Source organism: Moschus berezovskii, chromosome 10 (genome assembly GCF_049115385.1).
Source record: "Moschus berezovskii isolate FMDL1 chromosome 10, NW_MosBer_1.0, whole genome shotgun sequence".
Lineage (NCBI taxonomy): Eukaryota > Metazoa > Chordata > Mammalia > Artiodactyla > Moschidae > Moschus > Moschus berezovskii.
This window is the reverse complement of record NC_142469.1, coordinates 20373613-20517791: the sequence shown is the minus strand read 5'-3', so window position 1 is coordinate 20517791 and position 144179 is coordinate 20373613. Positions and strand designations below refer to the sequence as shown.

At 38.7% G+C, this 144179-nt stretch overlaps 1 protein-coding gene across 1 annotated transcript; it reads right to left on the bottom strand.

Moving 5' to 3' along the window:
* Positions 1 to 74839: 74839 nt before the first annotated feature.
* Positions 74840 to 117167, bottom strand: LOC129560974 (uncharacterized). The gene is made up of 2 exons (XM_055433267.2): positions 116978 to 117167; positions 74840 to 75461 (listed from the first exon to the last, which is right to left on the bottom strand). Exons 1-2 carry the CDS (start codon positions 117165 to 117167, stop codon positions 74962 to 74964), a joined length of 690 nt encoding a protein of 229 aa, XP_055289242.2. The 3' UTR covers positions 74840 to 74961.
* Positions 117168 to 144179: the final 27012 nt, after the last annotated feature.

Sequence of the window (144179 nt, the reverse complement as noted above, 5' to 3'; positions counted from 1 at the left end):
GACTCTCCGCGACCCCATGAATCACAGCACGCCAGGCCTCCCTGTCCATCACCAACTGCAAGGAGATCCAACCAGTCCATTCTAAAGGAGATCAATCCTGGATGTTCATTGGAGGGACTGATGCTAAAGCTGAAACTCCAATACTTTGGCCACCTCATGAGACGAGTTGACTCACTGGAAAAGACTCTGATGCTGGGAAAGGTTGGGGGCGGGAGGAGAAGGGGACGACGGAGAATGAGATGGCTGGATGGCATCACCGACTCTGTGGACATGATTACTCCCTTGAATATTAGCATACATTGATCTTAGTCTTTGATTTTTTTTCCTTATTTTTTCTGTATAATTTTTCTTGTGTTATTAAGCAAATCTATGTGTACTAGTGAACTGTGTGAAACTTTTAAAATATTCAATAAATGTTTGTGAAAGAAATTAACTACTTAATGAAATATAATTGATTCACACATACATTATTAGTCCTCTGTCAGTGAAAATAAATTAACTTAGTTTTTCAATACTGGTACCTTGTATTTCCCTAATTTGTTCAGTTTCTTAGCATTTTAGCAATTTATTGGTCAGCTTGCTCCTGCTCTTCCAAATTGTATCCAATTTTTGTTTTCTCATGGGAAATAGATGGAAAAACAGTGGAAACAGTGTCAGACTTCGTTTTTTTGGGCTCCAAAATCACTGCAGATGCTGATTGCAGCCAGGAAATTAAAAGATGCTTGCTCCTTGGAAGGAAAGTTATGACCAACCTAGATAGTATATTAAAAAGCAGAGACATTACTTTGCCAACCAAGGTCCGTCTAGTCAAGGCAATGGTTTTTCCCGTGGTCATGTATGGATGTGAGAGTTGGACTGTGAAGAAGGCTGATCGTCGAAGAATCGATGCTTTTGAACTGTGGTGTTGGAGAAGACTCTTGAGAGTCCCTTATACTGCAAGGAGATCCAACCAGTCCATTCTAGAGGAGATCAATCCTGGATGTTCATTGGAGGGACTGATGCTAAAGCTGAAACTGCAATACTTTGGCCACCTCATGCGACGAGTTGACTCACTGGAAAAGACTCTGATGCTGGGAAAGGTTGGGGGCGGGAGGAGAAGGGGACGACGGAGAATGAGATGGCTGGATGGCATCACCGACTCGATGGACATGGGTTTGAGTGAACTCCGGGAGTTGGTGATGGACAGGGAGGCCTGGCGTGCTGTGATTCATGGGGTCGCGGAGAGTCGGACACGACTGAGCGACTGAACTGAACTGAACTGAACTGAGGACCAAGACAAATATTGTTTGGCCTATAAATCCAAAATATATTGAATATATTCTTGAGCTTAAAATTGAAGAAGGCAATTTTGTTTAAAAAAGCTAGCAATCTAGCAATTATAGTTATGTTCATGAAACTGAAATGATAATATGGGTGCAAATTCTAGTTTTATTGATAATTATCAATCTGACTGTAACTGGATAGTATTTTTAAAGAATTGATTGGTATAAAAGAGTATGGACTGACAGGTCTACTTTTCAGATTAGTTTTTAGGCTAATAAGGCAAACTTTACTAAATTAAGTATATGCAGAATGCTGCAAAGATTTTCCATCCAAAAGAGGTAAAACTAAATATCTAAGCAGAAAACAAAATTTTGTACAGTTTGCTTGTAGATATTGTTTCTAAAATCAAACTAAAATTCTGCTCTAAGGTAGCATATGATATTCCTATGGTTTACTCTTTTCTGTCATTATCAACCTAACCAGATAAGCAGGTAGCTTCACAGTAATAATAGACTCCATAAAACTGAGAACAGCCTGCCAGCCATATTTTTATCTATGATACAAGAACACTACTTATTTAATTTCAAATTAGATACGTATTTCCATAAGTGCAAAACTGAAAACACAAAGCTATTATAGACTAGGCATCTGAAATAATTTAGAGGGATTTGAGATATGAAAAATAGAATACCAATTCTTCTAAAAATTTTAAAGCCAGGCATTAACAATCTAACAAGTTTTCAGTCCCCTCGGTAACAGTTTTGGGTTTCAAATTTAAAAGCTGAAATTATTTTGAAATCAAAAATGTTAGTTGCTCAGTCCTGTCCAATTCTGCAACTCCATGGACTGTAGCCCACTAGACTCCTCTGTCCATGCCATTTCCTTCTCCTGGGAATTGTCCCAACACAGGGATTGTACCTGTGTCTTGTGCATTATAGAAGGATTCTTTACCATCTGAGTTACCAGGGAATCCAGATAAATCAATACAACATAAGAGCCTTATTAATAGCCATCATAAGGAATCATAGTCATCACTGCAGCTGCAGGACAGTAAGCTGGTTACTCATGGTTGATTAGAATGCACTTTGATATGACAGTTTGAGAAGCTTCTCTATTTCATCTTCTCCAAATTGGTAAATTGTAAGACGGTTGAATCAGAAAAAAATAGCTGACAAGTAGGAAGTTGGTAACAAGGAGTTCATGATCTGAGCCACAGTCAGCTCCTGGTCTTGTTTTTGCTAACTGTATAGAGCTTTTCCATCTTTGGCTGCAAAGAATTTAATCACCTCAGATATGCAGATGACACCATCCGTATGGCAGAGAGTGAAGAGGAACTAAAAAACCACTTGATGAAAGTGAAAGAGGAGAGTGAAAAGGTTGGCTTGAAGCTCAACATTCAGAAAACAAAGATCATGGCATCTGGTCCCATCACTTCATGGGAAATAGATGGAAAAACAGTGGAAACAGTGTCAGACTTTATTTTTTGGGGCTCCAAAATCACTGTAGATGCTGATTGCAGCCATGAAATTAAAAGACGCTTACTCCTTGGAAGGAAAGTTATGACCAACCTAGATAGTATATTAAAAAGCAGAGACATTACTTTGCCAACCAAGGTCCGTCTAGTCAAGGCTATGGTTTTTCCAGTGGTCACGTATGGATGCTGGACTGTGAAGAAAGTTGATCACCAAAGAACTGATGCTTTTGAACTGTGGTGTTGGAGAAGACTCTTGAGAGTCCCTTGGACTGCAAGGAGATCCAACCAGTCCATTCTAAAGGAGATCAATCCTGGGTGTTCATTGGAGGGACTGATGCTAAAGCTGAAACTCCAGTACTTTGGCCACCTCATGCGACAAATTGACTCACTGGAAAAGACTCTGATGCTGGGAAAGATTGGGGGCGGGAAGAGAAGGGGACGACAGAGAGTGAGATGGCTGGATGGTATCAACGACTCGATGGACATGAGTTTGAGTGAACTCCGGGAGTTGGTGATGGACAGGGAGGCCTGGCGTGCTGTGATTCATGGGGTTGCAAAGAGTTGGACACGACTGAGCGACTGAACTGAACTGAACTGAAGTAGGAAGTTCATATTCAAGAACAGGCATATCATTAATTTGTGGTGAATCTAATGATAAGAATTATATCTATCTACTTCTTTCAAACTTAATATTTGTTACTATACACAAATACTTAATAAGGTCAGATCTTTAAGAAGAATTATTTCATTTAATTCTAAAAACCCTTTGAGAGGTCTACAGTTAGCTCTAGCTATTCAAAATCTCACCATTTTGCAAACAAAATAATTATTAAAAATTCACTTTCAGGATCAAAACATCCCTAAACAAAACTACATGTGCGTATCAGCAGACAACTAAACTGAGTGCTTCTCCTCATAAGAGAGTTTTAATCATATTGCAGTTCTAACTCTGCCATTCTCTTAATGGGACTTTGACTTGTTTTAACGTTTTTTAAATCTATTATACAAAATTACTATTGTCTCCTCCAGTTTTTACTTAGAGCTTTATGCTGCCATTGATTCTTATTTGTTTTTGTCAGGCACACAAGAGCCCTATCAATGGATTCCAATTTAGTCAGTATCTTTTCTATTTTTAACATATAGTTTCACTCTTCGCCTGCCTTGAAGTACTAGCTCTTTGTAGTGGAAAAGGAAAACTCAGAGTAATGTGGTCTACTCCAATGACTTCATTACTTGTAAATAATTAGATATCTTGTATTTTCAATGCTGATGTTATCTAGAAGTCATTTATGGACTGTTATTTAGGTATTTAAGAAAGTTTTAGTGACATTTGGTTGGAGTTTTGTGGCTTGGAATCCATCATGATTTTCCCACTAAAAATAATGGAATATAGGCTCCTGCTCTCTGAAATCTGCAATAAAGCACTTTCTGTAGGAATGAAAAGAGATTTAGCCACTCTAGGATACCTATACTATCATTATCAAAAATTTGCAAGTAAGAAAATAAACCTCTATGTTAGTTCTTTCATTGATTGAACAACTACCTTAGTGTTGGATATTGATGACGTTCACTTTTCACTTTCACACATTGGAGAAGGAAATGGCAACCCACCCCAGTGTTCTTGCCTGGAGAATCCCAGGGACGGGGGAGCCTGGTGGGCTTCCGTCTATGGGGTCCCACAGAGTCGCACACGACTGAAGTGACTTAGCAGCAGCAACAATGAATAAACAAAGATACTTGCCTTCATTCCAAAGAATCCTATGGAATAAAAGGCAATTAACAAACAGTAAATTATACTGTATGTCAAGAGATGAAATGGAGAAAAAACAAGCATAGAAGAGTAATGGGGAGTGAGTGGGGAGTGTATATGCTTGGTCATGAGAGTTTTAATGGTTAAATAATTCTGAACAAAGTGCTATATTAAAAGTAGAGCATTTTCTCTGATTCTTGCCAGCTCTGAAGTACTCACTAGTTGGACAAATTGAGAGTTCATTCTAGGGAGAAGAAATGAAAACTTGAACACTTTTATGAGAAATTTGAGTCAATTGGACTTGTGGATATGAGTTTAAGTAGAAGATCCGGGGTTGGCTAAGTGGTTAATCTTAGGGACAGTAACTGGAGCAGAATGACCAAAAATGAGATGAATAAATCAGCCACTGACAGAGATAAATATGAATATTTAGTGAATAATTAGTGCAGAGTTCCTGAACTAGGCTGTTACATTTAGGAGCTAACATATGCCACTAGGATAAATCTCCTAAATTAAGAAAGAACTATTAATTTTAACAATTATCATTAATATCCCTCTAATAACAAGCATTGCTCCCCACAGCATTTCTCCTCTGGCACAGATTTTCAACTAAATTTAAAATGAAATAGCAATGTAGTCACTCTGCAGCTTTCACAGGAACTCCTAGAACAGGAGTCTCTCTAGGGAATCTCTCAGTGACAATGACACAACTGTGTCTTGTCTTGTTGAACTGAAATGATCTGGCTGTTTTTCTCTGACTCTTTTTGGCATGGTTGGGATGCTCTGTGGTCCATAAGCACTAAATGTACTCTGCCCATTAGGATCAGAGCTGCAAGTACAGAAATCATTCTGATACGACCACTATATGAAGACTGGATTGAAAACATCCTCCCTTATGTTACAAATCTTGCCCTCCAAATTCATGTGGGATTTTCCTCTTCTCAATTTAGTTCAGAACTAACAAACATGCTCTCTAAGCATCTTTATGCCTGTTCTTCTTTTATATTTTCATTTTCTTGTAAGCATGTGCACGCTCTGTCTTATTGAAAAGTCTAAGCTAATGAGAAATTGTGATTATCTGGTAGAAAATATTATAGAGAAAGTTCAGTAGTTGGTGAACCAGCTCTTGCTGTTTCAACATATTGCCTTTTTCTCCATATCCCATCCATTTTCAGAGGTAAGAGATTAATTTATTACATGAACCTTGAAATATTAAATATGGTTAAAAATCTTTAATAGCTAAAGATAAAAATATGCATGTGAATAGAGAATAAGTAATAATTCATTCCTGTAGAGGACAGAGTGGGAGTTAGTAGACTCTGTAAGCAGTCCTGGATCCAAATCCCAGTAGAATTACTTACAGTGTCAGTCACCTACTCAGTAAATATGCATATACATCTCCTCGCAAGGATATTGTTAGGCATGAATTTAAAAGTACCTGGAATGTAGTATTATGAAAAATCCATTTTTGTACATAAGAAATGTTCAAATATTGGAGATTTCATATGATTTGAGCTAATAAAGGGGTTTCCGGGTGGTTCAGTGATAAAGAATCCACCCTCCAAGGAGGAGATTCAGGAGACCTAGGTTCAATCCCTGGGTTGGGAAAATCCCCTTAAGTAAGAAATGGCAACCCACTGTAATATTCTTGCCTGGAAAATTCTATGGGCAGAGGAGCCTGGCATGCAGGTTCATGGGATCGTAAGGAGTCGGGCATGACTAAGCACACAGCACACACACACAAGCTAATAAACTCTCAATTAGTGTCTCTCTACATTTTCAAGAAAATTTTATGAAAAGCTCTTTCTTGGAAAATAAAATAACCTCCAGTGAATAAGATTCTATAGTTGGAAAACAGTTAGCAGCGTATACAGAGTCCAGACCTGGCCATAGACAGGAAATCCATATCTGGGCAAATATCACACATCTCTGAAGCCAAGCAAATCATCTCTTAAATAATGCTTAATAAGCCAGGATAAGTGAACAAATGACTTTAACTGAAATAATAAATGAAAATGTAGCTTTATGAGTAAATGTAATAGGTAGTCTTTGCTTCTGGACAATAGTCACGAATCATAAATTAGCACTGTGTGTGTGTGTGTGTGTGTGCATGCGCTCATGTGCACGCTCAGTGGTGTCCAATTCTTTGTGACCCCCTGTATGATAGCCACCCAGGCTCCACTGTTCACTGCATTTCCCATGTGATAACACTGGATTGGGTCACCATTTCCTTCTCCAGGGATCTTCCTAATCCAGGGATCAAACCCTCATCTCTTGTATCTCCTGCATTGGCAGAAGAATTATTTACCACTGTGCCAACTGGAAAACTCAAGTTAACACTATTTAGTGCTGTTATTTAGTGCTGTTATTTAACACTAATTAGTGTTAACTTTTTCAATGGCTATAATAATGATAACACTGCCACTTTCTCACACCCAACAGCAGTTCAAAGGGGCACACCTCTTCTTTCAGATCCTGTGCACACTCAGATATGCTTTGGAAAACTTTTTTGAGGTTATATAACTGTCATATAACATTATATTAATTTCACCCAAGATGAACTTTTGTGGATCAGCAATATAAAACTCAGTGTATTGCAAAAGTTTGGTCTGCCATTGATTTTAGATTAAAAACAGAAAAAAAATTGAGATAGACAATAATAGCTATAGAATGCTAACAAATACAACAATTTAAAATAAGGATGGGGCACTATGATTTGTAATTTTAAATTAAACTTGAATTTGAGAATACATATTTTTCCTGTTACATAAGACTATGTAACAAATTACCTCAAAATTGAGGGGCTCAAAATAACAATATATTATCTCTCAGGATTCTTTGGGTTGACCAGGTTAAGCAGGGGTTTCTCACTTGATCTTTCATGTCGTTTTAGATCCTTGGAGTCTGGAGTTGGTATTATCAGAAGGTTCAGATGGAATATTCATCCACAATGACCTCTTCACTCACATGACTGATGCTTCCCTAATCTTCCATGTAGCCTCTCTTTTCAGACCAAATTTTTTACTAGGCAGTTCAGAGCTACAAGAGGCAAGAGCGGAAACCACTAGTTTTCTCAAAGGCTAGGTCTATAACTGAAGCTGCAGCATTTTAATACACTCTCTTGGTCAAAATTGGTATGTCAGCCCTGGTTCAAGAGAATGAGGAGAAGATCCCACTTCTTATGGAGTGGAAAGTTAGTGAGAGAATGAGGACTAGATCCTACTTCTTATGGAATAGGAAGTTAGTGATAGTAAGCATTTTTGAGACAAGTTACCACACCGATACCAGCAGGTAAAAGCTGAAAAGTCCTTACAGTAAGACATAAGTCAGTGACTGGAAAACTTAAATTGCCTTAATGACATCTTTTGTATCTCTTATGTCCTGATATGTATTTGTTGAAAAATCATGGGCAACTTAACCTCTCTAGTCTTAGTTTTTCTCATCTATAAAATAGAACTAATTAACACCAATACATAGGCTTATTGTGAGAATTTAATGTAATGTCCTCAAGGTGATTAACTCTTCTTGAGTCAATAAATACTAGCTGTTGCTGGAGCTCTATTTAGAACTAAAATTATAGCACATGTATGAAAATGATCACCACCCAAACACCTATTTTAGAAAAGCAGAAAAATTGCTCACATGATGAGTTATTCATTCATTCATTTTAAAATATTTAATAATATTAGAACAATTGCCAGGATATATATTCAGTTCTGTTCTGTTCAGTTCAGTTTCTCAGTCATGTCCAACTCTTTGTGACCCCATGGATTGCAGCACACCAGGCTTCCCTGTCCATCACCAACTCCCAGAGCTTGCTCAAACTCATGTCCATTGAGTCAGTGATGTCATCCAACCATCTCCTCCTCTGTCACACCCTTCTCCTCCTGACTTCAATCTTTCCCATCATCAGGGTCTTTTCCAATGAGTCAGTTCTTTGCATCAGGTGGCCAAAGTATTGGAGCTTCAACAGCAGTCCTTCCAATGAATATTCAAGACTGATTTCCTTTAGGATTGACTGGTTGGATTTCCTTGCATTGGGCACTAGAATAGCACAGACGTCTTGATACCTTCTCATCTAATGCTCAGTCTGGTGGAAGAGAAGGAACTCTGAACTATTTGGAACAAGGTGCTGCACATGTTGTGTAAAAGAAGCACACATGAGGGGAGGGCAAATCTTAGGGAGTTAGGGATGGATTCATAAGAAGAGATAACATTTGAAAGAACCATTAAGGAATGAGTAGGAAACATTTTGAAATGCTACTAAATGACACTCTAGAGTAAAATGGGGTTATAAGAAGCAGAAATAGGTCATCAAATCATCAGATAAATTAGAAAATAAGCAAAATGGACTGAAGTGGAAACTTTCGGATCAATTGCAGTTATTCTCCATTTGTTAGTTCTTCCCACACTCAAATCCCCAACCCAAACTGGGTCAGCAGTGCCAGTTCCCCCCTGCCCAGATGCATTTAAGGGATAAGAATGACATGTAACCTCTTTAGTTCTACACTAGAATTAACTGATTGCAAGAGAAATAGATGCCACCATTGGGGAGGAAAATTGAGATCCTCTCTAGGATTCCTGAAGAAATATGGATGGAGGTTCATGATATTGTACAGGAGACAGTGATCAAAACCATCCCCAAGAAAAAGAAATGCAAAAGGGCCAAATTTGTAAGGCCTGAAGAGGCCTTACAAATAGCTGAGAAAAGAAGAGAAGCCAAAGGCAAAGGAGAAAAGAAAAACCCATTTGAATGCAGAGCCCCAAAGAATAGCAAGGAAGGACAAGAAACCCTTCTTCAGTGACCAATGCAAAGAAATAGAGGAAAGCAATAGAATGGGAAAGACTAGAGATCTCTTCAAGAAAATAACAGATACCAAGGGAACATTTCATGCAAAGATGGGCACAATAAAGGACAGAAATAGTATGGACCTGAAAGAAGCAGAAGATATTAAGAAGTGGTGGCAAGAATACACAGAAGAACTACACAAAAAAGATCGTCATGACCCAGATAATCACAATGGTGTGATTATCTAGAGCCAGATATCCTGGAATGCAAAGTCAAGTAGGCCTTAGGAAACATCATTAGAAACAAAGCTAGTGGAGGTGATGGAGTTCCAGCTGAGCTATTTTAAATCCTAAATGATGATGCTATGAAAGTGCTGCACTCAAGATGCCAGGAAATTTGGAAAACTCAGCAGTGGCCACAGGATTGGAAAATGTCACTTTTCATTCCAATCCCAAAGAAAGGTAATTGCAAAGAATGCTCAAACAACTGCTCAACTGCACTCATCTCACACACCAGCAAAGTAATGCTCAAAATTCTCCAAGCCAGACTTCAACAGTACATTAACTGAGAACTTCCAGATATTCAAGCTGGATTTAGAAAAGGCAGAGGAACCAGAGATCAAATTGCCTACAACCACTGGATCATAGAAAAAGGAAGAGAGTTCTAGAAAAACATTTATTTCTGACTTATTGACTATGCCAAAGCCTTTGACTATGTGGATCACAAGTTGTGGAAAATTCTTAAAGAAATGGCAATACCAGACCACCTTTCCTGCCTCCTGAGAAATCTCTATGCAGGTCAAGGAGCAACAGTCAGAACCAGACATGGAACAACAGACTGGTTCCAAATTGGGAAATGAATACATCCAGGCTGCATCTTGTCACCCTGCTTGTTTAACGTATATGCAGAGCATATCCTGCAAAAAGTCAGGCTGCATGAAACACAAGCTGGAATCTAGATTCCTGGGAGAAATATCAATAACCTCACATATGCAGATGACACCACCCTAATGGCAGAAAGTGAAGAAGAACTAAAGAGCCTCATGATGAAAGTGAAAGAGGAGAGTGAAAAAGTTGTCTTAAAACTCAGCATTCAGAAAACTAAGATCATGGCATCTGATCTCATCATTTCATGGCAAATAGATGGGGAAACGATGGAAACAGTGACAGACTTTATTTTCTTGGGCTCCAAAATCCCTGCAGATGGTGACTGCAGCCATGAAATGAAAAGATGCATGCTCCTTGGAAGAAAAGCTATGACCAACCTAGACAGCATATTAAGAAGCAGAGACGTTACCTGGCCAACAAAGGTCCGTCCAGTTAAAGTTATAGTTTTTTCCAGTAGTCATGTATGGATGTGAGAATTGAACTATAAAGAAAGCTGAGTGCTGAAGAATTGATGCTTTTGAACTGTGGTGTTTGAGAAGACTCTTGATAGTCCTTTGGAATGCAAGGAGATCAAGCCTGTTAATCCTAAAGGAAATCTGTCCTGAATATATTTGGAAGGACTGATGCTGAAGCCTAAACTCTAATACTCTGGCCGCCTGATGAGAAGAACTGACTCATTTGAAAAGACCCTCATGCTGGGAAAGATTGAAGGAGGAGAAGAGGACCACAGATGATGAAATGGTTGGATGGCATCCCCAACTCAAAGGACATGAATTTGAGTAAGCTCCGGGAGCTGGTGAAGGATAGGGTAGCCAGTGTGCTGCAGTCCATGGGGTTGCAAAGAGTCGGACACACCTGAGCAACTGAACTAAGATTCCATTGCTAGACAGTCACACACACACACACACACACACACACACAGACCTGCTTTAACATCTTTATTTCTATATATTTCTACTTTATCTTTATTTTTCCTCATTAACATAAGATTGAATGAGACTAAAAGTTTTGGTTCATTTTCTTCTTCTCTATAGGTTCAGTTGGCAGATAGGACTGTGCTTTGGTAAAATTTGCCTCTTGGTCCTGTAGTTTAGACCTTCTATTATTTGAACATACCTCTGTTAAATGGAGTAATATATCCTACCTCATACAAATGTTGTAAGGATAACATGTGTCATGTATCTAGCACATTTGAATATGCACCATAGAAATTCAATACATCGGACATTTATTTCTTTGAAGAGTTTCCAAAACTAAGGAGCTGGAAGTTCATCTTATGACAAGGTTTTGTTTAATAAATTATTTATTCACTAAGTTTACTCCTTGGAAGGAAAGTTATGACCAACCTAGATAATATATTAAAAAGCAGAGACATTACTTTGCCAACCAAGGTCCGTCTGGTCAAGGCTATGGTTTTTCCCGTGGTCATGTATGGATGTGAGAGTTGGACTGTGAAGAAAGATGAGCGTCAAAGAATTGATGCTTTTGAACTGTGGTGCTGGAGAAGACTCTTGAGAGTCCCTTGGACTGCAAGGAGATCCAACCAGTCCATTCTAAAGGAGATCAATCCTGGGTGTTCATTGGAAGGACTGATGCTAAAGCTGAAACTCCAATACTTTGGCCACCTCATGCGGTGAGTTGACTCACTGGAAAAGACTCTGATGCTGGGAAGGATTGGGGGCGGGAGGAGAAGGGGATGACAGAGAATGAGATGGCTGGATGGCATCACCGACTCTATGGACATGAGTTTGAGTGAACTCTGGGAGTTGGTGATGGACAGGCAGGCCTGGCGTGCTGTGATTCATGGGGTTGCAAAGAGTCGGACACGACTGAGCGACTGAACTGAACTGAACTGAAGCAGTAATTGCTGTCAACTATGTGAAAGATGCTCTGCAGGTCTTTTAAGAACTTAATCATTCTACTTTTGGAGATTTGAAGCTTCCTTGTTTCCATGTTTTGTTAACAAATGTTCATCATCTTATTTCCTTTTGACCTCACAGTATTTGAAAATCCTTGTTTTTTGTTTTCCCCTAATCAAATACATATTTTTCAATTTTAACCAAAAATGTTCTTTTAACAGATTTTTCCCTGTATTTCTATCATCATTTTTTTATGTAAATTTTCATTTATTTTTCTGTTCAGTGTTTTACAGATTTGGGGTAGAAACCTTACACAGTTTTTATTAGATTTGTCTCTAAGTATTTTGTTTTTGTTGCTATTGTATTATAAGATATTTTCAATTATTAATTGCCAATAAAAGGAAATATAAATTATTTTTAATATTTGGCTTTGTGTCCTGAAACCTTGCAGAGTTCAAGTGTTAGGTCTAATATTTTGATTTTCAATATAGATAATCATACTGTCTGTGAATTAAAGCAAGTTTACTTTTTCTTGCACAATTGTCATACATTTTATTTTATTATTTCCCATCTTTTCACTAAGACCTCCAGTACAACATTAAAATCATGTTGTAAGAGTATTCATAAAGAATATTGTTTGGTTTTTATAAATGTCAAGTTGAGAAAATTTCCTTCTATTCATATATTATTGAGTGTTTTTTATGAAAGTTTCAGATATCATCAACAACTATTTTACATCTATTGGTATGACCATATGATTTTTCTAATTTACTCTGTTAATGTGATGAATTACATTGACTAAGTTTCACTTGTTAAGCTATTTTGCCTTTTTCTATTGCTGCTGCTGTTGCTGCTGCTAAGTCGCTTCAGTCGTGTCTGACTCTGTGTGACCCCATAGATGGCAGCCCACCAGGCTCCGCTGTCCTTGGGATTCTCCAGGCAAGAACATTGGAGTGGGTTGCCATTTCCTATTGCTAGATTTAATTTAATAATATTTTGTTGTGAACTTTTGCATCTCTACTCATGAAGAATGTACCTTTATCATTTTCTTTTCTTATATCCTTTCCAAGTTTTGCTATTAGGGTTACAATGGGCTATCATTATCAACAACTTAATCAAGTTTTTAGTTTTTTTTTTTTTAATATACTTACTAGCTTTTATTTTATTTATATCACTCATAAGCAGTTCTAATGAAATTTCAGGTCCTTTACTAATGGTCATGGAAGTTTTAGACTGTTCAGTTCAGTTCAGTCGCTCAGTCGTGTCCGACTCTTTGCGACCCCATGAATCACAGCACGTTGCTGCTGCTGCTACTGCTGCTGCTAAGTCAATTCAGTCGTGTCCGACTCTGTGTGACCCCACAGACGGAAGCCCACCAGGCTCCCCCTTCCCTGGGATTCTCCAGGCAAGAACACTGGAGTGGGTTGCCATTTCCTTCTCCTATGTGTGAAAGTGAAAAGTGAAAGTGAAGTCGCTCAGTCATGTCCGACCCTTAGCGACCCCAAGGACTGCAGCCTACCAGGCTCCTCCAACCATGGGATTTTCTAGGCAAGAGTACTGGAGTGGCTTACATTTCTCCTTTCACTCCTTACTTCCCTCAGCTAAAGCAGCGCAGAAGCTAATATAACCCTGTGGTTGGTTGGAACCCTCATGTGTACGCCATCTATGCTAATGGCCAACCAAGGATAATTACCATCAAAATAAAAGAACTATTTAACTTAGAAAGATCAGTGGTGTATCTTGCCTGACATTCTGCATCTTTCAGTGAATAATGTTTAATGCTTAGGGGGCAGTATAGAACCTATTATGCTCCTAACTATCCAAAAATATTCCAAGAAGAAAAAAAAATAGTTTTCCTCTGATAGCTAATCATCAGCTTGAGGCCAAAACCTAAGGACAGTAAGAATCCAGTGCTTGAAAAATATTCCCTGTTGTGAAATTGCAGAAGCTATTCTTGTGCTTAGATGTTCTCCCAGTAGTCAGCATCTTTCAGGATTAATTCAGTTTCAGTCTCATATCACACACGGCCAACAATTATTTTTTAAGAATAAATAAGCCGATCTTTTTTCTCTTTCTTTTTAAGTCCTAATGTTAGTAAAAGGTAACCTCTGAAATAATTGATCAAGTTAAATAGCTGTTGAAAATAGGAAACTTCCATGACCATTAGTAAAGGATCTGAAATTTCATTAGAACTGCTTATGAGTGATATAAATAAAATAAAAGCTAGTAAGTACTGGAGCTTCAGCTTTAGCATCCAGTCCTTCCAATGAACACCAAGGATTGATCTCCTTTAGAATGGACTGGTAACCAATAGTGTGATGTCTGAGGCTAAGTCACAAAAAGACATTGCAAGTTCTGTATTGATCTTTCTTGGATCACTTACCTGAATGAAATGAGAGGCCATATCACAAGGAACTCCACCCTCTAGAGAAAAATTCATCACAAGGAACTGAGGCCTCCCACCAACAACTAATTTGCCAGAAATATGAGTGGGTAAACATTCTTTCTGAGTATGTCTATGTGGATGTTTATGAATGAGAGTAGCATTTAAATAGGTGACCTCAATAAATTAGATTCCCATCCCTAATCTGCTGCTGATGCTGCTGCTAAGTCACTTCAGTCGTGTCCAACTCTTAGTGACACCATGGACTGCAGCCCACCAGGCTCCTCCGTCCATGGGATTTTCCAGGCAAGAGTACTGGAGTGGGGTGTCATTGCCTCCTCCTCCCTAATCTGGGTGGGCATCATTTAATCTGTTGAGGTTCTATTAGAACAAAAAGGCAGGCAAAGGAGGAATTTTTCCCTTTCATCTGCCTTAATAATTAGGCTGGAACATTGCATCTTCCCTGCCATTGCACTGGGATTTACACTCTTGACCCCTACTGGTTCCCAGGCATTTAGGGACTGGGTCTGAATTATACCCTTGACTTTAGTGGGTGTCCAGCTTGCAGATAGCAAATTATGGGGTATCTCTGCCTCCATAATTATGTGAACCAATTCTTCATAATAAATCTTTTATAGCCTGTTCATTCTATTCTCTAGAGAACCCAGACTATACAGAGGTTAATCCTTCAGACCCAGTCAGGCCTCCACTCACATCTTGACTGGAATTCATGACAGATTCCCAGTCAGAAGCACCCAGCTAAACTGTTCCCAAATTCTTAATCTACAAAAATGGTGTGAGATTCCCTGGTGGCTCAGATGGTAAAGAACCTGCCTGCAATGCAGGAGACCTGCTTCAATCCCCATGTCAGGAAGATCCCCTGAAGAAGGGAATGGCTACCCACTCCAGTATTCTTGCCTGGAGAATTCCATGGACAGAAGATCCTGAAAGGCTAAGATCCATGGATCACAAAGAATTGGACAAGACTGAGAGACGATCAGTGGCACAGCATCCGATCCCATCACTTCATGGCAAATAGATGGGGAAACAGTGGAAACAGTGGCTGACTTTATTTTGCAGGGCTCCAAAATCATTGCAGATGGTGACTGCAGCCATGAAATTAAAAGAAGCTTACTCCTTGGAAGGAAAGTTCTGACCAACCTAGATAGCATATAAAAAAGCAGAGACATTACTTTGTCAACAAAGGTCCATCTAGTCAAGGCTATTGTTTTTCCAGTAGTCACGTGTGGATGTGAGAGTTGGACTATAAAGAAAGCTGAGCACAGAAGAATTGATGCTTTGAACTGTGGTGTTGGAGAAGACTCTTCAGAGTCCCTTGGACTGCAAGGCGATCCAACCAGTCCTCCCAAAGGAGATCAGTCCTGAGTGTTCATTGGAAGGACTGATGTTGAGGCTGAAACTCCAATATTTTGGCCACCTGATGTGAAGACCTGACTCATTGGAAAAGACCCTGATGGTGGGGAAGATTGAGGGCAAGAGGAGAAGGGGACGACAGAGGATGAGATGGTTAGATGGCGTCACTGACTCAATGGACATGAGTCTGGGTAAACTCCAGGAGTTGGTGATGGACAGGGAGGCCTGGCGTGCTGCAGTCTATGGTGTCACAAAGAGTCGGACACAACCGAGAGACTGAACCGAACTGAAATGAGAGACTATCATTTTCACTTTCAATACACAGTCATCATTGTTTTAGCTGATAATTTTAGGAGAAATTTGTTATACAGCTATAAGTAAATAGTATAGCATTAGAGGAGAAAAATTATACAAAATAGTCTATAACAAAATATAAACTTGATATATCCACAGAAATGGATAATTAGGTAAAGAAAAAAGAAAACTACATAATGTTTAGAAAAGAAGCAAACCCCTCTGAGCTATTTACCCTCTAAGCAAATGAAAAAGAGGAATCAAACCATTGTAAATGTGAGGGGAAAAAAGTGGGGGGAATTAGATCAAAGGAAAAAGAAAAAGAGAAAAAAACAAGAGAAAAGTCCATTTTGATAGAAATAAATTAAGAAACCCAGAATGGCCTTTTATTTTTAAAAGAGATTTAAAACAGATTGTGGAGTTGATGAAATTTCAGCTGACCTATTTCAAGTTCTAAAGTGCTGCCTTCAACATGCCGGCAAATTTGGAAAACTCGGAAGGGACCACAGGACTGGAAAAGGTCAGTTTTCATTCCAATCACAAAGAAAGGCAAATGCCAAAAAATGTTCAAACTATCACACAATTACACTCATCTCACATCCTAGCAAAGTAATGCTCAAAATTCTCCAAACGAAGCTTCAACAGTATGTGAGCTAAGAATTTCCAGAAGTTCAACTGGATTTAGAAAAGGCAGAAGAACCACGGATCAAATTGCTAATATTTGTTGAATCATAGCAAAAGCAAGAGAGTTCCAGAAAAACATCTACTTCACATCCGAAGCCTTTTACTATGTGGATCACAACAAACTGTGGAAAATTCTTCAAGAGATGGGAATACCAGACTTGGGAATACCAGGCACCTGACTTGCCTCCTGAGAAATCTGTATGCAGGTCAAGAAGCAACAGTTAGAACTGGACAGGGAACAACAGTCTGGTTCCAAATTCGGAAAAGAGTATGTCAAGGCCTGCTTATTTAACATATATGCAGAGTTCAGTTCAGTCACTCAGTCGTGTCCGACTCTTTGCGACCCCATGAATCACAGCACGCCAGGCCTCCCTATCCATCACCAACTCCCGGAGTTCACTCAAACTCATGTCCACAGAGTCGGTGATGCCATCCAGCCATCTCATTCTCGGTCGTCCCCTTCTCCTCCCGCCCCCAACCTTTCCCAGCATCAGAGTCTTTTCCAGTGAGTCAACTCATCGCATGAGGTGGCCAAAGTATTGGAGTTTCAGCTTTAGCATCAGTCCTTCCAATGAACACCCAGGATTGATCTCCTTTAGAATGGACTGGTTGGATCTCCTTGCAGTCCAAGGGACTCTCAAGAGTCTTCTCCAACACCACAGCTCAAAAGCATCAATTCTTTGGCGCTCAGCTTTCTTCACAGTCCAACTCTCACATCCATACATGACCACAGGAAAAACCATAGCCTTGACTAGACGGACCTTGGTTGGCAAAGTGATGTCTCTGCTTTTTAAAATACTATCAAGGTTGGTCATAACTTTCCTTCCAAGGAGTAAGCGTCTTTTAATTTCATGGCTGCAATCAGCATCTGTAGTGATTTTGGAGCCCAAAAAAATAAAGTCTGACACTGTTTCCACTGTTTTTCCATCTATTTCCCATGAAGTGATGGGACTAGATGCCATGATCTTTGTTTTCTGAATGTTGAGCTTCAAGCCAAACTTTTCACTCTCCTCTTTCACTTTCATCAAGAGTTCAGTTCAGTTCAGTTCAGTTCAGTCGCTCAGTCGTGTCTGACTCTTCGCAAACCCATGAATCACAGCACGCCAGGCCTCCCTGTCCATCACCAAAGAGTACAACATGTTAAATGCTTGGCTGGATGAAGCACAAACTGGAATCAAGATTACTGGGAGAAATATCAATAACTTTAGTTATGCAGGTGACACCACCCTATGGCAGAAAGTGAAGAAGAACTAAAGAGCCTCTTGATGAAAGTGAAAGAGGAGAGTGAAAAAGTTGGCTTAAAGCTCAACATTCAGAAAACTAAGATCATGGCATCTGGTCCCATCACTTCATGGCAAATAGATGGGAAACAATGGAAACAGTGGCAGACTTTATTTTCTTGGGCTCCAAAATCATTGCAGATGGTGACTGCAGCCCTGAAATTAAAAGACATTTGCTCCTTGGAAGAAAAGCTAGAGACATTGTTTTGTTGACAAAGAGCTGTATAGTTTAAGCTATGGTTTTTCCAGTAGTCATGTATGGATGTGAGAGTTGGACCATAAAGAAAGCTGGGTGCCAAAGAACTGATCTTTTTGAACTGTGGTATTGGAGAAGACTCTTGAAAGTCCCTTAGACAGCAATGTGATCCAACCAGTCAATCCAAAAGGAAATCAGTCCTGACCATTGGAAGGACTGATGCTGAAGTTGAAGCTCCAATACTTTGGCCACCTGATGCGAACTGACTCATTTGAAAAGACCCTGATGCTGGGAAAGATTGAAGGCAGGAGAAGGGATGACAGGGGATGAGACGGTTGGATGGCATCACTGACTTAATGGACATGAGTTTAAGCAAGCTCCGAGAGTTGCTGATGGACAGGGAAGGCTGGTGTTCTTCAGTCCATGGAGTCGCAAATTATTAGACATGACTGAGCAACTGAACTGAACTGAAAAAAAAATCGATTTAAAATCAAAACAGGCAAGGTGTTATACAAGAAATAAAATATCTAGTTTCCCATATTATATTAATAAGTATATTATAATACACAGAAACACAGACTTCATATGGTTTTAGATGAGGCAGCCCCAAGAGAACTAGGGTAAAGTGAGAAAACAGCTGAAGAAAGAGTTTGTTGTTGCTTTGTAGAATATATACATAGAAACCAAATGGGCTTCCCTGATGGCTCAAATGGTAAAGAATCTGCTTGCAATGCAGGTGATCTGGGTTTGATCCCTGGGTCAGGAAGAACTCCTGGAGGAGGGCATGGCAACCCACTCCAGTATTCTTGCCTGGAGAATCCCCATTGACAGTGGAGACTAGTGGGCTACAGTGCATGTAGTCACAAAGAGCTGGACATGACTGAGCAACTAAGTACATACACACAAACCAAATACTTGAATATTTGGCACCACCAATATGGTAATCTTTCTACTGGCACTAGTCATATAAATACACGTAATAAATCATGTAGTCAAATTCTCTGCTAGCCAATAAAAGTTGCTACATGGGCGAAAAGTGCAAACTTGGTTTTCATTTGCCTACACTAACATGTCTTACATGCAGACTCACGGGTACTACATGATCAGGCAGTATCTAAAACTATAGGGATCCCCCAGGTTGTATATTTTTATGTCTTTTTTTCAACTCCAAATAAAATTTAGCTAGGCGTATATTCATGTAATAATTTTATAAATGATAAGGAAAACTTGCACAATTTTTAAAATACAGTCCTAAGCCAGTGATTTCGATAGAGTTGTTTGTTCTCCCAAACTCTTGAGTTGAGGAAAGAAGACATGATTGCAACTATATAAATTTCATATAGGAATACATTTTTATAATTGATTTTCTTTCTTATAGATCGATGGCAGTAAGTTATTTTTGCACTAAAGTAATTAACACAATTGTCAAATTAAAAATACAAGTCTAGGGAATTCGTCAGCAGTCCAGTGGTTAGGACTCAATGCTTCCACTGCAGGGGCACACAGATTTGATCCCTGCATGCCACACGAGTCAACCAAAAAAAAAAAAAAATACACAGACACACACACACACACACACACACACACATATATATATAAGTCTAGTGCTGATAAATAGCTTAGGTAAATGACAAAGTTGTCAACTTTGGTGTTTTATTTTGTTTGGTTTATATCTATGAACTAATTGCTTGTTAAAATGTGATCACTGACTTGGACTAAGTCTACAAAAATTAATTTTAGAACTTTCTCCAACATCATATAAATTTCTAGGTTCATTAACTTATATAATCAACCAAGTCAAAAGTTAATAAGTGCTTCAAATCTTCCAGATCTTATCTTCTTTCCATTTTATGGAAATGGAGTAACACTTTATAACATACAGTTATAAATTCTAAGTGAAATACAATATAACTCAAACTGATGGATCTAATTTGGGATATATTTTGATGACAAATGCTAATTATATCTAATTCCTAATAACCATACAAATTACTTTATAGATGATATGTTCTATGCAAATAAAGTTGCATCTTTCAACATTAATGAGAAGTCAAAACACAAACTGATATACTGTATTTTGTGATTTTATTACGCTTTTTCTTATCTTTATTCTTCAACCTTCTGGAAAGCTGCTGAGGTGAGCTTCTCTTTAGCTTTGATTCTGAATTCCACATACCTGGAAAACTATGGTCACATTGTTACATGGCCTACAACAGCGGCTCAACGTCTCTCTGCCACTAACTCTTTGGTTCTTGTCTTAAATTATCTTATATGGATAGGCTTAACTTTCTATAGTATTTATTCTGTATTTGTGCTCAATCACTAAGTTATGTCTGACTCTTTGTGACATCCCTGGATTGTAGTCTGCCAGGCTCCTCTGACCATGGGGTTTTCCAGGCATGAATACTGTAGTGGGTGGCCATTTCCTTCACTTTGATTCAGCATTTTGGCCTCTACTTCAATAGTGCATAGCCAAAAGTTTCAATGTCCTTATTACTTTCCTGAACCTTGAATTTGTTGTTTTTCTGAGCTCTTTAGTTCTTTATAGGTGATAACAAAATACAAGTATTTATGGGAACTGAAAAAAGAAGAATGCCTAAAAAATCATTTTTGTACCTAACCTCCCTACAGAGTGTTAGTTGCTCAGTCATGTCTGACTCTTTGTGACCTCATGGGCTGTAGCTGCCAGGTTCCTCTGTCCATGGGATTTTCCGGGTAAAATGTTACCTGAAAGTTCATCCTTAGCAAATAGCATCCACATCCTAGAGCTTAATCCTTAAGGATTAAAAGGGGTAACTAAGGTTCAGTTAGTCACTCTAATACCACGGTTTCCTAGCAGCAGCAGGAGAGGCACCTGTCCTCTCCCATCAGTTCAGTTCAGTTTAGTCGCTCAGTTGTGTCCAACTCTTTGTGACCCCATGAATCACAGCACACCAGGCCTCCCTGTCCACCACCAACAACCGGAGTTCACTCAAACTCATGTCCATTGAGTTGGTGATGCCACCCAGCCATCTGATCCTCTGTCATCCCCTTCTCCTCCTGCCCCCAATCCTTCCCAGCATCAGAGTCTTTTCCAGTGAGTCAGCTCTTCACATGAGGTGGCCAAAGTACTGGAGCTTCAGCTTTAGCATCAGTCCTTCCAATGAACACCCAGGACTGATCTCCTCTAGAATGGACTGGTTGGATCTCCTTGCAGTCCAAGGGACTCTCAAGAGTCTTCTCCAGCACCACAGTTCAAAAGCATCAATTCTTCGGTGATCAGCTTTCTTCACAGTCCAACTCTCACATCCATACATGACCACGGGAAAAACCATAGCCTTGACTAGATGGACCTTTGTTGGCAAAGTAATGTCTCTGCTTTTTAATATACTATCTAGGTTGGTCATAACTTTCCTTCCAAGGAGTAAGCGTCTTTTAATTTCATGGCTGCAATCAGCATCTGCAGTGATTTTGGAGCCCCCCAAAATAAAGTCTGACACTGTTACCACTGTTTCCCCATCTATTTGCCATGAAGTGATGGGACCAGATGCCATGATCTTAGTTTCTGAATGTTGAGCTTCAAGCCAACCTTTTCACTCTCCTCTTTCACTTTCATCAAGAGGCTTTTTAGTTCCTCTTCACTTTCTGCACATATATATGAAATAAAGTCTTTCTGATGTTGCCTTTTATGAAAACATATTTCTATTGACCAGTAAGTCTCTTTTATCTCTTAAATCTTTGTTCATGTTGTAGCTCTTGCTGAAATTAATGAACCATGTGAATTTCATCAAATGATAACAACTACAGCATGACATAAAGCATAATTTTTCAGATCTTTTTCTTTTCATAACTCTTTGCTATATAACACTCAGGAATTACAAGTTCAGTTTTTTTATTCCTCTGTGAAGTATCAAGCACTGGAATTTTGATTCTATACAGTGTGTTATATTGCATACACAAAGTGAAAAATAGGAATATTTTACTAGTAAAATATAAATCAAGCAATTACAAAATCTATTATTTAAATAATTTTGAATATTTAAAATGTAATATTCATGGTTATTTTGATAAATGACCAAATAGCATCACTTCTAACATCAAACTTGATTATATTAATGGGAATTATTAACTTTGAGAAAGACATGATCAATAATTAATTTGACCTCTGAAGGAGGGCATGGCAACCCACTCCAGTATTCTTGCTGAGAGAATCCCGTGGACAGAGGAGCATGGCAAGCTACAGTCCTTAAGGTCACACAAAGTCAGACATGACTGAAGCGACTTAGTACACGTGCACGCACTTGCGTGCACGTACACACACACACACACACACACACACATACATTAGCTATTGTGTATTCAACTATAACCAATGTTAGTAAATATAAAATTGGTATTGGTCCAAAACTATATTAGTAAGTTTTTCTACAAAATATTAAGTTACCAATTTATGATTTCTATAGGTATAATATATCACTTCTTTAATTTTGAAAAAAAGTTCTAGCTTAATTCGTTAAGTAACATAGTAACTCATCTCTTTGAAAATATTTAATTTATTTATACCTCAATATTCACTATCAGTTATATGTTTACAGATTTTCTGAAAATTTAGAATAAATATTTTATGTATTTCTATTCATCAATATTTCTTTAAAGTTTGTTACCTTAAGTCAAATAATGGCTTTTTCATGAATTCTGAAAATTTATATACCGAAGTTTTTCTTAGTATAATAACTTTTTACTCCTATGAATTTCTGAAATGTATTTACTATTTTAACATTTAGATAAATTTAAAAATTGAATTGTGCAGTGTATTTTTAGTAGTTATTTTAAAGGCATATTACCTGAAACTTTACTACAGCTAGACAGCTATTTCTACTCAACATTAAGTTAATCCAAGAAGAAGACAAACCCACAACTCCCTGCTCCTGCCAGGAACAAACAGGTTTACATAAGCCCATACCTTATGAGTGGCCTTCACAGGCGGTGTGAAGAACCTGCCTGCCAATGCAGGACATAAGGGATGCGGGTTCAATCCCTGGGTTGGGAAGATCCCCTGGAGGAGGGCATGGCAACCCACTCCTGTATTCTTGGCTTTAGAACCCCATGGACAGAGAGAGGAGCCTGGTGGGTTACAGTCCACAGGGCCGCAAAATGTCAAACATGACTGAAGCGATTCAGCAAACACACACACCTTGTAAGCACTCTCCTTTAAGTTCATTACTTAATTTTCTCTTGTGGATATTTTCCATAGAGCATGACATTTTAATTCTGTCTGACTTCTAAAGGCTTACTTCAGCAGATGGTCCATATGGAGCTAGAGGAAGTTTCCCGGTAGTTTGATTTCTGTAATTTTAATCAAATGCTCAGTCACGTGAAGCCAGAAGGCAGTTCTATTGAGTTACAATGAATTTCATACAGAGATCCCATACTGTGCAAAACATCTAAAATTTGATTTTCTAAAATGTTAAAAAGTATGATGAAACAGTAGAAAATTAATAAACATAAGCCACAATGAAATAAAACTGGGAGATTAGAAGGGGATTTCTCATGCCCTGATAGCAGAGCCCAACGGGAAGAAGAAAGACTCCTTTTCCTTCCTGTCAAGGACTCAGCCAATGAAAAGCTATGAAATCTTTGTTTCCCATAGCCTCCCACCTTCCTTTTCCCCTCGATAAAAGCATTCTCCTTCCCTTGCTGTGCAGGGACTTGGAGGTGACTGACCATGGTTCCAGACCTCAAACTGAAATTCTCTGCTGATCCTAAGTAACCCATCATTGCTGGAAAAATATCTGGCAGCCTATTTATTTCAGGTCAACATTTTAGAGGCCTGTATGGGAACCAAAGACCCTTAATGTTTCCAGGGCTGCTGAACAAATAGGTACAGTTTGTGCCCAATGCCACACACTGCTTTCTTGCAGATCTTGGGGTTTGGAGGTACATCTTTCTCCTGGATCTAAGTCCATGCTATCTTTGCATTTGAAGTTCTCCACATTTTATTTGAGATCTGTTTTAAAGTTTTTTCTTTCTAGTTAAGAACTTGTTCTGTGTGCAAGTATTTGTTTGGAAAGTCAGCCTAATTTTTTGATCAGACTATTTCAACCAAAGCTGCCTGAAAATGCCTTTGGCTCATTTCTTCAGGAATAGGAACTGCTTCTCTGAAATGGCACACTTTTTCAGATATCAGCCTATTCCTTCAGGACGGGATATTCTATTCAATCTGGCTGAAAAAGCCCTCTGCCTGGTTCCTCTGGGATCAAACTGTTTTCTTAGAATTGGTTGGTATTCAGGCTTGCATATTACTTAAAAAGGATCTTTTTATACTGTAAGCTTTTAAAGCTGTCAGAAAATTGTTTTCTTACTGTATAGAAAAAAGCTCTGAGAAACAAGGTCCAAGTCATCTAAATATTATGAGAGTGTGCTCCCTACAGGGACTTCAGCTGATTTCATATTTGAAAACATGGTCCTTCCTCATGTGCATTTCTAACTACTGGGGCTGACTTCGCTGAAGTTAATTTATAATATTAGTGGCCATCATGGGGAATTTTTTGAAATCAAACTTAATTTTATTAAACCAAATTAGATTACAATAGCTCAAAATTTTCCAGACTTTACCAGAATTTTTATTTTGATTGGTATTTTTATGCTTCCCAACATTATCTGGTGGAGAGGTCCGACAGAATGTGGTCCACTGGAGAAGGGAATGGCAAACCACTTCAGGATTCTTACCTTGAGAACCCCATGAACAGTATGAAAAGGCAAAATGATAGGATACTGAAAGAGGAACTCCCCAGGTAGGTAGGTGCCCAATATGATGCTGGAGATCAGCAGAGAAATAACTCCAGAAAGAATGAAGGGATGGAGCCAAAACAAAAACAATACCCAGTTGTGGATGTGTCTGTTGATAGAAGCAAGGTCCGACACTGTAAAGAGCAATATTGCATAGGAACCTGGAATGTTAGGTCCATGAATCAAGGCAAATTGGAAGTGGTCAAACAGGAGATGGCAAAAGTGAATGTTGACATTCTAGGAATCAGCAAACTAAAATGGACTGGAATGGGTGAATTTAACTCAGATGACCATTATATCTACTACTGTGGGCAGGAATCCCTTAGAAGAAATGGAGTAGCTGTCTTAGTCAACAAAAGAGTCTGAAATGCAGTACTTGGATGCAATCTGAAAAACGACAGAATGATCTCTGTTCTTTCCAAGGCAAGCCATTCAATATCACGGTAATCCAAGCCTATGTCCCAACCACACTGAAGAAGCTGAAGTTGAACGGTTCTATGAAGACCTACAAGGCCTTTTAGAACTAACACCCAAAAAAAGATGTCCTTTTCGTTATAGGGGACTGGAATGCAAAAGTTGGAAGTCAATAAACACCTGGAGTAACAGGCAAATTTGGCCTTGGAGCACGGAATGAAGCAGGGCAAAGGTTAATAGAGTTTTGCCAAGAGAACACACTGGTCATAGCAAACACCCTCTTCCAACAACACAAGAGAAGACTCTACCCATGGACATCACCAGATGGTCAACACCAAAATCAGATTGATTATATTCTTTGCAGCCAAAGATGGAGAAACTCTACACAGTCAGCAAAAAGAAGACCAGGAGCTGACTGTGGCTCAGATCATGAACTCCTTATTGCCAAATTCAGACTTAAATTGAAGAAAGTAGGGAAAACCACTTTGGAGAAGGCAATGGCAAGCCACTCCAGTACTCTTGCCTAGAAAATCCCATGGATGGGGGAGCCTGGTAGGCTGCAGTCCATGGGGTCGCTATGGGTCAGACATGACTGAGCGACTTCACTTTCACACATTGGAGAAGGAAATGGCAACCCACTCCAGTGTTCTTGCCTGGAGAATCCCAGGGACAGGGGAGCCTGGTGGGCCTACGCCTATGGGGTCACACAGAGTCGGACATGACTGAAGTGACTTAGCAGCAGCAGCAGCAGCAGCAGCAGGGAAAACCACTAGGCCATTCAGGTATGACCTAGATCAAATCCCTTATGATTATACAGTAGAAGTGAGAAATAGATTTATGGGACTAGATCTGATAGACAGAGTGCCTGATGAACTGTGGACGGAGGTTCGTGACATTGTAAAGGAAACCAGGATCAAGATCATCCCCATGGAAAAGAATGCAAAAACTCAAAATGGCTGTCTGAGGAGGTTTTATAAATAGCTGTGAAAAGAAGAAAAGTGAAAAGCAAAGGATAAAAGGAAAGATATATAATGAGATCTTTCTTTATTAGTTAAAAGGAATAGGATGAAATGAGAAGATATGTTCACCCCAGATATAACCTGGCAAACCATCTATCTCTCTCACCAAGAAGGAAGACTGGCAAAATTCTTAGTCTTCAAGTACAGCAAGTGAAGGATCCTACATCGAACCAAAGCCCTTCTAGCTTCTGCTATTATTGCAGAGAGCCAGGATACTGGAAAAGAAATTATTATAAATGTAAGCAGTTTAGGCACTGTCAGCCCTCTAACTGGGTTTTCCAACATCCTCCCAGTTTTCAATGATGGGCTGCAAGGAACTACAGGAGTTCTTCCCAAGCCTCCCTCTTAGTCAACTTGAAGAACATTTCTTCAGATTGCCAATGAATCCGTTCTAGTTCTGATATTGGAGTTGCACTCTCAGTACTCACCCACTACTATAAAATGCTTTTAGAGAACAATCTTGATCAAAAGGGGAACTGTAAAAAATTAATAACAGAAGTCTCAATTAAATTGAATTGGGAGACCATAAAGGGAAGCTTCCATGTCCTATAAGCTTAGCAGAGGCCAACAGGAAGAAGACCGACTTCTCTTCTTCCTGGCAATGACTTAGTCAATGAAAAGCCATAGACTGTTTACTATGGCTTTCCCAACTTCCTTTACCTCTCTATAAAAATCTTCTCCTTCCCTTGTCAAATGGGGACTTGCATGCACGTTGTCATAATTGCAGAACCCAGATTGCAATTCTCTTGGTTCAAAATAAACCCATCATTTTTGGAGAGGTATCTGGCAGTCTATTTGTTTCAGATCAAAAAGTAAAATAAGACACAACACTATTGAATACAAATAAAAATATCTACGCAGGTAGGGGTAGATGATTCCCTCTTGCATTGTCTAAACCTCAAAGCTAAGCTGCTTTCATCTGTTGGATGAAAAGTAGTCCCCACTGAGTATTATTTGAGAGGTGTTAGAAATCATCCTCTCTTCTTTAAAATCCTGCTCTCATCTAATATCTGAATTTTTCTTCACAGGATACAAATGATCTTCCTATCATCACATATACATTTGAAATGCGTGGACTCGAGAAAAGTGAAACTACTGACTTCAGTTTGAAAGAAGGTAAAAATTACTGTCATTAGTCCTAGGTATTGAATTTGTGATTGTCTTCACATGGTATGTGAAAATCATGGCAGAAAGAAGTATTGACAGAAATAAGGCTGACGCTGAAGCTCCATTAATCTGGCCACCTGATGCAAAGAACTGACTCATTTGAAAAGATCCTGATGCTGGGAAAGATTGAAGGCAGGAGAAGAAGGGGACAACAGAAGATGAGATAATTGGATGGCATCACCGACTCAATGGACATGAGTTTGAGTGTGCTCCGGGAGTTGGTGATGGACAGGGAAGCCTGGCGTGTTGCAGTCCATGGGGTCACAAAGATTCAGACACAACTGAGCAACTGAACTGAACTGAAGACAAAAAAGACAAAGAAACAAGTCATGGATAACAAAACCCAAGCTTTCTCTAATTTTCCACTCTACGTAAGACAAGCTCTTTGTTAAATCTTTTATGAAGTAGGACTGTGAAGAAAGCTGATCGCCAAAGAATCGATGCTTTTGAACTGTGGTGTTGGAGAAGACTCTTGAGAGTCCCTTATACTGCAAGGAGATCCAGCCAGTCCATTCTAAAGGAGATCAATCCTGGATGTTCATTGGAGGGACTGATGCTAAAGCTGAAACTCCAATACTTTGGCCACCTCATGAGACGAGTTGACTCACTAGAAAAGACTCTGATGCTGGGAAAGGTTGGGGCGGGAGGAGAAGGGGACGACGGAGAATGAGATGGCTGGATGGCATCACCGACTCTGTGGACATGAGTTTGAGTGTACTCCGGGAGTTGGTGATGGACAGGGAGGTCTGGCGTGCTGTGATTCATGGGGTCGCGGAGAGTCGGACACGACTGAGCGACTGAAATGAATGAAATGAATGAACAAAAATTAAAAAAAAAAAATTGAAATAAAACAGATGAAAAGATTAAAAAAATTAAAATGATTTAAATCAGCCACATCTACTGATTTGATATTTCTTAAAGCAGCAGTTCCACCTGTATATTGTCCTGCTTCATAACCTGGTTCAAACATCAACTTACAGGAAAAATATGTAAACCTCTAAGAAGCCATATTTTAGATTTTTAGTTTTCCCTGTGTTAATTTTAGGTAATATGATGTGCAGTTTAAACTAATACAGTAGTTTTAAGACAAAAGCAGGTTGAATCAGGAACTGTTTTTATACTTTTTAAAAATTCTGAACTCACTGTTTCAAGTAACTTACATAGTTTTAATTACTATTTTCACCAGAGGTATAAAAATATAATTTTATGAAGATATCATCTGTATTTCTTAGACAACTAGACTTTGCAATATGCATGGTAAATGTTTTTAAAAAGTCAGAAGAGAGTTTCCATCATGTGTTTATTTAATAGCAATGTTCTAGATCAAAAATTAAAATGATCTTGCTTTACAAATTTGTGTTGATTTCTGCCTTACAACAACATGAATCAGCAATAATTATAATAATTATACATATATCCCTTCCTTCTTAAGCCTCCCTTCCCCATCCCATCCCACACCTCTAAATCATCACAGAGTGCCAGGCTGGGCTCCCTGTGTTATATAGCAGCTTCCCACTAGCTAGCTATTTTAGACATGATAGTATAAGTATGTGGATGCTTTCTCAATTTGTCTTATCCTCTCCATCCTCCAATGTGTCCACAAGTCCATTCTCGATGTCTGCGTCTCTATGCTTTCCTTGCAAATAGGTTCATCAGTACTATTTTTCTAGATTCCATATATATGTGTTGATACTCAATATTTCTTTTTTCTCTTTCTGTCTTCACTCTGCATAAAAGGCTCTAAGTTTTGAAAATCATCTTGCAGGGTGATTCAACTGCTTTTGCTAATGAAATAGTCAAAATGAGAATAAAACTGTCAAGTTCTAAGCATAAAGTCAGTCGGATAGGCCAAATTATGCTTCAGTAAAAATCCTAAATTTTCAGTGGCTCATTTCTTCAGGTTTAATGAAGATCTGTAAGAGGGCTCTTTGTTGTGGTTAAGTTGCTAAGTTGTGCCTGACTCTTTTGTGACCCATGGACTGTAGCCTGCCAGGCTCCTCTGTCCATGGAATTTCCCAGTGAAGAATACTGGCGTGGGTAGCTATTCCCTTCTCCAGCAGATCTTCCCAACCCAAGGATTGAACCCTGATCTTCTGCATTGGCAGGCCAATTTTTTACCACTGAGCCACCTGGCAAACCCCAAGAGGGCTCTACTCATTGTATTTATTCAAAGATTTAGGCTGATATAGGCTTCAATATCAACAGGTACTTCCATGATTTTTCAAGCAGAAAGAAGTTGCTGAAACAAATAATGCACAAGCTTTTAAAACTTCCACATGGAAGTGACTCGTGACCTTTCAACTCAAGATTTCACTGGCCAAGGCAAATTGGATGACCATGCATAATTCAAAATCAACTGTTGATGTTGTTCAGTCTCTCAATCATGTCCGACTCTGAAATTCCGTAGACCACAGCACCCCAGAGTTCCCCATCCTCCACTATCTCCCAGAGTTTGCTCACACTTACATCCATTAAGTTGATGACGCCATCCAACCCTCTCATCCTCTGTCGCCCCCTTCTCCTCCCAAGAGTTATCTCCAGCACCACAATTCAAAAGTATCGATTTTTTGGTGCTCAACATTCCAGTGAAAAAGCTTTGAAGGGTATTAACCTAGAAGTATTAATAGTTCATGAGGGTTCAACACCAAGCTACAAATGGCCTATGTGTGCGAATCAGTGTTATCTACATTGGTAACTATCTGTTGGTTGTACTTTAGATTTCCTTTTCTATTCCTTTGTTCAATAATGAAAAATCACTCTATTTTGTTATTGGTAATATGCCTTTTATTCTTATAGCAATTAACTAGAATTTTAATTACAGGTCTGACACCTCATCTAGCCTACAGCATGTTTTCCAATGGTTTTACTCTCCTCTCAGTTCTGGATACCAAGAAACAGCAGCAAAGTTCTGAAGATGTTTTCAGTCCAGCCTCTGAACACTAATGGGAATATTTTGGTGTCTATCTAGTATTTACCCATATATGTATCCATATAAAATTATGTTTCTATTTTCTCAGAAGTCTGAATAGATATAGATTCACTTTATCACAGATAAGATCCTGACTAATCTATTATAGTGGAATTGAACAAAAATACTAAAATAAATGGTAACAGTTTGTTCTCTATGATTTTGATTTTAAAAAAAAAAAAAAAACTGTGACCATATTACTACTGAGAACTCAAGGCTATTTACATATCTGACCTTCATATTCATAGTGTCTCTAAATTGTTCTAATTCTTCTCTTTATTACTTCAAACTATCCTAAGCTTCTCAACCATGTCTCTAATCATTATTGAATTTAATGGAACTCAGAGCTAATGGAAGGTATGGATAAGGATAGAATATGGCCTTACTTACAAAACTCTCCAGGTCCCAGGGCCATTAGGCAACGGAATTTAAATGCTTTCCATTTTATAATTGATAACTACAGGCTTGGACTAGACTGTAATAAGATTTTACTTCTTCACCTAAAAGTGTATGTTAATTAAATTTGGGGGCAAATATGAGCAGCACTGACCTCTGTGCTATAAAACCACAGCTTGGCATGATATTCTGGTTAGCATTACTGTAATTATAAATATACTCATCCTGTGGCTATACTGCTTAAGTTCCAATGTATTTATCATCAAAGTTTGAAATGGCTATTCCTCTAAGTTTCCTTTTTCTTTTGGAATTCTAATCAAATCCTTTTACAAAATGCATAAGGCCTTAAGCTATATTAAAGAACAAAATAACAGAACCTATCACAGAACATCACTTTATTCATAATAATCTTTAACTTGTTGATTTTACTCTGTTCCCCAATTTTTGTTATTTTTCTGTGAAAAACATACTTCGGACAATTAAAAATTTAACATGGAACATGAGCTCTTCTTGAGATTACATAAAAAATGCACACTTACCTTGAGTGAAAATTAAAAGAAAACATTTGATTTATATCTTGTAAGAAAGCTCTATTTTAATAACTCTTGATAACAAGTAGCTTAAGGGGATATTATTTCAAAGTAAATAACTTTGTCCATAAGAATCTAACTGGTATGAGAAGAATAAAAAATGTTAATGGGGTCTTAGGCTCCCCTGGTGGCTCAGCTGGTAAAGAATCCTCCAGCAATGCAGGGGACCTGGGTTCGATCTCTGAGTTGGGAAGAGCCTCTGGAGCAGGGAAAGGCTACTCACTCTAGTATTCTGGTCTGAAGAATTCCACAGACTGTATATAGTCGATGGGGTCACAAAGAGTCAGACAAGACCGAGTGACTCACTTTCAATTTCAAGCTCGATGCTAAACAAAACCAAGTAGATATCAAATGAAAAAACTGTTGACTAAATTCAGTATCTTACCTAAAGCTACCATAACTTTAAAATACTCTTATTTTGAATATGAATTGTAATTGTAATTTTGAACTGTCAGCAGTAGAATATTAATCAGTGTATTGTATGGTACTTGGTTTCTGTAACAACGGGAAAATCAAATGAACATGGTCCTATCAAGGTAAAGGAGGATGGAAAAAGCACCTTCTTCATCCATTGTTATGTGACTGTCAACCCAAAAGTCTATAGTACTCATATCAGCAAAGGTACTATGGTACCCATGTTGTTGTTCAGTTCAGTTCAGTCGCTCAGTCGTGTCCAACTCTCCGCGACCCCATGAATCACAGCACGCCAGGTCTCTGTATCCATCACCAACTCCCGGAGTTCACTCAAACTCATGTCCACAGAGTCGGTGATGCCATCCAGCCATCTCATTCTCGGTCGTCCCCTTCTCCTCCCGCCCCCAATGTTGTAGTCTCACAAAATTTAAGTGAGACCAAATACCAAAGGGGCAAGTTCAGTGTCTGTAAACAGGAAACATCCAAAACCCAGTGATGTATTATAACACAGGCAATAGCTCACACTACAATGTTCAACTGACCTTTTACTCCTCTCCCTCACTGACATCTTGCCCATATCCTGTGAATCGTGGAGTTTTACCTACAACTGATGAATTTTTAAGTTCATTGAGTATCATTTGAATCTATTCAAAGTTGTCCACCCATACTGCAACTACTCTAAGGCTCATTTTTCACCAGATTTACTCTCTGTAAATACTTATTGAATGAATGAATATTTGGCCATCAATTTTATCTAAACTGGGCTTCCTTGGTGGCTCAGATAGTAAAGAATCTGCCTGCAATGCAGGACACCCAGATTCGACCCCTGGGTGGGGAAGACCCCTGAAGAAGGGAATGAGCACCCACTTCATTATTCTTGCCTGGAGAATTCCATGGTCAGAGGAGCTTGGTGGGTTATGGTCCATGGGGTCGCAAAAAGTAGGACACAACTGAGCAATATTTAGTTCAGTTTATCTAAATTAGATTATTCCTCTTTTCCCACATCTACCCTAAATCTGTCCTCAATGAGATTTTGTCATGATGCCCACATTACTGCTCCTGGCAGTAATGGCTTTCTCCCCATCAATTCTATGAAGACAGCAGTTTATCAAGGTCCTGTTCAGAAAGCTACTTTTTATTAATCTTTCCCCTTCAGAAGAAAAAAAAATATATTCTCTTTAATTTAGCTAATGAAGCTTGAGGTCTGTACCTTTCTTATGGAAATTTTATGGCAACTTTCTTCTAATAGATTTCTTTGAAAATAGAATCTGTAAAGTCATTATTGTTATATGCTTCAAGAGCCTAGAACAATTCTTCAACATAATTGAAGCTTAATACTTATTTGTCTTAATACTGTTGATATTTTTAACATCTGGCAATATCTCCTAAATCTGGGATAATTTCAAAATTATCTGGAGGGATTTGTTTGAGATGCAGACTTCCAGGCCTTGAAAGTTAAAGTCACTTAGTCGTGTCCAACCCTTTGGGACCCCATGGATTATACAGTCCATGGAATTCTCCAGGCCAGAACACTGGAGTAAGTAGCCTTTACCTTCTTCAGGGGCTCTTCCCAACCCAGAGATCGATCCCAGGTCTCCAGCATTGCAGGTGGATTCTTTATCACCTGAGCCACAAGTGAAGCCCAAGAATGCTGGAATGCATAGCCTATCCCTTCTCCAGTGGATTTCTCCAATCCAGGAATCAAACCAGGGTCTCCCGCATTGCAGGAGGATTCTTTACCAACTGAGCTATCAGGGAAGCCCTTTCCAAGCCTTATATCAGTCTAATAAATCCAAACTCCTTAGGACATCAGCTGCCTACCTCTTTTTTATTTTATTTATTTATTTATTTTTGGCTGCACTGGGTCTTTATTGGTGCATGCCGGCTTTCCCTAGGCACTGTGAGTGGAGGCTACTTTTTGTTGCAGTGAGCGGGCTTATCCTTGCAGTGGCATCTCTTGTTACAGAATTTGGGGTTTGCTCAGTAATTGTGCTGCTGCCCGAGGCATGTGGAATCTTCCAGGAGCAAGGATCATGTCCTCTGCATTGGCAGGTGGATTCATAACCACTAGGCCACCTGGGAAGACTAGATAAAGACTTGTTCATGTGTCTGATCACTCTAAAGAAACTGCATTTCTTCATCCTACTCAATAAAGAACTATAGTTTTAGGAGGCTTAACATCACCATAAGAGATGTAATAAAGCCAACACTATATCAATAATCTATAGCACTGTTCACACAGAAGAAATAAGTTTAGGCAAGAAAAGGAGTTTAAATACCAGTGCAAATTTTTCCATAAGAATACTAGTGAAACACTTCTTTAAAAATTTTGCATTGTGCATCAGTTTAGTTCAGTCGCTCAGTCGTGTCCGACTCTTTGCGACCACATGAACCGCAGCATGCAAGGCCTCCCTGTCCATCACCAACTCCCAGAGTCCATCCAAACCCATGTCCATTAAGTCAATGATTCCATCCAACCATCTCATCCTCTGTCGTCCCCTTCTCCTCCTGCCCTCAATCTTTCCCAGCATCAGGGTCTTCTCAAATGAGTCAGCTCTTCGCATCATGTGGCCAAAGTATTAGAGTTTCAGCTTCAACATCAGTCCTTCCAATGAACACTCAGGACTGATCTCCTTTAGGATGGACTGGTTGGATCTCCTTGCAGTCCAAGGGACTCTCAAGAGTCTTCTCCAGCACCACAGTTCAAAAGCATCAATTCTTTGGCGCTCAGTTTTCTTTATAGTGCAACTCTCCCATCCATACATGACCACTGGAAAAGCCATAGCCTTGACTAGACGGACCTTTGTTGACATAGAAGAGTATAAAAAATAATAGTATCTAAGACGTAAAATAGGTAGAAAGAGAGAAAAATCTTCAAGTCATTATAATTCATTATTGGTAATTTTCAAAGTTCAAATTACATAAATAGAAAAGAAAAATTAAAACAACATTCAAAAATAGTCATTTAAGAAGCAGCAAGTCCATTATCTTAGCATTTATATTTTTATAATCTAATGGAAACTGGGAAAGCAGTCAGAATATTTAGGGAGCTATGAGGGAACTTACAGGTCATTCTCATCTTCAGTTCAAGAGAATTATAGAGTATTTGCCAAAATAGACAGCCTGATGATGGGAAAGACTGAGGGCAGGAGGAGAAGGGGGTGACAGAGGATGAGATGGTTGGATGGCATGACCAACTCAATGGACACAAGTTTGAGCACACTCCAGGAGACAGTGAGGTATAGCGAAGCTTGGTATGCTGCAGTCCATGGGGTCACAAAGAGTTGGCCATGACTGAGCAACTGAACAACAAATTTAAGAAATAGTGAATACGAGTTGTTGGAAACTAAATTAAACCTGTGCATGAATCCTATTCTCAACATTCATAGTAATTGGTCATCCTATCTCTATTTCCCTATATCTTAAGATTCAGCATGGCAGCACATTTTGTTTTCCAGGAAGATCTTACAGTTAAAAGTTTACTCTAACATTGAACCAAAAGCCATTTCCACATCATTTATCCATTGATTTGACCCTTTCCTCTGGAGCCACAAATAAATTTACTTATCTCCGGCCCATTTTAGAACTATTAACTGCTCCTAAGTTATCTTCTTTCCAGGCCAACCTTCTCAGATTTTCCCATTATGTTTCATAAATTAGAGTTGTCAGTACCTTCCCCTTTCTGTGAACTCCAATTTGTTTAGAGTGAGTTTCCAAAACTGAACACCATATATCAGCAATAGTCTAGTCAGAGAAACAAAAACAAAAGTTAACTTAAATGCAAATCCACCAAAAAATAAATAAATAAATAAAGGGTAAGGACATAAATGGTGTTTAACAATTATTTAATAAGTAAACCAAAGTGTTGATTTGCTTTTATTTTGTAGACGAGATTTTCACATATCAAATGAAGTTATATTTCTCCTGTCCTATATATTAGCAACAGTATATTAAAAAGCTAAATGTAGTACTTTAGTTTATTTCAAGTCAATTTCACCTTGTTGATACAGAACAGCTTTGCAGCATATAGACATCATTATAGATGCTGATTTTGTCACTCAGTATATTTATTATATTCCCAGTTTCATGTTGTCTGAATATTTAGCAAGAATTATTTCTATGTCAACTTTTAAAGAAGCAATGAAAACATTAAATGTAACAGTGTACTGAGATACTACCAGAGACCTTTTCCTGCATTCTAACAATGATATAATCAGTAGGACCCTTCAGGTACAGCCATTTCACTGATTAAAAATTCACTTAATTATCATTAGATTCTACACATGTCTTTTCTACATGAATAATTTTTTAAGTTGTCAAATTGTTACTCACATCCAAATTTGTCATACTACTTTTTCTATCACTTTAGTAACTATTTCACAAAAAGAAAATCATTCCATCAGTGTGTTTATTGTTGGTAAAACCATGCCAAAAGTCAGGAAGTTAATTTTTTTCTAATACTCAACATCAAGTTTTTAAATTTATCTTCAAAATGGTAACATCTCTCAAGCCTCTTTGATTAAATATTCCTCTGTGTTTTGACAGCATTTCCAGGTCTCCATTATATCCATTTTGAAAATTCAAGGGCTTTTTTACACTGAAAAGATATTTTACCACTTATAAGTAAGTAGACCAACATATATTTTTTTCTTTTCTATTTCTCTGTCAAGAGTTGGCTGGGTGAGGGGTACCTACTAAAACTGGTATTAGGAATGTTACAGTCTTATTCAACTGGTCAAATACCTTTTAATACTTATGTGTTTTAAAGCAGACTATGATATAAATAAAACTTAGGAAGACAGAATTTTGTAAATGACATGGCTTACCTAGTATTCTGGAATAGGAAATGACATTCTACTTCAGTATTCTTGCCTGGAAAATCCCATGGACAGAGGAGCCTGGCAGGCTACAGTCCATGGTGTTGCAAAGAGTCAGACACAACTGAGTGCACATACACACACCTGCTCTTACGTACATAGGTAGAATCCACCAAGTACAATATCCATATTAAATAATCCTTGAAAAATTCTCTAACTGTGGATTCCTTCAAAATGCCAAAATATGTTGTTTGGAATAATTAATTCTGCCATCAATAGTAAGAATTACATATCATTTATCAAGTTTATACAGAAAAAAGAATACAGGGCTTTTGATACCAAGCTTCAGCAACTCTTCACAATAGTATTACTGATAACCTTTAACAATACAAAGTAAAAGAATAGCCTGTTCTACCCTAAATTTTTTAAATTCTCTAATCTTAGCGACTTCTCTCCCAGTGCTACCTGAGCACTGATATCTTAATTTTTGATTCAGGTCCTTTATCATTAATTTCTATTTGTAATTCATCAAAGTGCATTCTTCAATAACTGACTTTTCAACAGCTAACTGAATCATTCATTCTTTCATCTGATAATCATCAAACACTCTTGCTAGACATTGTTCTAGGCTCTAAATATCATAGTTTAAAAAAAAAAGTCAAACTCACCTCCTCACCAAGCTTGTATCTTAGTGAGAGTTTGCCTTCTTTGCTCATCTGATAATGATAAAGGCCATGAAGAAATAAGAGAGTAAAGGATTAGACAACAGGGAGGAGAGTGAGGTTCCTTATCTAGCTTAGAAGATGACTCTGCAGAGACGGCCTTAGAGCTTAGAACTAAATGAAGAGAGTCAGCAACATAGAGATTTTGGGGAAGAAGTGTCCAGGCAAAGGGAAGTGCAAATAAAAAAACTTGGAAGTTTGGCATATCTGAAAGAAGGAGAGAGAGATGATTCATATGGAGCACATTGGAAATGAACTAAGAGGTAATGTCCCAACCAGGCAAAGCCCTACAGACCAAGCTAAGCACACAACTTAATTCTAATCATATTATATATGTGCTGTGCTTATTCGCTCAGTCATGTCCAATGCTTTGCGACCCCATGGACTGTAGCCCACCAGGCACCTCTGTCCATGGTGATTCTCCAAGCAAGAATACTCCAGTAAGTATTGCATGCCCTCCTCCAGGGGATCTTCCCAACCCAGGGATCGAATCCAGGTTTCCCACATTGTGGGCAGATTCTTGACCATCTGAGACACCAGGGAAGCCCCATATTATATATAATAGAGGGTTAAACAAAAGAGTGATGTGACCTAGTCATTGATATGTTATGATTTATTATAGGACCATTATAGAGGCAATTTGGAGAATTCCCCAAGGAAAAACACAAGGGAGCTTGAAGGATTGTAGAACAGTAAAGAGAATGGATCAGATCTGAGATGTTTCTGAAGATGGTGCTGACAAATGAGATGTGGGACATGAGGAAAATAAGATCCAATAATGCCTCCAAAGAAAATGACTAAGTTACTTTGTGACAGTTGTTGCCATTACTGAGGTAGTGGAGGTTGAAGTTTGGAAGTGTAGGTAAGAAATCAAAAGTTCTGTTTTGGCTATGGATCCTTATAGTTGGCAAATATTTAAAATAAAAGTCAAGTTCAAGAGAAGACATAAGGATTTCCCTGGTGGTTTAGTGATTAAGACTCCATGCTCGTATTGCTTACCACTGATTGGGGAAGTTCCTGCATGCCTCATGGCACAGCCAAAAAAAGATAAAAAAAAAAAAACAAAACTATGATTCTAAAAAAAGAGACAGAAGATATTAAGCTTGAATGCACACCTTTGAGAAACACCAACAAATAAATTGGACATCACATGTGGCGCTTGTGGGTAACGAATCCATTGGAAGATCCCCTGGAGAAGGACATGGTGACCCACTCCAGTATTCTTGCTTGGAGAATTCTATGGGCAGAGGAGCCTGGAAGGCTACAGTCCATGGGGTTTCAAAAAGTCAGACACGACTAAAGCGACTGAGAACACACGCGCACACAACACATAAATTATACTTCAAGCTTCAGAATTACATGAGATGAGGTAAAAAGATCATTTAAATGAAAAAGTGGATTTTTTTAAAAAGAGCGCTTAAGCAAAAAAGAGGAACTGGGAAAATCAGAATTTAACGAATGAAACTGGAGGAAACAGAAAAGGAAACCAGAAAGATGACTGACAGCTGAGTAAACAAGGTATTTCAAAGACAAGATGACAGTGTTTCAAGAAGAACAAGGTCAAGTGATAAAGCTGCTGAGAAGCCAAGTAAGATGAGAAATGATGACTAACAGGGAAGAAGGGGGTCGGAGGTGGTCCTAATGGAGGCTATTTCAGTGGAATGAGGAAACTAGGATTAGAAAGGAAGCAGTTAAAAAGAGAATGATGTCAAGGGGTAGAGGCAGTGTGTGCTGCTTTACCTAATTTGTTCCATTAAATTCTGGCCTTGAATATAGGACCCTCTGGAAGTACCAGTATATCAGAGTTCTCTGTATATCATTCATCTGGTAGATTAAGGTAGATGAATTTTAAGACATAATTATGCGTAAGTAAGAGTTAATTCCTGGTGAAACTCTTAAATGAAAATTAATATGGATGGTCCAGAAATACATTATATGTATGCAATACATGTACAATATATATGGTACATATACAATATAAATATAATATATATAATATTATAATGCAATATAAAATGTTAATATCATATACACTATATGTAATAATACTGTATTATATAAGCTGTTAGTTTTCCTTGAAAATAAATGAATATTCTCTAGGGTATACAATTCAACTGAGGTAGACATTGCACAAACCAATATTTTTAGTATAAAACCAATATAACTAGGTCAGTTCATAAGCCATAGGTTATTTAACTTTATTAAGAATGTCTCAGATCACGGTGTTATGTTATCATCACTTGCCAAATTGAGTCACATTACTTCTATATGAAATAAAATATTTTTCATCTAAAAGAGGATGAAAATGTTCTCAGACTCTCAGTCTGCTGCAACTAATTATTAAATCTCACATTCATATATAAAAGTACATGGCATAATTTCAACTACTAAGGAATTCCAGTTGAGCTATTTCAAATCCTGAAAGATGATACTGTGAAAGTGCTGCACTCAGTATGCCAGCAAATTTGGAAAACTCAGCAGTGGCCACCGGACTGGAAAAGGTTAGTCTTCATTCCAATCCCAAAAAAAGGCAATGCCAAAGAATGCTCAAACCACCGCACAATTGCACTCATCTCACACGTTAGTAAAGTCATGCTCAAAATTCTCCAAGCCAGGCTTCAGCAATATGTGAACAGTGAACTCCCAGATGTTCAAGCAGGTTTTAGAAAAGGCAGAGGCACCAGAGATCAAATTGTCAACATCCACTGGATCATGGAGAAAGCAAGAGAGTTCCAGAAACACATATTTCTGCTTCATTGACTATGCCAAAGCCTTTGACTGTGTCGATCACAATAAACTGTGGAACATTCTGAAAGAGAGGGGAATCCCAGACCACCTGACCTGCCTCTTGAGAAACCTGTATGCAGGTCAGGAAGCAACAGTTAGAACTATACATGGAACAACAGACTGGTTCCAAATAGGAAAAGGAGTACATCAAGGTTGTATATTGTCACCCTGCTTATTTAACTTATATGCAGAGTACATCTTGAGGAACTCTGGGCTGGAAGAAGCACAAGCTGGAATCAAGATTGCTGGGAGAAATATCAATAACCTCAGATATGCAGATGACACCACCCTTATGGCAGAAAGTGAAGAGGAACTCAAAAGCCTCTTGATGAAAGTGAAAGAGGAGAGTGAAAAGGTTGGCTTGAAGCTCAACATTCGGAAAACAAAGATCATGGCCTCTGGTCCCATTACTTCATGGGAAATAGATGGAAAAACAGTGGAAACAGTGTCAGACTTTATTTTTTTTGGGCTCCAAAATCACTGCAGATGCTGATTGCAGCCATGAAATTAAAAGACGCTTACTCCTTGGAAGGAAAGTTATGACCAGCCTAGATAACATATTAAAAAGCAGAGACATTACTTTGCCAACAAAGCTCCGTCTAGTCAAGGCTATGGTTTTTCCCGTGGTCATGTATGGATTTGAGAGTTGGATGGTGAAGAAAACTGATCTCCGAAGAATTGATGGTTTTGAACTGTGGTGCTGGAGAAGACTCTTGAGAGTCCCTTGTACTGCAAGGAGATCCAACCAGTCCATTCTGAAGGAGATCGATCCTGGGTATTCATTTGAAGGACTGATGCTAAAGCTGAAGCTCCAATACTTTGGCCACCTCATGCGACGAGTTGTCTCACTGGAAAAGACTCTGATGCTGGGAAGGATTGGGGGCGGGAGGAGAAGGTGACGACAGAGAATGAGATGGCTGGATGGCATCACTGACTCGATGGACATGAATTTGAGTGAACTCCGGGAGTTGGTGATGGACAGGGAGGCCTGTCGTGCTGTGATTCATGGGGTCGCAAAGAGTTGGACATGACTGAGGGACTGAACTGTACTGAACTGAAGGAAGTCATTTGGAATCTAAGTCTGTCAGAATGCCTTCCTTCAGTAATCAATTTTTTTAAAATTAATGTAAAATATTATTAAGGACAAAGTACAGAAAATAAGTTATGAATCTTGTATGTGTGTGTGTTAAGTCGCTTCAGTTGTGTCCAAGTCTTTACAACTCTAAGGACTGTAGTCCACCAGGCTCCTCTATCCACAGGATTTCCCAGGCAAGAATACTGGAGTGGGTTGCTTTTTCCCTCTCCATGGGATCTTCCTGACTCAGGGATCGAACCCACATCTGTTATGTCTCCTGCACTGGCAAATGGGTTCTTTACCATTAGCGCTACCTGTTCTAGATCTTAGCTAATAATATCATTAGCACTTATTACATAACAATCATCATTCTTAAATACATTAATATGTTTAGTCCTCACAATCTAATAGAGTGCTACTATTATTAGTTCCATTTTAAGGATAAGTTTCAGAGTTTAAGTAACTTACCCTAAATCTCAGATACAGTTATTGTGACTACAGAGGCTGAGGTCTGTACGAACTTCGAGGGCTTTCTTAAGTGGGAAGAGAGAAGAGGGATGCCAGCAAGATGGCAGAGGAGGAAATCCTGGACCCTTCTTCCCCACTTAACCCACCACCTTAGAGACCTCCTTGGTAGACTGAGATTTAATCTCTGGATGAACTGGGAATCAAAAAGGAGAGTAGGTAGATAGCGTGCCATAAAGATAAGGATTAAGTGAAAGCTCTCAAGGAAAACAAAATGCCTGACCCGTCACTGTCCCCTCCCAGTACCAGAATGCCAACAACCACGCTTATACCAGGTTCACATTCTCATTGATTTCTAACTCCACCTCAGGCAGGAGATGAAAGCATTCTTATCAGGAGAAATTAAGCTCTCTAGGGAAACACCTACAGATATAAACATCCAGGGCTTACCAACAGAAAACTAGGGATCCTTCACCCAAATTAAGTTCTGCCTTTTCCCCAAGCCTTGCCAGTACAAACAGAGCCTGCCATCAGATTGTAAGCATCTTAGTCCGAAAGTATAATAGTGGCCAAGATGTTGGAGAAAGGCATACAAAGAAAGGCATAGAGGGGGGAAGAATATGAAGGGAGAAAGAGAGAGAGAGAGATGCAGAGAGAAGAATCTCACAAGAAAAAGAGACAATAAAGAAAAAGAAAAGATATTATGACCTAATAGAAATACATCTGTGCTACATCACTTCATAGATTGGCACTAAAAATAAGCATCTGAAGATAGCAAACTATCAAAAAGTATGATAGCTAAAAAGTATGTTAAAAATTCAGGATTTGGAATATATAATAGCAGAAACCCTCCAAAAGGCAGGGGAGTGATCAAGGTTTTTTAAATGGGAAAGAAAGAGAACATTTTTAGAATACAAAGCATTAAACCAATTGGAATTTCAGAACAAAAATATAAAGAAAGAGAATCTCTGAAAGAATAAGAAAATAATATTTCTCAAGCTGACAACACTCTAAGCTCTAAGAAAGGCCTACACAAACACCCAAATAGTTGAAAAACATTAGACTCATGTTATGACACATTATTACAAAATTTCAAAATAAAAGAATAAAAATAAATTTCATAAAACCTCCCCAAGAGAGAAGTAAAGTTACACTGAAGAAATAAAAGATGCCAATCTCATCAGACTTTTCAAAGTCAAGACGAGAAACCATAAGACAATGAAACTATGCTTTCAAAATTACAAGTGAAAATGGGAGTCAATGTAGATCTCTTCCCCTATTTAAACTATCACAAATGCAAGACTATAAACCATAAGACATTGAAGTCATTCTTTCAAAATTACGAGTGAAAATGAGATTCAGTATAGATCTCTTCCCCTATTTAAACTATCAACAAAATGAGTAAATAAAGTCATCTTTTAATTATGCAGTTCTCACATTTACCTCCCATTGGCCTATTTTCAAAAATCTACTTACTAGTAAAACATATGTCACCAAGAAAAGAGCAAACCAAGAATGAGAAACACTAACACAGAGGCAAAATGGCAAAAATTCTCAAGATAAATGAGTCTTCCAGGAATATATACCAAGAAAAAGAGTAATTGAAATAATATGTCTCATTCAAATGGAAAATTGTATTGAGAAATAGTTTACAAAAGTGATATACAAAAGATTATTCCAATAAAATAATGAGACAACTATTAAAATCATATAAGAAAGAAAATAAAATTATAGATACTACTTGGAACAGAAATAAATTATATTTAAATTGCTATAGTAGTGAAGATGATAAATATGATTTTCTCCCAAAATTTATGTATCATTATATTGGATTTTTTAAAAATACAATTGTCTGGGTTTTTTTTTTTTTTGGTTTGCACTGCACGACATGTGTGATGTTTTTTCCCTGACCAGAGGTTGAACTTGTACCCTCTCTGTTGGAAGCATGGCGCCTTAACCACTGGACCATCAGAGAAGTCCCAGTGTAAACTTATATTGGAAAGATACAATTAGATGAAGAATATGGAACATAAAATGAAAAAAAAAGTTACTAAAATTGATATGTCTATTGAGAGAATTGAAAATGAAGTGGTAGTGTAAGAATACCACTTACAAATATGATGGTAAATACCAAGGAAACATCAAAGGAATAGAAAATGTTTTCATCTGGTGAATTATGGGGGAGGGTAATACTTGTTGGTGACCAGGACCATTATTTTTTTACTATAATTCCTTTAGTACAAAATAATTTTTCAAAATATTTGAATGCAATATAGTGATAAAAATATTATTTATATTTCAAGTGAGAAAGGATTTGAAAAGAAGATACAGAAGTAAATAGAATTAAATTTACTAAAGAAGGTAACATGATGAAGACTGAAAATGCCCATCTGGATTTGTCAACAAGAAAGAAGTTCATGATCCCTTGAGGGGAGCAGTTTCAATGACATGGATAGTAGCTACATGTTTTCTTCAAAATAGTTGAATGAGAAGGGGAAAATAAAACAGTAGCTCATTCATTTGCTCATTCCGTTCCGTTCCGTTCCGTAGCTCAGTCGTGTCCAACTCTTTGCGACCCCGTGGACCGTAGCCTAACCAGGCTTCTCCCTCCATGGGATTCTCCAGGCAAGAATGCTCATTGCTGAGTGAGAATTTCTTGTTCTAAGAATTCTAAGATATGGTCATAATTTCTCATATTTTACTTTCAAAAATCACTCTGAGATACGGGATTAAGAATAAATCCCAACTCCTTATCAGCCCATGGCCTTTCTCTCCTTTCATGTTTTCCCCTCTACACACAATTCCAGCTCTGCTGTCCATCTTCATCACTATTTTTGTGGTTTTTTTTTTCTTTTTAATTGATTATTTTTCAACTGGGTTAAAGAGTTAATACTTCCCACTATCATCTTTTCATCAAAAGTTCTCCTTTAAGATATTGAACTAAAAGAATTAACAGGGAGAGCAGCTAGATCTCACACCACCCTTTTAATCCAAGTTCCTGTCAAGGAATTGTGTATCATAATCTAACCATGTTGAAGCATTTATAAGGTAAGAAGGGATGTCTCTTTGAACTTCCCAGTGCTGAGCTATTTTTACGTCAATCTTTATAAAAGAGACAGTGCATGACATAAGTAAGTATGTCTGTGTGGACAACACAGAACCCTAACCGGGAAAGAAAAAAATATGCCCTGTTAAGAGATTTATCAGTTTCCTAGCTAAGAGAGTCACTATTTGAACACTTTTGTATAGGGTTTATAGCTAGGGTTTATGCGATAAAATTAACTGGAGAATAAACTCCTTACAGTTCTCATTTGAATAATGAATCTAGTCTTCTTCAATGTATGCTTTGGGGGCCATGTAATTCATGTATGTATTATAAAATCAGGTTGCAGTTACAGCGATGTTTTAAGAAACCCTTGATCTCCTTTGCTTATGCTTGTTCTCATGGTTTTAATTATAAAAATCTTAGCTTTATTCCTTGTCTTGATTCCCCTGGAGCTAACAACCACCTTGATTGTTTTGCAAAAGATGAGATTTGATTTTTAGTATCATTATTTTTCCAGTGTAGAAGGGATTTGACTTTTAGGGGATGACCCAGCATCCATTCCTCTCCCTAAGAGCATTTCTAATTCCTTTTGGGGAATTAGCTACCCCTCATTGGGTGTATTATGGTAAGAATCCATTCAAAGTATATTGCACTCAGTTAAGACCCATGTTAGATCAAGAGAATGACTTTCAAGGGCCTTTGAAACTTGGAAAGAGAGCTTCAAAGACTTGAAAATGTCTGGTGTACACTTAGCCCAGATGCTCCTCTTGGGAAAGACAGGTGAGTAGGTAGTTTCTTATGCAGTCTCCCAGGGCAGTATTGATTCCTATCCTGGGCCTGTTACCATACTAGCTCTATAATCTTGGGTAATTTGTTTAATTCTCTGTGCTTATATTTCTTCAACTGTGAAAAAAGAATAGTAATATCATATTTAATAGGGTTGTTGAGAGGATTAAATGAGATAATCCATGTAAAACACTGAGAACAGCTCTTGGCATTTATCAAGTACCCAATAAATGTTGTCCATTAAGTTTCATTTCTTCAGCTTCACAATAAATTTGACTTGGCTAAATTTATCCTGGATTGGTTTTGTTTCTTGGAGCCCATGAACCATATCTGATTTATCTATCACTTTTCCATGATCTTAGATGAGGACTTATGCCTCTAATCCATCAGCCTGGTCAAATAAGAGCCAAGTTCTCCAAGTCAAACAGGGAATTAAGACAACCATTACTTGCCCTCTGAGGAAAACGTTTAAGGCCACATGAGCTATGCACTTCATTTTTACTAATTCATTTTTCCTTAATAAAACTTGTCTTGAAATAGAAAAACCCTGAATTCCAATTGAAGTTCCAGAAAGAACATCTGCTTAGGGAAAAAGATGGACATTAAAACTGTGGCATTTTTTCTTGCTTTCAAGAAACCCCAGTTACAGTTATAGCTCATAAGAATGAAATTACATCAGAGGTCTTGGCCAGTCAGTGGAAACCCTTGAAAAGTTAAATCATTCAGTACCCTTTACATGACTTACTCCATGTGATAAATGCTAGTGGTCAGTTCTCAAAGCAGTAGTATACTAACTTGCATAGTTATTGTGTGTGGGCAAAAGTCTCTAAGAAGTTAACTAAATTGATATAACAAACTATTGAAATTTAGTCATTAAAAATGTTATATAAGATGTGAATATTGTAATTTAGTAAAAAAGAAAATGCCATTTGCCTCTCATTAAGTTTACCATTTATCATTTTAATGTTCAATTTACATAATGTTGACATTTTACAACCTTAAAAAAAACAAAGAGAGAAAAACATTTAGGCTTTCCACCCAGTTGCAAATTTGACTTGGAAAAACACTGTATTTTTCAGCCTGAACAGTTTAACAAAGCTGTTTGCATGTCATGCATACCACAGATACCTTGAACTAATGGTTTTGAATAAGTAATCTTGATAGCCATCTGCTATTCTGTTAGTAGAAAACAATCTCAAAATGTTCTGGTCCTATTTTCATAATAAAGAATTTAACCTCGGAACAAGTTTTGAAAATAATTTAATGGTTTAATGTCCTGTTAAGAGGCTTTTAATTGATTTTTAAAGAAAATCCTTTATTCTGCCTTGCTTCACTGGACAACAAAATTTAAAATGATAATCAAAATATATAAATGTGCGGTCTTGGGAAAGAAGTTTTCTTAGTTAAGCATGCTCATTCAGATTGAGACACTAACACCAGCAAGTTTGGGGGTTAGTCTTTTTTTTTTTTTCCCTCTGAAATCCATGAGGGGAAAAAAAAAAAATTAGTGCTGCTAAAAGCTAGATTCGAACTGGTGTGATTTAGCCAGCAGTAAAATGGAAATTTCCACATTCCATTCTAGCTCACTCTCCAAAGGCAACAAACAGCCCATGATGGATGTGGTTGATCATACCAATAATGACCAAATTGCAGATCATTGAAATGCCATTTGTTGAATACTGTATTTCAACTCAGTTGTTCTCCAAGTTTTGTTTTGTTTTGTTCTGTTCTGTTTTTTCCTTTAGGCTGTATACTGAGATAAAGGAAAAAATTCTTATTATGCTTCATACATTTCATTGAATTTAGCTAAAACTTAAGCAAAATTCTCTTCCTCTTTTCATCGTAAAAGTTTAACTGCTACTTGGCCCCCAAGTAACAGAAAAAGTCAAACATAATTTTCAACAATGGCATGCTTTATAATTTGATTTACAGAAAAGCAATTTCATTGTGCCACCTTCTCTACTTCTTCAGAGAAGAGTTTAGTCACTGTTCTACATAAGAAAATAACGCTAGCACATCTTCTGACACTCTCTCCTGTCAGCAGTTCATATATAAGTAACTTTCTTTTTTAAAACTTCAGAATTCTTGTGTCAGTGCATTTTAGCAGTGATTTGGTTGGCTTGTAATAATGAAAATGGATTATCAGTAAAATACATATTCATGGTAATTATCTATGGACGTGCATTATCTGAATTAGATCTTAACTTTGGATTGGCATTATAATTCTCAACTATCTGAGGCAGCCAATAAGAAACGTTAGTAAATGTAATGTAAGCACATTTCAGTTTCCTGTCATCGTCAGTCTTTATCTGATGGAGGCTGAGAAAGATATTCTGGGAAATATTGCAGAAAATTTACTTTGTTTCTACTTTATGATCAAGTTTCTGATCATATGTTTCTGAACACTCACTGTGAAATTCTATTGTTAACATATTCACTTAAGTAAAAGTACTACTTTTGTAGCTACAACACAGAAAACTTTTTAAAATCCCTTGTTGGAACTTCCCTGGTGGTACAGTGGTTCATATTCCCAATACAAAGACCCCAGAGTGCATTCCTGGTCAGGATACTAGATCCCACATGAGTTCCCACTAAGTGTGGGATCCCATTAAGAGTTCACATGTCAACAACTAAAGATCCCAAGTGATGCAACAAAGACCTGGCATAGTCAAATAAATAAACAAATGTTTTTAAAAAGAAGCAAGCATTTGTAGAAAGAGAAAACAATGTTTAAAAAAAAATAACTACTCTTGTCAATTACTAGGGCTGATTCTAGTAATATTATTCTCTAAGAACAAGTGAAACTGAAAAGTACTGTCATGGCTTTTTAAAATTGCTGTTTACTAGACCTTTTGAAATATTACATCCTAAAAATCATGTGAATAAACTGTCAAATTTATTAGGACAAGCTTTACATTCAAGATGCATTAACCTAAAGTAAATAGGACATGGAATAATAACTGGAAAATTAGTTTACAGTTAGAATATCATCAATTCAAGGTTATTTGACTGTGTCCTAAGAACTGGCAACTAAATTTATATTTCTTTGTACGTGAGCTTATATTTATATTTTCAGTAAGATCTACTGCTTTTACATTCAATTCATCAACAATTTTGAGAAGAAGTCAATAGAAATAAAAACTTAAATATTTAAAAACTTTAGAACTAATTCTGAAATGACTTCTGATATTGAAATATTTTATCTCTGTCATCAATGTTTCTAGAACTTTGCTGTCAGTGATCTCCATTTTCTGTACATTTATGTGGTTGATTACAAAAATGACCATACCTTTTACTCCTTCCTGTGTTTGCAACCTTTTAAGTCCTTGAATCTCTACCCCTTGAAACTGAGCTGACTTTGTGGCTTGCTTTGGCAAATAAAATGAAGCAAATGTAATCACATAGCAATTCTAAGACTAGACCACCAGAGAAGGGCATGCCTTCTTCTCTGCTGAAACTCTGCCTCACCATCATATGATGGATATTGAGACTGTGTGAACTAGAGTTGAGTTGACTCAGTTGTCCTACCAAGGTTCCAGACAGAGGACAAAGTTCAGCCAAGATCAGCAAAGCTGTTCAGGAGCCCAGATAAGAAGAAAAACTCCTCAACTGAGTCCAGCTTCAATTGCTATCTAGGAAAGTCATGAACTAAATCAGTGGCTGCTGTTTTAAGCCACTAAGATTTGAGGTGGCTTATTACATCGCAATAGTTAATTCAATTAGACATTGAAAAGGCCTTACTTGGTGTCTCAGCAGTAAAGAATTCATCTGCAGTGAAGGAGAAGCAGGATCAGTCGCTGAGTTGGGAAGATCCACTGGAGAAGGAAATGGCTACCCTCTTAAGTATTCTTGCCTGGGAAATCCCATGGACAGAGAGCTATGCAGTCCATGGGGTCACAAAGAGTCAGACACAACTGAGAGACTCAACAGGAAAAACACAGACATGGAAAAGTCTACTGGTTTGGGCTACAAGTTGATACATCTCTATGGGATGTCTTTCTTTAATACATCTTTCATTTAGCAAGGATTCCTATAAGCAATGTGAATGAGATATGTTGCCTCTTTTGTCATTGTTTAGAATCATGTATTCTACAGTATGTTGTAATTGTTTTACTGAAAACTGAAGGACATCCTCCTTCTACGTCTCACTCATTGTCTTTTCCTTTCCTTTTCCTTTGTTGTATTTACTTTCCCTCTCTCTTTTGCTTACAAAAGAATATGACCAAATCATTGCACAAACGATAGAGATAGTTTATTCTTTAAATTGGCAAATTAAGTTACTTACTGACTAACATAGAAATCTATCAGAACCTAATTCCTAGACTTTTTCTCAAAACATTTGGCACAAGAGTTTAACAATGTGTGACTTTGTCTATTCTGCCTTCAATTGTTCATTAGGGATTTAATAAAATGTTCAGAAATGATGATGGGAAGTTCCAATGGCTTTTTTTCATTATATCCACTTAATGAAACTATCTGAATGGAATAGAGATTGTCATGCTTTTACTTCAAATAGCTTTTAACAACTTCTATATAATTATATTCCCTGAATGTGCTAGACTTCTCGGGAGCTATTTGAAACATATTTTAAAACACGTACTTTTCATTTCAATCTGTTTTTCTACTGAGTCTTTAAAATTTTAGTTATATAAATATGCTATCATAAAAAAGATCTCCAAAATAATATAAAATTTAACTAAAGACATTTTAATTTAATCATATTATAACATGTTTATTTTCTTTATATGTATCAGTTATTTGAGAGATCCAGCTGACTTTTCCCAGCCATGACTTACAACTTTGTATTACTAAGTTTTTCTCAACTATAGGACTTTAAATCATGGAGGCTGGTACAGTGCAATTTTTCTAAATGACTGAGTTGTTTGTTTAAAAGAAGAATTTGTATTTGAATACATTATTTGCTAAGAAGCATTTGTTAGATAAATTAATGCATTCACTTTACTAGATACTGGGAATACAAAGACTTTCTTCATTCGGGTGCTCACCAGGAGGAAGAAGACAATAACAGAAACAGAAAAAATTATGGCATGGCATAGATCACATGGACCACAGCCAAATGTGTCCCACTGGAGAAGGGAATGGCAAACCACTTCAGTATACTTGCCTTGAGAACCCCATGAACAGTAACAAAGGGCAAAATGATAGGATACTGAATGAGGAATTCCCCAGGTCAGTAGGTGCCCAGTATGCTACTGGAGCTCAGTGGAGAAATAACTATAGAAGGAATAAAGGGATGGAGCAAAAGCAAAACCAATACCAAGTTGTGGATGTGACTGGTGATAGAAGCAAGGTCCGGTGCTGTAAAGAGCAATATTGCATAGGAACCTGGAATGTTAGGTCCATGAATCAAGGCAAATTGGAAGTGGTCAAACAGGAGATGGCAAAGGTGAACATAGACATTCTAGGAATCAGCAAACTAAAATGGACTGGAATGGGTGAATTTAACTCAGATGACCATTATATCTACTACTGTGGGCAGGAATCCCTTAGAAGAAATGGAGTAGCCATCTTGGTCAACAAAAGAGTCCGAAATGCAATACTTGGATGCAATCTTAAAAACGACAGAATGACTTCTGTTCATTTCCAAGGCAAACCATTCAGTATTACAGTAATTCAGGCCTATGCTCCAACCAGTAACGTTGAAGAAGCCAAAGTTGAAAGGTTCTATGAAGACCTACAAGACCTTTTAGAACTAACACCCAAAAAAGATGTCCTTTTCATTATAGGGGACTGGAATGCAAAAGTAGGAAGTCAAGAAACACCTGGAGTAACAGGCAAATTTGGCCTTGGAGCACGGAATGAAGCAGGGCAAAGGCTAATAGAGTTTTGCCAAGAGAACGCACTGGTCATAGCAAACACCCTTTTCCAACAACACAAGAGAAGACTCTACAAATGGACATCACCAGATGGTCAACACCGAAATCAGATTGATTATATTCTTTGCAGCCAAAGATGGAGAAGGTCTATACAGTTAGCAAAAACAAGACCAGAAGCAGACTGTGGCTCAGATCATGAACTCCTTATTGTCAAATTCAGACTGAAATGGAAGAAAGTAGGGAAAACCACTAGACCTTTCAGATATGACCTAAATCAAATCCCTTATGACTATACAGTGGAAGTGAGAAATAGATTTAAGGGACTAGATCTGATAGATAGAGTGTCTGATGAACTATGGATGGAGGTTCATGACAAATTACAGGAGACAGGGACCAAGACCATCCCCATGGAAAAGAAATGCAAAAAAGCAAAATGGCTGTCTGAGGAGGCCTTACAAATAGCTGTGAAAAGAGAAGCGAAAAGCAAAGGAGAAAAGGAAAGATATAAGCATCTGAATGCAGAGTTCCAAAGAATAGCAAAGAGAGATAAGAAAGCCTTCCTCAGCCATCAGTGCAAAGAAAGAGAGAAAAACAACAGAATAGGAAAAACAAGAGATCTCTTCAAGAAAATTAGAGATTCCAAGGGAACATTTCATGCAAAGATGGGCTCGATAAAGGACAGAAATGGTATGGACCTAACAGAAGCAGAAGATATTAAGAAGAGGTGGCAAGAATACACAGAAGAACTGTACAAAAAAGATCTTCACGACCAAGAAATTCATGATAACGTGATCACTGACCTAGAGCCAGACATCTTGGAATGTGAAGTCAAGTGGACCTTAGAAAGCATCACTAAGAACAAAGCTAGTGGAGGTGATGGAATTCCAGTTGCGCTATTTCAAATCTTGAAAGATGATGCTGTGAAAGTGCTGCACTCAATATGCCAGCAAATTTGGAAAACTCAGCAGGGGCCACAGGACTCTAAAAGGTCAGTCTTCATTCCAATCCCAAAGAAAGGCAATGCCAAAGAATGCTCAAACTACCCCACAATTGCACTCATCTCACACGCTAGTAAAGTCATGCTCAAAATTCTCCAAGCCAGGCTTCAGGAATATGTGAACCGTGAACTCCCAGATGTTCAAGCAGGTTTTAGAAAAGGTATGCAGGTCAGGAAGCAACAGTCAGAACTGTACGTGGAACAACAGACTGGTTCCAAATAGGAAAAGGAGTACGTCAAGGTTGTATATTGTCACCTTGTTTATTTAACTTATATGCAGAGTACATCATGAGGAACGCTGGGCTGGAAGAAGCACAAGCTGGAATCAAGATTGCTGGGAGAAATATCAATAACGTCAGATATGCAGATGACACTACCCTTACGGCAGAAAGGGAAGAGGAACTCAAAAGCCTCTTGATGAAAGTGAAAGAGGAGAGTGAAAATGTTGGCTTGAAGCTCAACATTCAGAAAACAAAGATCATGGCCTCTGGTCCCATCACTTCATGGGAAATAGATGGAAAAACAGTGGAAACAGTGTCAGACTTTATTTTGGGGGGCTCCAAAATCACTGCAGATGCTGACTGCAGCCATGAAATTAAAAGACGCTTGCTCCTTGGAAGGGAAGTTATGACCAACATAGATAGTATATTAAAAACAGATACATTACTTTGCCAACCAATGTCCGTCTAGTCAAGGCTAAGGTTTTTCCCGTGGTCATGTATGGATGTGAGAGTTGGACTGTGAAGAAAGCTGATCGCCGAAGAATTGATGCTTTTAAACTGTGGTGCTGGAGAAGACTCTTGATAGTCCCTGTACTGCAAGGAGATCCAACCAGTCCATTCTAAAGGAGATCAATCCTGGTTGTTCATTGGAAGGACTGATGATAAAGCTGAAACTGCAATACTTCAGCCACCTCATGCGAAGAGTTGACTCACTGGAAAAGATTCTGATGCTGGGAAGGATTTGGGGCAGGAGGAGAAGGGGATGACAGAGAATGAGATGGTTGGATGGCATCACCGACTCTATGGACACGAGTTTGAGTGTACTCTGGGAGTTGGTGATGGACAGGGAGGCCTGGCGTGCTGTGATTCATGGGGTCGCAGAGTGTCGGACACAACTGAATGACTGAACTGAACTGATAGAGGATTGAATAATGTTGAGCAAGAAGAAAGAGAATGAATTAACCCTTCCTGAAAAGTTAGGAAATCTTCACAAAGGAAGAAAATTTAGACTAGATACATCCTTTTATTTGTCAACTATGAAGAAACGTCACAGATTTACAGGCAGAGGAACTGTTTTAACTACCTTTCATTCACCCCACTGGTGAAGAAAGGATCTTGCCTTATAATTATAGGAATGACTGGACACACATTTCCCAACACTGGACAGCTGAGATCAACTGCAATTAGTCACCTATACTCACAACCAGGAGAATGACACTGCATCACACAGGGCCACACAGGTGTTGCATTTCTTGAATGGCAAATGGGAGCTGTGGGAGGCAGGCTTTATATTATCAAGGAGGTAAGTTACCCCTGGACTCCTTTGAGATGATATATCATTGACTTGTCGGGATAATACCATGGCTATTGGCGAATGAAAGCCCACTACTCAGGGATAAGCAAAACTGCGTCTGGTTCCTTGAGAAGTGGGGTTGTTTCTCTAGGAAACCTTTTCAGTGGAAACAGAGTAAGGAGGGAAATTTATACTTAGGCCATTATAGATGCTCCTGATTTTATGATTTCAAGGTATCACACAATTTTGAGTCCTTAAGTCTCATACTATAAGAATGGAAGTTTTATAAAAATTGTGAAAGGTTCTGTGTGTTAGGGCATGGATAGGTATAGGGTGACAAAGGTGGAAAGTTTTGTACATGTACTTGGTGTCTCTGACGTATCTTTATGAAAATAGTAATTCTGTCTCTCTTGTTCAGATTGTATACCCAGCACCCAGAAGAACACTTGATACATAAGTAAGTTTCAAAAAGTGATTTGAATGAATTAATAAAATAATAGTTTTTGGTAAGACTAATGTTTTTATTGGAGTTTCAGCTTTAGCATCAATCCTTCCAATGAACATGAGTTTGAGTGAACTCCAGGAGTTGGTGATGGACAGGGAGGCCTGGCGTGCTGTGATTCATGGGGTCACAAAGAGTCGGACACAACTGAGTGACTGAACTGAACTGAACTGAAATGAATGTTTTATTTAGATACACAGATAAATAAAACCTGGCCCCTCATTCACAGTCATGTTGGCTAACAAAGACAGAACCAAATATAGCCAAATAAGTTGACTATTAAAATCATACTTAAGTATTATGTTTGGGTGTGGATTTTTAAGAAACTCATAAGCTAAATAAGTTTAGAATTAATTATATAATTGCTAGAGAGATGAAAGAAGATTTTAAGGATTATAGTTAAACAATTATATTTGTTATTTAAGTGGAATGCCCTGATAGCAAGGGGAAATTACAACTAAATTGGGAAGAGGCTGAAGTCTGTGAGACAGTGAGTTATGCTAGTCAAGGGAAACCATTATAGGGATGTGAACTAAAGTAGCAATATTTGGCAGGGTTGGGGGTACTGATAGATTTGAGATAACTTCAAATTTCTTTGAGAGGATAGACCCTAGAAAAACTTAACAACTTGAGGTACCAACATGAAAATAAAAATACAGGTATGAGAATTAAAACTCTTGAACAATGAATATGGAGCAAGGGGACTTTCCATTTCAGGGTGAAGTATGTGGAATGCTGTTGTTGCTCAGTTGCCCAGGCATGTTTGACTCTTTGTGACCAGATGGACCACTGCACACCAGGCCTCCCTGTCCCTCACCATTTCCTCAAGTTTGCCCAAGTTCATGTCCATTGCATCAGTGATGCCATCCAGCCATCTCATCCTCTGACTCCCTCTTCTCCTTCTGTCCTCAATCTTTACCAGCAGCAGGGACTTTACCAATGAGTCACCTGCTTGCATCAGATGACCAAAATACTGGAGCTTTAGCTTCAGCCTCAGTCTGTCCAACAAGTATTCAGAACTGATTTCCCTTAAGACTGACTGGCTTGATCTCCTTGTCTAAGGGACTTTCAGGAGTCTTCTCCAGAATGTATTTATCACCAGCAAAAAATAATGAGGGAAAACTAAACAAATCTTGTTTATCTCTCAAGGAAAGAAACTTGCTGAGTAGGAGAACTCTCCATTTTGCCTTAGCAAATGCCCACTATCTGAAATTTTCCCAGTCCAACTTCTCATCAACATATTTCATAGTGAAGTGTATATGAGGCAGACATCAGACAGCATCTTTACCAATGTCATTTTGAATAGAAATGTACAGGTGAAAAATATCAAACATTGAAGATATCATATACAGTAAATGAAAAAGATTAAAATAAACATATAGACAAAAATAACTGCAGATCCAAAAATGACAATCCAGGGAATAGTAAATAATTTTTTATAAAAAGGTCTTATAGCATCTTGAAAGAAATTCTAGACTATATCTACAGAAGCAAAGACAAGATATAATGAGTAGACAGGAAAACAAGAAAAAGCTTAAAAAATAAAAAGTTAATTTATTTTTGAAACATAAAATTGAGAAAGATCAAGAAATGGAAAATACAAGAAAGAAAGGATTTTGTAAAGATGAACAGGCCCAACTGAAGTGTCCAAGATAAAACTAAGAATATCAGAATGAGAGTACAGAGGGGAGAAATTTTCAATGGAGTGATACAAAATAATATCTTAGAACTGAAGTTGCATATGAGTCTTTAGGGCCTCCCAGGTGAAGAACAGAGGTAAAGAATTCACTGCCAATCTGCAGGAGACATGAGATTCAGGTTTGATCCCTGGGTCAGGAAGATTCCCTGGAGGAGGGCATGGCAACGCACTCCAATATTCTTGCCTGAAGAAGCCAGTGGACAGCAAAGTCTGGCAGAATACAGTCCATAGAGTCACAAAGAGTCAGACATGACTGAAGTGACTTGCACACATGTGTGAGTCTTTAGAGTAGAAATGCCAACTGTTTGACTTGCAAATTGAATAAAGAAAACCAAGAGATCAAGACTGGATATATATCCAGAAGTGGGATTGCTGGATCATGTGGCAACTCTATTTTTAATTTTTTGAGGAATCTTCATACTATTTTTCATAATAGCTGTACCAATTTACAGTCCCATCAACAGTATACAAGTTTTTCTTTTTCTCCACATAGTCATCAACACTTTTTGATAACAATCATTCTTTCCTGTGTCAGTTGATATCTCATGGCAGTTTTGCTTTGCATTCCCATATCAATTAGTGTTGCTGAGTACTTTTCATATACCTGCCATATAATTCTGGTCATACGTATGTCTTTTTTGCAAAAAATGTCTATAAATTTTTTTTTCATTTTTTAATCAAGTTACATGTCTTTTTCTTACCGAGGTGTAACAGTTCTCTCTATATAAGATATTAACCTGTTAGGACAGTTTGCAAATATTCTCTACCATGGTATGTATCACCTTTTCATTTTGCTGTTTCCTTTCTTTTGCAGAAGTTTTTTGTTTGATGTAGTATGGTTTCACATTGGTCTATGTGTCTGTTTTTATGCCAATACCACATTCTTTTGATTATTATAGCTTTGTCATATAATTTGAAATGAATACAATGATGTTTCCAACTTTATTCTTCTTGCTAAGGCTATTAGAGTTCTCTGATTCCAAATAAAATGTTTTGTAATTTTGAATATTGGAATTTGGCAGAAATTGCATAAGTAACTTTAAAAAAATTGTAAAGTTAATCACCATCAACAATTTTTTAATAAAATCATGAGATGAAAGCAGAAAGAAAACAGTTAGTATGTATGTACATCCACATAATAACCAAAAAGGCAACAGGTATAGCTGTAGCAACCTCATTTCTGTAACTGGCCAGAAGCTATAGTTGTCATAATTTCCTACTTCAACAACTCATTCCATGTTCCCATCACAGTAAGTCAGCACTTAAGAGGGGTGAAATTCTTTACCTTGTCACTCCTAAAGGGCCTGAGACCTCAGTGGTTTTGCCCATTTTTGGATTATTATTGTTTATCATTCATTTTTCTTAGTGGATAAAGCACCCCAGAGGTTCTCCTGGATTTCAGACATAATCCTCCATCTCTAATTATATAAAAGCATTCCAATTGGTATTTTAAAACAAACTCCCCAATCAATATTGTAACTCCCTAAAGACCCTGTCGGAGAAGGCAATGGCAAGCCACTCCAGTACTCTTGCCTAGAAAATCCCATGGACAGAGGAGCCTGGTGGGCTACAGTCCATGGGGTCGCTACTAGTCGGACAAGACTGAGCAACTTCACTTTCACTTTTCACTTTCACACTTTGGAGAAGGAAATGGCAACCCACTCCAGTGTTCTTGCCTGGAGAATCCCAGGGATGGCGGAGCCTAGTGGGCTGCCGTCCATGGGGTCGCACAGAGTCGGACACGACTGAAGTGACTTAGCAGCAGCAGCAAAGACCTTGTAAAGAACCTGACGCTGGGAAAGATTGAAGGTGAGAGGAGAAGGGGATGGCAGAGGATGAGATGGTTGAATGGCATCACTGACTCAATGGACATGAGTTTGAGTAAACTCCAGGAGTTGGTGATGGACAGGGAGGCCTGGCATGCTGCAGTCCAGGGGGTCGCAAAGAGTTAGATATGACTGAGCCACTGAACTGAACTGAAAAGTAAGCAGGAATCTCAACTTCCAGTTTAAATGGGATATAATATGTCCCCTGGTGGAAGCATTTTTTATCTTAAGTACTAAGCCATCTAGATCAGCAAAGTTTGAAGTTGCAGTGATGGGAAACAAAAGTTCTACATGTAGTTTATTAAGGATAATAGTGAAAGAAGCCACACATATTTCCACTCTGGGGAAGGAGTAAAGCAGTTGGCTTATGATCAATGTCTCTGTTGATTGCAGGAATCAAAAGAGAATACCTCAGGGAAAGAAGAAGACAAACAATTTGCTCGAATTAACTCACAAAGAAACATATCTAGTTATTTTTTAGTTTAGAATATAAACTAATAATACTGACTAGGACAGAATTGTCATCTGTGGAATACTTTTAGCAAGATGTCCTTGCCTCTGATTTAGAGTTGCATGTGGTACACCAAGTTATGAATCTGTGAATCATGGCTATCTGAAAATAACACTTAAGCTTTAGAACTAGATGAGGTGGAGAATGGGGGCTTCCCAGGTGGCTCAATGGGTAAAGAATCCACCTGCAATGCAGGAGACATGTGCCCGATCCCTGGGTTGAGATGATCCCCTGGAGGATGGCATGGCAAAACCCATTCCAGTATTCTTGCCTGGAAAATCCCATGGATAGAGGAGCCTGGCAGGATATAGCTTATAGGGTGGAAAGAGTTGGATGTGACTGAGGCAACTGAGCACACACAGGGTGGGGAATGGAAATATTACAATACATACCTTTTGTTCGTTGGCCTGCCGACATCATCAGAAACACCATCTCTATCTCTAGGCCAGAGAGAGTATGACTGATGCTGGAAGGAGTGACCTGGGGAGCCAAATGGGACCTCTCCCACTTCATCTCTGCCTTTAAATTATTTGTAACCCTGAAATTATAAGTAAAGCTTGGCCATTGGAGAAAGAGCACCATAGGTTTGTCACTAATTCAAAGACATCCCAAAACCATCTCATAGAGCTACACAAACAAATTTGTTTTTAGAGTGGAACGCTATTTATGGTTATTTTCTAACTGAAACAGAATTAAATTTGTAACATATTAAACTGGAAAATGGATCAACTAGTAAAACTCAATTTTCATCCTACTTCACTTGAAACTAATGAAAAAAAAAAAATTAGAAGCACAACATATCTTTTGGGCAGGAAGAATAGCTGACAGCGACTGTTATGCCCTAGAACTTTAGTGCTAAATTCCTTTGGGATTATTTTATACCAAGCTTGACTAAAAATAAAGACCCCAAGATTACTGAGGCAAATCAAATGGCAGGTATATAGATTTAGATAAATGGTCACCTGTCACCTATTGATTATTCCCAAGAGCAATACACGGGTTAGGTCAAGAGTCTGTTGATATGTTTAAGTATCTCTCAAGGTAAAATCTACTTGTTATTAATATTAATGAATGGATAGCTCTCTGGAGTAATGAGTACACTTTCTGATTTCACAATCACATCATGTACAAACATGAAGAACTATAGCTTAATCAGATCCGTTGATTTTTTTAAAATATTCACTTAAGTTTTCACTGAGAAATTCACAAAAAATGTTCCTAGTATTGTATTTGGCTATTATAGGGATACATAAGGACACTGACCTGTTTTTCTCAGGCACTGTCTTTTACCGACACTACACATACCTGACTGGAGAAAGCTAGAGGAAAATTGTGTTACAAGTGTAGCAGTACTCATTCTGACAGAGAGAGATCTGTCAAGCTGAAGTCGATGTTTTCGTAGATTTTGAATGATTAGCTTTCTCTGCCCTGATACTCAGGGATTCAAGAGAAGAAAACAAATCAGTAGGACTTCAGTTGTCACTGATTCTACTGTCAGATCTATGGCAAGGAAGTACAATGCTCTATTGTATAAAGAAGGAAATATCCAAAGAATCTGAGTCTGTCGTAGTCAAGGTTTAGGACAAGAAACAATCCCTTACATTTTAATGCAAGAAGAGATTAATCTGACAATTAGGTACCTAAACACTGGAAGCTCCTGAGTAGCAGATTCTAGGGGAGATCTGTGAAAACATCATGCAACTGATGCCCTAAATTTATCACCACATAGAAATTTAAATCAAGAACCCACAACATCAACCATGAGCCCTTCTTAGATCCAGAAGGAAAAAAGAAATGAAACATGAGATTAGGCTCCAGAGTTTAGAAATGAAGAGAAAGAATCCAAGAGCTATGTTTGCTCCCTCATACACTGAAATCTGGAAATAGACACTGTTGTTTTGCAAGCAAGTCACATGTTTCCAGGGACTTCCAGGTAGTGATAAATCAAACGTCAAGCATGAGGCCTCCACCTCATATCTACCTTCTAAACACCATACAAATGTATCTAAATACCCAAAACTCATGTGCACACACAAAAACACTAGTTGCAGGGGAAAAAAGGGGGTAGGAAAGATAGTTTTTGCCTTTGCAGTTTTTCCAACTAATATTATAGAATTGAGAATAGAGATTGAATTGGACAACTCCAAATGACCAAAAAAAAAAAAAGCCTAGAATGCTACAAGTTTCTTGTGCAAATGATAGAAAAATAAGCATTTCTTCTTTTATAAAAAGAAAAACAATAATCTTATCATGTATATGTTAACCCAAGTTACAGGTTCACAGGCAGAATCATTTGCCTGGTAGCCTCAATAAACAGACATAAAGAAAGAGAAGAGAAAATAAATAGGAAAAATATCCAACTATTATCCAACTATTTCACCTACCTGAATACACTTTCTTCCTACTTACCCTGTGAAAAATTCATCACAGCAGATTAAAAATATGGCACCTTTCATAGTACTGCTCTATTAGCCAATGTGGTACTTTATGTGCTTATAGCAAGCTTATTATATTTGTCATGTTTTTAATATCTGCTGCTTCTAAAAGTATGTCTTTTCATTAACAATACTGTTTATTTTTGTGTTTTGATCACTCTTACCAAAAGTTATTAGATTTTTTTTAAGAATTAGCCTTACCTTTGATTGTCTTCCTTACTATTTCCTTGTTTTCTATTCTTTAGTTTCTTACATTAAAATTGCCTGCTCATTATTTCCTTTTGGTTTATTCTTCCTTTTCTAAGTTCTTAAACTGGTTTCTTAGCCCCTATTTTTCAGTTTCAATTGCTCTTCAATAGGAAAATAACACAGTATTATTCATAAAAGACTAATTCTATCAATTATTTCTCTATATATATGCTTTTTTATTTAATTATTTTATTGAACCAGTAGTCATGTATGAATGTGAGAGTTGAACTATAAAGAAAGCTTAGCCCCAAAGAATTGATGCTTTTTAACTATGGTGTTGGAGAAGACTCTTGAGAGTCCCTTGGACTGCAAGAAGATCAAATCAGTCCATCCTAAGGCAATCAATCCTGAATAGTCATCAGAAGAACTCATGCTGAAGCTGAAGCTCCAATACTGTGGCCACCTGATGTGAACAACTGACTCATTGGCAAAGACCCTGATGCTGGGAAAGATTGAAGGCAGGAGGAAAAGGGGATGACAGAGGATGAGTTGGTTAGATGGCATCACTGACTCAGTGGACATGAGTCTAAGCAAATTCAAGGAGCTGGTGATGGACAGGGAGGCCTCTCATGCTGCAGTCCATGGGGTTGCAAAGAGTCGACAACACTGAGTGACTAAACTGAACTAAACTGAAGTACAGTTTATTTACAATGTTGTGCCAATCTCTGCTGTGTAGAAAGGGACTCAGATATCCACATCTAGACATTCTTTTTTATTTTCTTTCCCACTTCCCTGGTAGCTCAGTGGTAAAGAATCCACCTTGGGGATTCTCAGGTGGCGCTAGTGGTAAAGAACCCGCCTGTGCAGGAGACAAGAGATGAGAGTTCGATCCCTGGCTGGGGACGATCCCCTGGAGGAGGAAATAGCAACCCACTTCAGTATTCTTGCCTAGAGATCCCATGGACAGAGGAGCCTGGTGGCCTTCAGTCCATGGGGTCACAAAAGAGTCGGACACGACTTGGCGACTAAACACCAGCATGTTTTATCACAGGATATTGAATATAGTTCTCTGTGTTATACCAGACCTGTTGCTTCTATATATATGCTTTGATAAGTAAATTTTTAAATATTTTTCAATATGAAGTATTTTCTAATTTCCCTTATTATTTTTCTTTGACCCATAGCTATGTGAATTATGCCTTTCAAGTATTTTTAAAGGCACAATTTATAAGAAATATATTTTATAAGACCATTTTTGTAACAGATTTTAATACATACAAAAACTCAAGTTTGATGGCTTAAAAATGGCGATGTATTGGTGAAAGGCTATAAACTCTTCTAGATTACTTTATATTCTAGGGTGTGATCAATTTTTCTGAAATTTTTAGAAAATTTGCAAAGCATATTTATTCTTTAGTTCTGGAGTACATGGGTTATATATATATATATGTGCCTTTTAAATCAAACTATTTATGAAACTGTTTAAATCTTCTTAAATCCTTCCTGCTTTATTTTATAATGTGATCTAATTCTTTCTAAGCGACATGCATTACAATTTCCCACTATCATGGTAGTTTTCTATTTCTCCTTGAAGTTATGTAAATTTTTACTTTATGTATTTTAAAGTTTCATGGGACACATGTATATTGAAATTATCTGCAGGATGTTTTGAATCTTTTTTAAAAAAGTATAGTGCCCCTCCTCTCCACTTTAAAGATTTTTACCTTTAAAATCTATTGTAAAGTATCAGTATGATTACAAGAGCTTTATTTTGTTGATTTATCCTTGATGTGGGTTTTTTCATTCTTTTATGTCCAGCTTGCCTTTCACTGCCCTGTGTTCTAGCTATGTCTCTTATAAAAAGTAGTTTAATTTATTTTTGATAATCAGTTATCTTTTATAGAAGAGTTGAAACCATTTACAATGATTATGATCATTTATATGTTTCTATTCATTTCTATAACCTAATTTTGTCCCTTTGTTTTCTTTATTCTTTCACAATCACCTTGCCCCACTTGAACTGACTCTTTTCTGTCAGTGATATATTTTCTGTTATTGACTTTTTGTTAGTGATTTAACTCTCAATAAAGTTCAGTGATGATCAGTATCTTTGACCTCTTCCTGAAAAAATATAAGCAATTTAGAATGTTTAAACTAATATCACTGCACACTCAACTAATATGATATTTTCTAGGGTTTTAATTCTAGCTTGATTTAACCCTACAAATCTGATATTTATTATTTTTATCCAATAAATGTTTCTTCAATTTATGCAACAATTTGCATTTTATTTGTTGACTCTTCCTTTTTTATCCTGACCTATTTCCTGCAATTATTCTCCTTTTCCCTGAAGTACACCCTGAAAGCTTAAATTTTTCTGTAGTGAGAGGAACTTTGTGAGAGGAATAGTTGGTAATGACACTTTCCATATGTGCTGTCTAGCTGTGTCTCTGTTCCAAGGTCTTTATTGAAAGATAGTTTTTTCAGTTTACATTTATGACTCATTCCCATCTCAGTACAGAACAATACCATTGCCATTGTTTTTGAGACATTAGCAGTCCATTTTTAGGGCATCAGTCTTTTTCCTCTGGCTAGTTTTAAGATCTCTTTTGTCTCCACCCTGTTGCTGTTGTTCAGTCGCTCAGTCGTGTCTGACTCTTTGTGACCCCATGGACTGCAGCACACCAGGCTTCCCTGTCCGTCACCATCTCCCGGAGCTTGCTCAAACTCATGTCCATTGAGTCGGTGATGCCATCCAACCATCTTGTCCTCTGTCATTCCCCTTCTCCCGCCTTCAATCTTTCCCAGCATCAGGGTCTTTTCCAATGAGTCAGTTCTTTGCATCAGATGGCCACAGTATTGGAGCTTCAGCTTCAGCAGCAGTCCTTCAGGGTTGATTTCTTTCATTTTACTACAGTTTTTTTCTAAGCTCTGTTTAGTGTTTTGTTTTGTTTTTTTCCATTATCCTGCTTGCGACATGTGTGCTTTTAAGATTCTGAGCATCTATATCTTTAGTAAATTCTTAGAGAAAAATTCAACTGCTGTCTCACATCGTATCAGTTTTTCCCTTTTATCTCCTGGATCCCTTTGATACTGCACTGTCAATATCTCTCATTTCTGTAGCAGTCTGATTGAAAGAATACCTCTCTTCTCTGTAAGAGTCTGATTGGTTATTTCTGCTGAAACTTGCTCATGTGTATTATTTCTTTGTATAAACATCATTTTGAGGATTTGTTGGCAAGATGGACAAGTAGAAAGACATGAACTTACCTCTTTTTATAAAAACATTGAAATCATGACCAACTGCTCAAAACTATCAACCAAAAAGAAACAAACAAACAAACAAACAAAAACCAACACTGGAACCTACAAAAAAATATACTCAACATCCAAAGGCAAAGAAGGAGCCATAATAAGACAGTCGGAGGGGCACAACTGCAATATAATCAATTCCCTGGGACTTCCCTGGCAGTCCAGAGGTTAAGACTCCAAGCTCCCACTGCAGGAGACATGGGTTTGGTCCCTGCTCAAGGAACTAAAGATCCCACATGCCACATGGCCTGGCCAAAAAAAAAAAAATCAAATGAAAGCCAATACCTGATGGAGTGGGCAACCCACAAACTGGAAAATAAATATATTACAGAGGTTCTCCCACAGGAGTGAAAGTCCTGAGCCCCATGTCAGTCTTCCCAGTCTAAGGATCTAGTAATTGGAGGAAGAAGCCCTAGATAATCTGATATGAAGGCCAGCAGGGTTTGATCACAGGAATTCCATAGGACTGAGGGAAACAGAAATCATTCTTGAAGGGTGCATACAAGGTCTAGTGTAAGTCAGGGCCCCAGGGGAAAAAACAATGAGTTCACATCAGTAAGAATGGCCATCATTAAAAAGTCTGCAGACAATAAATGCTGGAGGCAGTGTAGAGAAAAGGGAACCCTTCTACACAGTTGATGGGAATGTAAATTGGTGCAGCCATTATGGAGAGCAGTATGGAGGTTACTTAAGAAACGAAAAACAGAGTTATCATATAATCCAGCAATCCCACTATTGGATATATATCTGGAGAAAAACATGGTTCAAAAGAATACAAGCACTCCAATGTTCACTGCAGCACTGTTTACAATAGCCAAGACCTGGAAGCAATTTAAATTTCCATCAACAGATAAATGGATAAATAAGATGAGGTACCCATATACAATGGAATATTACTCAGTCATTAAAAATAATGAAGTAAAGTCATTGCAATAACATGAATGGACCTGAAGATTATCATACTGAATGAAGTAAATCAGAGAAAGACAAACATCATATGATATCACTTATATGCAGAATCTTTAAAAAAAATGATACAAATAAACTTATTTACATGGAAAAGAAATGCAGAAGAGCGAAATGGCTGTCTGAGGAGGGCTTACAAATAGCTGTGAAAAGAAGAGAGGCGAAAAGCAAAGGAGAAAAGGAAAGATATAAGCATCTGAATGCAGAGTTCCAAAGAATAGCAAGGAGTGATAAAAAAGCCTTCCTCAGCGATCAATGCAAAGAAATAGAGGAAAACAACAGAATAGGAAAAACAAGAGACCTCTTCAAGAAAATTAGAAACTCCAAGGGAACATTTCATGCAAAGATGGGCTCGATAAAGAACAGAAATGGTATGGACCTAACAGAAGCAGAAGATATTAAGAAGAGGTGGCAAGAATACACAGAAGAACTGTACAAAAAAGATCTTCACGACCAAGATAGTCACGATAACCTGATCACTGACCTAGAGCCAGACATCTTGGAATGTGAAGTCAAGTGGGCCTTAGAGAGCATCACTACGAACAAAGCTAGTGGAGGTGATGGAATTCCAATTGAGCTATTTCAAGTCTTGAAAAATGATGCTGTGAAAGTGCTGCACTCAATATGCCAGCAAATTTGGAAAACTCAGCAGTGGCCACAGGACTGGAAGAGGTCAGTCTTCATTCCAATCCCAAAGAAAGGCAATGCCAAAGAATGCTCAAACTACCGCACAATTGCACTCATCTCACATGCTAGTAAAGTCATGCTCAAGATTCTCCAAGCCAGGCTTCAGCAATATGTGAACCGTGAACTTCCAGATGTTCAAGCAGGTTTTAGAAAAGGCAGAGGCACCAGAGATCAAATTGCCAAGATCCGCTGGATCATGGAGAAAGCAAGAGAGTTCCAGAAAAACATCTATTTCTGCTTCATTGACTATGCCAAAGCCTTTGACTGTGTGGATCACAATAAACTGTGGAACATTCTGAAAGAAACGGGAATCCCAGACCACCTGACCTGCCTCTTGAGAAACCTGTATGCAGGTCAGGAAGCAACAGTTAGAACTGGACATGGAACAACAGACTGGTTCCAAATAGGAAAAGGAGTACGTCAGGGTTGTATATTGTCACCTTGCTTAATTAACTTATATGCAGAGTACATCATGAGGAACGCTGGGCTGGAAGAAGCACAAGCTGGAATCAAGATTGCTGGGAGAAATATCAATAACCTCAGATATGCAGATGACACTACCCTTATGGCAGAAAGTGAAGAGGAACTCAAAAGCCTCTTGATGAAAGTGAAAGAGGAGAGTGAAATGGTTGGCTTGAAGCTCAACATTCAGAAAACAAAGATCATGGCATCTGGTCCCATCGCTTCATGGGAAATAGATGGAAAAACAGTAGAAACAGTGTCAGACTTTATTTTTTGGGGCTCCAAAATCACTGCAGATGCTGATTGCAGCCATGAAATTAAAAGACGTTTGCTCCTTGGAAGGAAAGTTATGACCAACCTTGATAGTATATTAAAAAGCAGAGACATTACTTTGCCAACCAAGGTCCGTCTAGTCAAGGCAATGGTTTTTCCCGTGGTCATGTATGGATGTGAGAGTTGGACTGTGAGGAAGGCTGATCGCCGAAGAATCGATGCTTTTGAACTGTGATGCTGGAGAAGACTCTTGAGAGTCCCTTATACTGCAAGGAGATCCAACCAGTCCATTCTAAAGGAGATCAATCCTGGATGTTCATTGGAGGGACTGATGCTAAAGCTGAAACTGCAATACTTTGGCCACCTCATGCGTCGAGTTGACTCACTGGAAAAGACTCTTATGCTGGGAAAGGTTGGGGGCGGGAGGAGAAAGGGACGACAGAGAATGAGATGGCTGGATGGCATCACCGACTCTGTGGACATGAGTTTGAGTGTACTCCGGGAGTTGGTGATGGACAGGGAGGCCTGGCGTGCTGTAATTCATGGGGTCGCGGAGAGTCGGACACGACTGAGCGACTGAACTGAACTGAACTGAACTGAACAAAATAGAAATAGACTCACAGACTCAGAGAAATAATTTATGGCTACTAGGAGGGATGGACAGAGAAGGCAATGGCAAGCCACTCCAGTACTCTTGTCTAGAAAATCCCATGGATGGAGGAGCCTGGTAGGCTGCAGTCTGTGGGGTCACTAAGGGTCGGACACAACTGAGCGACTTCACTTTCACTTTTCACTTTCACACATTGGAGAAGGAAATGGCATTTCACTCCAGTGTTCTTGCCTGGAGAATCCCAGGGATGGGGGAGCCTAGTGGGCTTCCATCTGTGGGGTCACAGAGTCGGACACGATGAAGTGACTTAGCAGCAGCAGGAGGGATGGAAATAGCAACCCACTCCAGAATTCTTGCCTGGAGAATCCCAGGGACAGAGGAGCCTAGTTGGCTGCTGTCTATGGGGTCGCACAGTGTCAGACACGATTGAAGTGACTTAGAAGCAGCAGCAGCAGCAGGAGGGATGGAGGGAGAGACATAAATTGGGAGTTTGGGAATGGCACAAACATATTGCTGCCTATCAAACAGATAAATAAAATGGACCTATTAATACTTATAGCTCAGGGAACATGCTCAATATTCTGTAATAACCTAAATAGGAAACAGAATAGATATAAGTATATGCATAACCAAATCACTTTGCTAAATACCTGAAATTAACACATTGTTAACCAACTCTGCTCCAATGTAAAATAAAAATACATTTTTAAATATACTGCATTTAATTTACTTTTCCCTTTTAATTAAGATTTTAATTTGTTTGCAATCCATCCCTGTTGATATCTCCTTAGTCAAATGCACTAATTTTTTTTTAAAGATACTCAGAATGGAAATTGATGGTCACAGGGTTTGTTTACCTTATTAGTTTATTATCTCTAAAATTGCTGCAGTCATTTCATCCCCACTAACAATATGGGAGAACAGTTATTTTACAGAAAACCTCATCAGTACTTGATATTGTCAGGGTTTTACATTTGTATTGACCCTATGAGTTATATAGTTATTTTAAAGCTTATATTTCTTTAAATCACAGTGTCATTAATATCCATCTTTTCAAATGGTTATGGCCATAAATTATTTTGTTGTAACTGTTGTCCATTTCTCTAAAAAACAAGTGTTTGTTACTAGTTGAAGAGCATGTTGTTTTGTACTAATTTTTCTAGTGAAAACTCATATTTGCTACTGCTCTTTTGAAAGAGATCTATATTCCTACATTCCAGACATGGATATAGCAACATTGCAGTGCTTTTGTGCACACATAGGGCTTCCTTCATAGCTCAGTTGGAAAAGAATCTTTCTGCAACGCAGGAGACCCCGGTTCAATTCCTGGGTCAGGAAGATCCCCTGGAGAAGGGATAGGTTACCCACTCTGGTATTCTTGGGTTTCCCTTGTGGCTCAGCTGGTAAAGAATCCACCCGCAATGTGGGAGACCTGGGTTCAATCCCTGGGTTGGGAAGATCCCCTGGAGAAGGGAAAGGCTATCCACTCCAGTATTCTGGCCTGGAGAATTCCATCAACTGTATAGTCCATGGGGTCACAAAGAGTTGGACACAACTGAGCAAACTTCACTTTCACCTGTGTTAAGATTTTGCTTGCAAAGAAACCTCTCAACCTTCCCTCTCCCCAAATCTCTACTCCTTATAACCACTCTGCTTCTGAAGCATCACATGGGAATTATATCACAGTAGGTGGCAGGAAAAACGATTTGCTCACACATGCTTCTTGAGTGCCGTGTGAAAAACAAGACTCTACATACAAATAAGATTTTATTTTTTAAAAGTTATATAATGATTTGAGTAAAGGGAAATAGAATTTAGATGAGTTCAGTCTTTAGCTATTTTCTCTTTTCAGAAACTAAAGCAATATCCTGAATTGTAGGCATTAAGGAACCATCTATCATGCTAATGCCATAATAGAAGATTTTAAAGTGCAGATGCAAAACTCAAGGTATCACTAGTCTCCAGTATTACACCAGTTTTACAAGTGGATATCATGATTGCCTCAAAGATTTTGAAAAAAAAACAAAACAAAACAAAATTATAATCCCAAAGTAACAACCAGCCAGTCTTACATCAATTAATATAACTACAGACTAATTAGCTGTACTGTGAATTGTCAGGACTCTTTTCAGGCTGATTGCTGAGAAATATCTGATTACTCCAAGAGCTTGCACCTTTCCAAGATTTACGTGGTCATTTTGATGAAAATGTCAATAGAACCTAAGAACTCCAAGCATTAAAAACACAAAATAAATTATTCAAGGGCTCTCTTTGCCTAACAACTGAAATTATATATGAGCAGAGCTATTCACTTTGATACAATAAAACTAAAGCCTTCTGTTAGGTTAAAAGACAATTTGAACTTATTTCCATAGCCAGAATAACCATTAACAAATTTATTAATAAAGGGCTTGTTTATAGTGATATACTAATTATTTGCTAGCTTAAGTAAAACTCTGGGCTTTGGCAACTATTATTATTGCACTAATATATTTAAAAAGGCTGGGTATCAGCTAGAAATATGGAAAGCACAATTTTGCAAATGCTCACGAAATTCAAGGATATTAGGTTTATTTGATAAGCCATCATAGTTATAAAAAAAGAAGACTTCAGTTCAAAAAATAAATTATTACACTTAATAGGTAAAATCAAATATCTGATGAAATATATCATTGTTAACCCAGGCAGATTCCCGAGTCACGGTCATTGAGTTTCCATTCATTTGACTAGCTGTAGAAAGTCCACTTGCCTGGAGAATCCCAGGGACGGGGGAGCCTGGTGGGCTTCCGTCTATGGGGTCACACAGAGTCAGACACGACTGAAGTGACTTAGCAGCAGCAGCAGCAGAAAGTCCACAGATGTGTTTGGTGAAGGTGAATAAACTACTGAACTGTGACATGTAGTGTGCACCAGTGTCCAGAAGCTGTGTTGGTGCAGAGGGCGTGCAGGAAATGCTGTTGCTAGGGAACAGACACCTCCTAACAGCAGCCAGCCATTTTGAAAGAACCACTGTAACTCTGAGAGAAAATACATCAAGAACATTAAAATAGATAACCAATATTCAATGCTTCTACAGATATGAAACTGCTACCTGAAAACCAGAGGAATCAAGAAAACAATGCATTTGCAGATGACTTTTTTCAGTTTAATAAGTACATTTAAAAATATTTTTAATTGAAGTCCAGTTGCTTTACAATGTTGGGTTGGTTTCTGCTTATAGCAAAGTGAATCAGCTACATGTTTACATATGTCCCCTGTTTTTTTCTGTTTCCTTCACATTTAGGTTCCCTAGTGGCTGAGTTGATAAAGAATCCGCCTGCAATGCAGAAGACCCAAGTTCAATCCGTGGGTTGGGAAAATCCCCTGGAGAAGGAAATGGCTACCCACTCCAGTATTCTTGCCTGGGAAATCTCATAGACAGAGGAACCTGTTGGGCTACAGTCTATGGAGCCCCAAGGGTCGGACATGACTTAGCAGTTAAACTACCATCCACATATGTCACCACAGAGCACTGAGTAGAGTTCCCTGTGTTATATTATAGGTTCTCATTAGTTACCTATTTTATACCTGGCATAGATAGCATATGTATGTCAATGCATGCATGCTTGCCAAGTCGCTTCAGTCGTGTCCCACTCTTTGCGACCCTATGGACTCTAGGCCGCTAGGCTCCTCTGTCCATGGGGTTCTCCAGGAAAGAATCCTGGAGTGAGTTGTCATGCCCTCCTCCAGGGGAATCTCTCTGACCCAGGGATCGAATCTGTCTCCTGCAACTCCTGCATTTCAGGCTGATTCTTTACTGCTGAACCACTGGGAAAGCCCTTGTATGTCAATCCCAATCTACCTATTCATTCGAGTCTGCTTCTTGCCTTGGAATCCATACATTTGTTCTCTATGTATATCTCTATTTCTGCTTTGCAAATAAGACCATCTAGACCATTTTTCTGGACTCCACATATATGAGTAAATATATATTTATTTTTCTCTTTCTGACTTCACTCTATGTGACAGTCTCTCGGTCCACCAATGTCTCTGCAAATGGGATAATTTCATTCCTTTTTGTAGCTGATTAATATTCCATTGTATACATGTGCCACATCATCTATTTTTTTTTTCACATCAGTGCAGGGGTCTTTATTTATTTTATGAACAATATTCTAAGGTTAGTGAGAAAACTATGCTTTGTTTTTTTTTAATCTAAGAAGACAAGGAAAACCAAGTGAAAATATTTCACTGGCTGTATCCTTTAGTTCAAACATCAGAGAGAAAGAAAGGTAAGTAGCCAGAGTGAAATTGTGCCTAGTGTGTCAGCATATTTATTTCTGATTATCCGAAAATAAACAACATGCTTATTCTACAAAGACGGAAGACCTGATGAAAGCTTATAGCAACACACAAGTCTATTTAAAATAATTCCATATGTTACACTGTAGAGTTGCTGCTAAGTTAGTTACACAAGGGAAAGCGATAAAAACCCTGCACAGACACCTGATACCGAACTTGAAACACCAAGTGGAAACAGAAGTATTTGGTGTCTTCATTTATACACAATTTACAATATTTGATTCAAAATAAAAATCACAAGAAAACTACATCTGTTTCTGCTACAATTTCTCCCCTTCCCCCATCCACCTCTCACTGAAAAGTCTTGTAATAAAAGGTATTATATTACCATATTGTCTTGTTTGGGGCTAATTCTGAAATCCCAGCTTCGGATAGTTAAACACAAAAAGGAATGGCAATACTTAGAATTTACATAATGTATACATTTTATCCAAGGATCTCAAGCTTTTGCAGTCACCCGTCTCCAGATTTGAGAAAGCATGGTTCAGTGGAAACCAGAATGCTGGACGGATGCTGGGCAGGTTGCATGGGGTGTAAAATCTCTTGGCTAAGTCTGTGATCAAACAAGGTCAGGGCTGGTTGGCTAGAGTTGGGCTCAATTCCTCTTTCCGGATATATAACATTAGTCAGTTTTACCCTCTCTTACACCACACACCCATCTCTAGGTTACTGCGTAGCGTCAAGACCAGCTGAAGAAGCCATGTCCTCAGGATAAGCAGCAGGATAGAAAAGCAAAAACAGAGAAACACATTCATCAGCATCTGGCCAGAGGAAATGGGGTTGGAGGATCAATTTGAGAGGCCATTCCCAGCAAGAATGAGACAAAGGTGTCAGTTCACTAGTTTCAGTTACAGTCAAGCTTGTGGTGGAGTTGATTCCAGCAGAGGTGAAGCTCATGGCATCTAGCGTTTGATGTAAGATAATGTTACTGAAGAAGGGTAATGAGAAAACACAGCAAACTAACAGGCAGGAATGGGCCATAGAGTATCTGGAGGGCCAAAGTGATTTTCCTTCCTTATCATTTCTATAGGAGAAGGCAAGGGATAGGAGATCAGGGCTAGAGGACCCCTTATTTGCAGATTTTTTAAAAATCATTTTCTTATAACTCTGTAATGAAAATGTGTATTATGGTATGGAGGTTACAGAACTGCATCTGCTACTGGGTCACGGCTACAGCTCTATGAGCTGATCCACCAGCAGTAAAGACCTGGCTAGGCTGGGAAGACTGGATTCGGAGTTCCCACTGTTGTTTCTAGAGGGCCCACTTTGTGGTGCTTTGGTTATTCATGCAGGATTAGGGTCAAACTCATCTTCTGCCACCTTGTCCAAGCCCTCAGGGACATCGAAACCTGAGATGAGATTACTATCTTCTGCAGCTTTATGGGCTGGAGCATATGCTTGAGAAACATACGCCTATAATCTTTGTGTGCCTATAACCTAAGAAGTTTGTGACTTCTCTAGGCCTCAGATTCCTCATTTGTAGAATGATGATAACAACAATGTATCTGTCTTGTTGTCTGATGTTGTGAGAATCAAGTCATAGGTGGTTGATTGAGAAATGCTGAGAGATGGCTATGGGGCCACACTCTTCCAGAAGGTCAGTAGAGGGGTTAGAAAGCAGAGAGCGATCAATCAGGGAATCTTCCCCAGCGAGAGAATCTATGCAGTTCAAGGTCACAGATTTTGTCTGAGAAGGGAGGCACTGAGGCACCAGAGGCTCCAGTCCTGGTATCAGATCTCAATAGCAATGTCAGCTTTTTCAATTACAGCATCAAAAGTGCTCCCAAAAGGATCTTCTTTATCCATATCCATATCTCTGTTGACAGATATTTATGTTGCTTTCTTAAGAAGCATTTTTAAACCACCCACGTCTTGATTCTCACATCAGACAACAAGACAAATATATTGTTGCAATTATCCTTCTACCAGTGAGGAACCTGAGGCCTAGAGGAGTCACACACCTCTTAGGTTAGAGGCACACAAATCAAACTCAGGTCTGCAGCCCTGATGCCCAGTTCTTTCTTTCTATTATACATTTTCTCAAGCATATGAGTTCTATCTTAAGACAAGCAGATATTCAAGAATAGCAGTTCCATCACGACTGGCAAGTCCAGTTTGACATGGAAAGAGATTAGGAAAAAGCATCTTAATGAGCCTCGCCAGCTGTTGCTTCAGATGTAAAAAAATAGCTGAATGGTCAAGAGCCTAAAACAGAAATGACCACTGTAGCACAGAAATCGTTCAGGTGGTTATCATAACTGCATTCTCACACTAACTCTCCCACAACTCTATTTGATGAAAAAAGAAACTAAAGCTCATAGGAAGGAATCAGTGGTGCTCTGTCACCAGTAAGGGACGCAGCTGAGGTTTCAACTATCTAATATCAAAGCTGAATCTCTTTTCAAAATGCTTCAAGACAGAACTCACTCATGTAATAAAATAATCAGATCTTTCCATACAATCAAAGACCTTACAACATGTGAACTGTAGTGAGAGACACAGCATTGACGGTCAGTACTCACATTGCGTGATCTACACAGACTTTAATTTACATCAATAGGTAGCAATTGCTAATTTTTTGTGACAAATGTATACACATGTATTAAAGTTAACTTCTTCCATTTTTATTTTTTGCAAAAAAAAATTTCTTAGATTCACACGCTTTCAAATATTCATATTAATCTACTAAATTTAAAAATCTTAGTTTTTTTTAATATTTAAAATTATTTATTTTAACATTATGCACTTTGAAGGAAAGCACTATAGACAGCAGAATTCTTTCCCATCATAGAATTATTTACACCCATTGAATTAGTTAGAAACACTAGCTTGAAGAGGTACTGATATATTCCATTTGTAATAATTTCTCTACCACAAAGAATTGTCTTACACTTGGAACACATTGAAGAAAATTGTCTCATAACTCTTTTTTGTTCTCTGAGTCTCAATCACTAAGAGTTCAGGGATTTTGAGAGAATCCTGGTGTCCTGGCTGGCCTGGCTGGCTGATGAATGCATTAAAATCAAGCAGGGTATTTGTATTCTGAAAATACTCTTGGCTCCATACAAATGCTGCTTGGGTTGTAGAGCTCACATTTCTCCCACTGGCACTATGACATCTGAAGAACATTTGTTATGAAAGTTTCACACCAATTTTATTTTGTTCCTTCTTCATTAGCCGCTGCGCTTCCTTTTCCATTTTCTTCCTTTGTTGTTCTGCTGCTCTCTTTTCTTTGTCTGCTATCTTCTGCTGCCTCAGAACTTCGGCTTGCCAGGCCGCATCTTCTTCTTCCCAAGCATTGGTGTTTTCCTGCCAGGTATCTAAGTCGCCTAATTCAGGAGATTGATGAATGAAAGGCATATCTTGTGTAGCTGCTAGTCTACTAGAGAAGCCTGTGCTACCATCTGGGATGCCAAAATTGAATGGTTCTCGCTTCTTAATGATGATCTTCTGGGTTTTCCTTATAGTTGGTGTCATGTCCTTAAAATAGTCAGGTTCCAGTTGTTCTAAAGCATTTTGTTGTGTTGCCACATTTCCATTCCCTCCTTCAATCTTGACACTTGTGGGTGCATCCTCATCCCAGGAAGTCCACTCTTCCACATCTGTCTGTTTGGGAACTGATGAATAATCAACTGTAGTTGGCAAAGTTATTTGGTCTCCACTTAATTTCCGTCCTCTACCAGATCTGCATATTAATCTCTTTAGGAATGAGAATACTGTTGCTAGGCAGGTACCAACTTTAAATAACCGAAACTGTGATAGCCATGATGGAAATCAAAACCTGCCCCTCCCCCTCCCCGCCCGCCTGGCTGAGGCTCCGAGCTGCCGCGAGCCGCGCGCGCGCGCGCAGAAGGCGCGCCAAAAATCTTAGTTTTGAAAGAGAATCTGGAGATTTAAGCAGAAGCACTGACACTAAAGTGACTTCCCTGGTGGTTCAGATGGTAAAGCATCTGCCTACAATGCAGGAGACCTGGGTTCGACCCCCTGGTTGGGAATATCCCCTAGAGAAGGAAATGGCAACCTACTCCAGCATTTTTGCCTGGAAAATCCCAAGGATGGAGGAGCCTAGTAGGTTACAGTCCATGGGGTCACAAAGAGTTGGACACGATTGAGCGACTTCACTTTCACTGTCACTGACACTAAAATACCCATTTTGGGACTTTACCATATTCAGTTAAATTAATACATTTGTATATAACTCATTTTTTACAGTTCATTGTGGAATAGAAAATAAAGAATTTTCTTAAGAAAACAAATATTTTCTATGAATATCTGTTCCCTAATTTGTAGGCTAATTATGAAACATACATCATATAGTTTTCTTAAATAAGTCTCAATATAACTTCAGGTAAAGAGGTTTGTTTAGTAAGGAAAAATGATCATAACAGCTAATATTTATCAAGCATTAGACACTGCACTAGGCATGTTACATATACATCTTCACATTCAAATTTCAAAACATCTTTGTGCCACAGGTACTATTATTTGTCTTAAATGACAGACTTACAAATGATAAATAAGTAACCCATGTTCACATTGCTACTAAATGGAATAATCAGAACTTAAACTCAGTGCTTTCAACAACCATGACTCATGCTTCCTATGGAATACTTATAAAGATTATACAGTAAAAGAAATAATTATAAACATTTTTATATTCTTTGCCAAAATGTATTATTTCCCATAGTTTTCACAAAAGACAGTATCTCTCCTAAGCATTACAAGATATGTTATTAGATTAATGAATATGATTCAATACCTATTTATTTGGCAAAAATAAATATTTTTTCCTGCCACAGAACACAATTTCACTTCATTCTTATACATTTTACATTTTCCACCACAATACTCTAAACTGCAAGAATTGTAAACACCCAGAGAGAAACTGCTTAGGAAAGACAAAGAAATCCATTCAATATAGATTTAATTATAAAAGCATTTAACTTCACTGGTAGTGATCATTACATGGCATTTCACGCAACATTAATAGAGAGCCTGTTAGGAAAGATAGATTACTCAGAACTGAAACTCGCTATGTGTCCCTAAATTTTTAGGCATCTACGTGTTTCATCTGTTTATTTCTTAAAAGTTCAAGTCCAGGCCTGTTCAAAATCCTTTGGCTTGATGTCAAATTTTCTTTGGAATTAAGTAGGAATAATCATACCCTACCAAATTTAATGTTTTTGCCAAACCAAGTCAGATATATACTAGAAGAGTATAATATTCAATTATAAAGAATTAAAAATGCACATCACTAAAAATGACTATTTGCATCTCTAATAGATCATTTATTAATACATTCTATAACTCTCATTAATTTAACTGAAATAAGTATTTTAGGTTATATAATTATTTTAGAAGAAAAGCCATTTGAACTTCATAGTATTCACGGCACATAACAGTATTTTAATTACATTACCAGTGGGATACAAGACCTCAGGGAGGTACTTATAGACAAAACAAGACAGTATAATCAGTGGGCCAAGGACTGTCACTGAAAATTACTTTAACACATGTAAGAAATGTAATCACAGAGTTGGGAGTTAAACTAAGTTATAAGAGATCCAAGTGTCAAACCACAATGACCAAATATCAACACAAAGATCAGAAATTAAGGAAGTGTACAGTAAACTAAAATTCAAGGTAAGAGTGAAAAGTTAAGTAAAGAAATCTGAGAAAAACAGGGCATCTGCCACCCACCTATGTTGCTCAAGAGACTTAAGTCGAAAATACATAGGACTGACTTTATTAATTAGATGGCAGAATAACAGAAATGGTGATGTTTTATGTGTTAAACCCTGCAGAGCTACACCGAAAAAGCTCACCCTATTTATCAATACAAGTGAAAATAAACCCACAGGTAAAGAGTAAAACAGGAATTTTGTAATTTACTCTAGTTCAGTTCAGTCGCTCAGTCGTGTCCAACTCTTTGCGACCCCATGAAACACAGCACGCCAGGCCTCCCTGTCCATCACCAACTCCCGGAGTCCACCCAAACCCATGTCCATTGAGTCGGTGATGCCATCCAACCATTTTATCCTCTGTCATCCCCTTCTCCTCCTGCCCTCAATCTTTCCCAGCATCAGGGTCTTTTCAAATGAGTCAGCTCTTTGCATCAAGTGGACAAAGTATTGGATTTTCAGCTTCAACATCAGTCCTTCCAATGAAAACGCAGGACTGATCTCCTTTAGGATGGACTGGTGGGATCTCCTTGCAGTCCAAGTGACTCTCAAGAGTCTTCTCCAAAACCACAGTTCAAAAGCATCAATTATTCGGCGATCAGCTTTCTTCATAGTCCAACTCTCACATCCATACATGACCACTGGAAAAACCATAGCCTTGACTAGACAGATCTTTGTTGACAAAGTAATGTCTCTGCTTTATAATATGCTGTCTAGGTTGGTCATAACTTTTCTTCCAAGGAGTAAACGTCTTTTAATTTCATGGCTGCAATCAGCATCTGCAGTGACTTTGGAGCCCAGAAAAATAAAGTCAGCCACTGTTTCCACTGTTTCCCCATCTATTTGCCATGAAGTGATAGGACTGGACACCATGATCTTAGTTTTCTGAATGTTGAGCTTTAAGCCAACATTTTTACTCTCTTCTTTCACTTTCATCAAGAGACTTTTTAGTTCCTCTTCACTTTCTGCCATAAGGGTGGTGTCGTCTGAGGTTATTGATATTTCTCCTGGCAATCTTGATTCCAGCTTGTGCTTCTTCCAGCACAGCGTTTCTCATGATGTACTCTGCATATAAGATGAATAACTGGTGACAATATACAGCCTTAACATACTCCTTTTCCTATTTGGAACCAGTCTGTTGTTCCATGTCCAGTTCTAACTGTTGCTTCCTGACCTACATACAGGTTTCTCAAGAGGCAGGTCAGATGCTCTGGTTTTTCCATCTCCTTCAGAATTTTCCACAGTTTATTGTGAGCCACACAGTCAAAGGCTTTGGCATAGTCAATGAAGCAGAAATAGATGTTTTTCTGGAACTCTCTTGATTTTTTGATGATCCAGTGGATTTTGGCAATTTGATCTCTGGTTCCTCTGCCTTTTCTAAAACCAGCTTGAACATCTGGAAGTTAATGGTTCACTTATTGCTGAAGTCTGGCTTGGAAAATTTTAACATCACTTTACTAGTGTGTGAGATGAATGCAATTGTGGGGTAGTTTGAGCATTCTTTGGCATTGCCTTTCTTTGGGATTGGAATGAAAACTGACCTTTTCCAGTCCTGTGGCCACTGCTGAGTTTTCCAAATTTGCTGGCATATTGAGTGCAGCACTTTCACAGCATCATCTTTCAGGATTTGAAATAGCTCAGCTGGAATTCCATCACCTCCACTAGCTTTGTTCATAGTGATGCTCTCTAAGGCCCACTTGACTTTGCATTTCAAGATGTATGGCTCTAGGTGAGTGATCACCCCATCGTGATTATCTTGGTCATGAAGATCTTTTTTGTACAGTTCTTCTGTGTATTCTTGCCACCTCTTCTTAGTATCTTTAGCTTCTGTTACGTCCATACCATTTCTGTCCTTTATCAAGCCCATCTTTGCATGAAATGTTCCCTTGGTATCTAATTTTCTTGAAGAGATCTCTAGTCTTTCCCATTCTGTTGTTTTCCTCTATTTCTTTGCATTGATCGCTGAGGAAGGCTTTCTTATCTCTCCTTGCTATTCTTTGGAACTCTGCATTCAAATGTGTATCTCTCCTTTTCCCCTTTGCTTTTCGCTTTCCTTCTTTTCACAGCTATTTGTAAGGCCTCCTCAGACAGCCATTTTGGTTTTTTGCATTTATTTTCCATGGGGATGGTCTTGATCACTGTCTCCTGTACAATGTCTTGAACCTCCATTCATAGTTCATCAGGCACTCTGTCTATCAGATCTAGTCCCTTAAATCTATTTCTCATTTCCACTGTATAGTCATAGGGATTTGATTTAGGTCATTCCTGGTCCTTCCCTGGGGGCTCAGAGGTTCAAACATCTGCCTGCAATGCAGGAGACGTGGGTTCAATCCCTGGGACAGGAAGATCCCCTGGAGAAGGAAATGGCAACCCACTCCAGTATTCTTGCCTGGAGAATCCCATGGATGGAGGGGCCTGGTGGGCTACAGCCCATGGGGTTGCAAAGAGTCGGACATGACTGAGCAACTTCACTTCATTGAATGGTCTAGTGGTTTTATCCACTTTCTTCAATTTCAGTCTGAATTTTCAATAAGGAGCTCATGATCTGAGCCACAATCAGCTCCCAGTCTTGCTTTTGCTGACTGTATAGAGCTTCTCCATCCTTGGCTGCAAAGAATATAATCAATCTGATTTCAGTGTTGACCATCTGGTGATGTCCATGTGTAGAGTCTTCTCTTGGGTTGCAGAAAGAGGGTGTTTGCTATGACCAGTGCGTTCTCTTGGCAAACTCTCTTATCCTTTTCCCTGCTTCATTCTGTACTCCAAGGCCAAATTTGCCTGTTACTCCAGGTGTTTCTTGACATCTTACTTTTGCATTCCAGTCCCCTATAATGAAAAGGACATCTTTTTTGGGTGTTAGCTGTAGAAGGTCTTGTAAGTCTTCTTACAACGATTCTTCCAAAGAATCGTTCAACCTTGGCTTCTTCAGCATTACAGGTTGGGGCCTTGGCTTGGATTACTTTTACATTGAATGGTTTGCTTGGAAACGAACAGAGATCATTCTGTCATTTTTGAGATTGCATCCAAGTACTGCATTTCGGACTCTTTTGTTGACCATGATGGCTACTCCATTTCTTCTAAGGGATTCCTGCGCATAGTAGTAGATATAACAGTCATCTGAGTTAAATTCACCCATTCCAGTCCATTTTAGTTCACTGATTCCTAGAATGTCTACATTCACTCTTGTCATCTCCTGTTTGACCACTTCCAATTTGCCTTGATTCATGGACCTAACATTCCAGGTTCCTATGCAATATTGCTCTTTACAGCATTGAACTGGCTTCTATCATCAGTTCCATCCACAACTGGTTCTTGTTTGTGCTTTGGCTCCATCCCTTCTTTCTGGAGTTATTTCTCCAGTGATCTCCAGTAGTATATTGGGCACGTACAGACCCGGGGAATTCATCTTTCAGTGTCCTATCTTTTTGCCTTTTTGTATATTAAAAAGCAGAGACATTACTTTGCCAACAAAGGTCCGTCTAGTCAAGGCTATGGTCTTTCCCGTGGTCATGTATGGATGTGAGAGTTGGACTGTGAAGAAGGCTGATCGCCGAAGAATTGATATTTTTTAACTGTGGTATTGGAGAAGACTCTTGAGAGTCCCTTGGACTGCAAGGAGATCCAACCAGTCCATTCTAAAGGAAATCAGTCCTGGGTGTTCATTGGAAGGACTGATGCTAAAGCTGAAACTACAATACTTTGGCCACCTCATGCGACGAGTTGACTCACTGGAAAAGACTCTGATGCTAGGAAAGGTTGGGGGCGGAGGAGAAGGGGACGACAGAGAATGAGATGGCTGGATGGCATCACTGACTCTGTGGACATGAGTTTGAGTGAACTCCGGGAGTTGGTGATGGACAGGGAGGCCTGGCGTGCTGTGATTCATGGGGTCGCGAAGAGTCGGACACAACTGAGCGAATGAACTGAACTGAACTGAACTGTTAATGGGGTTCTCAAGGTAACCTTAGTGTTCAATAATCATAGTTTTCTAAAAGTATTGAATAGTTGGAGTTTTTAATACTCTACTTGAATATGTTGATTAAATATTCTCAACAGATTTCAATCAAAATGCAATAATATAGGACACATCTATGTAAATATTTGATACCATTAAGTGACAAAGATTGATTAACAAAGTGTTTTGTAAAGTCTCAAATATTTTTAAACTCTGGCATTACATGGACAGCAAAGAGATAGAGCATGTTTTGCTATGCTGCAGTATTTTTGTTGTTCAGTGGCCTTGTTTAAATATAAACATACTTCTAAAATTTTGCCATCTATAGCTGATGGCAAATCATGAGTCAATGTCTGGAGCTTATTTGGATGTAATTATGAATTATATGTTCACATTTCAAGCCAATTCCAAGTTCATTTTTTGGTCCATGAATTTCTTAATTTAGCAAGAACATCACTTTTATCATTATGCTGTATCCTACCAATATGTATATTCCTATCATCACCACAAAAACAAGTACATTACCTTCAATAATTAAAATTTTCACCAAAATTACAATAGCAATCACCATATTGCCAAATGTTTAATCTTCAACAGGATGAACTTCCAGATACATTTAACTCCATGTTTCAGAAGAAAATTAGGAACCAATATTAAAATTTACTGATATTTTAATTTCATTCATATTTTTCATTTCTATTGACTTCTAATGACACTGCTATAAAAACCAACATATTTTAGGCATTTGTGAAGTTATTCCTCTACTGATGAAACCAAAAACAGCAACCAATACACATATTCATAAAAAAAAAAGAAAAACTGGAGTCAAAAAAGGCAAATCAAATAGGAAAACTGTCATCTGATCTAAATGAAAGTACATGTTTCACAAATTAATGTGTAAATACATCTTCTGCAACTGCAAGTGTTAAATGATTGCTTTTTTGCACAGTCTTTTTAAAATGAATTCTAATGTTTGATTTGATGTTTCTTTGTTTATTTTAGCGTATCTGTGTCTTCTGGTTGTTGCTGCTATTGTTTAGCCTCTCAGTTGTGTCTGACTCTTTGTGACCCCATGGATTGTAGCACACCAGACTTCCCTGTCCTTCACCATCTCCTGGAGTTTGTTCAAACTCATGTCCATTGAGTCAGTGATGCCAACCAACCATCTCCTCTGCTACCCACTTCTCCTCCTGCTTTCAATCTTTCCCAGCATCCGGGACTTTTCCAATGAGTCGGCTCTTCAAATCAGGTGGCCAAAATATTGGAGCTTCAGCATCAGTCCTTCCAATGAATATTCAAGTTTGATTTCCTTTAGAATTGACTGGTTTGATCTCCTTGCTGTCCAAGGGAATCTCAAGAGTCTTCTCTAGCACCACAGGTCAAAAGCATCAAATCTTCAGTGCTCAGCCTTCTTTATGGTCCAACCCTCATACCATACATGACAACATTTGACCATATTGATCTTTGCTAGTAAAGTGATGTATTTGATTTTTAATACACTCTCTAGGTTCATCAGTCAAATGGGCCTCAAAAAACATCACTATGAACAAAGCTAGTGGAGGCGATAGAATTCCAGTTGAGCTATTTCAAATCTTGAAAGATGATGCTGTGAAAGTGCTGCACTGAATATGCCAGCAAATTTGGAAAACTCAGCAGTGGCCACAGGACTGAAAAAGGTCAGTCTTCATTCCAATCCCAAAGAAAGGCAGTGCCAAAGAATGCTCAAACTACCACACAATTGCACTCATCTCACACACTAGTAAAGTCATGCTCAAAATTCTCCAAGCCAGGCTTCAGCAATATGTGAACCGTGAACTCCCAGATGTTCAAGCAGGTTTTAGAAAAGGCAGAGGAACCAGAGATCAAATTGCCAACATCCGCTGGATCATGGAGAAAGCAAGAGAGTTCCAGAAAAACATCTATTTCTGCTTCATTGACTATGCCAAAGCCTTTGACTGTGTGGATCACAATAAACTGTGGAACATTCTGAAAGAGATGGGAATCCCAGACCACCTGACCTGCCTCTTGAGAAACCTGTATGCAGGTCAGGAAGCAACAGTCAGAACTATACATGGAACAACAGACTGTTTCCAAATAGGAAAAGGAGTACGTCAAGGTTGTATATTGTCACCCTGCTTATTTAACTTATATGCAGAGTACATCATGAGGAACTCTGGGCTGGAAAAAGCACGAGCTGGAATCAAGATTGCTGGGAGAAATATCAATAACCTCAGATATGCAGATGACACTACCCTTATGGCAGAAAGTGAAGAGGAACACAAAAGCCTCTTGAGGAAAGTGAGAGGAGAGTGAAAAGGTTGGCTTGAAGCTCAACATTCAGAAAACAAAGATCATGGCATCTGGTCCCATCACTTCATGGGAAATAGATGGGGAAACAGTGGAAACAGTGTCAGACTTTATTTTTGGGGGCTCCAAAATCACTGCGGATGCTGATTGCAGCCATGAAATTAAAAGACGCTTACTCCTTGGAAGGAAAGTTATGACCAACCTAGTCAGCATATTAAAAAGCAGAGACATTACTTTGCCAACAAAGGTCTGTCTAGTCAAGGCTATGGTTTTTCCCATGGTCATGTATGGATGTGAGAGTTGGACTGTGAAGAAAGCTGATCGCCGAAGAATTGATGCTTTTGAACTGTGGTGCTGGAGAAGACTCTTGAGAGTTTCTGGGACTGCAAGGAGATCCAACCAGTCCATTCTAAAGGAGATCAATCCTGGGTGTTCATTGGAAGGACGGATGCTAAAGCTGAAACTCCAATACTTTGGCCACCTCATGCGACGAGCTGATTCACTGGAAAAGAGTCTGATGCTGGGAAGGACTAGGGGCAGGAAGAGAAGGGGACGACAGAGAATGAGATGGCTGGATGGCATCACCGACTCTGTGGACATGAGTTTGAGTCTACTCCGGGATTTAGTGATGGACAGGGAGGCCTGGAGTGCTGTGATTCATGGGGTCACAAAGAGTCGGACACGACTGAGCGACTGAACTGAACTGAACTGAGTTTCGTCCTAGCTTTTCTTTCAAGAGCAAGTGTCTTAATTCCATAACTGCAGTCACCATCAGCAGTGATTTTGGAGCTCAAGAAAATAAAGTCAGCCACTGTTTTCATTGTTTCCCCATCTATTTGCCATAAAGTGATGGGACTGGATGCCATGATTTTCATTTTCTGAATGTTGAGTTTTAAGCTGCTTTTTCACTCTCCTCTTTCACCTTCATCAAGAGGCTCTTTAGTTCCTCTTTTCTTTCTGCCATAGAAGTGGTGTCATCTGCCTATCTGAAGTTATTGATATTTCTCCTGGCAATCTGACTTCCAGCTTGAGCTTCATTCAGCCCAGCATTTCACATGATATACTCTGAATATAAGTTAAATAAGCTGGGGGACAATATACAGCCTTGACAAACTTCTTTCCCAATTTGGCAGCAGTGCATTTTTACCATATCCAGTTCTAACTGTTGCTTCTTGACCTGCATACAGGTTCTCAGGAGGCAGGTAAGGTGGTCTGGTATTCCCATTTCTTAAAGAATTTTCCAATTTCTTGTGATTTACACAGTCAAAAGCTTTAGCATAGTTAATGAACACAACTGTTTTGAATTTCAGAAATTAAGGCTTAATATTTAACTAAACATACTCTTCCATTTTTTAAAATTTGCTGCTATCAAAATTGGATACATACATTCCTTGTCTCAAAATGGTTTGACTTAAAGTACTTTGACTTTACAGTGGTGCAAGTACAATACCCATTCAGTACAAACTGTGCTTTGAACTTTGAACTATCCCCAGCAGTAGTTTCTCTCTTGTGATGGAGGATGCTGGCAGCAAGTCACAGCTCCTAGTCAGTCCTGAGATCGTGAAAGGGAACAATCAGTACATTTTCAACCATTCAGCATCCGTACAACCATTGCGTTCTTCACTTTCAGTAGAGCGTTTAGTAAGTTACATGAGATTTTAAGCACTTTATTGTAAACTAGGCTTGGCGTTAGATAATTTTGCCCAACTGTAGGCTAAAGCACGTGGTCTGAGCACATTTTGAAGGTAGATTAGGTTAAGCTATGACATTAGGTGTAATAAATGCATTTTCAGCTTAATGATATTTTTCACTTATGATGGCTTCATTGGTATGTAACCCAGTTGTAAGTAGAGTAGGAGCTGTATTGAAAATGTTTGCCAAAAAATAAAATTAATAGGTACTTGTATATTTGCACCTTATTATAAATGAAAGTCTTCCCTGGTGGCTCAGACGGTAAAGAACCTGCCTGCAATGCAAGAGACCCAGGTTTGATCCCTGGGTTGGGAAGATCCCCTGAAGAAGGGAATGGCTATCCTCTCATTATTCTTTCCTGAAGAATTCCATGAACAGAAGAGCCTGGTGGGCTACGGTCCACATTGTAGCAAAGAGTGGGACATGACTGAGTGACTAACATTTTCACTTTCATAAATGACAAAACCATAGCAACTAGTATGCTCTGATTGCTTTCTTATATGTATTAAAGTAAGACCTTTCAGTCTTTAATTTCTGAAATAATATTCTGTTTCAGAACATCTGACCTCTAATTTGATCTCTCTTGAACTGTTTCTACTACCTTGAGAGCTGCTGACTTTAGGCATCAAACTGGCCTCAGCTCATGCAATGGCAAAGTGACTGGTCCACCAAATTGCCATCAAGGACAGTAGAAGATGGATTTCTCCCATCACCACCTAAGATCATCACAGGTACATAACTGATCTTCCTTACAGCTTCCTCTCCTGAGCCAGAATGGCATTAAGTGTTGATTAGGTAAATGTCAAGACTAAAGGACTATGTATACTAAAGAACTTCTGGATGAGTAGAGAACCAACTTGTGGTTGCCAAGAGTGGGTGGGGAGAGAAGATTGGGAGTTTGGGGTTCAGTTCAGTTCAGCTGCTCAGTCGTGACTGACTCTTTGTGACCCCATGAATCACAGCAAGCCAGGCCTCCCTGTCTATCACCAACTCCCGGAGTTCACTCAAACTCATGTCCATCGAGTCGGTGATGCCATCCAGCCATCTCATTCTCTGTCGTCCCCGTCTCCTCCCACCCCCAATCTCTCCCAGCATCAGAGTCTTTTCCAGTGAGTCAACTCGTCATATGAGGTGGCCAAAGTATTGCAGTTTCAGCTTTAGCATCAGTCCTTCCAATGAACACCCAGGATTGATCTCCTTTAGAATGGACTGGTTGGATCTCCTTGCAGTCCAGGGGACTCTCAAGAGTCTTCTCCAACACCACAGTTCAAAAGCATCAATTCTTCGGCGATCAGCTTTCTTCACAGTCCAACTCTCCCATCCATACATGACCATGGGAAAACCATAGCCTTGACTAGACGGACCTTTGTTGGCAAAGTAATGTCTCTGCTTTTTAATATGCTGACTAGGTTGGTCATAACGTTCCTTCAAAGGAGTAAACATCTTTTAATTTCATGGCTGCAATCAGCATCTGCAGTGATTTTGGAGCCCAAAAAAATAAAGTCTGACACTGTTTCCACTGTTTCCCCATCTATTTCCCATGAAGTGATGGGACCACATGCCATGATCTTTGTTTTCTGAATATTGAGCTTCAAGCCAACCTTTTCACTCTCCTCTTTCACTTTCCTCAAGAGGCTTTTGAGTTCCTCTTCACTTTCTGCCATAAGGGTGGTATCATCTGCATATCTGAGGTTATTGATATTTCTCCCAGCAACCTTGTTTCCAGCTTGTGCTTCTTCCAGCCCAGCATTCCTCATGATGTACTCTACACATAAGTTAAATAAGCAAGGTGACAATATACAACCTTGACGTACTCCTTTTCCTATTTGGAAACAGTCTGTTGTTCCATGTCCAGTTCTAACTGTTGCTTCCTGACCTGCATACAGGTTTCTCAAGAGGCAGGTCAGGTGCTCTGGGATTCCCATCTCTTTCAGAATTGTCTACAGTTTATTGTGATCCACACAGTCAAAGGCTTTGGCATAGTTAATGAAGCGGAAATAGATTTTTTTCTGGAACTCTCTTGCTTTCTCCATGATCCAGCAGATGTTGGCAATTTGATCTCTGGTGCCTCTGCCTTTTCTAAAACCTGCTTGAACATCTGGAATTTCATATTTCACATATTGCTGAAGCCTGGCTTGGAGAATTTTGAGCATGACATTAGTTTGGGGTTAGGAGACTCAAATATTCTATTGTATATAGAATGGGTAAACAACAAGGTCCTACTATATAGCACAGTAAACCATATTCAACACCATGTGATAAACCATAATGTCAAAGAATATGAAAAAGAATGAACATAAATATGTGTAACTGAATCACTTTGCTATACAGCAGAAATTAACACAACATTGCAAATCAACTATAGCTTAATAAAAAATAAAAATATAAATTAAAAATATAAATATAAATAAAAAATAATACACAGTGAGGAAAGGGGGTTAATATTCAGAATGAAACTACATGTACTGCAATATCTAAATTAATATGGTAAGAGCTGAATTTAGAAGTTGTAAAATTTAGTATTTTTGTTGTGTTGTTAACAACTGTCCCTTATATTGAGTTTTCAAGTTCTTTCCAACTACATTAAATTCCAATGACGCACTGATATTTTAAGGCAAGTTGGAGATAAAATACTTCTAACCTTAAGGTAAGAAAACTTGAAGAAGAAAGGAAAAATCAGGACTTCTGTTGTGGCTCAGTGATAAAGAATTCTCCTGCCAATTCAGAAGACGTGGGTTCAATCCCTGTGTTGGGAGGATCCCACATGCCATGGAGCAACTAAGCCCAGGTGCCACGACTATTGAGCCTGTGCTCCAGAGCCAAGGAATCGCACTGAGCCACGTGCCACAACTACTGAAGCCTGCATGTCCTGGAGCCCATGTTCTACAACAGGAGATTGCACCGCCATGAGAAGCCTAGCACTGCAATCAAGAGTAGCCCCAGCTCACCACAAGAAGAGAAAAGCCCATGCAGCAACAAAGATCCAGCACAGCCAAAAATAAGTAAATAATTATTTTAAAAAAGGAAAAATTAAAAAGGATATAAATCAAAAGAAGCAACTAGAACTATGACAGTAAAGAAGAGATACAAAGAAGCAGTGAGTGATTATCCCTCCTTAGTTTCCATCCATTAGTAGTTTGATCGTAGATCCAATGTGCACACAAAATTTATCTGGGATTATCCAAACAATCCAAGTTATTTATCAGACAATAGCTTCACAGATAACATAACCACATAATATTTATGACAGGTGATTTTAATTCTTTCCAAGAATAAGTTGTTTCTCAGAGTTCAGGTAATTATTCATTTTTAAAAATAGCAGGAGATGTAAATAGTGACAGCTGACCATAAACTGAACCTAAATCACTGGAAATTGGAGAAGATATTTTCTATGTGGATAAAATTAATATCTACTTATTTTTAAGTACAACAAAAGCTCATTCATTGCCTTTGATTGGTATGTAATATTTTATCGACCCTGGGTCTATGTTACAAAGCAATGTTTATAAAGTGGGCAACTGAAAAAGTCTTAATCACCCACCCAAATTGGAACCAATTCCTCATTTGGAAAACCAATTCATATGGAATATATTTCAATTAAATTTCAATAAGGAGGCAATTGTGTGTATATTATTAATCATTTGGAAGTATCCTTTACATAATAAATTATTTATTCTATTCAAAACTTGTGGAAGTCTTCAGAAATCTTAACTGTACTTATAATTCCCCCAATACTATAATTCTAAAATATAAACTTAGTTTATAAAAGTACAGAAACATGACTTTTGTACAAAAAAATACAGAGAAAGGCATTGCTTTGTCTTTCTAGCACGTGAATATTTGGGAGGACAGATAATATTGCATGTGCAAGGTGTTTTGAACTCCTAAAACTGATCTAATATTTTAATATGTTAATTTTCACTGCTTCATCATTTTTTATAAAACCCTGCATTTCTCAAAACACATCAGCAAAGCTGAAATTGAAGTGAATTTCAAAGCTGAAATTGATCACTTTATCTGTAAAAAAAGGTGAAAAGACAAGTACGAAGTCAAACAGAAAATAATTTCTGAAACACGTTTCATGATTCCTTTTGAGAGGGTGAATAAAATTGAAAATAATTTCCCTTTCTTTTTTTATTTTTAAAAATGTCCTCTATTTTGCAAGTTTTGGTCATGATAAAAACTAACGTTTGAAGATGTCTTCACCCATTTTGATAACATTTTGATATTTTACTCTGGAAGACAGAACTGATCTTTATAATACAGAAGTTTTTATTATGAAGCATTAAATGTTGTATCATAATAATTAAACCATCATATTTCTTTGCAAAAGGGGTTAAAGAAGCCACTTTTTCTACCAAAAGTTGTTGAAGAGTTTACACAGTGGCCATCATTTGAATATTATTTCAAAGACTTATTTTCCAATAATTTTGAGCATTAAAAACTGGAGGAATCTTAGGGAGAAAGTTCTCTAGCATACATTGCAACACTCACTGCTCAGTTAGCAGTGATGATTTTGACTAATAATAAAGTATCATGAGACACAACAAGCACTCAATCCCAGATTATTTAATGATCAGATAAAGCCAGGACAGGCAATGTGGCTTAAAGACCCCCAGCACAGCAAGGCCCTATCGCTAGACTCCAAACATGTGCGGTCAGGAGAGGCAAGGCTGTGTGCATACAGAGCACCACTCTAAGGAAGTCATCAGCATTTATGCATTGCTAGTCACATTGGCCCCTCAGAACACGCTCTCCTTCTCTGGTAGATCTGCATCCCATCAATTACAGTGGTTGGTCATTACAATCTACGCAGTAAGCTATCCCTAGGTTGAGGTATAGGTGCTCCATAGCTCTGTAGCATTAATTATGGATCTCATATACTTGGGTACAGTTCTTTGAACTTGAGTCACAGAGGATTCAATTTAGTATCAAATTCTCAGGTGTTTTAGAGGTTGGAGAAAGGACTCTTTCTCCATAGATAAATTAAAAAGGCAAGCAAAATATCATCTAAGACTCTAGGATACATTTGCTATTTCTGCTTCTGATTTTTCTCCATTCATTTTGCCCTTACCTTTCTTCAGGTGAATGTCCCTACCCACTACTCGCTTACAATGACTCACAGAAGAGTTTCTTGAAATACAAGATCTGATTCAAAGGGCTGTTCTCCGGCTAAAGAATATCAGTAGTACCAAATATTCCCTCTGATCAAAATTTCAGTTACTCTTACTTTTCAGTATCTTATAAAAGGCCAGATTCACTCTCAACAAGTTTGAAATCTACTTTATTTTGTTTTTAATAAAGTTGCCTTTTTAAGATTATAAAATGATTAGAAGCTAATTATAATGACTTGGGCCATAAGGAAGTCCTGAAGACGTGAATGAAAATAATCCAAGCTTTGACAATTGCAGAGAAAGCCACAGCAGTGTCTTGGTTATGGGATGCTAAGTCAAGAGAAGTCATCTTTGAAACGGGATTAATGGAGAGAAGACAAAACCTGGGATAAACCTGGGGGGTGAGTATTATCACTGGCCATGCCCACGCCATTTAAAAGTCATGCCCACCCTACCAAATCTTACTCTCTGGAGCTTGGGTATTCCTGCTCCATACTAAGTGGGCACCCTGCTGGGCAGACATCACCTGGCTGTGCTGGTGATACAGAGACTCCTCTTGGGAGCTTTTCAGAGATGGGGGAGACTGGAGTGTTAAGAAGGGGGGTTTGAAGCTTAAAGGATGCCCTTGTGTTGATCCAGAGCTGTGGAAACCCAAAGCATGGACACGTTGCAGTTAGGAAAAAGAAGAGAAAATGGAGTAGGAAAGGAGTAGAGATAGGGACAAAAAGAGAAGAGGGTAGAGATACCAAGAGGAGGAGAGGAATGATGTGCTAGAGAGAAGCATGGCCCGAGAGTGGCTTCCTTCACTGCTTTTAGGCTGGAGCACAAGTCCTTACACAGTTGTCCGACAGCCCCAGTTGTTCTTGAAATACCTTGTGCTCAGTCGCATCCGCTCTTTATGACCCCCACGGACTGCAGTCCACCAGGCTTCTCTGTCTGTGGGATTTTCCGGACAAGAATACTGGAGTGGTTTGCCATTTCCTTCTCCATGAACTACCTTGAGTAAAGTATTTTTCCTTGCCACAAAATGGGATTTGCAATGTTTCAGAAGTATCAGTTCAGTTCAGTTCAGTTGCTCAGTTATGTCCAACTCTTTGTGACCCCATGAACTGCAGCATGCCAGTTCATCCCTGTTCATCACTAACTCCTAGAGCTTCCTCAGACTCATGTCCATTAAGTCGGTGATGCCATCCAACCATCTCATCCTCTGTCGTCCCCTTCTCCTGCCTTCAATCTTTCCCAGCATCAGGGTCTTTTCCAATGAGTCAGTTCTTTGCATCAGGTAGCCAAAGTATTGGAGTTTCAGCTTCAGCATCAGTCCTTCTAGTGAATATTCAGGACTGATTTCTTTTAGGATGGACTGACTGAACCTCCTTGCTGTCCAAGGAGTATAATATATAATAAAGAATGTAAACTGTAAGTATAGATGTCAACTAATATTGACTAAGTAAAAAATCTTTATGAACATTTTACAAATCATGCAAGTGATGCTGAAATATCAACAGCTCCCCTAAAGCCTCCCTCCTGCCATCACCAAGCCATTACTTCCTCTCAAGGTTAACAGCTGTCCACCAAACATGTTACTTTTGCCCATGTTGTACTTTGAAGAGCTGAAGTCATATAGTGTGTGCTTCATTGTGTCTGACTCACCTGGGATGAACCCAGATTCCTCCATGCTTTGAATATAGCAGCACACTGTCCTTTCTCCTTGCTGTGTAGTATTCTATTGTGTGAATATACCACAATCCATGCAGTGCCTCCCAGTTTATTAACTGTATGGTCATCCCTCACTATCCATGGGGGATTGGTTGCAGGTCCCTCACAGATACCGAAACCCATGATATTCAAGTCCTTTCTATAAATTGTATAGTATTTGCATGTAACCTATGCATATCCTCCCATATGGTATAAACCATCTCTGTGCATGTGTGCTCAGTCACTTCAGTCATATCCAATTCTATATGGCCCATTGGACTGTAGCTCACCAGGATCCTCTGTCCATGGCATTCTCCAGGCAAGAATACTGGAGTGGTTGCCGTTCCCTCCTCTAGGAATTTTCCCAACCCAGGGATCAAGATTGTATCTCCTGAGTTTCCTGCATGGAGGCAGATTCTTTACCACTGAGCCACTGGAGAAGCCCAAATCATCTCTAGATTACTTCATAATACCTTACTTTATAATACCTAATACAGTGTAAATGATACATAAATAGTTATACACTGTAAATGCTACGTAAATGGCTGCCAGTGCCTGGGAAATTCAAGTTTTGCTTTTAGGAACTTTTAAAAATATTTTCAAACTGCAGTTGTTTGGATGCCCAGATGCATAACCCATGGATAAAGAGAGCCAACTGTATAAAGGCCCAAAGGCCTAGGCTTGAAGATTTTATGTTGTTTAGCAACTCCTCAGAACATTTTACTGTTTAGCAACAACCTAGCAAACAAGCTCACATGTTCTGTCATGGCTGCCATTACTGTCACAGGCCCATGGCTGCTAGAATAGTGTAGGAAGATCAGTCATTCCCTGCTTGAGCACACTCTTCCCTCAGACCCCACTCTGCCATGTTAAAACACTTCCCCTGTATATCAGAACCTGCCTGAAGAACCTTTAAGAACCCGGGTCCAAGAAAACCAGGAAAGAGACTGCACACCACCTCTTCCATCTCCTCAGCAGCCAAGAAACACTGATAAAAGAGCTAATGTTATTCCTTTTTTTTTTTTCGCTATTTTGGTAAGTTTCTAGGAGAGGGTTCAAAACTTTTTCCTATGTCTTCACTTTTTTTTTTTCTGGAAGCTTGAATTCATTTTAAAGTTCAATATGTAAACCAGTATTATAATTAGAGTGAAAAATAAATAGTAATAATAATAAAGTTATTAATAATCAAGTCACAATTTTCTTAGGACAAAGTACCACCACCCTTCTGAGAAGAGTGTTTACACTGACTAATTTTTATACACACAAGTAATAGCAAGATTAAAAAAAAAAAATCTCATTTGCTCACTTAACCATGAAGCCCTTGCATCCTAATTAACACACTTCTCCATTTAGACATCAATTTGAGGTTACTCCTATACTGGTACATTGAAAAGGAGGTCAACCTTTTAAGCTAATTATTAAGGTCAATACACTGATGAATTGGGAGTTTTGATAGGAGCACAGTTGAAGGAACAGAAGAGTGAAGGTACTCAATACCTGACTCAGGAAAATGGAGATTCATTTTCCACCTCCATCAACCATTGCCCCCAAAACCAGAAGTAAGGTTGGAAGTGAAAATTTAAATAAATAAAGGCAAACTTTCTTTCATGTAATTTTTTCCCAAAACAAGAATGGCTTCGAGTACCCTTCTTTCCCAAATCTCAATAAAAATCAAATGTAAAAATCAGACTAGAATTCCAAAGAAGAAATGGTTTTATAACTCACTGGGGGGATGTTAGATTTCCTCCTCCATAAAAGAAATCAATCCTGGGTATTCATTGGAAGAACTGATGCTAAAGCTGAAACTCCAACATTTGGCCACCTCATGCGACGAGTTGACTCACTGGAAAAGCGTCTGATGCTGGGAAGGATTGAGGGCGGGAGGAGAAGGGGATGACAGAGAATGAGATGGCTGGATGGCATCACCAACTCAATGGACATGAGTTTGAGTGAACTCCGGGAGTTGGTGATGGACAGGGAGGCCTGGTGTGCTGTGATTCATGGGGTCGCTAAGAGTCGGACACGACTGAGAGACTGAACTGAACTGAACTGAAAGGTTCTAAATTAAAGAATCTCAGAGCCATACAGGCAGATAAGTCTCTCACATATCTTTAATGAACCCTGAAGTTACCAAATAAGTTATCTCCTAAATAGAGTTTTTTTTCTTTATTAATGTAGTTAATAGAAATTTTTCTTCTGTTTCATACTTTTCCTTTTTGGGATATAAACACTAAGTCCAATTTACCTTTCTAGGTACATTTAGCCCACATACATGTCTTAACTGTTATAAAGTAATAGAAAAAGCTTTAATGCAGTTGCCTTTTGCCCAGTTCAAAAATTTCCTTATCTAAAGCTAACTTGTTCATATTTTACTGCATTCTGTGCACTCCAGAAGTTTTCATTATGTAACTCTAAAATTCTGCAGTGCATATTTGTCTAGAGAGCTAGAAATAATTATACACTTTGAACACAATGTGAATATAATGATAATTATAAGTCTCCATTGGCTTTCCAATGAGCAATCAATAGTGATGGTGAAAGTGTTAGTCGGTCAGTCATGTCTGACTCTTTGCAATTACGTGGACTGTAGCCTGCCAGGCTCCTCTATCAGTGGACTTCTCCAGGCAAGAATACTAGGTGGTTTGCCATTTCCTTCTCCAGGAGATCTTCCCTGGGTTTGACAAGAATCAAACCCAGGTCTCCTGCACTGCAGGCAGATTCATTGCTCTCTGAGCCTGGTAAAAACATCCAATAACAGTATCTGCAGTTCTTGTATGTTAATGCAAACTGGACATAACCTTGGGGCCTTATATTCAACCAAACCATTTATACTTGAAGTATTTAAATATTTAATGACTTGGCAGGACCTTTTACTGGAGTCCATGTGTCTTTTCAGAGTTATACCAGTTTCAGTTCAGTTCAGTTCAGTCGCTCAGTCGTGTCCGACTCTTTGCGACCCCATGAATCACAGCACGCCAGGCCTCCCTGTCCATCACCAACTCCCGGAGTTCACTCAAACTCATGTCTATCGAGTCGGTGATGCCATCCAGCCATCTCATTCTCTGTCATCCCCTTCTCCTCCCACCCCCAATCCTTCCCAGCATCAGAGTCTTTTCCAGTGAGTCAACTCGCCGCATGAGGTGGCCAAAGTATTGGAGTTTCAGTTTTAGCATCAGTCCTTCCAGTGAACACCCAGGACTGATCTCTTTTATGATGGACTGGTTGGATCTCCTTGCAGTCCAAGGGACTCTCAAGAGTCTTCTCCAACACCACAGTTCAAAAGCATCAATTCTTCGGTGCTCAGCTTTCTTCACAGTCCAACTCTCACATCCATACATGACCACTGGAAAAATTTTCAATAATAGCAACCTCATTCTAGCACTTGGACAGCAAAGGTAAAATTTATTACTTTGTCCTTTAATTATATTATGTGTGAGAATTCCTGACTTCTATTGGGAGGCAATGGCTCTCTTTTTGCCTATAGCTGATATTTATATTGCTGAATATTTTTGTTTCTCTTACATGAGTAAATTTTAATAAATAGCTGCATAGGACAATTCACCAGGAAACAATCCTTAAATGCTGCAATGTTTTAAATGCTCTTAAGTATTGCAATCTCTTCACAAGGTATATGTTTGAACACATGTTACTTTTTCCTAAATGAATGGGAGATAAATTATTTGCTAAATAAAAAACATAACTGTTTTGGGCAAAACATCTAATTCAAACCATAAACATTTTCCTGGATAATCTTAACCATAAAGAAGGAAATGTTACAACCCTTTTTGTCTAAGCCATGTGGCATTTAAAGTCATCAGAGATTTAGATTCTAGTACCACATTTAAGGACTTCCCTGGTTGCTCAGCAGTCAAAAATCTGCCTGGAATGCAGGTCTCCACCTGCAATACAAGAAATGTGGATTCAATGTCTAAGTAGTGAAGATTCCCTGGAGAAGGAAAAGGCAACCCATTCCAGTATTCTTGCCTGGGAAAATCCCATGGACATAGAAGCCTGGCAGGCTACAGTCTGAGGGGTCACAAAAAGTCAGACACAACTTAGCCACTAAGCCATTACCACCACCACTACATCTAAATCTGAAGTGTAGACATGATACATGATTTAAATATGCATTTTTTTACCTCCCACTCTGGATGATGCTGTTAAAGTGCTGCACGCAATATGCCAGCAAATCTGGAAAACTCAGCAGTGGCCACAGCCCTGGAAAAGGACAATTTTCATTCCAATCCCAAAGAAAGGCAATGACAAAGAATTTCAAACTACTGGACAATTGCACTCATCTCACATGCTAAAAAAGGAATGCTCAAAATTCTCCAAGCCAGACTTCAACAGTTCATGAACCACGAACACTCAGATGTTCAAGCTGGACTCAGAAAAGGCAGAGGAACCAGAGATCAAATTGCCAACATCTGTTGGATCATTGAAAAATCAATAGAGTTCCAGAAAAACATCTACTTCTGCTTTATTGAATACACCAAAGCTTTTGACTGTGTGGATCACAGAAAACTGTGGAAAATTCTTCAAGGGATAGGAATACCAGACCACCTCACCTGCCTCCTGAGAAATATGTATGAAGTCAAGAAGCAACAGTAACTGGACATGGAACAACAGACTGGTTCCAAATCAGGAAAGGAATACATCAAGGCTGTATATTGTCACCCTGCTTATTTAACTTGTATGCAGAGTACATCATGCAAAATTCCAGGCTGGATGAAGCACAAGCTGGAATCAAGATTGCCAGGAGAAATATCAATAATCTCATATACGCAGATGACACCATCCTTATGGCAGAAAGTGAAAAAGAACTAAAAAGCCTCTTGATGAAAGTGAAAGAAGAGAGTAAAAAACCTGGCTTAAAACTCAACATTCAAAAAACTAAGATCATGGCAATTGGTCCCATCACTTCATGGCAAATAGATGGGAAAACAATGGAAACAGTGACAGATTTTATTTTGGGGGGCTCCAAAATCACTGCAGATGGTGACTGCAATCATGAAATCAAAATACGTTCATTCCTTGGAAGAAAAGCTATGACCAACCTAGACAGCATCTTAAAAAGCAGAGACATTACTCTGTCAACAAAGTCTGTCTAGTCAAAGCTATGGTTTTTCCAGTAGTCATGTATGGATATGAGAGTTGTACCGTAAAGAATGTTGAGTGCTGAAGAATTGATGCTTTTGAACCATGGTATTGAAGACTCTTGAGAGTCCCTTGGACTGCAAGGAGATCCAACCAGTCCATCCTAAAGGAAATAAGTCCTGAATATTCATTGGAAGGACTGATGCTGAAGCTGAAACTCCAATACTTTGGCTACCTGATGTGAAGAACTGACTCATTGGAGAAGACCTTGATTCTGGGAAAGATTGAAGGCAGGTGGAGAAGGGGACAACAGAGGATGAGATGGTTGGATGGCATCACCAACTCAATGGACATGAGTCTGAGGAAGCTCTAGGAGTTAGTGATGAACAGGGATGAACTGGCATGCTGCAATCCTTGGGGTCGCAAAGAGTCGGACACGACTGAGCAACTGAACTGAACAGATAAGAAATGCAAACATTTTACAGTGAATATTTTGAAGATAGAAATAGTGTGCACATTCTTAATTGGAACATTTCAAACAGGAAGAGTTAAAAAGGTAAAAATTCATAAATGCTTGTTTGCTTTGTCTCAACCACAGAAGCTGTGAGAGCAGTAATCTGTCACAAAACTTTAACTCTAGTTTCCAAACTTTTTCTGAAGCAAGAAGAGATGCCAGTGTTTTGAAAGGGAAATACTAAAATTTTGAAAATCCCAGAAATAGAAATTCTCTATGTTCCAGAAGCAGTTTCCTGGGTAGAGTTATGGCAGAGACATCCTGCTGAGGAGATAGACTGTTTTGCCACCCTAAGAATATTGTCATGAATATATACAAATCCACCCTCCTATCACACAGACAAAAGCAGAACAGATCTGAGAGAACCAGGGAAAGTCTGCAATTACTCATGTCACTTTGGTTAAGTCTAAGAGAATGAGAACTTCTTTCTCTACTAATCAGATCAGATCAGATCAGTCGCTCAGTCGTGTCCGACTCTCCGCGACCCCATGAATCACAGCACGCCAGGCCTCCCTGTCCATCACCAACTCCAGGAGTACACTCAAACTCATGTCCACAGAGTCGGCGATGCCATCCAGCCATCTCATTCTCCGTCGTCCCCTTTTCCTCCTGCCCCCAACCTTTCCCAGCATCAGAGTCTTTTCCAGTGAGTCAACTCGTCGCATGAGGTGGCCAAAGTATTGCAGTTTCAGCTTTAGCATCAGTCCCTCCAATGAACATCCAGGATTGATCTCCTTTAAAATGGACTGGTTGGATCTCCTTGCAGTATAAGGGACTCTCAAGAGTCTTCTCCAACACCACAGTTCAAAAGCATCGATTCTTCGGCGATCAGCCTTCCTCACAATCCAACTCTCACATCCACACATGACCACGGGAAAAACCATTGCCTTGACTAGACGGACCTTGGTTGGCAAAGTAATGTCTCTGCTTTTTAATATACTATCAAGGTTGGTCATAACTTTCCTTCCAAGGAGTAAGCGACTTTTAATTTCATGGCTTCAATCAGCATCTGCAGTGATTTTGGAGCCCCCAAAAATAAAGTCTGACACTGTTTCCACTGTTTTTCCATCTATTTCCCATGAAGTGATGGGACCAGAGGCCATGATCTTTGTTTTCTGAATGTTGAGCTTCAAGCCAACCTTTTCACTCTCCTCTGTCACTTTCATCAAGAGGCTTTTGAGTTCCTCTTCACTTTCTGCCATAAGGGTAGTGTCATCTGCATATCTGAGGTTATTGATATTTCTCCCAGCAATCTTGATTCCAGCTTGTGCTTCTTCCAGCCCAGCGTTCCTCAAGATGTACTCTGCATATAAGTTAAATAAGCAAGGTGACAATATACAACCTTGACGTACACCTTTTCCTATTTGGAACCAGTCTGTTGTTCCATGTCCAGTTCTAACTGTTGCTTCCTGACCTGCATACAGGTTTCTCAAGAGGCAGGTCAGGTGGTCTGGGATTCCCATCTCTTTCAGAATGTTCCACAGTTTATTGTGATCCACACAGTCAAAGGCTTTGGCATAGTCAATGAAGCAGAAATAGATGTTTTTCTGAAACTCTCTTGCTTTCTCCATGATCCAGCGGATGTTGACAATTTGATCTCTGGTGCCTCTGCCTTTTCTAAAACCTGCTTGAACATCTGGGAGTTCACAGTTTACATACTGCTGAAGCCTGGCTTGGAGAATTTTGAGCATGACTTTACTAGCGTGTGAGATGAGTGCAATTGTGGGGTAGTTTGAGCATTCTTTGGCATTGCCTTTCTTTGGGATTGGAATGAAGACTGACCTCTTTCAGTCCTGTGGCCACTGCTGAGTTTTCCAAATCTGCTGGCATATTGAGTGCAGCACTTTCACAGCATCATCTTTCAAGACTTGAAATAGCTCAACTGGAATTCCATCACCTCCACTAGCTTGGTTAGTAGTGATGCTTTCTAAGGCCCACTTGACTTCACATTCCAAGATGTCTGGCTCTAGGTTAGTGATCACACCATTGTGATTATCTCGGTCATGAAGATCTTTTTTGTACGGTTCTTCTGTGTATTCTTGCCACCTCTTCTTAATATCTTCTGCTTCTGTTAGGTCCATACCATTTCTGTCCTTTATCGAGCCCATCTTTGCATGAAATGTTCCCTTGGAATCTCTAATTTTCTTGAAGAGGTCCCTTGTTTTTCCTATTCTGTTGTTTTTCTCTATTTCTTTGCATTGATCACTGAGAAAGGCTTTCTTATCTCTCCTTGCTATTCTTTGGAACTCTGCATTCAGATGCTTATATCTTTCCTTTTCTCCTTTGCTTTTCGCCTCTCTTCTTTTCACAGCTATTTGTAAGGCCTCCTCAGACAGCCATTTCGCTCTTTTGCATTTCTTTTCCATGGGGATGGTCTTGGTCCCTGTCTCCTGTACAATGTCACGAACCTCCGTCCAGAGTTCATCAGGCACTCTATCTATCAGATCTAGTCCCTTAAATCTATTTCTCACTTCCACTGTATAATCATAAGGGATTTGATTGAGGTCATATCTGAATGGTCTAGTGGTTTTCCCTACTTTCTTCCATTTAAGTCTGAATTTCGCAATAAGGAGTTCATGATCTGAGCCACAGTCAGCTCCTGGTCTTGTTTTTGCTAACTGTATACAGCTTCTCCATCTTTGGTTGCAAAGAATATAATCAATCTGATTTCAGTGTTGACCATCTGGTGATGTCCATGTGTAGAGTCTTCTCTTGTGTTGTTGGAAAAGGGTGTTTGCTATGACCAGTGCATTCTCTTGGCAAAACTCTGTTAGCCTTTGCCCTGCTTCATTCCGTGCTCCAAGGCCAAATTTGCCTGTTACTCCAGGTGTTTCTTGACTTCCTACTTTTGCATTCCAGTCCCCTATAATGAAAAGGACATCTTTTTTGGGTGTTAGTTCTAAAAGGTCTTATAGGTCTTCATAGAACTGATTAACTTCCGGCTTCTTCAGCATTACTGGTGGGGCATAGGCCTGGATTACTGTAATATTGAATGGTTTGCCTTGGAAACGAACAGAAATCATTCTGTCGTTTTTAAGGTTGCATCCAAATACTGCTTTTCGGACTCTTTCGTTGACCATGATGGCTACTCCATTTCTTCTAAGGGATTCCTGCCCACAGTAGTAGATATAATGGTCATCTGAGTTAAATTCACCCATTCCAGTCCATTTTAGTTCACTGATTCCTAGAATGTCTGTGTTCACTCTTGCCATCTCCTGTTTGACCACTTCCAATTTGCCTTGATTCATGGACCTAACATTCCAGGTTCCTATGCAATATTGCTCTTTACAGCACCGGACCTTGCTTCTATCACTGGTCACATCCACAACTGGGTATTGGTTTTGCTTTTGCTCCATCCCTTTATTCCTTCTATAGTTATTTCTCCACTGAGCTCCAGTAGCATACTGGGCACCTACCGACCTGGGGAATTCCTCATTCAGTATCCTATCATTTTGCCCTTTGTTACTGTTCATGGGGTTCTCAAGGCAAGTATACTGAAGTGGTTTGCCATTCCCTTCTCCAGTGCACCACATTCGGCTGTGGTCCATGTGATTAGATCGGCTAGTTTCCTGTGATTATGATTTCAGTGTGTCTGCCCTCTGATGCCCCCTAGCAATACCTTCTCTACTAAACAAAGTGTCAATTCAGTAGAATTTTGATTAGCCAGGTGGGTGGGTTAGTTCCAGAGGGTTCTGTTGACCCTCTCCTTTCTAGAATGCATGGAATAAGAGAAGAGCATTTCACCAAAGGAAAAGGTGCTGTTATCCCCAGAAAATGGGCAGGAACTTCTGGTCAAACAGAAACCAAGTGATGTTCTCCACATGTGACAAGGGAGATATGAGCCCTGCTGGAAGGAACTAGAAACAAACAAGATTTGACTTATTTCGGCACTTACATATTTTAAATATTTAGCAAGTTTAGTGATTATTTAAAGTATATGGATTAAGAAAATAAAATGTATTTTATAACTATTCAAGGAAATTTCCAACTTAAAAAAAAATGTACAACATGAGAGGTGCAAGTTAAGTTTTACTTGGGGAAGACTGAAGACTGCGGCCCAGGATACAGCACCTTGAATAGCTTTGAGAAGCTGCTCCAAAGAAACAGGAAGGAAGTTGTTACATATGTGATTTTAGTGAAGCGGGTGCTGTTGTTCAGCCGCTAAGTTGTGCCCAACTCTTTGTGACCCCATAGGCTGCCACACTCCAGGCTTCCCTGTCTTTCACTATCTCTTGGACTTTACTCAAACTCATGTCCATTGAGTCAGTGATGCCATCCAACCATCTCATCCTCTGTTGCCCCCTCTCCTCTGCCTTCAATCTTTCCCAATATCAGAGTCTTTTCCAATGAGTTGACTCTTTGCATCAGGTGGCCAAAGTATTGGGGCTTCAGCATCAGTCCTTCCAGTGAATAATCAAGGTTGATTTCCTTTAGGATTGACAGGTTTGATTTCCTTGCTGTCCAAGGGACTCTGAAGAGTATTCTCCAATACCACAGATCAAAATCATCAATTCTTCTGTGAAGACAGTACATGAAATCAAGCTCATATCTCTCTAGGAGGTTCCTGCTAGTCTTGTGAAGCTTTGGCTAGTCACAAGAAACAGTCATCACCATGAATGATTTTAGAGCTTTTCTAGATATAAGGAGGTACAAGAATGAGGCTCATAAAATCATCTCCTGAAAATATCGAAGTCTCTGAAGACCTGTTCTGCCAGTTTTCCTAGAGCACACAGTGCCTCATTTCTGCTTTCCACCCAGCAGTCCTTTCAGGGGACTGTTGAAAGTCAGCAAATGTAGCAGCTCATGATTTAATCCTTGTAGAAATAGATGGCAAGTGCCAATTTGTAGCTGACGAAGTTTTCAGAAAAAACGAAGAAGATATCTCTCAGAACACGTTTCCAGATGAAGAATCAGCCCTGGGTGGAGAGGTTTCAAAGGCACTCACTGAACAGTTATCACAGAGGCAAGCGCTGGATCCTTTATCAACATGAATTGTCCTTGAAGATGCTGAGTATGATGAGCCATAGGACCTTGATCAGTAAGTAGTCCAGGCACAGAATGGGTAGGATACTTAGGCAATTTAAGTAGCCAAAATTCCCTCAAACACTAAGCATGTCATGATGGAAAAAACAGAGAAGTAAAGCAATTTGGGAAACTTCAGAATAAAACACAGAATATCTGGGAAAATTTCTTAACAAAAGATATGTTACCATGGAAAGCTGGGATGCTCCAAAGTTTAGTCCCTAAATCTCACCCTCTCAAGGGACCCAGCTCTCCAGTGATGTAGCCACATTCCAGAACCTAGAGTGATTTGGAAATCTCTGTAGGGAGAATGTCAGCAGAGTTTAAGGAGGTTAGTCAAATAATTGGAAAACAAATTTCCCATTTGGAAGTATCTTGTAAACGAATTGGCTGCATAATAAGGTTTCAAACAGCTTTCTGGTAGAAAAATAGCTTGTTGAATTTAAATTAAAGTAATTGGAATACATTTATCATAGTGCAACATGTTCCAGAATAACTACCGAGATTGTGATTTGCACTCCTAAAAGAGTGAGCAGCAACTGCTTTTCTCACCATTGCAGTTAGAGGACAAAAAATATATAGAAAAGTACCTTTCTTAGCCATTTGGAAATTCCTACAAACCTCAGGTAAATTCCAGACCACAGGCAAACTTTAAAAGGACTTTACAAAAAGCTGTTATAGTGCTTCAGAATATACAAGGCAGTCAATTTAATACTCTAACAACCCTAAAGCAACTGGAGTTATCATCTAATTCACCCACTCCTTTTTTAAAAATAATTATATAAATGTGCTTAACAAGTGGAGGATACACAATAGACTTGAAATTCTTTGCCACTGACTTTTAGAATCACGGCATTGCCCATAATCAGTAAGGAAGTCATGGTGAAACTCCTTGATATCGGGAGTTAAATTTTAGAAATGCTCTCTTTTATCCCATTTTTACCTTTCCCATTATCTTATTCATCTTGACTGCTATTCAATTTCTGATCACAGATGTGAAAAAAAAGTTGACACCCGTAACAATCAAACCTCTCCCCAGACTTCCCAAATCTCAATGAACAGTTTTTTTTCCTTTTCTTCCAAGCTTTATTGATAAAATTGGCATAAGACATTGTGAAAGTTTAGGATATATAACTGGAGAAGGAAACAGCAACCCACTCCAGTATTCTAGACTAGAGAATCCCATGGACAGAGGAGCCTGGCAGGCTGCAGTCCTTGGGGTTGCAAGAGTCGGACAGGACTTAGTGACTGAACCACCACTAACAACCAGGGTATATAACGTGATCTGAAATATGTATGTATTGTAAAATGATTACCACAGTACAGTTAGTTAACACATCTATCATCTTGCAGAGTCACCATTTTGCTATTTTTCAGAAATTTTATGTAATTGAAGGATAATTGCTTTATAATATTGTGTTAGTTTCTGCCATTCATCAACATGAATCAACCCTAGGTATATATATGTCTCCTCCCTCTTGAAACTTTCTCCCACTTCTCACCCCATCCCACCCCTCTAGGTTGTCACAGAGTAACAGGTTTGAGCTCCCTGCATCATAAGCAGTTTGCCATTGGCTATCTATTTTACATATAATGATATATATGTTTAAATATTACTCTTTCAACTCTTCCCTCCCTCTCCTTCCCCCATCCATTCCTTTTAAATAAAAATTATACCATCCCATGAAATAGTCATCTGCTCCATTGAAAATACTATGAGAAAATCTAGAAATGTATAGCAAAGGACTCAGATGATTTTATCCATCCATTTAATAAATAGATACCAGGCAATGCCAGTATCTGCCTTAGGCATTAGGGAGGCACAGGGAATAAGACACAATCCCCATGAAGAATGTATAGTCTAGTGGGCAAAATAAGTGAAGAGATATTAATAATTTCAGAATAATGTATGTATTCTGAGAAACAGTTAAAATATATCTTTAGAAACATGATTTTGGTATTTAATAACTCTAGGAGAAGATATTCAAGAAAAGGTTTACCATCTAAACTGAGACCTGTCACACAATTTTTCCAGGTGAGAAGGTGGCTGAAAGAAGTTCCAGTGAGAGGGGACCCAACCTGTAAAATCCTAAAGACAAAAGTGGAAGTGGCTTATTAGAAGCTTAGGAGTTGGTGGTGTGGGTCTAGTCAGGAGGTGTGTTCACATACCAGGCTGGAGAAATAAGCAGAACCTAGATAGTAAAAAGACTGTTTTGGAACATTATCAAGCAAGCAGTGAGAAAGCAATAAGGTTTGTAAGCAGAAAGTGTTTTTGATCAGATCTGAGTTTAAGGAAGATTTATCTAAATGGGAATGGAAAATTGCTTGAAGATGGGTAACACTGTAGGTGAGAGCATTGAAGGGGCTGTTGTAGGAACTACTCAGTGAGAGGATTCAGAATTCACTTCAGATCAAACCAAGACAGCAGTCGTGAGAACAGAAAAAACGTCCCTGATTCAGCTGCTCTTTTTGAAGCAAAACAGATCCCACCTCACACCATACGGGAAATAGAGTCAGAGGAAGGAACTGGGATGCCTGCTGGATTTTTGGCCTTGGGGCTTGGGTGTCCTCAGAGCGGGGACACAGAAGTAGCAAGACTGGGTTAAAGATGATGAATTCAGTTTTTCATGTTGGATTTGGTGTTTCTTGACTTATTCAGTGGATAATTTTTATTCTTATATTTATCCTTATTGAACTCAGCTACACTATATGAAGTAGGGCAGGGAGAGGGAAGAGTGCATAGTGGAAGCAAACAGTGATGAAAAAAGAGGACAATTGAAAAACAAAACCTTATACCAGACATGGAGAAGGGACAGTTCTTAGTGAAACAGAATCACATAATCATCATAATGTAAATGCTGTTATTAGTTTTCTAGATTTACATGATCAAAGAAACAAGCAGCATCTGAATTGAGTGCTTATGAAGCTTCACTGTTGGTGTGAAGACATGTGCATATGAAGAAGTCAATGAATACATCTCTTCTCCAAGGTCCTTTGGGAGAGGGTTTTACAGATAATCATAAAAAGTGATGGCAGGCTGTTTAGTGAGGATAGGATTGCTTGTTTGGGCCTGGTTGGCCTTTGTGTCTACATTCGGATCTTCAGGACATAGTGTACATGCAAACATCCTTACACACACTTCATGTTGCCTATTCTAAGGACTTCTTAAGCAAAATATTTACAGGCTATAAAATACTACAGTTATTGTTCACAAATCTCTTCCTTGATCTAATCTTTTCTTCAACAGTCAAATTATGAACAGAATGCAGATAATACGAATCTTGGGTTCAATTAATGTTCTCTTCTGTAGAATATATGGTAAGTAATTGTTACAAAGTAAAAATACAAATAGAAACTGCAGTAGAGAACTGCTGAAAGAAAGTTAGAGGTACGAATATCTATATTTTATAAATCAGGAAATAAAAATGAATGTTTATAGTTGGCAGAACAAAATGTAAAGGCATAAGAATATTATCTGATGCTCCAAATTTAAGAATTTAGTAATAAAAAATAATACAACTGTGTTAGAGTGAAGGAAGTTTGCTCAGTTATAAGTGTGCTAAGTTCTCATCTATCTTAGCAAGAGGTTAATAGAAAATATCTAAAGGCTTACAATCAAGAGATTCTATTTATCCACATTATTTGCAGCAAGGCAGACAACCTCCAGGGAAAAGAACAGTGAGTGGTAGTGACAGCACATTTTTTTTGTTTAAGTCTTCTGATTTGTCAGTCATAGAGGAATATTACTTTGGCAAAAGTTTAAAAATTTAAAGAGATATAAAAAGGATGTATGCTATGTCATCTAAAATATTAAAAATGACTCCCAGTTGGCACAGTGTTTGCAGACATAACAATGGCATTAATATATGTGAACAAAGAACGTGTCAATCAGAAGAAATATACATGTTGAATGTGTGTGTGTGTGTGTGTGTGTAAGAACATGAAAAGAAAAGCCAGCTGTGACCAGCAGACAGAGGGAAGAGTGATCTGACTTAAATTAACGAGAAACTTTGCTTAGGATCACACGCACTGTTTTGGTCTGAATGTTTGCATTCCCTCAAAATTCATATGTTAAAGTCCTAATCCCCAAAGCGATGGTATTAGGAGATGAGGCCTTAGAAAGGTGATTAAGTCATGAGGGCAGTATGCATGGGTGCTTAGTCACTCAGTCATGTCCAACTCTTTTTGACCCCGTAGACTGCAGCACGCCAGGTTCCTCTATCTGTGGGGATTCTCCAGGCAAGAATACTGGAGTGGGTTGCCATCTTCCCAACCCAGGGATTGAACTCAGGTCTCCTGTATTGCAGGCAGATTCTTTACCATCTGAGTCACTAGGGAAGTCCCTGAAGACAGAGTCCTCATAAATGGAATTAGTGCCCTTATCACAGAGGCCTTTCTTGCCCCTTCCCTCATGTGAGGTTTCAGCAAGAAGTCAGCTATCTGTAAGGAAGCGGCCTCACCAAACACCAAATATGCCAGTGTCATGATATTGGACCTTCTAGCCTTCAGAAATGTTTGAAATAAATAGTTGCTTACAAACCACCACGTCTGTGTATTTGGCAGAGCACCAAAGATACACTCCGTGTGCTCGTTCTATGTTCACCAAGCAACCTTGTTTTTATAATCAGATTTGTCATTGCAACTAGCCTATAGGGAGAGAGAAATCTTGTCACAACATCACAAGTACTCCAGTCAGTGTAGAATTTTATTTTACTATGAATTAATAATTTAGCATTCAGAATTACATCTAAGTCTCTGGTATTATGTTTGTGTGCTCAATCATATTCGATTCTTTTTGACGCCATGGACCGTCGCTCACCAGGCTCCTCTTTCCGTGGAATTTTTCAGGCAAGAAAACTGGAGTGGGTTGTCATTTCCTCCGGCACGAGATCTTCCTGACCCTGAGATTGAACCCATGCCTCTTGTGTCTCCTGCAATGGCAGGCGGATTCTTCACCACTAGCGCCACCTGGGAAGCAACAGAGCTTTTCAGCACCCGTCTTTCTACCTTCGATGACTTGACCAGGCCTCCCTTTTGTTAGATCAATACACATCTTTGGTTTCATCCAACTTCTTGTAGTGTTGTATTGCTGGAAGTCATTCATTCTTTAATAGCTCACACAGAATTAATGCTATAAGAAGCAGGCAACAGTTCCTGGGTCACAATCTCGGTCCTTCAGATTTGCTCTTAACTTTTGAGGGAAAAAAAAAACTGAGTAGAAAAACATAACCAGACACAAAATCTAGTGTGGCAGATCTGAGACTGGGGAGAGTGGGATCCTCCAGAGAGAACCGTTTTCTCAGAAAGTCCTGTAATCAGAGGCAGATTTGCTGTGAAGCTAATGAAGCTTAACTTCTGGGCAATTTTCTTAGAGGAGTCCCTTGCCAGGCCCTAGGATCTCCCTTTGCAACGAGCTCACAGAAGCACGGTTTTTTGTAAAACTTTCAAAAGTGAGAGATTTTAACACAACCAGTTAGACTGCCATCTCTTTTCTCTCAACTCCCTCTCCATCACAAATCCCCTGGAGTGAGTTGTCAATGGAGGAGCCATGTGTATTTTAGAATCAGGCTAATGGAAAGTTGAATAGGGGATATATTTACCTTGTTTGGATGTGTTTACGTTTTACAGTTTTTCCCATGTATAGTTCAACTGTTGCTCACTCACCAGGCATCATTGAAAGAAATGTTAAGAACTGTATACATCCAGAGACCATATTGTGATATAGACAGGCCTGTATTTCCCAGCAGAGGACATTTGTAACTAGGAAAGAAGAAATATGGTTTGAAATGTATGAAGCAAGAAGAGTTAGGGGAAAATTCTTCTAATTATCGACATGTAATTAATTGTAAAGGAAAGGATTTAGCTCGGTGACCCCTAATCAAAATGGAAGCTCAATTTTTTTCAGGAACATTCTCAATAATGCAGCATATATCATTATCAGCACATTATAATGTTTTATAGGAATCTGTCAAAATGCAATGTATTAGAATTACTTTGCTTGTGGTGCACATACCGAGATCAGCACTATAAATAGTAGGAATGTGTGCTCGGTCCTCAGTCATGTCCAACACTCTACAATAATAGCCTGGCAAGCTTCTCTGTCCATGGAATTTTCCAGGCAAGAATATTGGAGTGGGTTGCCATGCCCTCCTCCAGGGGATCTTCCTGACCCAGGAATTGAACCCGAGTCTCCTGCATGGCAGGTGATTTCTACACCATCTGAGCCACCAGGAAAGCCTTATTAGTAGGTATAGCTTATTATAATATTTCATATTGAATGCATCACAGCTCTTACTAATGAAAAACAAACTTTAATCAGCTATGGTAGAAAAAAGGTTAATTCTGTAGTTAATATTGCACAATTGATAGTGAATATTGCACAATTATTTGTCATTTAATGAGGTAATGAAAGAACATGAAACTGAATACATAGGAAACAGTATTACTGTGCTTTGTGAGGCAGTTCATTAATAAAATACTAGAGTAAGTTAATTTCTAGACATTTGTAGAATTTATAAGTTTTCAGGGTTTTTTTTTTCTTTATCACATATAAATGTTTACATTTTTATACAACTGTGTGGTTTAAATTTTTATTCCTTTTATGAAAGAGGGCCTTCCTAAATTGCATAATCTTCAGGCAAAACAAAGTTGAGATCCAACCCTTTGTGTAATATCAATCTTAAAGTATTCTCTTAAAATACAATCAAAATAGAAAGGAAATAACTCAGTGCATAAGTTATTACCAGCCTGTATATGTCATGTACACAGAGAAGACTGTTTCCAGGGGAAAAAAACATGTAGAAGTATTCAGTTTACATATATTGACAAGTTTCAGTCGCTTGCATCACATTTTCTCTAACTTCCTCCTCCAGGTTACCCTTTCCAAAGACAGTTTTCTTTCTCTTTTTTTTCTTATTAAAGAAAAGATGCAGAGGAAAAAAATCTGTTTGGATGTTCTCTAAAATTCCATACACTTTTGCAAGGTAAAAATTACCTTGTAAAAAAAAAAACTAAGGCATGAAGGTTATCAGTGGTATTAGAGCAAAAGTCCCATTTGGGAACAAGTGAGGGAGCTGTCCTAAATGATTCCAAAATCATAAAAAATGAATGGGACCATCAAAGTAGAAATGAATAATTAAAGTTGCACTCCAATTCTGCATCTATGAAGATCAGGAAAGCATCAAACTGAAATAGCTAGTAATGTTGATTCTCTCCAGGTAGAAGCTCAAATTATACTCTAAAATTTAATAACAGATATAATCCTCAGGACTATAATACTAAAACATAACAACCTTTGGCAAGTCCCTAGGAAGGGCTTATCATCCAAATAAAAAAATGCAAAGAGAATGCATACAGACTCTTACTGGTATAAAAAGAAAGAAGGGAGAAAAGAAAGGTAGTTCAGTCATGAAGAGAAAAGCAAGAAGTGATTGAGAGAGGGAGGCAGGGGGGCAGCCAGAGGGAGCGCCCATGGGCACTCTGCCATGTATTCAGTGTTTTATATCCTTCAACACAGCTTAACTGTCCCAGGGTCTGGGAAATCATTATTATAATAACCATTTTACAGAATAAAAAATTGAAGCAAAGAGAATAAAATCACTTGTTTGAAAACACAAAGCTGTAAGAGATGAAGCCAGAGTACACAACCAGATCTGTCTGACTTGAGCCCAGCTTCTTTTCACTCTCAAGGTTGGCACTAAAGGCATCATTTCTATTCACACCTGGTCTGTTGGTCACAGCAACAAATATACTATTGATAATGCAGCATATATACTCCCTATGTGCAAGACAGAATTCTGAGCGCCTGACCTGTATTGCCTTATTTAACTCTGACATCTGTGTATGGGAAGTAATATTTTCCCATCTGACAGAAGCAGACATTTTGTAGGATGGAATTCTGCTCCTTAGGCTTCTTCTTTACCTTGCCCCCATTGGATGATCTGAACTAAATGATATTAAAGATACCAATGAGAGTCTTTATCTATTGTAGCAATGATGGAGGTGAAACAGATCAGGAAAAGAAGATAAAACTCTGAGGGCCATCTCTTGAGTGTTTTCTTTTTTTTTTTTTAGCATTGTAAAAGCAATACTGACTGTAATATAAACACAAACTCTTTGAAGTGATTAAAGAGTGCGTTTTCTGCCAGAGCCACTGAATCCCACTTACAAGCAGTTAGACTGATGCACGTAAACATTCATACTGAACTACAGCTCCTGCACTTAGATTGGCTTCACAATACATGGTTCAGTTCAGCTTAGTCACTCAGTCATGTCCGACTCTGCAACCCCATGGACTGCAGCACGCCAGGCCTCCCTGTCATATTTTATAACAGTAGTCCATACTCTGTATGTACCATAATTTATTTCAGTCAGTCAGTTCAGTTCAGTCTCTCAGTCATGACCGACTCTTTGTGACCCCATGAATCACAGCACACCAGCCCTCCCTGTCCATCACCAACTCCCAGAGTTCACTCAGACTCACCTCCATCGAGTCAGTGATGCCATCCAGCCATATCATTCTCTGTCGTCCCCTTCTCCTCCTGCCCCCAATCCCTCCCAGCATCAGAGTCTTTTCCAGTGAGTCAACTGTTCACATGAGGTGGCCAAAGTATTGGAGTTTTAGCTTTAGCATAATTTATTTAAGCAGAACTAAAAGAATTTAAATCTATTGAAGTTTTGCATATTAACAAAAGAAATTTTTCAATCTGCAGAAACATGACGCAGGGTTCCTCTAGCTGCATCACCCTGTCCCTTTTCTTGGGGGATACTCAGAGTTCCACGGGATCAGCAGCTCCCTTAACTGACCTCTTCTCTGCCTACTTACCGGAGTAGCCAGCGCTCTATTTCCTCAGTGAAGTAAAGCTGATGATACCTGCAGTTTACTAAACACTCAAAGCTGCCAAACAGCTTTCTACTGGGTCTATTCTGCTTCAATCAGTTTCCAAATGTCAGTTGTCTTTTCACCCAAATAAGTTTATGCCAGTTTTACGTGTTATTCTAATTATAACACAAATTAAAGAAAAATGAGTGATAAATATAGATGTTTATATGAAAATGAAATTAAACTTTTGACCTTAATGAAGATGCATCACCAAAATGAAAGTGGCATGAAATTAGATACAGAAGAAAACTATAAAAATTGGTGGAAATTTTACAAAGCTCTACCAGGATTATGTACTCAGATTGCTTTGCATATGCCTTTAAAAATTTGTTTTAGTGCTGGAAATACATCTACATATTACAGAAAAGTATTGCCCTTGAAAGGACAAAGTTTAGCTCTTCCTCAATCACAGTAAAGATCTAATGAGGTATGGGGATATTTGTCTTCTCTATAAGGAATGCTTAATAGGCGAACCCTATTTTAGAATATATAGAATTGACATAATTTCAAAAGAGGAAACATCACATGAGTTAATATATACCCTATCTCCTTACCTACCCTGCCAAAACATGTGAAAGGAAATAAGTATTTAGGAAATATTATCCTTTTACTGAACATACTTTGAAGGGTTATGAGAAAGAAATCATAGATTTTAAGACTTAACTGAAAAAAATGGAGAGACAATTAGAGAAATAAATGTAAATAAATGTTCAATGCATAGATCTAAATATATGTGCTGTCAAAATGTCACTGATGCAATTTATGTAAAATGTCTTTTAAAATGTAAAGCATTTTAAAAAGAAGTATAGTACATGTAGACAGTAAATGAGTTCTTTTTACAATTAAAATACAAAGAAAGTTTCTGTGATTCTTGTTAGGAAAAGGCTATATGCAAACAAAGAAATAGCAGTCTTTCCGGGGAAAAACAAATGGTTTAAAACAGTAGCATTTTTCTAATATCCATTCTAAGTTTTATAAATCTTAGAAAAAATGTAAACACATATATCCATTTGTCCTAAATCAATCCTACCAATAAGACAGAGAATAAAACATTAAGCAATCTGAGTCTTAATATAAAGTAATATATTCATAATAAACTGTTAAAATATTTAGAATGCATTCATGAATTTCATAAAAATCAACACAATAATTTGCTTATTAGAGAACATAAAATTATAATATTTATTCCCTTACTGTTTGATGCCAGAACTTATTATACATACACAAGTAGTTAATATACACATAAATTACCATATCTCATTGACTCTAAGATAATTTTGCAGTTAAATATTCATGAAATGTTGAAATACCTTACCCCACTAACATAAATAGTTAATGGAGTGTTTCTCATCTTGTGTTAAATAAGCATTAAAAAAAATTGAGATGACACATATTTTAAACTACATTTTAGTACCAAGGAACTCCAACATTAAAATCATCAAACCATATACTTACCAAAAAAATATTCCTTAGGTTAAAATAACAATGCAAAATCTTAAAAAGAAAGAAAGAAAGTGAAGTCACTCAGTCATGTCCGACTCTTTGCGAACACATGGACTATAGCCTACCAGGCTCCTCCGTCCATGGGATTTTCCAGGCAAGAGTACTGAAATGGGTTGCCATTTCTTTCTCCGAGGGATCTTCCCAACCAAGGGATCAAACTCAGTTCTTCCGCATTGCAGGCAGACACTTTACCATCTGAGCCACCAAGTAAACCCAAAGTCTTAATAGATAACCATCAAATAAAGGTCAATAAATTTGCATTTTTCTGAAAAGCTACCCCAGAGTCTACCTGAATCCTGGAAAGTCCTTAAAGTAACTAATACCAAAAACCAAACAAACAAAAACAAAATACACAAAGACACAATTATTTACACAATTCTGCAATTGTTTACTTCAATGTCTTCAATGGTAGTGGGCATAAATTTTTTGAAAATAACCAAATTCCAAAATGGAGAAAACAAAAAATAATACAGAGCTTAAAAGTAGTCTGAAAATTTAAGGTAAGAAAGAAAGAAATAATCCTTTCACTATAAAAGCCCATCTGAATTTAATACTATTCTGGTTGTACCACTTTGCTTTTCCCTCCTGCAGCATTTCAAGCCAAGAGAATTGAAAAAATTATTTAATCTTAATTTACTTAAGAAGAATTGACTTAATGCTTAATTTACTTAAACATTCTGGGAAAAATCTTGGTATTTCATTTAACAATAATATATAGTTCTCCATTACCAAAGAAAGACTTTGCTTCTAAGGTTCATCCTTAAAACTGTCAGATTTAATAGAAATGTACTTGATTCTCAGCAGGATAGCGCATACCTATCATTCTCACAACGTAAACTGCATAAATCCTATGTCTAATTCATTTCTCAAAGACCCTGAAAACTCTTCTCTTTTTATTAAAAAAGATTGAAATCTTTTATGTAGATATGAGAGTTTCTAATGAAACACTGAATATTAAATATCTATATTAACCACCAACCTCTCTTAAAATCCTACTAGAGTTATAACAAAAGAACTCATTATTATGATACTAATATTTAAAGCCATGAGAATGGGAGAGTAAATCTCAGAAAACAAGATTTAACGAAATTTTAGAAGTCAGAAAGCTAATAGCTCATTGCTAACTACACAGAAGAGGGGGAAAAAGTTACTCAGGAGCTCAAGGGTGTAAAAACCAATAAATTAGAAATTGCACATCTCAGCAACCTGGAAAGTCTCAAGATGCGGAGGTACAAAAACTGCAAGTATTGCAGCAGTCAATGAAAGCAGAAATACCGTGTAGTTACAGAACAGAATAGGCTGAAGATCTTGACCCCTGCATCACTGAGGAACAGCCAAGCAATTCTTCTCCACCGGGGAAGTTTGGCCATTCACTCTCTAGTGAGGCTAAACTGAATACCTCTTGCCTCAAGACACTAGGCAGAGCTACAGCAGAGGTGCTGGAAACCAAAGCTGGTAAACTAAACAAAAGATTACATATGAGGAGTAAACCTATTGGGGATTCTTTGGTTTATATCTTTGGGGTTGAAAGGGAAGATATTCTCTAAGGAAAAACTGATTAGGACAAAGAAAAAGTCAATCAATGTTGATTATTACGGATCCCTTGTGAAATGACCAGTCCCTAATTAATCAGTGAAATACAGCATTCAACAAGTATTGCCCTTGCCACAGAGTTTGTAGTCAGAATTTTAGGGTTTCACTCTGAAATATGGAAAGACAGGTAAGAATAACCCGTCAATGATGAAAAGATTATTTTATTCAATGCAGATACCAAAACAAACAAGTAATCAGAGACAACAGAGACTATGCTGAGATCAAAAGAAAACTTTTAATATTCTATAACATAATATATTTAATACGAATCATTTATAATTTTTATATATACACACAGAAAATCATGTAAATAAATTTACATCTATTTACTGGTATGTTCCAAATGCTCTGTAAGTACTGTATTATTTACTTCTCCGTTGATATTTAAAACAGATGCTATTTAAAATGAAGAAATCCAAAAATAAGAATTCTTGCATTTTAAAAATATGATTACAGAGCCAGTTTTGTCAGTCAACTTGTTAGAAATCTCTCAAGAAGGATTTTCAGACATAAGATGGGAGATTAAAGAGAAGAGATAAGAATATTGGGGGCAGTTTACCATGCATGCTCAGTCGCTCAGGTGTGTCCAGCTCTTTGCAGACCCATGGACTGGAGCCCACTAGACTCCTCCACCTGTGGAATTTTTCAGGCAAGAATTCTAGAGTGGGGTGCCATTTCCTACACCAGCAGTTTACAATATTTAACATCAAAATAAAGCCATCCCAGTCTAAGAAAAATTAATTTGTAGGGTAAAAATTCTCAAAAAATAACACCAATAGTTTTCACAGACCTGAAGGACATGAACATCCAAGTTAAAAGAGACTGCTGAAAGCCAAGGAAATTAGACGAATACTGTCCTCACTAAGTAACAGCATCAACATTTTCAAAAATCTAGAAATACTTAGAAGCTTTTATAAGAGATGAAAAAGCAAAATTAAATGTCACCTAACTTTTAATGCGACTTTGGAAGCTTGACTATAATAAAACTTTCACATACACAAGAAAAATGTCTGAAAGTAGATGATTTTCAGCCCAGTATTGTATTCCTAGGTAGAAAATCAGTTAAGTCTGAGGGAAGGTCAAAGACGGTTTCAAATATCCAAGCTCTCAAAAGTTTACTCCAACATACCCTCTTTTCATAAACTACTGGATAATGTGAGTACCACCAAAAGTAGGGAATAAACCAAGAGTGCAAAACATGGAAGATATATCATGAAGAGAATCCAACAGAGGATGGAGGCAAAAGGAAAAATTCTGTAAGGGTAACTATGCTACATGCTGTTTTACTTAGAGTACGAGGTCCATCAAGGAAATCACAGAGTTCTAAGATAAGCACCTTCAGAAAAATAATAGAACTGATACATGGTTTATGGATTTGAATGTGTTGGAAGATTCATGGCTGTTTTGGAGAGTTTGTGGGTGGAGAGCTTGTGGGTGGCTATTATTAAACAGGTATATTAACAGCTTATTAACAGGTATATTAAAAATTAACAAAATTTTAAATGATGTAGTATTTAACTTCAGAGAATTGTACAAGAGAGCAAAACAAATTTTGATATACTATAAAAAAGCTGAATAGTGCTTATATAACTCATGCAATGAGTTGACTCACTGGAAAAGACTCTGATGCTGGGAGGGATTGCGGCAGGAGGAGAAGGGGATGACAGAGAATGAGATGGCTGGATGGCATCATTGACTCGATGGACATGAGTGTGAGTAGACTCTGGGAGTTTGTGATGGACAGGGAAGGCCGGCATGCTGCGATTCATGGGGTTGCAAAGAGTTGGACATGACTGAGTGAATGAACTGAACTGAACTGAACCATTATAATAATGGATACACTGAACATTTACCAAAAAATGGGGTATGACTTTATCAGGAAGATGGAGGAAAAGTGTGTGTGAAAGAAATCTGTTACAAAAGATCAGGAAAAATAATACCCCAAAGTGAAAAATAATATGAAACTGTAGTAGAGGTAGGTCATTCCAAAATATGGAGGTAAAGAACAGAAGGAAAAGTGGATGACTCTTTCTGCTGGGATTCTATTTTTAAATTATTTATTTATTTTCTGCTGTTCGGGGTCTTTAGTTCTACATGGGCTTTTCTCTAGTTGTGGAGAGTGGCAGCTACTGTTCTTTGCAGGGGCTTCTCTCACTGCAGAGCACAGGCTCGAGGGAGCGCAGTCTTCAGTAGCTACAGCACGTGGGCTCAGTAATCGCAGTTTCCTGGCTCTGGAGCGCAGTCCCAGTAGTTGTGGCTCACAGGCTGAGCTGCTCTTCGGCATATGGATTCTTCCCGGACCAGGGATTGAACTTGCATCCTCTGCATTGGCAGACAGATTCTTTACAACTGAGTCATCAGGGAACCTTATAATTCTTATTAAGAATACTTTTTTAAGATCCCCTGGAGAAGGAAATTGCAACCCACTCCAGTATTCTTGCCTGGGAAATCCCATGGACAGAGAACCCTGGTGAGCCATAGTCCATAGGGTTGCAAAAGAGTTGGACATGGCTTAGCAACTAAACAGCAATCGCAATTCTCTTTCACTTTTTAAAAATCTCCAAGTTCTACTTGGCTAAAAATAAAATGCAAAAGCTAAAAACTCAGTGTATATGGGAACACAGGACTGTTCTATAAGCAGTGGGGACCCATGTCACTGTTGATAATCTTATTTTCAGTGACATGCAACTGTCCCCTGAGGACCCCACTATCCAACTCCCTCAGGAGCAAAGGTTATTTCACATCTATCCTCCACATTCCTCCATGCCCAGCAGTGGGTGAGCTGCTCTCACTGCTTCCCATTGCTGCTTTTAAATCATTTCTCCACTCTCCCTTCTCAAAACTTCAGTTTCTGGAGTTTTGAAAACTCTTTCATTGTTAAAGAATTTTGCTCCCACCTGACTCTTACTCGCTTAATATATGTGCATTTCATTATGGGTAAATTATGCCTCAATAGAGCTAATTTAAAAATTCAAAAAGGGAGAAAAATCAGTGTCCTAGGCTTCCAGGGCCTATCCAATCATTGATCAAGATGACAGCACTGAGGGACACAAGGGGGGCAACACGAAGCAGTTCCAGGTGAAGCTCAGTATTGATGTTCAATTCAGGTGAAGAGCAGCAGGAAGATACAAGCAAGGAGAAACTACCAGATTTCAAGTCAGAGAGGTACAGATTTAGTGAGTGTTGCCAACTTTTCTACACACACACACACACACACGAGAAAAAATAATGGAAGAATATCCAGGCAAATGGATATTCAGGACAAATATAACAGATTTTGTTAAAGGATATTTGAGACAACAAAGCCTCAATCAAAGCTTTGGTCTTCATCAGCTCAGTCACCACAGTTGCCTTATATTACCCATGTAAAAAATAAATAATTCCAGTCCCATTTAAACATTAATAATATTCAAAAAGCAACCATAAAATCTCTAAGAATAGATGATGAAAAAAAAGATATATGAATAAAGGAAATCACAGAATTTCTCATGTTTTTTTCATAATTAATCTCCACTAATTATGACAAACCTCCACAAAGGGACAAGGAAGAGATAGAAAGTTTGAAGGATGGAATTGCATGAAGACAGAAGAAAGTGAAGAATAAACTGGCAGAATTTAGTAAAGAAAGGAATGAACAATGCAGAAACATCACCAAGAAAGAAAATTCAGTTTTTAATCAGTGAAAAATAGGATCACATGACTGAAATTCAGGGAGAGACAACATAGGTTGGCTAGAGAAAGTAAATTAAATAAAACAGAAAATAACAAGATTTTTTATTGAAAATGACTTCAAAAGAGACCCAAAACACACATATTTATTACTCTTGAAAAGAAAACTTATCAAATGAAAATTGTCACAGGTATTTTATAAGAGAATCTCCCTGAAACATAAACATAGTGTATCCTAGGGGAGAAAAAAATGACAGAAAATAACCAATCCCAAGATATATCTTGGTGAATTTATTAAACTTTCATTGTAAGAAAAGAATCATATAGATCTTCAGGTAAATAAAGCAACACTCTTAAACCAGAAGGAAATAAACAAGCTCACTGGTAAAAAATGGCTCAGAATTTGATGGCTCAGAATTGATGGCTCACTGGTAAAAAAAATCTGCCTGCCAGTGCAGATTAGGGTTGGATCCCTGGGTGGGAAAGATGCACTGGAGGAGGAAACAGCTCACTCCGGTATTCTTGCCTGAAAAATACTATGAACAGAGGAGCCTGGTGGGCTACAGTACATGGGGTTGCAAGCAGTCAGAAATGACTTAGCAACTGGGTGCAGAGACACGTGCACAGACTTCTCCACAGCAACGCTCTAGGCAGACAGAATACAGCACCATAACCAAAATTTGGAACAAAAGATGTTCAACTGCAAAGAAGCCACATTGTTTCAAATAGGCTTTAGGGATTACAGCATCCTTGAGTGTGTTCCTGAAATGATTGGCCAATGAAATCCAGCAAAGAAAGAATGAAATAGAGAAATGTTTAAAAAAAGCAAATGGAGGTGAGCTTAAAATTAAGTGTAAATCAATTTTAGTACTGAACTAGGCTACATACTGCCGTCTATGGGGTCGCACAGAGTCGGACACGACTGAAGCTACTTAGCAGCAGCAGCAGCAGGCTACATACATGTGGGTATTATTTAGACAGCAGAGAATAAAACTGAAATAATAATGATACTTTGAGTTTAATGAGTGAAAGTATCCTTGGAACTAAGTATAACCTACAAAGCCTTATGGATAAAATTAACAAGCTCTGAGCCTCTTCAGCTGAAACACTATTTAATGCTGTTTCATGTCATCCACGCTTCTACCCAATGGAGAACAAAATGAATTACTTTCTGTGTGTCTACCAGATCATATGTCCCTATTCCAAATTCTGGACCCTAAGTCTTTATGGCTATACAGCCCTCTGGGTCCTACTCAGCTCAGTCTCACAGTCAGAGCTGATTGGACATGAAGGCATAATGATCCCCACTCGACCAATCAGATCCTCACACCTGTGGACTGGAATTAGGACATAGATATTGTAGCTGAGAGTACCAAATGCCAGAATTACCACTCTGGCCCAACAGAATTCTAGTCAGTAGAGAGAAACAAATGAAAAAGATACACAGAGATGGGAGATCAACTTAATTGAAATGAAGAAAATGGCTTTTAGGTTCATAGTTTTTCTGTCCTAAAGCCTAATATACATCCTGCCTTTGGCTTCATGAGATATCTGTGAATGTTGATAATAACTTGAGCTTCTTTGAATGGGATTCACTCATCTAAAGCCAAACTTAAAAACAACAGAAATTAGTACAAAAAGTAAAGTTGTAAATAAATCCACATGAGGAAAAAAAAGCAAAGCTGGATGAATTTAAATGGAGTACATGTTGAAGGGTAATAATGATTCCTCTCTCAAGAAGTAGGAAACCAGCAATTTCTGTTTGGCAATATCAAAAGAGTTCAGCTAACATCTGCTATCCATGACAATTCAGATCATAGTTCCACAAAAAGTGAGGCTTTAACGGGTGTCATAGCCTATTTAAAGGTATCAGAGTATGCAGATTACAATGTGAAACAGACAGCTACAGAGGCGGAATTGAGGGGAAATTCCCTGTCTAGAGGCAGAAAGAAAAGCAGGACTTGGACCTAAGATTGCTGTGTTCTAGATTAAGAAATGAGGTGCCTTGCCAAAATGCAGCATCCAAATTATTTGAATGATCGCATGTTACAATTTAGGTGTTCTGATTGGGAAAACAATATCATAATACTTGGAATGACAACACGTGCAATTAGCTAGAAAGCTGGAAAGGAATCATTCTCCATCAGTTCAGTTCAGTTCAGTCGCTCAGTCGTGTCCAACTCTTTGCGACCCCATGAATCACAGCACGCCAGGCCTCCCTGTCTATCACCAACTCCCAGAGTTCACTCAAACCCATGTCCATTGAGTCGGTGATGCCATCCAGCCATCTCATTCTCTGTCGTCCCCTTCTCCTCCTGCCCCCAATCCCTCCCATCATCAGACTCTTTTCCAATGAGTCAACTCTTCCCATGAGGTGGCCAAAGTATTGGACCTTCAGCTTTAGCATCAGTCCTTCAAATGAACACACAAGACTGATCTTTAGAATGGACTGATTGGATCTCCTTGCACTCCAAGGGACTCTCAAGAGTCTTCTCCAACACCACAGTTCAAAAGCATCAATTCTTCGGCAATCAGCTTTCTTCACAGTCCAACTCTCACATCCATACATGACCACGGGAAAAACCATAGCCTTGACTAGACGGACCTTGGTTGGCAAAGTAATGTCTCCACTTTTGAATATGCTATCTAGGTTGATCATAACTTTCCTTCCAAGGAGTAAGCATCTTTTAATTTCATGGCTGCAATCAGCATCTGCAGTGATTTTGGGCCCAAAAAAATAAAGTCTGACACTGTTTCCACTGTTTCCCCATCTATTTCCCATGAAATGATGGGACCAGATGCCATGATCTTAGTTTTCTGAATGTTGAACTTCAAGCCAACTTTTTCACTCTCCTCTTTCACTTTCATCAAGAGGCTTTTGAGTTCCTCTTCACTTTCTGCCATAAGGGTGATGTCATCTGCATATCTGAGGTTATTGATATTTCTCCTGGCAATCTTGATTCCAGCTCATGCTTCTTCCAACCCAGTGTTCCTCATGATGTACTCTGCATATAAGTTAAATAAGCAGGGTGACAGGCCCTTTCAAAGAATTCCCTCACTATGCGCCATCCTCAAGCTTCCACATAACAAAAATGTACAAATAATTCAAAAGCTAAACTGGATTTCATGACTTGGGAAAGATACAAATACTTGAATAGTTTGAAGAAATCTGTCCCATTTGGCCATTATTTTTCTACTAGACCTTTAGACTAAAGTCATTAAGCAGATAAATATAGAGATACAGAATCCCAGGAAGAGATGTTGATAAGAATCATAAACCTGGCCCCAAGAGTTCAGCCAAGCTCATAGAGCACTATGATGCAACAAGTTTTCTGACTTGGTTTACTGCAAGCAGAGCTCCTCCAAACCAAACAATAGCCATAAGGATTTCACTGAAGTCTACAAGAGTGTTATTTAACGTCAGAAAATAAGAGAAAAAAGAGAAAAGGAAAAATAAACCAAAAAACCTCTCTGACCACTAGGACACGAATGGTTCAAGGCAAGATAGTAAACTCACCACCAAGATTTCTTTTAGACAGAGTTGCAAGGCTGGAACAGTCAGCCTTGATTCTTACAGCCTGTATAGACAGCCCATCTGTGGGGACTTTACTCAGAGCTCCATTCAGAATGGTTCTGAAGGGTATCTGCACTAGAGGACAGAGCCCAAGGCACCTAGAGTTGTTAACTATGGAAGACATTTTGTTGTAAATAAAATGAGTCACTAGCCCATGAAATTAACTGGTGCACCTCCTCCCTCTGATTATCACATGTCTTCTCTCGGGTCCCAGTGGTATTCCAGAGGAGGAAATTTTAATATCACAATGCAGTGAGAAGCATGAAGTCACATTAAATAAAGTTCTATTTGACGATGTTAAAGTTTTACATCTTTGTCAAGATAAACACTGAGAGAAACTGTGAGTGCCATCTTGCGGCTATTGATAAAGTTGTTGTTTGTTAGTCACTCAGTGGTGTTTACCTCTTCATGACCCCATGGACTATAGCCTGCTAGGCTCCTCTGTCCATGGAATTCTCCAGGCAAGAAAACTGGAGTGGATAGCCATTCCCTTCTCCAGGGGACTGGTCTTCCGGACCTGGGGACTGAACCCAAGTCTCCTGCATTGCAGGCGGATTCTTTACTGTCACCAGAGAATCCATCTTGTGGAAGGACCAATAAATTCACATCAAAGGCTGGCCTTCCATGAATCATTTTAGTCATGTTGCCAAAATTCAGCCTCTGTTCTCCAATGCTAAATAGAAATGTGGAGACAGTTTGGGGTGAAGTGCAGAAGAGTAGCTTTTATTGCTTTGCCAGGCAAAGGGGGCTGATGCCCTCAAGACTATGTGACCTATGCTGGAGCCAGTAGCAAGGAACAGGGCACGATCAACTCATGGACATTTTCTGACTGAGTGGAGTTAGTCAGGAGTAAGCATCATCAACCTGCTGGTTCCTACCAATCTAAGTGCTTCTGGGCAGCAGACAGTTAACTTCTTCCACCTGGTGGGGGTTTCAGTTTCTGCAAAACAGTTCAAAGGACATGGCTCAGAATATTATCCATAGTCCTTGAGAAAGAACTAAAAGTCCTTGACTTCGTTTAATGGCTCAAGTATTAGTATTTTATCTTGCTTGATTGTTTTCCTTTCTTTCTGCCTTTCCTCAGTTGCCTGATTAAATGCATCCTTTGACTAAAGTTCTACAGACAAAAGGCAGGCAGAGGACACTGGCAGAGGTCTATTCTCTGAAGGCCTCGTAGGGCCCTGCTTGGTTACAGTCACGCTGCAGCTGTGACCTTCTCATGGCAGCCATTGGCCACAGGAGGTTCCAAACACAAAGGCCGGAGGCAACAAAGGCGCAGAGTAATGAGGTGAGAGGAACAGTCAGAACTGGTGCCTCACAGAGAGCAAAGCTGCTCCCAGGGTATGAGTAATGGAGAACAACATTTTGCACAAAGAAATAAAAACTCCTAGGTAAGGCAGTGGTAAAAACTCAAACTCAGATGAACGCTGAACAAAGACACAGGAAAAGACTAGAAATGGTATCCAAATTGTACTCACAGCATCCCGTCCTGAGGCAGACTGACACGGGACTAAACCACTACAGAGGGACGGAATGGGTCACAGGAGACGGTCAGTGGAACCTGGAAAAAGAAACATGAAAATTACATGTGAATAAACCACTCCTTTGTCCACACTCTCTGACCATTTTTACTAGTTCCATTATGCGAGAAAACAATAGAAGTGTCTAATAGCTGAGAATCCCTAAGTAGAGAATAAAATTAAATCAGTTTATAGTCCAGTACTATATGTAGCTCTTGTTGCATAGAACAGAAGATATTCTTTTGGTTGCAGTTTTATAAAATACTGACTTTAACCACCTCTCCAGATATTCATGAACATTCTGATCCTTATAGGAGACAAAACAGATGAGCAAATAAATTTAGTTTCAAGTAAGGCATATTGTCTGGATAGGTAATAAGTCATTTGAAAACATAAAACTTCCATTAAAAATGGATCTCTGTTCAGATGAATATGCCCAATAACATTGACTTTTCTAGCCAACCCAGCAAAACAAACATAAGACCTCAGATATATTGAGATGTAAATACTGGAAAGGAAGAGACAATGCTGTTATTTGTAGAAAATGCTGCTGGAAAAACTGACTAATGAAACACTTCAGGGATACAACCCTATCATATGGGAAAAAATTTATCTTTGATGCAATCATTCTAAGTCAAGAAATTTATTTAAAGTAGATAAACAGGGAAGTGAGCAGATTTGTGTGAAAGATGTTTATCATAACTATATTTCTCTGGTTAAGAATCAAATAGAAACATTCTTTATGGTCAAACTGCTGAATTAGTCAAATAATACTTATAAAATGAGATAGGAGATAGCATAATATATCATCAGTTTTGTGGGTTTAATTAATCTGAACACAAATCAGCTGGGAAGAGTAGTTGGCCATGGGTGTTGAGCAGCCCTCATACATCTTTGGTTAGTGCTCTCAGTTGCAAATCTAACCTCCTCTGCTCTGATACTATTTGAGAAGCTTGACACGTTGGCAATAAAGTGGGTACATGCTACCACAGCATGAAACCGTGAGACTGATGGGCTTGTTTATTGCCTGCTACAAAAGCTGCTGAGCCCTTCACCCAAGGATCCTGGGATAAGGTTCGCATGACCGTGTGAAGAGTTACCATCCATTGAGTCCCTCCCTGAGACTTAGCGTCAGGAAAACTGGCATTATCATGCTAATTCTCCTGCTGTTGGCTGTGCCACGAGTAATGAATTGTCTGGTTCAGACACATTGAGAATCATAGTCTATTTTCAGCACCTCTCTTACAAGGGTTGAGATTTTTCCTTAACCAGCTCCTTGCTTCTTCATCTGTCACTTCTATGTCGCTTCCCTTCTTTGTGTTCTCCTTTATGTTCCTTAAACTTAGGGTAATCACAGCTCATATCTTCTAGGTATATCTGAAGGTTAAGAGACATAATATGTCAGGCACTTAGAACAGTGTCTGGCACATAAAATTGTCCAAAATGTATTTAGCAATCATTATCATCACTATCAGCATCATCTCCATTGTCATCTTTGTGTGTGTGTTAGTTGCTCAGTCATGTCCTACTCTTTGCAACCCCATGGACCATAGCCTGCCAGGCTCCTTAGTCCATGGAATCTTCCAGGCAATAATACTGGAGTTGGTTGACATTTCCTTCTCCAAGGGATCTTCCCAACCCAGGGATCGAACCCAGGTGCCCTGCATTGCAGGCAGACTACTGTCTGAGCCACCAAGAAAGCATCATCATCTTTAGAATGATGCAATATAATTATACTTAGTAAACAGCAGGAAATATGCTATACTTGCTAAATAAACCAGCAAGTTATAAAACTTTGAGCACAAATGGGGAAAATGTAAACAACTGTTGAATCTTAGTAAAGAGTATGCCAAAGATCTTTGTGCTAATCTAGCAAATTGTATGTAGGTTTAAAATTGAATTAACAGTTACCTAAAATCCAGTGAGTACAATAAATATTAATATGAATTTATCTGTATGTAATGTGGCCAACTCATGAGAAGATTTGACTCACTGGAAAAGACTCTGATGCTGGGAGGGATTGGGGGCAGGAGGAGAAGGGGACGACAGAGAATGAAATGGCTGGATGGCATCACCAACTCGACAGACGTGAGTCTGAGTGAACTCCAGGAGTTGGTGATGGACAGGGAAGCCTAGTGTGCTGTGATTCATGGGGTCGCAAAGAGTTGGACATGACTGAGCGATTGAACTGAACTGAATGTGTGTATATATATATGTATATACAAACACAGATATTCTATGCACATTTATAAACACATGTGGAAAGATAAATATAAGGGTTCATTGCCTTCCTGACAGGATTTGGTACAACTTTCTTTTTTTGCATTATCTCAGTATTTTCCAGATTACTAAATAAGACATAAATCATGCTTAAAAAAGGAAAAAGTATTACCAAAAATAAAAAACCTTTAAAACTCTTTTTCAGGGAAGTTTTGCATTAATAATACCTTCAAAGTACATAACTCAGACCCTTTATGTCTTTTTGTTTAAATGAAGAAATGTAAATGAGGTATTCAAACAATGATTTTGATTTGAGTAAGTCAGGAAATTAGGCGTTCAGAAACTCAGAAAGTTAATGACTGAATAAACACATTACTATACATGAAGTTTGGGTTTCAACTCAATTTGGATTCCAGAAAGTTTGCAACACCCCCAGCCTTAAATAGCCATGGAAGTGAAGGAGATGGTGCCTTGTGAATCAGCTTCCAGACTTTATTTGATCAGATGAAGGTAGGTCAAGTTACTGGGGATAATTCTAATTATGAATTAGCACATTGATTAGAGGAAAAGATCTGGCACTGACTGGGAAGATCAGAATAGGTGAAACTTCAGTACTGCCTGCTTCAAACAAAGGAGAATAAGAGAATCATCAGGAGTGAAGAAAAAAGAATAAAGCCTGAGTTGGCAGAATCTCAACAAGTACATTTAGGTTCCAAAGGAGTCTTTGTTGCCAGGTTCAGTTTCCTGATCCACAACACAGATCTCAAAGGGCCCCCTACAGAGAGGAGAATAATCTCTTTCATGAAAACTTTGCTGAAAGTTTGTTTTCTTCAAATGAGAAGGCTAATAAAGATGACTGTCATTCTCCCAAGTAATGCAGACAGTACCAATACTCACAGGTTTCTGCAAAAAAGTTCATTTTCTTCAATAAACAATAAAAGCTCTAGCATATGAATATATTTGACATTTTTAAACATTGGACTTTTTTCTGTACTCATCTATACTATTCTTGGATATAACAACTGGATAAATGTTTAACACAACTTCAGAAAGTGAACTTGTTCCTAGATAAGAAATGTATTAATTATAAAAGTAATTCTGATAAACAAGTAAAAGCTTCCCACCTAGAGGGACAGACAGAAAAAAGTTAACATTGACTTTAATTCAGAATGTCCCAAAGAGAATGCAGAATTGGGTCATAACAAGAGAGATATATCACTACAGATGCTTTGGGTACAAATAATGAAGTATCAAGAGAAAAAGGGCTGTGCCAAGAAGTAAAATTCCTGATCTCTCATAACTATAAATGGCCAAGTAGCTCGTTCCAAGGTTGCCTACTTGTGTAAATCAGTGTAGAGAGGACTCCACATAGACTTCTGCTTTACTCATGGACTTGTATTAATCGCCACTTTTCCAAGCATCATACTGTCTGTCAGTGTCCAGAGGCTGAAAGAATCAACTCATTGTTTTGGGTTCCTTTACTAGAGGTCCCCAATATACATTCCACTGCATCTCAATGACCAAAGTCTCATACCATTTTCATACCCCATCCAATCACTGAAAAGGGGGAAGAAATTACTGTGATGGGCTTAGATATTCAACCCCTCAGGTACCCAATAGAGAGGAAAATGGAGATTTTGATGGCAAAGAAAGATAGCTGTGGGAGAAACACAGCAGAGTTCCAGATAGCATTTAAGACAAAGGCCAAATTCTTTACTGTAATATATGATGCCAGCCCAGCTTTTAAGCCCTTCAATTCCATTGCTCTGCTAACTGTATACTCTTTCTCTGCAGCTTTATCAGCTGTTTCCTGAACAAGCACACTCATCTCATATTTGAAAATTTGCTCCCATCCCTATATGGAATGTCTGCTCACTTTCTTCCAATTATAATCACTTTTCTCTTCCAAAGCTTAGTTCAAAAGCAACCTCATCTTATCTCCCATAGCAGAATGCATGCCGCCTTTCTCCAGCCATCTGCAATTTGGAATTGACTTGGTACCTAGCCTTTCTACTTTGTATCAGTCTATGTCTCTGACTCCACTAGAATAAAAACTTCTTCAAAACAGAAATGGTGTCGTCTTCAACTTTTACCTGTGATTCTGGTGCTTTCGGTATAAAACTGATTTAATAAACACCTGTAGAATTCATCCAAAATTGTCATCCTATTTAGAACACTCAATTAAATTCCAAACAAGGATCCATCCTGACCCTCATTCTCAATTTCTGTTAAGAATCAAAGACATGGGTCACCCTGAAACTAATTTCAGAATAAATTCAAACTAGATTATTAAGATTTAATTGCATCATTTGGTTGTCTATTTTAAGAGACATACATTTACATTTTTAAAACACCTAGTGGATTTACAATATTAATATACTTCATGTGCATCCTTGGGATATTTCTGCTAAGAAGCATAGCAGGTGATCTTAAACAACTCATCAGATCCTGCTATGACTCTGCCCTTTTCCACTTATCAATTCTTATTAAGTTTTAGTCTTCTTTGTGTTTATTCTAACAATCTCTACCCTCATTTAATAATACAATTTTCAGGATTCCCCTGGTCAATGCAGTGGGTGTGGGTTCGATCCCTGGTCAGAGAGCTAAGATCTCACACCTCAGGGACAAAATACCGAAACGTAAAACAGAAGCAAGGTTGTAACAAATTAAATAAAGACTTTTAAAATGGTCCACATCAAAAGACTTTTTAAACAATACAACTTTCAAAATAAGGATCAATTAAATCAAACGTTGCAAACTCGAAGCAATAATATAGAGCACATATTTACATTTCTCCAATCAAATGAGACTTTATTTCTTGGGCTCCAAAATCACTGCAGATGGTGACTGCAGCCATGGAATTAAAAGACATTTGCTTCTTGGAAGAAGAATTGTGACAAACCTGGACAGCATGTTAAAAAGCAGAGATATTACTTTGCCAACAAAGGTCTTTATAGTCAAAGCTAAGGTTTTTCCACTAGTTGTGTATGGACGTGAGAGTTGGACCTTAAAGAAAGCTGAACACCAAAGAATTGATGCTTTTGAACTGTGGTGCTGGAGAAGACTCTTGAGAGTCACTTGGACTGCAAGGAGATCAAATAAGTCAATCCTAAAGGAAATCTTTCCCGAATATTCATTGGAAAGACTGATGCTGAAGCTGAAACTCCAATACTTTGGTCACCTGATGCAAAGAACTGACTCATTTTTAAAGACCCTGATACTGGGAAAGAGTGAAGGCAGGAGAAGGGAATGACAGAGGATGAGATGGTTCACCAACTCGATGAACATGAGTTTGAGCAAGCTCCAGGAGTTGATGATGAAGAGGGAAGCCTGGCATGCTGCAGTCCATGGGTTCACAAAATGTCAGACACAACAGAGTGACTGAACTGAACTGAACTGAATCAAATGAGAAACTTATCTTAAAAGATCTCTGGAAAGGAGACACCATAATCACTTAGGTATGATATGTTTGACATTTCCTAATCAGCTAACTTTTCTTTTGGTCTGTCTAAATCTTTTGGTGTTACATCTGGAAACTTCTTTCAAACTTACTCTGTTTGTAATAGAGATAATACCAGACTCTGCATCTAAATTAGGGCTTTCCCTGTGGCTCAGCAGTAAAGAATCCACCTGAGATGCAGAAGATGTAGGAGACCCTGGATTCAATCACTGTGTCAGAAAGATCCCCTGAAGGAGGGTGTGGCAATCCACTCCAGTATTCTTGCCTAGAGAATCTCATGGACAAGGAGCCTGGCAGTCTACAGTCCATAGGTTCGTAAAGAGTAGGACACAACAGAAGTGACTGAGCATGCACACACACATCTATATTAACTGCGCTTAAGGTTTGTTTGGCTTTTGTCTTAGTTTGATCACCCACCATCTAAATATTCTGACTTGCCTGTGGAATTCTCAAACTTAGGAATCTTAACAGGAAGATGAGTATATCTATCTTTCCCCATAGAAGAAAAAAAAAAAAAAGTCAGATCCTCTTAAAAATTACTTCCAGATAGGGTATAGGCTTGTGACATAGGCTGGAACTATGATTCAGCCATTAGTGATAGGAGCTTCCATTCCTGAATAGCAAAATGATAGTGGGGCCATGGCTGTAACTATTGTCCACAGAAAGCCAGGTAAGGTCTGGAGTCCAGTGATAAGTACTAGCAGTAGGGACCTATGTCATAAGACTGGCTCTGGTGACAAGGATTGTTTATTCTTCCATGTTTCCCAAGCCTGTTTTTCCAGTGTTCTCAGAAATTCTGTAAACTTTCCAGGTCAATTCAGTTCACTCACTCATTCGTGTGAGACTCTTTGTGACCCCATGAACTACAGCACGCCAGGCTTCCCTAACATCAACTCCCGGAGTTTGCTCAAACTCATGTCCATCACATAGGTGATGCCATCCAACCATCTCATCCTCTGTTGTCCCCTTCTCCTGCCTTCAGTCTTTCCCAGTACCAGGATCTTTTCCAATGAATCAGTTCTCTGCACCAGTGGCCAAAGTATGGGAGTTTCAGCTTCAGCATCAGTCTTTCTAATGAATATTTGGTACTGATTTCCATTAGGATTGACTGGTTTGATCTCCTTGCAGTCCAAGGGACACTCAAGAGTCTTCTCCAACACCACAGTTCAAAAGATCAATACAGTGCCACTCAACCTTCTTTATGGTCCAACTTTCACATCCATACATGACTACCAGAAAAATTATAGCTTTGACTAGACAGACCTCTATTAGCAACGTAATGTCTTTGTTCTTTAATATGCTGCCTAGGTTGGTCATAGCTTTTCTTCCAAGGAGCAAGCATCTTTTAATTTCATGGCTGCAGTCACCATCTGCAGTGATTTTGGAGCCCAAAAAAATAAAGTCTGTCACTGTTTCTACTGTTTCCCCATCTATTTGCCATATGATGGGACTGGATGCCATGATCTTAGTTTTTTTTTAATGTTGAGTTTTAAGCCAGCTTTTTTATTCTCCTCTTTCTCTTTCATCAAGAGGCTTTTTAGCTCCTCTTCGCTCTCTGCCATAAGGGTGATGTCATCTGAGTATATGAGGTTATTGATATTTCTTCCAGAAATCTTGAATCCAGAATGTGCTACATCCAGCTGCATATAAGTTAAATAAACAGGGTGACAATATACAGCCTTGATAAACTCCTATCCCGACTTGGAACCAATCCATCTAGTTCTAATTGCTGCTTCCTGACCTGCATACAGTTTTCTCAAGAGGCAGGTCAGGTGGTCTGGTCTTCCCATCTCTTTCAGAATTTTCCACAGTTTGTTGTGATCTACACAGTCAAAGGCTTTGGCATAGTCAATAAAGCAGAAGTAAATGTTTTTCTGGAACTCTCTTACTTTTTCGATGATCCAGGGGATATTGGCAGTTTGATCTCTGGTTCCTCTGCCTTTTCTAAATCTAGCTTGAACCTCTGCTGCTGCTGCTACTAAGTCACTTCAGTCGTGTCCAACTCTGTGCGACCCCATAGACGGCAAACCACCAGGCTACCCCGTCCCTGGGATTCTCCAGGCAAGAACACTGGAGTGGGTTGCCATTTCCTTCTCCGAGCTTGAACATCTGGAACTTCCCAATTCATGTGCTGTTGAAGCCTGGCTTGGAGAATTTTGAGCATTACTTTGCTAGCATGTGAGATGAGTGCAATTGTGTGGTAGTTTGAACATTCTTTGGCATTGCCTTTGTTTGGGATTGGAATGAAAGCTGACCTTTTCTAGTTTGTGGCCACTTCTGAGTTTTCCAAATTTGCTGGCATATTGTGTGCAGCACTTTCACATCATCATCTTTTAGGATTTGAAGTAGCTCAGCTAAAATTCCATCACCTCCACCAGCTTTGTACAGAGTGATGCTTCCTAAGGCCCACTTGACTTCACACTCCAGGATGTCTGGCTCTAGGTGAGTGATCACACCTTCATGGTTATCTGGGTCATTAAGATCTTTTTTGTATAAACTTCCAAACCTCCTTCAAATTTCTCTTATGGGTCAATCTCTATTACTGAGGATAAATACCATAGCCAGTATGTTATATAACACTGCAAATGTCAATGCTTATATAGGTATGGTCCCTAGTCTCAAATTATTTTTCAATCATTATTTTTATTTGTACATGGAAATTCAAATAGTTGATGTTTTTGCTTTTCATTTTGTTCTTTTATTTTTATTTCTGAGTTATGAGTATAGAGGGAAAAGTTTTGAGGATGAACTTTTGCAACTCTTTTTCTGCATCCCTTTAAAGCTTGAAATTCAGAAGTGGGTATAGAAGTCATGTGAAATTCTGTGAATGATAGTTATGTGGTATAATTATCCTGACCTTCAAACTTTCCTTAGAAACCAAGCAGGTAAAGATATTTTCCATGTGTAATGTGAAAGGCCAACCAATTTTCTCCAGAACAGGTTTTCAACAAGGACGGCATTGCATTTCCTGAACAATAAAAAATCTCACTAATGGGAATGACACATTATTTTGTTCCAAATATTCTACATATCTCTTTGTATGCAGAAGTTTATGTTTTTGTACCACATGAGCAATGTGAAATCTTTACTTTTTGACCTTTTGCCTGAAGCAACCTCAAAGAACAACAAATACCCCCCAAAATTAGTCTGTTTTGAATTCAGAGGAACACTGGAACTTCAGAAGCCCAGCTTCTACTCTCAGGATAAGAACCTTTCTGAAAAGGTTAAAACTAAGAATTTTGATAGATCAATATTGTACACAAAGAAACAATACATTTCATTGGTCCTATGAAAATTATATCAGAAAACAAACTCGTGAATTCTAATTATAAAAGACAGAGAAAGAATTGTTCACTTGTGCTACTGAAATAGGAGAGAAGGGGAGAGAACACAACCTTTAAAAAATGAGATAGCCTGAAGACACAACATAAACTGATTAGAACAAAATAGGCCCGAGATGGCAGATGAATTGACTTCTACTAGACCCTGAGCCCCAGGATACACTCATTGTAACTCATCAGCAAGTTAAGAGACACACCCACCAGTGCCAAGACAGTTCCAAGGCTGACCATGAAGGTCAAAAAGTGGGCAGTGGCCCAGTTCCTGAAAATCCCCATGCCTTCCCCAGAATAGCTGGAATACTCCTCCCTGGCATTAGCCTATGAAGTTATGCATACCTATAAACACTGGCAACCCCAGACTTTGGTGCTGTTCTCACCTTTGGAGACAGCCCATATTCTGTCTGTGGAGTGTGTTTCTCTCTATATAAACCCACTTCTTACCTCTCACTTTCTGTCACTGAATTCTTTTGTTGATGAGACATCAAGAACCTGAGCTTCATAGGGCCTGAGATCAAGTGTGATCTCAGTTAAAAGACTGTGGGTTCAGTCCCAAGCTGAGATGCATGATTTTATTCCCTCTCATGTCTCTTAGCAGTTATGCTGTTGCTGCTCCTCTTGTTTCCCCAGCATACCCTACCCACACCAACTCATCCAGCTCCCCTTCTGTCGAGACCAGCTGGACAAGCAGGGTTTTTGAAAGAGCGATATGGTGAAAGAATGAGAAACAAGACACAGGAATTCAGAGAAAAGTGAGGATCAGGGGACCAGTACCGCTCTGAGGTAAAGATGCCGAAACTGAATCCAAGCCAGCTTTTTATACTCTCAGCCATGAAGGAAAGAATATGAGGGGAGTTAAACTATAACTCATGAGTCCTTCAGGGCCAAAGAACAAAGCGATCATTAACCATTGAGTAATTAGGAAACAACAATTAATAACAAATCAGTAAGTACAACTAATATTCTTATCTATAGATTTTCCACCAGATACGTAAAACATGTGACTCTGAGACGCCAGTTGAGAAACAGTCTGGGGTCGGTTTTCCAACTCCATGATCATATCTTGTTTTCAAGATTATGAACTGTTCCCTCTGGACTTGTTCCAAGAGTTTCACGTCTTATAGCATCCAGTTTATCAATAATTATGTTTCTTTTGCAGGCCCTTGCCGGGGCCTGCTTTTCTTTTACTCTTCCTGTCTCCTACACTCTTCACTGTCTGCTCTATGGCTTGAAAGCCTAATTGCTTCTGAGCTCTCTTGCTGACCAGCTTAGTGCTGGTCAATAGAACTGGTGAGCAAATCAGAGCACCAGAGGGGAATGAGCTGTGGCACTCTGCCGTATTACTCTGCCCTATAAGCAAACCTCTTAAAATGTGCAATTTTCTCCATGACCACAGCTCCCACTGGGTCTCCTCTCCTCTGTGGCGCCAGCTTTCACTGGACTCCAATCAATCCACCTCCTTCCCTTGTCTCCTTGGCACCAACAGTGAGGTTCCCTTTCGCTCTTGTGGAAACCTCACCATCCCACATGCATTCTCTGAACTGTGACCTACAGATGGGCAAGTAGTCTGTGAATGAACTCTCTCCACTTGAACTACCCAGGGTTTATTCTGTTTTCTGGCAAAACCCTAGCAGCTTACAGGATGGAGCAACATGATGCATTTAACATAAACCAAGGTCTTTTTTTCAATCATCCTTTCAGCCCAGAAACCTGTCTGGTTAGCATCCTGGATCCATACTTTAGAGAAGGACTCATGGATGCAAAATTCAGGAAGGCATGACAAATTCAGAATAGCAATTTTTTCCAATACAATAGTAAATATTGTCAAGTGGATTAGGAGCCTGTGTTTTCCTGCCATCTTGCCCTTTTACTGTAAGATTTGCATGAGAAACGAACTTATAGTCAAAATATTCAAAAGTGTGCTTGGTAAGTCTAGATTCAGACCAAGAGGAGTTAATTATATTATTCAAATATTTTATGATCTTGGACTAACACAGCCTGGGGCCTTTTTCACTGCCTTTAGGACTTCTCCTGAGACATAGTAGACATGCAGGAGGGTGTGCTCTGATGAATACCTTGGGCTGTACTGCTAAAAATTATCACCCTGATTTTTTTAATGAGTTTTCAAGGTGACAAATGTGTTCCCTACTTCACCCTAACTCCTTCTCTATCCATAGTTATGATCAAAGCATTTCTTCGTTAGAACTTTTTTTCAATTATATAGTTAAATCATACAGGATCGAGGACCCTTATATCTTGATAAAATGACTTTCATCCATGCATGCTTTCCACACCTCACATCTTTGTTGTGTCTGGCAGATACTAGGATTTGGGAATATACCTTGAATAATAAATTTACTCTATCACTCATTATGTAGTGGTTTCCTATTTTAATTCTCAGAAAATCCACCCCCCAATATTTCATTCTAATTTCTTTGGGGACACCACAAACTACTGGAAATACAATTTCCTACATAAAGATCAAAGAAGAATCGAGTTAAAGACAGGGCAATACCCAAGGGAAAGGAGGAAATTTGGTAGAATCATTTTGAACATTCCAGATATTCTGAATGTAATGAAAAATAGTAAGAAACTATATTTTCTAATGATGCAAGCAAATTTATATTTTTAAATTTATTTAATTCTACTGAAATATAGTTGATTAACAGTGTGGTGTTAATTTCTACTGTGCGGCAAAGAGATGGATTTCCCTGGCAGTTCAGCTGTTAGGACTCTGGGCTCCTAGTGCAGGGGGGTGGCTGCAATCTCCAGTCAGGGAACTAAATCCCGCATGCCACAACTAAAACCTTGGACAACCTTAAATTTGGGATTCTCAGGCGGCTGAATGGTAAAAAATCTGCCTGCCAATGTAGCAGGAGATGCAGGTTTGATCCCTGGGTGGGGAAGATCCCCTGAGGAAGTATTCTTACCTGGAGAATTCCATGTCAGAGGAGCCTGGTGGGCTACAGTTCAACAACTGATCATGCAAGTGTTCAGCAAAGTTATTCAGTAATACACATATATATTTTTTTCATGTCCTTTTCCATTATGGTTTGTTACAGGATATTGATTATAGTTCCCAGACCATAGGACCTTGTTGTCTATTCATTCTATACGTAGTAGTTTCCATCTGCTAATCCCAAACTCCCAACCCATCCCTTCCCCCTCTGCCTTCCCCTTGACAATCACAAGTCTGTTCTCTATGTCTGTGAGTCTATTTCTGCTTCATAAGTAAATTCATTTGCATAAGATTATGTTTTTAAATTGTGGTCTCCTATTTATCAAATATGTATGTACTGGTTGTCATTAGAAATCAGAGTTAGTCCACACCAAATGGTAAATTAGTCATTCTGTCTTCCTCCTCTCCATCTTCATCAAACTGAAATTGTTCATCTCATATTGGAACTTGACCCCACGTGCAGGGACTCAAACCTGGACAAAACCCTGCTTGGGACTCAAACCCACAATCTTTTCATTAGAATCACTCACCTGATGCCTTCACTTACTGAGGCTCAGGTTCATCGGGTCTCAGTGCAGAAAGAATTCAGTGAGAGGCAAAGTGATGAGCAAGAAACAGATTTACTAACATAGGATGTGTCCAGGAGATGGCAAAGGGCAGGGGAGGGAGCTTTTCCCCGACGACTGAGTGCGCTATAATTTTATAGTCAAAGGAAGCAGAGAGTGGGGAAGACCACCTTCTTTGAGTAGGCATGCGGCTTTTATCACTAACTCCTCCTTCATATCAGAGGAGAGAGTGTCTGACCCTATGAGGTCAAACTAGGATTCTCTTATCAGTAGAAAGTTGGTGACATTTTTCTTCCACCTAATGGGCTAGGGCATATCTCATGCTTTTATTCATGGCCTTATTGTTAAGCAATGTTCCATGACATTCCAAAAGCTTTCTTGCGTGTGTGCACAGTCTCTCAGTCATGTTTGACTCTGAAACACCATGGACTGTAGCCTGCCAGGTTTCTCTGTCCATGGGATTTTTCAGACAAGAAGACTGGAGTGGGTTGCCATTTCCTTCTCCAGGGGATCTTCCTGACCCAGAGATCGAACCTGTGTCTCCTGCATTGGCAGGCAGATTCTAACCCAGGAGAGTAACCAAAAGTGTCTGTGTCTTCAAGAAAGACATAGACAGAGCTATGAGAGGTGGCACCCATAGAGTCTGAATGGTTGAGGCAAGGGACCAAAAAAAATAAAAGTCAGCCTGAGTCATAATCAAGGACCAAATGAAAAGAAGAGCGCATCAACAGAGGTAGCACAGAGAGACGGACCCCATCTCTCACACCCCAGCCCCCTCCCAAATCCCTCAGCACAATATTAGAAACCCTCCCAGGATAATGAGTTATGCTTAATTGACAGGGTCTCAAACATTCAATGCAGCTGTAGAAATACATTATCTACATTTCTTAATGCCTCCCTGTTGCTCTTAAACTACACACTTCTTTCACTTATGAGGACTGCATCACCAGGTAGCTAACTCCTTCTCTAAACTTGTCTCACACCATTTTTCTCCTGTCAGAACATTTCAATCATACTAGCCACCTTTCTCTTTAGAGAACAAGGCAAGTCCTTTCCCAGATTAAATTATTTGCAGTTGATTGTTCCCAGTGCTCTTAAAATGTGTAGATCATTCTAACCTTCTGGTCTCATTTGAAAATGTTTTCTCAGAGAAGCCTTTTCTGACTTAAAGTGAACTTCCCAGGGTATTCTCCTTGCCATCACCTTAATTTCTTCCATAATACTAAACACAAACAAAATTATGTTATTTACTTACCTACTGTTGTAGACTTAAAATATATTCACAACCTAAAAGTTGAGAGTTATGCTTTATTTGGTGGGAATTTTTAGGATTTCAAGCCCAGAAGACAGCAGCAAGTGGCCCTGAGAGAACTTCTCTGGAAAGTGGGGGAGAGCAGACAGGTTATATAGAAGTTTTGCAACAAAGGGCATGTAGTCTGAATATCAAAAGGTTATTTTCAATTAAAGAAAACAAGATATTCCAAGGGCTTGCCAGGTGATGCTAATAGTAAAGAACCTGCCTGCCAATGCAGGATACACAGGTCCAATCCCTGGGTCAGGAAGATCTCCTGGAGAAGGGAATGGCAACCCACTCCAATATTCTTGCCTGTGAAATCCCCTGTACAGAGGCACCTGGCAGGCTACAATTCTTGGGCTTGCAAAGAGTTGGACACAACTTGGCAACTAAACAACAACAGCAAGATAACCAAAGTCAAGGAAGGAAGCACTTTCTATGCAAAGAAAATTGCAAGAGTTTGGGCTCACTGAAATCATTCCTTTGATATGCACCTCAGCTATCTGAGACCAGTGTCTTGTTTTCACATCCTGAGTTCTTAGGGCTCACTATGGGGCATGACTGCAGTTTGACGGCTGCTAGATGGCAGGTGTTCTTTCCTTCCCGAGTTCCCTCAGGGCTCACCAGCTCACCTTTTGTGGTGTCTGCTGTTGCTGATGACTGTGACATACTTTGTTTACTGATATGGCAGGAAATATTTCATTCCTTATTGTTTATATGTTTTTCTTTTTCTGATCTTGATGAGAACTGGAAATTTTCCATTTTGCTTTTTGCAGTGTCCCCAGCATCTTGCACATCTATCCTGGCCTAGAACAGTGATTCAATAAATCTTTGTTAAATGAGTAAGGGAATGTTTCCCTTCACCCAATCAGTGGGAAATTTCACACTGCAGTAAGAATGACTTAATATTTTATCCTTACCATTTAAAATTTGTTTTTTAAAGAAACCTTGAGGCATATTTTCTATCCTAAATATAAAATTGCACATATGTCCATGGATCCACAAGACCATCTTCAGGTTCAATGATTCACTAGAAATAATCACAGAACTCAGGAAAGCCGTTATATTCATAGTTAGTTTATTACTGCAAAAACTCCACAGATTAAAAATCAACAATGAAAAAAGATAGGCTAGCATCCAGCAAAGACCAAGTACAAGCTTCCAACAGTCCTCTCCCAAGGGAGTCATGTGAACAGTGCTTAATTCCAGTAATGCTCTATGATAATACACAGGGAGTACTGCCAACCAGGGAAGTTCACATGAGCATGCCGGGTTCTCACTGAGGGTTTTTCATCTAGGTGTGGCTAACTGCCAAAGGTCAAGCTGTTACCATGTGGGTCAAGGACCTCATCATGCGTCACAAGCTGATAGCATTTATTATCAGCTATGGTCCAAGACTCACAGATAATCAAGACATTCTGTTTAGACAGAATATTCCAAGAGTTTACAGGTTAAACTTCCCAGAGCTTGGCAAGCACCAAATCTTTATTTGGAACATGCAGAGTTTGGACATCCCATATTTGTTGAGTTAATCCGTTACCATCAATAATATATCTTTAGTCATTAAGGCAACTAGGGATACTGAGAGCTAGCTAGCACAGATTGATCTCAGAGGGAGAGAAATCAAGAGTCCTAGCCACTAGACCACCAGGGGCTAGAGGCTAGAAACAAAGTGGCCCTGGGTTTGAAAGCAAGAATGTTTCAAGGAGGCCAAAACTGTAAAAACATATACAAAGTTTGTTATTAGAGACACAGCACAATGTGTCTCTTTGTATCTCAATGTATCTGTTTTCAGTGAGCACACAGGAAAACACTTTGTTCATCCAACTCAGAAGCTAGGCAGAGAGACACACCCGGAGACAGAGTGGTGTGTGTGCCCTTGATGAGGAAGAACGCAATATGGAGGTGATGTAAATCACTTATATAGGAGAGTCCTTCCAGGTCTTTGTTTATCCTTGGCCAATTATCTTGTTTCTTTCTTCATATCTGACTGGCCCATAGATCCTCCCCAAGATGCATGCACGACTATTTTTGCTAAGATGGATCCCACCATAGAAGCCTATGTGTGCATGTCCACGTTTATTATGGGGTGGGCCGCCCTCACTTCGTGACCTCTAAGACGACTTTCTGTGCATGTGCAGACAAGAAAGACTTCCTTGACCCCAGGAGTGGACACCTTATCACTTTGCTTTAGCAAAGCTAATCTTTTACCACTAGCTTTGTCTTTGGAGTGTCTGGATGAGATCAAAGTGTGAATTTTACTCTACTTAATAAATACCATGAGTCCAGCCCAGATGCCCACTGTCTCCTACCTCAAGATGAGAAAGCCTTTCCTAAAACCCTAAAATCAAATATAGTAAGAGAATAGTGTGGGACTCCCCTGGTGGTCCAGTGGCTAATTTGTGGCTCAGCTGGTAAAGAATCTGCTTGCAATGCAGGAGACCTGAGTTCAATCCCTGGATTGGGAAGATCCCCTGGAGAAGGGAACAGCTACCCACTCAGGTATTCTGGCCTGGAGAATTCCATGGACTGCATAGGCCATGGAGTCACAAAGAGTCAGACATGACTGAGCAACTTTTACTTTCAAGAGAATAGTAAGAAATTATTGGCTTCATGTGTGAGTGTGTGTTAGCACAAGACTGACTTACATGATCAGCTCTCACAGAGATAAATGAATTGTTGAATTCATTGTTAGAAGACCCTGGAGGAGAACATATGAACCTCCCTCTGAGTAATAGAATATCTCAGGATAGAATATATTGGGAACTTGTTCCCACCGGGAAGGGAACTTCCTCAATATAGAGCAAGAAGAACTTTGATACAGCAGTCACCTATTTGAGAGTTTCCCTTGAGAGGTAGATTATCCAGAGGATTCTAGAAGGTGATTGGTTAACACTAGTTCACATCTATTATTTCAATGCCGCAATATGTCTACTGAGAGTGACAGAGCCCCCAGAGAAAATGAGTGAAGCTGGAAGGGCAAGATCAATAAAATCAGTCATCTCACGTAAACTTGATAGCTAGTGGGACTGCACATGCCCACATTCTATCAAAAAAGGAAGGTAGAGACAAGGGACAACTTTGTTCAGTTTCTTCGAATTGTGGTGATTTTCATTTTTCTCTTCCAAATTCCTCAGAACTTAGCAGTGAAACCTGTAAGGCAGAAATGGCTTATATATTTAGTTTTTATGAGCTGAAAGAGAGCTCCTGAAGAAATTATGTCCCACTCGGCAGCAATCCTTAAACGGAAAGTAACCCCAGGAGATACTATAAGTGGTGGTAATTGTGATTAAGAGAGAAAAAGAAAAGTAAATTGAATCTCTGAAGGTCTAAGATTCATGGACCCATAACTTGCAACCAAAAAGTAGTACGTGCTGCTGAGAAAAATGAATTCCACTTGATTATTTCCTACACAACTACATTGCGTTGCACCAAGAACATGTGAACGCAATCCAAAATTATTTTTAATGAAGATTTTTAATAAGATTAAGAGTCAAGACATATTCAAGCTCTCTGATTAGGGCAAAGATCTTCCAGTGATTCTACATTTGTGGACCAAGGTGTTGACTCTCCTTTAGCTGCCTTCTGGAGGATGCACCAAGCAGCATGTTTGGCACATCCAATTTGGTGCAACAATCCAAAATAAATCTTTGTTGCTACAGAATTATGTTAATTTATATTCACTTGCAGACTAAAAGAATTTGACAGAAGTTTTTTTTTGTGTGTTTTTTTTTAAATAATATGGCCAGTGCCGAAGATTCTAGATAAAATACCTGCATGAGAAAATGATACAGCACAGAGGACTTGTTTTGAGATACATTTGAAAGATTTCAAGAACCCTAGATGAACATTCATTACCACCAGTGTGAATGAATTCTGGAACTCAAGGTGATAACTGAGTAGGAACCTTTGGGGTTCCTGGACACAAAAACCTTTCTGTGTCCACCACTTTTTGATTACTGGAAATAGGCTTCATTCAGCTTCCAAGACTTCCATTGAGTTCCAACAGGCAGGTTTAAACAGATGCTAATTAGGGAAAGGAGGGGAGGCAGAAACATGGGAGAAACAGTCAAAAGAAACAATAGTGCAGCCCTGGGGCAGGACCCTGGTCCCCATAGTTATATATAATAATGTTTTTGAGCTATTTTGCAGACAATGAAACCTCGAACAGGTGGAAGTTAACTGTGTGCTACCCACAGGCCTGTAGACACCAAACTGACTGGAACAGAAGGTTAATGATGCTGACTCCCACTTACTCACCATCAGTCAGAAGAACGGCCAAGAGCTGTTCACACTCTCTTTGAATCATTACTATAAAACTCCTCACTACCTGCTCTATGTCAGGACACAGTTCTGAGGGCATCAGCCCACTTTGGCCCCCTTTGCCTGGAAAAGCAATAAAGTTATTCTTTTCAACTCCACTCAAAACTGTGTCTCTGAGATTTAACTCTGTGTTGGGGTACAGAGGTCCAACTTGGCTTCATTATCTGGATGCTCCTCTCCATGGATTACACAGACTAATGTACTCATCACAAAAACAAAAATAATCATAATATGCCAACCACATTATCCCAAAATATAATGTTTTATGTTGTTGATTATCAAGAGAGTATATTACTTTATATTGTTTATACTAGCAGCACATTATACTGTTTCAAAGATAAGTTAGCAAAAATTATCCAATTTATTTGGCATTTTCCTAGTAATACTCTAGATGGTCAGGTCTGAGAAGTTTCAGTTCAGTTCAATTCAGTCACTCAGTCGTGTCCGACTCTCCGCGACCCCATGAATCACAGCACGCCAGGCCTCCCTGTCCATCACCAACTCCTGGAGTTCACTCAAACTCATGTCCACAGAGTCGGTGATGCCATCCAGCCATCTCACTCTCTGTCGTCCCCTTCTCCTCCTGCCCCCAACCTTTCCCAGCATCAGAGTCTTTTCCAGTGAGTCAACTCATCGCATGAGGTGGCCAAAGTATTGCAGTTTCAGGTTTAGCATCAGTCCTTCCAATGAACACCCAGGATTGATCTCCTTTAGAATGGACTGGCTGGATCTCCTTGTAGTCCAAGGGACTCTCAAGAGTCTTCTCCAGCACCACAGTTCTAAAGCATCAATTCTTCGGCGATTTACTCAGGGATTATTCTGACAAGCTGTGACACCATGCTGCTCGGTGCATCCTCCAGAAGGTAGCTAGAGAAGAGCAACACTTTGTTCAATAAATGTAGAATCACTGGAAGATCTTTGCCCTAATCAGAGAGCTTGAATATGTCTTGACTCTTAATCTTATTAAAAACCTTCATTAAAAGCAGACAGAAATTCATTATATTTGCATATGTGCCCTTGTATAGTGTCATGAGTAAAGAATCAACATCAGAAGCAAAATAAATTAGAAAATCATTTTAAAGCCCTTCAGGTCATGGAATATAATTAAAGTCTCGGTAGGTCATTATTTTCATCACAGCTCTCTGAACAGTTTAACCACAACACAAGCAGACAAATGATGAGGAAATGAGTTGGCATGTCAAAGATAGAAGTATTCCATAGTCTTAACTTCTGAAGATCTCCTTAAGAGCCTGTTTTCTTAAAGGGACAAAGGGCAAAAAGTCTAAAGACTCTTAATGTCATAGGTGCTATAAGAAAAAAATAGCTTCTTCTGTTGTACTGATGTTACTGATCAAAAAACAAGCTCAGTCTGCCCTGTGATGTCTCTGGATCAGATAGTGGAAGAAGAACTGAGGCTAGATCTACATTAATTTAAGGTCCAAACATTATGACCTGATATTCTGCTACCAACCACATTTATACTGATGTTCAAAGGCAAAGAAAGATATTCTGAGATATTCAAGCCTTCAGACAGTCTTCATATGTACTTCCTAAAATAAAAATGATTTCAAAATATTTCCAAATAGGGGGTAGTTAGTCAAGTAAAGGAACTTGAGTGAAAAGTTGTAGCCGTTTTTTTTAATTCCAAAAAGAGAAATAAGGAAAAAGAGATAAAAATTTAAAAGCAAGGATCCCAGTATTTACACATGAGAAGAGTGTCCTTCAAGAAAGACCTGGATGATCAATGAAAAAATCATTTGAATAGAGAACTCACTAAAAGAGCTTGTTTAAAAAACATACATAGATATTTCCACACTTTCATAGCTGAAATAACACAGTTTAAAAATCACAGGAATAGATTACTATTCCCAAAACAAGAAAGCATTTCAGATACCTGGGAATCACAGGACAAATTTATGTGGCATTTATATAGAAAACTATCTAAGATATAAAGGAATGTAAAGGTTAACTTGTAATGGAGAACTACCACTGTTTCTAAATGGAAAGGCTGAAGGAAATGTAGATAAGGATGAAATGGGAGTGGAAATGAAAAGCTTTTTTAAGTGTAATACTATAAGGCAAAAATTATAAAGGAAAACACTAGATTGCACAACAGTGTTAGAAAAGCTTAATATCCGTACACCCAGAAGCAAAATAAAAAGTACTCATCTATCTGGGAACAATACTTGCAATCTATATGACAGCAACTGGATAACACTCATAGAGAGAGCACATGCAACAGACCATCCACCACAAGTGAAAATACGTGGCAAATACAAAAACATTTCAATCATGTTGAGTTTTAGAGGGAAATTTTTGAGTTAGAGCTCTTCTCATTTTTATGATTTTCCTCATTCCTCTTTCAACAAGGAT

What these genes read in the sequence shown, in the direction of transcription:
- LOC129560974 (XM_055433267.2), bottom strand. Translation starts at nt 117,167, where the DNA reads ATGCCGAAGAGCAGCTCAGCCTGTGAGCCACAACTACTGGGACTGCGC. An exon ending in ACAACTAGAGAAAAGCCCAT is followed by an intron (nt 75,462 to 116,977) that starts GTAGAACTAAAG and finishes TGCCAACTACAG; the next exon opens with TTGATTATTCATCAGTTCCC.